General features: G+C 38.6%; 3 protein-coding genes across 7 annotated transcripts in view; all 3 read right to left on the reverse strand.

The window, feature by feature from the left end:
- Positions 1–36,499, reverse strand: part of LOC137064956 (zinc finger protein 469) — a 419,911-nt gene extending 383,412 nt beyond the window's left edge. For 2 of the 4 annotated variants that reach the window (XR_010901582.1, XM_067436516.1), the window contains exons 1-2: positions 16,579–16,671; positions 11,081–11,168 (exon numbers count right to left, since the gene is read on the reverse strand). The gene's annotated coding sequence lies outside the window, so the exon portion shown is untranslated. Of the gene's footprint in view, positions 1–11,080; positions 11,169–16,578; positions 16,672–36,267 lie in introns of those variants that run through there. The other 2 variants (XM_067436517.1, XM_067436518.1) reach the window with 2 other exon arrangements.
- Positions 36,500–51,539: 15,040 nt separating this feature from the next.
- banp (BTG3 associated nuclear protein) lies at positions 51,540–121,538 on the reverse strand. 2 transcript variants are annotated; one of them, XM_067436692.1, is made up of 13 exons: positions 121,412–121,538; positions 117,333–117,414; positions 117,158–117,240; positions 116,853–117,052; positions 113,510–113,611; positions 113,206–113,369; positions 105,911–106,150; positions 96,965–97,126; positions 93,972–94,099; positions 86,255–86,326; positions 82,793–82,837; positions 61,428–61,568; positions 51,540–51,899 (listed from the first exon to the last, which is right to left on the reverse strand). In XM_067436692.1, exons 2-13 carry the CDS (start codon positions 117,406–117,408, stop codon positions 51,789–51,791), a joined length of 1,524 nt encoding a protein of 507 aa, XP_067292793.1. In that variant the 5' UTR covers positions 117,409–117,414; positions 121,412–121,538; the 3' UTR covers positions 51,540–51,788. The 2 variants fall into 2 exon arrangements, with proteins under 2 accessions (XP_067292793.1, XP_067292792.1); XM_067436691.1 differs by having other exon boundaries at positions 82,787–82,837; positions 121,412–121,537.
- Positions 121,539–122,891: 1,353 nt separating this feature from the next.
- The window catches only part of pdcd2l (programmed cell death 2-like), a 17,037-nt gene continuing 11,213 nt past the window's right edge, over positions 122,892–128,715 (reverse strand). The window contains exons 2-6 of the mRNA XM_067436336.1: positions 127,115–127,278; positions 126,575–126,976; positions 125,918–126,031; positions 125,149–125,306; positions 122,892–123,057 (exon numbers count right to left, since the gene is read on the reverse strand). Of these exons, the coding sequence (XP_067292437.1) occupies positions 122,927–123,057; positions 125,149–125,306; positions 125,918–126,031; positions 126,575–126,976; positions 127,115–127,278 (969 nt within the window). The 3' untranslated portion in view covers positions 122,892–122,926. The remainder of the gene's footprint in view (positions 123,058–125,148; positions 125,307–125,917; positions 126,032–126,574; positions 126,977–127,114; positions 127,279–128,715) is intronic.

Raw genomic sequence — 128,715 nt, forward strand, 5'->3', positions numbered from 1 at the left:
CAATATGTCAAAGCATTGCAGAGATACAGCCTCAAGAGTAATTTTTGCATCATGGCTCAACTCTGTTGCAGTGGTATATGAAAACTGTTTTGTCTATCAATCCGAAATCCATAACTATTTGTCAGCATGGTCTGAAGACGATACGGATCAATTTTGGTGAAAATCGGACAAACGGTCTAGGATGAGTTTGAAAAAGTAGGTTTTTAACAAATAACAAGACGGAGGACAGATAGGTTTGCAAAATATGGCACAATTGGTATCCATGTTCTCGGCATGAGCCATTGACTGTATTATGACCAGTTTCATTACAATGGGTTAATTTAATCAAAAGTTATTCGCATTTCTGTACATTTTATTACAACTTTTGACCACAAGGTGGCGCTACCCCGAAACTTTTTGAGTATCTTCAGGACATGGAGCGGAAGACACATACCGAGTTTTGTAACGATACGCTAATGCATTCTTAAATTATAGCATTAGCATTTTAAACCATAATACTGCATTGAAGTCAATGGGAATTTCATGTTTTGTTTTATTATAGCGCCACCAAGAGGCACAATCCCACCAATTTTTTTATGTGTCCTCATAGTGAGCCCATACATATGTGTGTCAAGTTTGGTGAAAATATCTCATTTTGTTTTGGAGTTATAGACATTTATATGAAAAAACACGTAAAAAAGGACTGACACCTGACTTTGATTGGATTTTACTACCCCTTACTATCAATATTTTGAGATTTGGGCATTAGCGTATAGCTATCGACCTATGTTTCCGAACTTCTGAGGCTGGTTTCGTCTCGATCGGACTAGCGGTTTCGAAGATATCAGCAAATGTTTTTTAAGCACTAAATTACAACTCTGCGCAAACCATATGCCGAAACCTGGCAAGTCTGGTATCGTTGGAGTCGGCAAGGATTCAGGAGACCAAAAAACACACTCCCATCAAAATATGTCAACCACACCCAAAGTTATAAGCGTTTGAAAAAAAAAATTCTCCACTAGGTGGCGCTGTTTCGAAACTTCTCAGGCTACTTCAGGGCATCGTGGTGATGACCCATACCAAGTTTCATAACAATCTGTTCATGCGTTCATAAAATACAGCATTTTTGCACATAATTCAAAATGGCCGACATCCAAAATGGCCGACATGGTAAAATTGGATATCAGTCGACTCGGCATGACGCCCTGAATCTAATGAGACCAATTTTATGATTTTTGGATAAACGGTTCAGAAGTTATAAGCCAAAATAGGCATTTTTCGTATCTCCGGACAGGTAGGTGGCGCTGCGCCGAAACGCTGCATGTTGCTTCAAGTCATGCTTGTGATGACATGTACCAAGGTTGGTTTGAATACGATAAAGCGTTGCGGAGATATAGCCTTTAGTGTGTTTTTGCAACCTCCACGTAAAATTTGTTTGTGCGTTTATTGGAAACGATTGGACGAATCAACTTGAATTCCATAACTTTTTGTCAACATGCTCTGAAGATGATCTGTTTCAATTTTCGTGAAAATCGGAGCAACGGCCTAGGAGGAGTTCGAAAAAGTAGGTTTTTCAGAAAATTCAAAATGGCGGGAAAATTTGCATACCGGAAAATGACATCATAGGGTGAAATCGAATCGGCTTGAGCCAAGGAATCCGATGAAAAAAGAATTTTGTTTCTAGCCCTTAGGGGTCAAAAGTTATAAGCATAAATATGAGTGAAACTTTGGACAGGTGGTGGCGCTAGAGGGATTGAGTTAGAGGCACCAAATTTGCTATAGTGACAGCTCAGACTGGCCTCTATGAGTGTGCCAAATTTCACAACTTTTTACCATACGGTTCTATGGGCTGCCAGAGACTCCTATGGCGGAAGAAAAAGAAAAAGAAGAAGAAGAAGAAGAAGAAGAAGAAGAAGCAGAAATATAGCTGCAAGCAGCCATTATCGGGGCCAAGCGCAAAGAAGAAGACAAGACATGCCAGCATGGCTGGAAGTCTCAAGCCAACTGCAACAATGAGCCATTAAGGACCTATTAAGTTGATTTTAGGCAAAATAGCAGTCAAATTTTAAATACAGTCAATAATAATGGTTTAATGGTTTATCACTTTCGACCAATAGGTGTCACTGTTACGAAACTGATGTGGTTTAGTCAGATTGAGATGACAATGACACATGCAAAGTTTGGTGTCAATATGTCAAAGCATTGCAGAGATACAGCCTCAAGAGTAATTTTTGCATCATGGCTCAACTCTGTTGCAGTGGTATATGAAAACTGTTTTGTCTATCAATCCGAAATCCATAAGTATTTGTCAGCATGGTCTGAAGACGATACGGATCAATTTTGGTGAAAATCGGACAAACGGTCTAGGATGAGTTTGAAAAAGTAGATTTTTAACAAATAACAAGATGGAGCACAGATATGTTTGCAAAATATGGCAAAATTGGTATCTATCTTCTCGGCATGAGCCAATGAATGTATTATGACCAGTCTCATTACAATAGGCTAATTTAATCAAAAGTTATTCGCATTTTTGTACATTTTATTACAACTTTTGACCACAAGGTGGCGCTACCCCGAAACTTTTTGAGTATCTTCAGGACATGGAGCGGAAGACACATACCGAGTTTTGTAACGATACGCTAATGCATTCTTAAATTATAGCATTAGCATTTTAAACCGTAATACTGCATTGAAGTCAATGGGAATTTCATGTTTTGTTTTATTATAGCGCCACCAAGAGGCACAATCCCACCAATTTTTTTATGTGTCCTCGTAGTGAGCCCATACATATGTGTGTCAAGTTTGGTGAAAATATTTCATTTTGTTTTGGAGTTATAGACATTTATATGAAAAAACACGTAAAAAATGACTGACACCTGACTTTGATTGGATTTTACTACCCCTTACTATCAATATTTTGAGATTTGGGCATTAGCGTGTAGCTATCGACCTATGTTTCCGAACTTCTGAGGCTGGTTTCGTCTCGATCGGACTAGCGGTTTCGAAGATATCAGCAAATGTTTTTTAAGCACTAAATTACAACTCTGCGCAAACCATATGCCGAAACCTGGCAAGTCTGGTATCGTTGGAGTCGGCAAGGATTCAGGAGACCAAAAAACACACTCCCATCAAAATATGTCAACCACACCCAAAGTTATAAGCGTTTGAAAAAAAAAATTCTCCACTAGGTGGCGCTGTTTCGAAACTTCTCAGGCTACTTCAGGGCATCGTGGTGATGACCCATACCAAGTTTCATAACAATCTGTTCATGCGTTCATAAAATACAGCATTTTTGCACATAATTCAAAATGGCCGACATCCAAAATGGCCGACATGGTAAAATTGGATATCAGTCGACTCGGCATGACGCCCTGAATCTAATGAGACCAATTTTATGATTTTTGGATAAACGGTTCAGAAGTTATAAGCCAAAATAGGCATTTTTCGTATCTCCGGACAGGTAGGTGGCGCTGCGCCGAAACGCTGCATGTTGCTTCAAGTCATGCTTGTGATGACATGTACCAAGGTTGGTTTGAATACGATAAAGCGTTGCGGAGATATAGCCTTTAGTGTGTTTTTGCAACCTCCACGTAAAATTTGTTTGTGCGTTTATTGAAAACGATTGGACGAATCAACTTGAATTCCATAACTTTTTGTCAACATGCTCTGAAGATGATCTGTTTCAATTTTCGTGAAAATCGGAGCAACGGCCTAGGAGGAGTTCGAAAAAGTAGGTTTTTCAGAAAATTCAAAATGGCGGGAAAATTTGCATACCGGAAAATGACATCATAGGGTGAAATCGAATCGGCTTGAGCCAAGGAATCCGATGAAAAAAGAATTTTGTTTCTAGCCCTTAGGGGTCAAAAGTTATAAGCATAAATATGAGTGAAACTTTGGACAGGTGGTGGCGCTAGAGGGATTGAGTTAGAGGCACCAAATTTGCTATAGTGACAGCTCAGACTGGCCTCTATGAGTGTGCCAAATTTCACAACTTTTTACCATACGGTTCTATGGGCTGCCAGAGACTCCTATGGCGGAAGAAGAAGAAGAAGAAGAAGAAGAAGCAGAATAATAATAATAGGAACACTAACGATTTCAATAGGTGCCTCCGCACCTTCGGTGCTTGGCCCCTAATAATAATAATAGGAACACTAACAATTTCAATAGGTGCCTCCGCACCTTCGGTGCTTGGCCCCTAATTATCTCACAAATTTTTGCTATCTCAATGTATTTTTTACAATGGGGTAATTGTGTTGCAATAGCTTACACACAGCACAAGAAAGCTTGATTTCGGATGGTAAATTGAATTTAAAAAGACGAGTAAACAGTAATGAAATAAGAACAAATAAACAGATTACAAACAATAGCACAAATAAATGCAATAGAATAGAAGATACAAATTAAATAGACTGCTTTATTTTTTCAGGTAGGTCTAACATTCAGATAAGAAACTGAATAAAAAAATGCATAGTAATTACATTTAAAACAACATTGGATAATGTTCTTTATAAAAAATTCAAAAGCGTACAGATGAAACTATTAAAGTTACACAAGTTGATCAGTCAAGAGCAGTGTGATCGTTTGTCTTTTTGTAGTTTGAATAACAAATGACTGCGGTCCCTTGAAGACTAACGGACGCATGGATCCTAAACACTGTTCCTGTTACTCGTTCTTCATTTCTTCCTGAACTGTTTGCGACTGTGTTTACATTAATACTCTTCCAGATGTGCACTGATAATTCTTTAAATGTATTTGACCAATAATAAGCTGGAAAAAGAAGCAAATGTTTGCACTTGTATCATGTCAGAGGCGGCTTTATTAGGGTAGGCTATGTGTGTGTGCACTTCAGATGTGAGCACGAAATCTGCGGGGATTAGTAGAATTAATGTATGCGCAATCCCGCGCGAAATTCAGACCGATCACACACTAACACTAACACACTGTCATGAGGAAAAAGTCCAGCAGAACGCGCGTTCGCCGTGCTCAGAGGTTAACCGGGCTGAGTGAGAATATGCCGGTGTGTGTCAACTCGCTTTCGATCGGAGAGGAGAACGCAGCTGGTATCGATACTGTAAAAACTGAGAATCGTATCGTTTCAGATATTCCAGTATCGATATCGAAATATCGATATTTTTAACAACACTAGTAGGGATAGGTCATTATGGGGCATTTACAGCAGAAATTGTGAATCCTGAAATGTAATTTTTCATTCAGGGTATTTAAGTAGCTGCTTGATACGTTAAGTCAACTGTATGAATAATAATAATGATCAAAGTAAAAACAGCATTCTAATCAACCATAGCGACCGTATCAAACACTGTGTCTCCATAAAACTGTGAAGTACAATCGACATCCATTAGATATTTTAAACAGCCAACAGCAGTGTTAAATGCTTTGTAACCGGTTGCAGAGATTATGTTTGGGCCGCTGGGTGTCTCGCAGCCACCTTATTTAAAGGTCCCGTTCTTCGCGTGTTTTCGAAGCTTTGATTATGTTTACAGTGTGCAATATAACAGGAGTTCATGTTTCGTGTGTAAAAAAACACAGTATTTTTCACACAATTGACTTATCTGTACAGCGCTGTTTCCTCTGTCCTAAAAACGGCCTGATGATTTCCTTGTTCTATGAAGTCCCTCCTTCAGAAACACGTAACGAGTTCTGATTGGGCCAGCGCTTCCCGTGTTGTGATTGGACAGCAGCTTAGCGCACTTTGCCCGGAAAGGTCCCGCCTCTTACTATAACGGGGAGATGCAAGCGCTGAATGCGCGCTCTTCTCCACGTGGGAGAGCAACAAGACCACGCCCCCTATTTTGCGTGTTCTTGTGGGCGGAGGGTTAGTCAACAAACGGTTCTGGTGACGTCATTCCTGAAGGAAGTGCAGGGCTGTAGTCCAAACCGGCCTTCGCTGTAGGCTTTGAAAGGGAACTTCTGTTAAATAAAATATCTCGCTTGGCATTGAACTTTGAGCTTTATAATGTTACAGGTATTATTTATGCTCTAACAGCAACATAACACACTAACTAAAGTTTGAAAGATGGAATCGCGAAGAACCGGACCTTTAACAAGTTATCGCATTTTTCTTCAACAGGGTATCTGCAGGTTTCACCAAGTCAAATTTAAGACTTTTTAAGACCATTATGAATTCAATTTAAGACCTATATCACACAATTAAAAAAAAACATACAAAGGAATTGCAGAATCTCTAAATTACAATTATAAATACTATAATTGTTTTATTTTGTGGTGGTCACTTCCATAAATTTGTGGGGAATTTTTTTTCTTTTTTTCATAATTAGGATGCCACATTAACCATATAAGTATGATAGAAGCACAATAGTCACACATGGCAATAAAACAATAAAAATGCATGAATCTTGTTTGGTAGGCCTATTACAAAAAAGGGCTAATCCAGTACTTACTGACTTGTCCCAAACTTTTTTACACAAGTCGTAATATAGACATATCCATAATAATGTGTGTATTTGATCGTTCAAGAGTAGGCTAAATTTGAGTCTAGAAATAATACATTTTGTATACTTTCGTGAGCGCTGACAGGCAGCAAACACGCAGTCTGGCATCGGAGTTTGTGGTTTATAGCACATGTATATACTCTTTTTAGTGCTATCGGGTATATCATACTTTTATTTGGTCATTATGTAAGATGGTGAGAAAGAATCGCCTTCGCTTTCTGGAAGAACTGTCAGCTGAAGAATAAATTCTGTTTTATGCATCTGTGGGGTTCAATCAGAAAGAGGCTCGTGCCAATAACACAAAACCTGATTGCTGCAATATAAGATGCATGTTGGTCTCATTTGTAGTTGTAGCTAATACAGCGAACAATAGTTGGACTAGCAAAAGAAAGAACTACAACACTCCAGAATAAACACATAAACACACACGCGCTGCAGGAGCATTTCAATGAGCATTAAGCCCCGTTCACACCGCCAGCGACACGCAGCGACAAAGCGACATGATCCCATTCATTTCAATGGAGCGCTGGCGACTTCCGGCGACACGAGCGACAGTGACCGTTGGCGACAGAATGTGGGCGTGTCAAGCGACACGAGACACGCGACAAAAGTTCAGAAATTTCAACTTTATGCAAACGAGAAGCGATTTTTGCGAGCGACAACCAATAGGAGTGACGTCAGTGGAGTGCACGTGATCCGTCTGCTTTACTGCTGCTACTGCGGTGTCCAGAGGAGTTGTTGATATTAGCTTTTAGCAAGCCCCCTGTTCTTTATAATATGTCTCTGTGTAGCCTACATACAGAGACACATTTAAAAAAATGATGCATGGAAAAACGTGTCTGGGATTGTGGGGATATAAAGTAAGTTTTGACTAAACTGCATGCAATATGGTCTACCTATTACAGTACAGTGTGTATGTATTCTAATAACTTGCTCTGTTCTGCAAAACACTAGTAATAAAAACGGTACTATAGTACAAATATATTTAATGACGTTTATATGCAACCCGTAAGTGGGAACGCCCACTAGCGACATGAATCTCTGGCGCTGGCGACATGCAGTGACAAAATCGCTGGCGGTGTGAACGGGGCTTTAGGCCGGAGACACGCTGCAAGCGTGGCGTAGGCGTGGCGTTTCTGTTGCGAGTCCTGCCGTTTTCTCTGTCTTTGCACACCAGAAGCGTGTCTGACGCAGCACTGCTGCTATTGATGTTCAGGGAAGCCCTATACTTCATGTTAAATATAAATATATTACCTACTCATACAGCAAAGACAACGTCGGCAGTAGCCTATTGACCACATATCTATGGTATTGATGGCAAAATAGGCTACAGAATATTTCTTTCTGTATACAGGTTTAATATTTCAAAATCGTTGAAATAATAGGCTGAAATAGTATAGGAAAAGATGTTATGTCATTATATGACTATATAGTTCTAAAACTCCTTCTAAATGTACCTCCAGTCTTTGTGCTAAGCTAGGTTAGCGATCATACAGATTTATGGCACACACAGAGAATTGTAAGGACTTATCTAACTCTGAGGGATACAGTGAATAAGCTAAAGTCCCCAAAAGTCGGTGTGTTCCTTTAAAGAGCTTGTACAAAACTGCAGTGTTCACAATGAAACAAAGATAGCGATGCTAATATAGTCATCATTATAGTTATCGTTCTTGATGTGAATGGGGCATAAGAAAAACTAATGGTTTTAATCATTCTGATAAATCATTCATTAAAGATTTCACTTCTTTCAGTCAAGTTATTAGTAGTAAATATTCATGAAACTCACATTGATGCCATTTCTGGCTCTTCCAATGATAATGTGTAAAGATTTGCTTTTGCAACAAAGGTTTTGGTGACGATTTACTGCATCAATTAACTGCACTAAATTATAACGTTACATTGACAGCCCTAGTTTCACATATAGCATGTGTGTAAGCACTGCATCTGTGTATTTATCACATAATAGTCCCCTGGCTAAAAGCATCCTTTAAATGCATCTGTCTTGCATCAGCACACATTAGCGGATATGCCAAGAAGCAGGCAGAATGCTGTAGCTGCTTTCAATATTCTCTCCCTGAAGTCGAGCTGACAGCGCTTCAGTCTCACAGACTCTTTCGTCATCCCACCAAAAGAACACAACGTCCAGAGATTAACAACATAATGACATTCAACTAGGTCAAACAAGAACACTGAGCTTTTCGATTACTGATCGCCATATGTGCATTCATAGGTTGCAAGACATTAACCATGCATGAAGCATGCTCGCATATTTTGCCAATTTGTTCATGACAGAATGCAAGATGAAGACAAATTCACCTCTTATGGAGGTCCACAAACAGGTCACATACTGGAAGCCTCTTTTCCCATTTGGAAAGGAATGTGCGGGATATAAAATTGGGATTCTGCAGTTTAAATGAAAAGATAATCAGTAGTAATGGAAATCACAATGAGACCATTTTCCTTTACAAAAACAATCTGAGTGCTCGAGAAATCTTCTCTTGCAAATATTTTGGTTTACAAAAAAACATCCCTTCGAGAGAAAGAAATGCTCAATATCACTTTCCAATCCTGCAAGAAGGCCATATGCTTGTTTTGTAACATACAAATCAGGAAAAATATGGATACACTACTGTTCAAAAGTTTGAAATAAATCAGATTTTTTTGAATGTTTTGAAATAAGTTTATATCCCACTAGCAGGTGCTGTGATGAAGAGTTATATAATGTTATGCCATGCCTGATCGAGGTCAGGTGTGTGTGTGTGTGTGTGTGTGTGTGTGTGTGTGTGTGTGTGTGTGTGTGTGTGTGTGTGTGTGTGTGTGTGTGTGTGTGTGTGTGTGTATTAGGGGTGTCCCCGACTAAGGATTTACGCATTCAAATCAGAAATGTTGAATCTCTATGGTCGACTGATAGTCAAATCATCTATGTAAATGGTCTGGGAGGGGCAGGACACTAGTCAGCAGTGGCCTGTTGCACAAAGCTGGTTTCAGTTGTTACCCAGGTAAGTTCGAGATTAGTTTGAGCAAACTCTGGCTTTTCGGGCTCAAGAAGGTGGATTGGTTTTTATCAGTGTTCATCACCACACAGCTAGCCTGCTCTGGAGCAGGTTTTATTCTGGGCCAATCAGCAGCAATTGCTCAGCCTACCTAACGTTACAGCCGTCGTCTCCCTTCCTTGTACCTGATCGTGATGTATTACAATATTCCAAGCACGCTTGATTCACTCATCATTTCAGCTGTAAAAGTCCACTTTATTTCACAGTGACGGATTTATGCATCTATGCAGATTTGCATTTCAACTCGCATAATAACTTTTGACTGTTTGCCCTTTTGAACCACTTACTATTGCTTGGCCACTGACGTAAGCATTATTTATTTGCCATAATCTCCCTGAGCCGAGTCTGACAACCAGAACTTAAACAATTAAACAAGGTTCATTCAAATTATTTTTACAGTCACTGCAGATGCTCGGGTTGCCATAGAAACATGACATGTGCTTAAGACTGCACTTGCGCGTTAGCTGGAACAACCTGAAATATGAGCTTTTTTACGCAATTTGAGCATCACAGAAAACATTTATCTGACAGTTCACCTGAGGTCTTGTTGCTGATTTGAAATATATTCTTGAGCACATTTTTACCGCACGCATGCATTAAATCTGCCCGATTTCTTAGCGGCTGAGAGAACGCGAGAGAGAGAGAGAGAGAGAGAGAGAGAGAGAGAGAGAGAGAGAGAGAGAGAGAGAGAGAGAGAGAGAGAGAGAGAGAGAGAGAGAGAGAGAGAGAGAGAGAGAGAGCGAGCGAGCTTGTGTCTAAAAAAGCTTTTCTTTGAAAAAAAAAAAAAAGTTTTCAGCTCTGAAATTTACAGGATAATCTTATATTATCATGACCTTTTATATAGCAAAAGCTCAAGGTAAAGTTGATTTCTTAATTCATCACTCCTTTAAATGCAGCTGCCGCGTGTGTGTACCCTCATTGTGTTCGAATTTTAAAGGCACGGTGCTCCTTAAAGGGGTCGCACACCGGACACGATCATAACACCCACGAAAACTCGACTGTGAGACCGGTGGTCGAATCCGGCTCCACATATCGATGCATCGAATCTTCGACTATTCGGGATCACCCCTAGTGTGCATGTGTGTGTGTATATATATATATATATATTAGACATGTGCCGATATTCGATAATGCGATTTATCACGATAATGAATATGCACGATATTGTTATCGTGGGCACTTTAAAATATCGTAAATAATAATTTATTAACAATTTATATTTTTTTTATAATGCACTCAAGAATACTTTGCCCATCAACCGTATACATGATATATATATCACGATATCCACTGAAATATTAAGAAACATTAATGATATATGAGCACCAATAGTAATTTATTCTTCACCTAGAGTTTAACTGACAGGCGATCTGACCAATTGTTACACACAACTTCTCTCCATTGACGATGAGTACATCATGGGACATTTTCATCAAGACGGACTGAAAGTGGCCTTTGTGAGGTGTGGAATGACGAACGAAGAAAGCTATTAGTTTTTTGGTCCAAGTTCAAGCACCTACATAAATGCTTACAGAACTGCAGATGTTTCCCACAAACATCCCCAGGTGTTGACACTACCTCGCATTTCTCCATGTGTCCTCCAAACAGCTTAATACCCTTCCACCTTCTGTAACAGCTTTCCACAATCACGACAACAACTGCAGATCTGAAATGTGTACGACACAAATTGTTGTGTAAATCCAGTACAAGCAAAGGTATTTGCACAGCTTATTTGATTACATATTAAGTGAATCTGGCTTTGTCTGTTATGTTATTAGTATTAAAGTCCTCATGAAATCAAAATCTATCTTATTTACTTCGTTAGCACATATTACAGGTCTTAGGGTAAACAATTAATACATGCACGTTAATACACAGAAAAAAATTATTTGCGATGGTATAGGGATGAATGATATTGGATTTTTGCCGATATCCCATATGCCGATATATTTTTCATCTCATTTTGACCGATGCAAATATATGTTTATTTTTTCCCTATGTTTGGAAATAGGCGTCGCAATAGTCGATAAATCAATTAATCGCACAATTAAAAAAATGAGCTCGATAATTTTTCCGGCCGCGATAATTGCCATTTGCATGCTTTTTTGTTTTCCTCGCCTCTCTCGTTGACTGTGAGCGCCTCGTCCGTTTGGGGAGGTGTTTATACTCGACGCGCAGACCGGGTGCGGCGTGATGAGACGTCATTCTCTGCAAGCAGATTCGTCCTGAACTTGTGGCTCTTCTGTTGCGGAGCGACACGCAAAGTTACGAAATTTGACGTGCACAACGCCAAGCGAAATGGGGTCTCGCGCACTCCGCGTCGATGTCATTTTTGCCGCGCACACCCTCGCGCTCGAGCGGACGCGTCGTGTATAAAGCTACACTGAAGTTTGATAAACGCAAGTTAATTATTCAGTTTAATCTTTGTGTGCTAAAAAGGCACATAAGTTCCTGTAGAGATAGCAATACACATTCTCCTTTTTTTTGCCAAATAAATGAAAAGCATGTCATCAATGTCTTCTCTCTTGCTGTATCAAAATATCACTTTCCTCAGAGATGGTCAAGTTCAATTTGTGCATGATTAGGCTATGATATAACCATTTTTTTTAATACTGTATCTTAAATTGTGGATAATTAATATATCATATGCTGAAGTACATTTCTGAATAAAAAAAATAAAAAAAAACAAGAACCGTACAGAACGGAAAACCGTGACCCTAAAACCGTGATAGGAACTGAACCGAACGATAGTTTACCTACTATTCTAGTATTCTCTGTCCACGGCGCTTCTTCAGCACGGCGGCGGCGGTATAGTGACGAGAGCTTCGGCTTGAGTTTGTTTACCTACTCTAGTATTCTCTGTCCACGGCGCTTCTTCAGCGCGGCGGTATAGTGACGAGAGCTTCGGCTTGAGTTTGTTTACCTACTCTAGTATTCTCTGTCCACGGCGCTTCTTCAGCGCGGCGGTATAGTGACGAGAGCTTCGGCTTGAGTTTGTTTACCTACTCTAGTATTCTCTGTCCACGGCGCTTCTTCAGCGCGGCGGTATAGTGACGAGAGCTTCGGCTTGAGTTTGTTTACCTACTCTAGTATTCTCTGTCCGCGGCGCTTCTTCAGCACGGCGGCGGCGGTATAGTGACGAGAGCTTCGGCTTGAGTTTGTTTACCTACTCTTGTATTCTCTGTCCGTGGCGGTTCTGGAGTTTTCATAGCTGCCATATTTGTTGTTTTAATGTCCTTCCACCTCGCGCGCATACGTGAATTCAATGACGCGGCAAATTAAAATTCACGGGGAAAATGTAGAGCTATTATTAAATCGATCCTCTGAGTTACGGATCGATCTTTAGAAATTAATATGAAAATCGATTTAGAATTGGTGAATCGATTTTTTCAACACAGCCCTAACAAACACTTCCCAAATAGGTGAACAATTTATTAAAACTAAGGTAGATTTATTTATTATTGTGGTCAGCATTTTTGTACTCTACACTGTATATGAATAATATCATTACTTAATCGTGTTAGTAAAATACTAAAAATGCGAGCACAAACGGGAAGAAAAAAAATGATACAGGCGATGCTGAGTCATTAATACATTACCAAAGACAAACAATTATGACAGCGATCATGTACAAGTCCGATGTTTTAGTAATTATAGTTTGGTACAGTCAGCGTTAGCTTGTATTAAGTCACCCACCGCAACTAACAAGGCGATAAGCCTGTGTGTGAATGAAGTTAATGTAGATTTACCTCTGTGTTGGGCTCAATGTTATATGGAAGAACTTCGAAGAAGCAGCATAATTTAATAATTAAATTCCGTGTGGTGAGTCCTTTAGAAGAAGTAACTTCAATTTATTTGTGTATTCTACTTTTCATTGTATTACTGTAACAACAGCACTCCCACTTCATGTAGATAGCGGTCTAGCGGGCGGGCACTAGGGCCTGGAAGAGCTTCTGCTGCGGTGGAGGCTGCCGCACGCGCTAGAGAGTGGGGAGACGTGATTGGGCTTGTTTTGGGCTAGTTTTATTGTGAAAACGTGGAAAATCTGCTGCTGACAGTCATGTCCTTCTGTACGTGCATTCAAAAATGCAAGGCAGCATTTAAAAACAGTCAATATAAATCACTTTACATGCAATGTATTTGCTTGTTTTCACTTAAAGAATGACAGCAGTGCATACATGGTCTTATCAGTATAGCACTCCTTGCACACGTGAGTTATTGCAGGCGCATATTAACACGTTATCATGTCGGCAAGGCATATCGGCATAATTTTTCATATCGGTAGATGCCGATTTTTATATTTTAAGCTTTTTTCGGCCAATTCTGGTTTCGTGCCGATAATATCGTTCATCCCTACCGTGGTAATATTTAATCAAAATCTGAAAAGTAACTTCCGGTCTGGAAACGCCGTTCCTTTTCAGAAGTCAGTTTGACAGCTTAGGTTTAAAATGCATAACCTCTCCCCTCCAGCCGTTAGTCTGCTATGAGCGCGAGACGGAGAGAAGGAGCGCTGAAGTCAAACCCTGCCCTCTATTCAAATGTTTTACTTGAAAAAACGTCACAGCACTGAAGAAAACTCACTTGCTACTTCCAGTTCACTGGGACTTTGAAGGGTTAGTTCACCCAAAATTTTAAATTCTGTCATGAATTACACACCCTTATACTGTTCCAACCCCATAAGACTTTTTTTTTATCTTCTGAACACAAATGAAGATCTTTTTAATGAAATCTAAACTATTTCTGTACCTCCATTGACAGCTAAACAACAACCACTGTGACACTTTAAAGGGATACTCCACTGTTTATTTTTCATATTAAACCAAAGTTATTACCTTAACTAAGACGAGTTGATACATACCTCTCTCGTCTGAGTGCATGCACTTAATCTCTCTGACGCGCGGTGGCAATCTGATAGCATTTAGCTTAACCCACTAAGCCCAGTTCATTCACTATGGTACCAAACAGAGATCAAGTTAGAAGCGACCAAACACCTCCACGTTTTCCCTATTTAAATACAGTTACCATTTTTTCTGGACTATAAGTCGCTCCGGAGTATAGGTCGCATCAGTCAAAAAATGCGTCATGAAGAAGAAAATATATAAGTTGCACTGGAGGTGTCGCATTAGGGCAGAGCGGGAGCCGCGCGCGCATGCGAGCAGCCGCTCACTCGCTCGTGCCCGCTTCACTGCATGACCGAGCAGAAGAAAGAAAGTTTGAAGTGAGTGAGAAACTTGTAAGGGACTGGCGAAAAGCAGAGGTTACTTTAACTGTGATGAAGAAGAAAAAGAAAGCTACTTGCGGACTGTAAGCAAGATGGCCAGAGCTGAAGGAACGAGTCCAATGACGCTTGAACTCTCTGCCGGGAGGGGCTCAGCCGCGCGAGACGAACGCTGTGTGAATCGTTCTCCGCTCCATATTTTACTACATGCTGTTTGTATTTTGCAGAATAAGAATTTCTTTATGGGTGCATTTTGTTTGTGTTCAGTCTTTCTAAGTTGTTGTCTTTAAGTTAATATTAGGCTACAGGAGCAGCATAGAGCGCATTCTCGCGGCTATAGTGAGTATGAATTAAATTTGATATATTGCGACTTATACCTGACTATAAGTCACAGGACCAGCCAAACTTTGAAAAAAGTGCGACTTATAGTCCGGAAAATACGGTACATGAATAGTTGAACGACCGTGTATGGTAACACAGAATAAAACGTGGCGTTTTTTCTCTGTATGGCGGAATAGCACTTCTGAGAGTACTTCGACTCGGTGCAGTAAAAATTCACGCCTGAAAAATTCCCCCCCCCCCCCCTTTATTGACAGAAATGAGAGGGGGAGGGGGAGGGGGAGATGTGAGGGAGGATTTTTCAGGCGTGACTTTTTACTGCGCCGCTTTATATGAGAAACAGATTGAATTTAGGCTTTCATTCACATATAAACATTCATCTACTCAAGCTGAAGTATCTTCTCTTGACGTGTGAGAACCAATGAGGTTCAATCTTGTGTTGTGCAGAAGTTTGAGCTTCTACAAGAGCCAATGAGATTATTTTTGTGTTACGCAGAAGTTTGAGCTTCTACAAGAGCCAATGAGGTTCATTCTTGTGTTGTGCAGCAGTTTGAGCTTCTACAAGAGTCAATGAGGTTCATTCTTGTGTTGTGCAGCAGTTTGAGCTTCTACAAGAGCCAATGAGGTTCATTCTTGTGTTGTGCAGCAGTTTGAGCTTCTACAAGAGCCAATGAGGTTCATTCTTGTGTTACCCTGCACGTTTGAGCTTCTGCAAGAACCGGTGAAATTTGTTCTAATGCGTCAAGCAGATTTGGTTGAGCTTCTTTTTATGTATGCTAATCAATGTTTATATGTGAATAGATAAAAGACTAAATTAAATCTGTTCATATAAAGCGATTAAGTCTCTTCAGAAAATGTGGACTAAACTGCTCTATTCACAAAAAACGCTCAGATTTTATTAAAAAAGATCTTGATTTGTGTTTTGAAGATGAACTAAAGTGTATGGGTTTGAAATGACATGATGGTGAGTAATTCATGACAGAATTTCCATTTTTAGGTGAACTAACGTTAGCCCTTTAAGGTTTGTGTTTTCAACCACAATTATTCAAAACCAAAACACAAAACACAACTTTACAAACACAAAAATGATATTTCTCCTCTTAACAGTTTATCTTACGGCACCTATTACTATTTACTGTAGGTTAATGTAAAGTGAAAACGTAAATAATAAACGAGGTTTGTTGATATGTAACCTTAACGTCACACGGTTCAAACAGCTAACGTTACAAGGCCAATTTAAATAGCATTAAGTGCTAATAATGCAAGTGCAAATAAGTGATTAGAAGGAATGTTTTTAATTTGGGTTCTTTTTAAGCCAAAGCGTGGTGACCTTTTCAACAACTGACAGATAAATAGCGTTTAAGTTATTAACAAACAGTAAATAGACTTTTCATTTTTGAATGAGAACTCGTCAGCTCACACGCATGCGCTCAGCATGTATTTTATAACATCTTATATGACAGGAATATCTTATTAAACAAGAATAAGTATGAATGATGTATGTTAAATAACATTTTACCTCAGTTAAGCCTTCACACGTCCAGCGTCGGTGGAATGTAACTTTAAGCGTTGACACATCCAGCGTCGGTGACGTTGGGAGCGCGCGTTCACTTTGGCGGGTCATGTGATTCATCAATTGAATCGAATCTTCTGTCGGATCCGTTTAGTGATTCGTTCAGCGATTATTGGATTTGTTTGATTCGTTCAGCGATATTTTTTTCACAATAGCACGCGAGCAATGAATCAAACAACAATATTGACAAGAAACACAAAAAAAAACTTCATAATTTCTTTGTTTCTGACTGTTTGTTTATGTATATTGAGAAATTAGTCGAGGCTACATGACATTGTTTTAATTTGATTTGTAAATATGAGTATTTTTTTAAATAATGGAGTATGTTCAATATGCGAACATTTCTTTTCTTTCTTTTTTTCTTTTTGTTCTTTTTTTTTGCTGTGCAAGCCTAGTTGTTTTTTTTTTTTACAACCACCATCACCATTGTTACAACCACTGAGATCCTTAACTTGCAAGTTTTTATTTATATATATATATATATATATATATATATATATATATATATATATATATATATATATGCAGCTTTTCTGTATACCTTCCTGCACAATTGCCGACAGAAGAACATGGCATTGAAATAAAAGCAAATGCTCTTTGCAACAACAACAAAAAAAAAAACCAGCTATGGCAACCAATCAACGTTCTTTCTGTTGTTTATTGTATAGGGGTGAGTTTATCTAATTTACTTGCTTGCCTTAAAACAAATTAAATATCTTTTAAGATGTAATGGCAAATCCAATGATTATTTCATCCTCAAAGGCTCTTGTTGTATCAACATAAACACGACTGTTTCCAGGCAGACTGATAAAGACGGTGTGGTGTGCCTTTACTCCCAGAAGATGCGTAAAGTCAGCCAATCAGATTAGAACTTGCCAGATTGAGAAAATACTTTCCAATTTTGTGAGAAATATGCATCAGAACGTCATTGAACTGTGTGAGGTCTGTGAATGAGGCATCTGATGGTCGGTGATGGCATTTACCAGAAAGCGCAAACAAGTGTTTTCAAGCGTTTTCTGAAAAGTTTCTAATTCACACTGAAACATCTGAAAAAGCTAAAATCGTTTTAAACGTCATAAAAGATGATACCGAGGTGTGTAATAGTTTAAGTATATTTATTCTGTACAACAATAATTGAATATTTGCTGACTGAATAAGTGCAATTCACCGTTATTCCACAAGATGGCAATGTCTGATACACAATGATGAAGTGACATTTCACTCAGTTACTGCAGAGCAATAGCCTGACAAGTCTGACCCACATCAAGATGTTTGGTCTGGAAACTCACCATAGACAGGGCTCAATCCGAGGGGCGGGATAAACGGTTGTCTTTCAAACTCCCTCTGCACGCGATAGGATAGCGCTACACCAACCAGAGCAACAAAGGTGAAACAGAGCTTGTTCATAGATTCGCCGTATCCGGTCGGCAAAACTCCGAACACATCTTCCCTTTTTAAGGATGACTTCAGTGCCGTTCTTTGTTCTTTTCTCAGAGAAAAGCTTAACTCCAAGTCTTCCAGAGTCGCGGTCAAAGCTGATTCGAAAGACCGCCGTTCGCCAGTTTCTGTGTTTACTAGAAGAACGCAAACGCAACTCGGCCGACGTCATTATGGCCCCGCTCGCCGACTCTATACACGATGTGATTGGTCCGGCAAGAGTTAGGCGATTACAGCTCAGAAGGGTATTGAGATTTGCTAGACGACACTTGCGGGCAGATTATATTTGCTGCCGCTAGGGTACGTCTAGATTTCTAGGCTAGCAGAGCAACTGAACACAATCAGATATTACTGTCACTGTCACTGATGGCGGATCTGGTGAAAAAGCTGTCAGCAACCAAAATATTAACTTTAAATATGTTGAAAATGATAGTTTTGAGAATATGCGTGAGATTAGGATGAGGCAAATGATGAGGACAGTAATGACGGTATAAAACATCAGCTCAAACTGAACCCTTACAAGCTCCAAAAGGTATCAAAAGATGCTTTATTTTGTCCTTCTGTAACTACCAGTAGAGTTTTATGTATTATCATGACAGGTAGAGATCCATCTGTGTTAGATATAGATCCGGGTTGTAAAGACCCTAATATGTAATAATGATTGGTGAAACATTCATGCATTTAAGAGTTAATGCTCATATCAAGTTATGAAAATGCTATTTCTGAACGTACAAACCATCCATTTTAAAAACATTTTGTCTTGGTTATGCGAACATTAAAGAAACATTCCTTTTGTAAATGTTACAGTTGATTGTTTTGAACATTCTAAAACAAAAAATGTTAGACGAACATCCAACTAAAACATTTCAGAAAAAACCTTCCATGAAGGATGTATCAATAATATTCATGTGCTTACGTTTTAACAACAGTATTATATGCCAGTTAACTGAACAAACATTCGAATAATGTTTATAACTTTGTGAGAACCTTGGCAGAACGTTCACTCACTGCAAAAAGTGATCAGTTGACTTAACTTTTTGAAAAAGTGAGGAAAGCTATTGCCTTAAAATGATTAAGTAATAAACTTCATGTGTAATTGAAAACAAAATAAGATATGTAAACTTGACAATTCCACATAACTTTAAAAAAAAAAAAACTTTTTTTAATTGTTAACAGTGTTAGCTGAAATCATGGATCCCAATCTCCAAAAATAAAAAACATCAAAAAAGGAGTCTATACACTTCATGGTGCATCACATTTGAATATGCACATATGCAAATATCCCAAATGAGATTTGAATACAATATAAAGAAAGATTTCACTTCCATTTTTTTTTTTACTTTTGTGATTTGTACATGAAAGAAAGGGGGTTTGGAACGTCACAAGGGTTAATAGTGGGCTGCACATCAGTATAATAAAGTACAACTTATATTTTTATTAAGGCTTGATTGCTTGAGGGATTATTGATGCTTCAGGACAGACGAGCCGACTGTCTTCCCAGATTAGATTTCTGGCTCCGGTTCCGTTGCTCTCTTACATAAGCACACATACTAATTAGACCTGATTGGACTTCTAAAGGTTTGAGCCAAGAAATTGCATAATCAGTCATACATAGAGAAGAAAAATACAGTTTTTAGTCAATTGACAGTTGCATATGATTTATAACCTCGCATAAGACATAATCCTTTTCACAACATTGCTTCGAGGTGTTACGCTCAGGGTAAATGAATTGACAGGCCACGGCGGTTCCATGAAGATAGACTAGATCCCATTTCATACTTGGACTTCACCCAAGGGCACTGGAGAGTGCATTTGTGAGCTAGCAACCGGTATGGAGTTTATTAAAGACATATTAGACAGGGTTAAGCTATGTTTCCGCCTATTCCATAGAACTGGATGCAAAGACTTCCTTTAAAACTGTTACTATTTATGTCTTTTTTATGACATATTAATATACTTCCAGAACAAATAGAAGGCATAAATCAGATTTAGCATCAAAGTTATTTTAGGTCATGGGACAAAAGCTACGACTTTAACAGTAGTTTCTGGCAAAACTCTACAAAAATAAAAATGGCATAAATTTTCCCTGTTTTGGTGGAAATCTCATAAATTTTCTGTTGAAACAACAAAATGTGCAATCTCTGCTGCCAATAAAGCTGTTTGCATTAGTTTACAGGTTCGCGAGATTCTGAATTTTGTAACTAGAGATATAGTTCATTGAAAGAGGAGAAGCCCTCACACATGATGAGAAACATGAGATGGGTCTGGCAGTGGTTCATGAGCTCAATTTGACAAAATATAGTCTGACTGAGAAAAATGAGGTCAGGACTCCCAAGTGGGAACACTTTTTTTGGCTCGGCTTATGCATAAAATTCTCCCTTTTTCCTGCATTTTCTTCTTTCACCAGCCCTTATCAATACTGTCAAGCGCAGAACACACATTTCGGTTATCACCAACTTTATCATCTTGGTACGAGGAACGACTAAAACCCAAAGAGGAAGCTGCCAGTATCTGCACATCTATTGTTTTGTTAGATATTGATGGGAAATATATATATTTAATGCTTATTTATTATATTTAAGAACTCATATAACACTCAAAATTCAAAATCACTTGCTTATCCTCATATCATTCCAAAACTGTATGAATTCTCGTTCATAAACATCTCAGTTTACTGGCCATATAATGTAATATAATGTAAGGTAAAGTGATCCCATTGACTTTTATTGTATGGAATGCACTAAAAACAAAAACTTCTCTTGTAATTTCACAGAACAAAGGAAGTCATACAGGTTTTGGTTTGCCATTAGGGTATGTAAATTAAGAAATAATTTAGGGTGAGGAATTCAGAATTAAAAGCTTGGGTTGAACTATCCCTTTAAAGTATACTTAATTTAAGACACAAACTATATTCATTTATAGTCTTTTAAAATGTAATATAATCCTTGAAAAGTCTGGCATTGTTTATTTGCCCTCAAGTTGTTCCAAACCTGTACACTGTAAAAAGATTTTGTTGGTTTAACTTAAAAAAGTAAGAAACCTGGTTGCCTTAAAATTTTGAGTTTATTGAAATCAAAAATTTGAGTTGATACAATGAAGGACATTTGTTTAATAAATAGAAACTCAAAATATTATAGTATCTGAACTACATAAACAATTTGATAAATCATGAAAATAGCACTAATTGGCATGTTTCACTGCGTCATCAGAAATAAAACACACTATTACACAATATGCTTACAAAATATTTTAATATTTTAATAAAGGTTGTCGAATCTCGAACATTTTTCATTGTATTAACTCAAAATTTTAATTTCAATTAACTCTTTTTCTAAATAATTTTTTACAGTTTATGAGTTTCCTTCTTCTGTTGAATACAAAAAAATAAATATTTTGAAGAATGTTGGTTACCAAACAGGTGATGGTCCCTATATTGTTTGCCATATTTGTTTTCTCATACATTGGGACCAGCATCTGTTTGGTTAAAGACATTCTTCAAAATATCGTCTTTTGTGTTCTAAGACGGGTTTAGAACATCTTCAAGGTGTGTAAATGATGACAAAATTTTCATTTTTAGGTGAGCCATCCATTTAAAGGTGCAGTGTGTAACTTTTAGCGGCATCTAGTGGTGAGGTTGCGAATTGCAATGCTCACCGCTCCCTTTCGAAGCACATAGAGAAGCTACGGTGGCCAACACAGGAAAAAATAAATCGTCGTCTGATGGTAAATGGACTGCATTTATACAGCGCTTTCAATAGACCCTATGGCCATCCAAAGCGCTTTACATGTTGCCTCACATTCACCCATCCATACACCGAAGGCGGTGTCTGCCATGCAAGGCGCCATCCAGCTCATCGGTCGGGTGGAACCGGGGATCGAACCACCAACCTTTCGGTTTGTAGACAATCTACATGAACCACTGAGCCACTGCCGCCCCAAAGAGAGTCTGAGAGAGCAGAGAGTAGCTAGCGCTCTGTAGAGAAGTTTGTCCATTTAGGGCTACTGTAGAAACATGGCGGCGCAAAATGACGGCTTCACCGTAAGCGGACCTGCGATGTATGGAGATAGAAATGGCTAATTCTAAGGTAATATAGTACATTATGTGAGGTCTTTATAGACCCGCAGCTCTTCAGTGTCCAAATTCACTCACCCTTTTTCATTCACCCCTTCAAGTGGACTTTATTAGCGGACTAATAGGGAATAGTGAATGGGGGAGATTTCGAACATAGCCATAGTTGAATGCCCCGTTTAAAGGACAACCAGGTGCAAATGCAACCAGGAAATTGGCTCTAGAGGAAAATTTTGTTCTTGGCAGATTGCCCTGGTGCCCTAGTTCCTGTGGTGTGAAAGACTCTAAAGTTTACACTGAATGCAATGTAAGTTACTTTGAATAGAAGTGTTCAAATGCATAAATGTAACTCAAGATAATCTTCAGATGTAATGGCATTTTAAAGTGTACCAGACACAGACAAACACCTGAAGCACCGCCCCGCCCCCAGTCGCAGTCACTTACAGGCCGCAGAAGTGAAACGAGGCTGGGAAAGGCGGCGCAGAGAGATCAGCGATAAGTGATGTGACCCAGATCAACGCCCTCGGGGGACGACCATGCGTGCCGGCCTGTCTATAACAAATGAGAGCGTGTAAGAAGCGCACAAAAGCCAGTCAGAGAAATCACAAATATTTGGCCTACAAGACATTCCATTAATAATAGTTAAATCACAGCAAAATACGGCTGGCAGCGGCCACAACAAAACACACTCTCAAAGGCAACTGTTCCCCCGACGTGAACTTTTGGCAATTACAGAGAGTCAAAATTATGAAATATTTTAAGTGAAGCATGACTGCTCTGCCACATCTGGCATGATCATATTTGCAACTACAACACAGATAGGGGAAAGAAAATTAAACACAGCTTTGCCAAGCTCAGTTAAATTTTTAGTTCAAAGAAATAAGTTAAAATGAGACTTCTTCCTGCACTCGACAAACAAGAGAACTTTTCCCATGGAATAGGAACGTTATTCCAAACAGACATGATACTCCGAGACCCACTCTGACAAAAAATAAAAAGCATTTAGCAACTGATAATCAAATTTGGCATTTTAGTATTCCCAGAGGCTATAAAAGAGACCAAGGCTTTGCCTGATGCTGCAACATTACTGTTGCATAAACCCATGGCAAAATAAAAGTAGGGATGAAAGTTACAGTTACAGTTTCCAAAACATCCATTTCGCAGGTGTTTGATTAGCCGTTCTTAAGCAGATCGAAATTGACTGCATTAGTCAGAAACATAATGGAGATTGGTTGGTCTGGATCGATTAGTCTGATGAAAGATATAATAAAAAGGCAATCTATACATAATGGCTTACGAATTAATAAATAAACGTCATCGTGTTACAACAATTCTGATGTCTTAATGAAGAACAAAAAAGGCAATTTGCTGAAACTGCTGAAAAGTATGGAATTTCAAAGCAGCCAAAATTAAATAAATAAATAAATAAATAAATAAATAAATAAATAAATAAATAAATAAATAAATAAATAAATAAATAAATAAATAAATAAATAAATAGAGTATTTATACATTTATACATCCTTATTTATGTATAGTTGTATTTTTCCCACTTTTTTTCATTTATCTATTTCTACTTTTATTTATTTCCACATTTATTTTATTTATGTCTAGATTTATTCTCACATTTATTTGTAACAAGCACCCTCACAGCATACAGACAAATAAATATAAAAATAATTAAATGTGAAAATAAATAAATGTAGACATAAATAAAAGTATAAATAAATAAATGTAGCAATAAATAAATGGTGAAATAATTGAAAAAAATAAATACATGTGGAAAAAAATACAATTATACATAAAGGAAATAATAGTATAAATACATGTATTTATTACTCATTTATTTTATAATTTTATTACATTTATTAATACATATTTATTAATTATTTTGGCAGCTATGAATGTTTAAAAAAGGAAGCCTAAGTAATTAGGCATATTATGATTTTTTTTTTTTTCACTGTTATTAGAAAACTGCTTATTTACATTAGAAAAATCTGTCTGCTAATCAAAGTGGTGTAACCAACAAGCAGAAAAATACAGAAAATAAGAAACGAACAAATCAGGAAATGATTTCATAGAGTTAACCTCTGCTGACCCCCAGGACTGTGTGTCAAGGTCAATAAGTCTTGTAAAATGTACAATGTAAAAAGTATATATAGATATTTATATCCATTAACATATGGTCTAATATTTCATATTTCTTGTGCTTTTATGTTTATATAGTCAGTGTTGTTGTGGAAGCCCAGTGATTTCATGCTTTCTTTTCCATTGGTTTGGCTTCAAGTTTGTTTTTCTTTCCCAATTTCTTTTTTTATCAATATTGTCACGTCGACAATCAAAAAACAATAGAGCTATTAAGAGCACGACTGGATCTGTTCTTGAAAAAAGTCTCCCAAGACTATCAAGAATAATTCAGCAGAATTCTTCCGTAAGTAACACTGATGTCTTGTTCCATATCAATAAACCGCAGTAGGTTGGTGACTGATCTCATCCCAAATTTTCTTCTATTCCAGAAGTAGCCGAGAGCCAAATAAGCTCTTCAATGTTTTCTACAAATGAAGCATATAAGTGGTGTTTTATTAAGGGATATACTGTACTTCTACCAAACTGGGTATAGCGCACACCCCGTTCCTCATTTACGCTTAGGCATTTGGCAGACACTTTAATCTGAAGCAGTTTACATTGCATTTATATTTGCCAGTTACAAACTGAAACTCATGACATTGGTGTTTCTAGCACCAGTTCAGCTTTTTTAAATTCTTTGATTTGAACAAATTAGCTATGAACGCCTCGAAGCCTTGCTGAGACAAAACAGACACTGGTTCACGCTCACCTTGGGCGGATATGGGGATTATTTGTTTTGAAATGAATCGTATTAATGTTGGCTTGAGTTTTATCTCTTTCTGTTCTGTTGAGGAAAGGCCATTAAGTGTTCAGGGAATGAGGCTATTTTTGAAATTTGAATATTTTTGAAAGATGTGTCTGCAATATGTTATTTCATGAATTAATTCATCAAAATATTAGTGGGACAAATAAAGAGCATCTGCGATAAAGGAAAGAGAGATTGTTTTAATATTTTGTCTGCAGCACATATGCCAACTTTGCTCAAATGTGCTTTTTGTATTAATGTTGGTTTTGAAAAACTTTTACACTATCAACAATTGATTAAACCAAATACATTTTGGGGCCCTATCATTCACCTGCTGCAATGCGACGCCAGACGCGACTCTAGTTTCAACACGATGAAGTTTTCATTTTCACATCCAGCATCACGTTGTTTAAAATGCAAGCATGCTCATCTGTTCGCCCATGGGCATGCTGGTCTGAAAACGATGTGTGTTCAGGAGCATTGTTGGTACGTTACTATTTGAGTAACTGAAAACGATTCCACCATTGACCAACAAAAACCTGGTCTTAAGTCAATAATGCAGTATTTTTTGTGTTTTAAAAAAAAACGTGTATGTGTACCAATAAGTGGGTGCACATTGCCTGTACACTCTGCTTATTACAAACACAGGGATGCGCAGCAGCACACAAAGATTTGATTAAAAATAAAAGGATTCCTCTCTGGAGAAGTTTTTAACATTCATGGCGCAAGCATAACTAGCTTTTAAAGGTGCCCTAGAATGAAAAATTGAATTAACCTTGCCATAGTGAAATAATAAGAGTTCAGTACATGGACATCAAATACTGTGAGTCTCAAACACCATTGCCTCCTCCTTCTTATGTAAATCTTATGCATGAAAAACACCACGGAAAAATAAGTGATTCTCAACATAACGCCAACCGTGACGCATTCGCTGGGGATCATTTATATGTACACCCTCAACATTTGCATCTGTCCAAACATGTTCATTGTCAGGCGGAACTGACGGAGCCGAATCATCGGGACTGCAGATAAACAAGACACTTGAGGAAAGCAAAAACGGCAGCTCATGGACACACATGTCATGATCCAGGTTGTGCAGAAGACGTGAGGACTTTTTATATGTCAACATAGTTGAGGTTTATTATCGGATACCACAACAATTTAATTCAAGATCGTTCGCTTGTTCGGCCCATTTCACGCAAGCTTCGCTCAGCGTCTTAAACTAAAGAAAGTGGCAATTACAACTGTATTCCTGCAAGCAGTAAGTAATTATTTATCCACTTATTGACTGTTTAAACAATTTCTGATTAAATTGAAAATTTCTTAGAGAGACCACATTGTCTAGATAACGCAAGATGCTAGTACAGTAACAACAGGAAACACCAAGTACCATACAAAACTAAATAGTGTGTCTAATGACAAAGATTAATATTATTTTGTATTACAAGTCATTTGACAATGCTATTCATTTTGTAAAAATATACATATATATTTATATTTTTGAGAACTTAAGTATGATGTTTTTGCATGCTTGTATTTTAGAGTACATCACAGTCACTGCGTAGCCTACATTGTGACTAATATTATATAAACATGCAATTTCGTTAACAAAGAAGACGCGTTTAAAATGTAGTTTTGTCGGAGGGAAAGAAGAGCTTTCGTGTGGTTGCCAGATTTCAGTAATTTAAATCCCCCAATCAGAGCTTTTCTGTGAAAAGAACACGTATACTATCCAGTGTTTTACCTAAAGATGTACAATCTGGCAACCATATGCAGGTGAGCTCTCTCTCACGCGCGGATGATCTGGTGCGCGGATGAAACACCAATAAACAAGTAGGCTGCATTTCAGCAATCTCCATTTGAGATGTTCTGCTTAAAGTGTCATTTAGTCGGTCTGTGTTCTGTCAGGACGGTCAGGACTCACAAGCTGAACAGCTGAACTGCTGTGAGCTGCTGAAATAAGCCAATCAGAGCAGAGCGCAACATTAATATTCATGATTCTTCCAAATAAGGCAAAAACAGAGCATTACATCCTAGGGACAATTTATAGGGTTGTAAATGGACCTGTAAAACTGTACCTGGACAATTTTTGCCCTTAAATAGGCAAGGCAAGGCAAGTTTATTTATATAGCACATTTCATACACAATGGCAATTCAAAGTGCTTTACATAGAAAGGAATTAAAATAGGGCTAAAAAATGCATAAGAAAAAGAATACAATGTAAAGAGAATTAAAAGTAATAAAATGATGATAACCAAAGAAAAGAACAGGTAAACTAAAACAGTTATAAAAAATTATTTAAAAAATGATGCATAGATAAGGTGCAATCAGTCGGACGTACAGTGGCACAGTGCTCATTCAGTAAATGCACAGCTAAACAGATGTGTTTTGAGTCTGGATTTGAATGTGGCTACTGTTGGAGCACATCTGATCTGTTCAGGAAGCTGGTTCCAACTATGGCTGGCATAATAGCTAAAGGCAGACTCTCCTTACTTTGAGTGAACTCTTGGTATTTCTAACTGACTTGATCCTGCTGATCTGAGTGATCTGTTGGGTTTGTATTTAATCAGCATATCTGTGATGTATTGAGGTCCTAGGTCATTGAGAGATTTATAAACAAGTAATAGTACTTTAAAATCGATCCTAGATGTAACTGGAAGCCAGTGTAAAGACCTGAGGACTGGTGTGATATGGTCATATTTTCTGGTTCTGCTCAGAATCCTGGCAGCAGCATTCTGTATGATCTGCAGCTGTCTAATGGTCTTTTTGGGAAGGCCAGTGAGAATTCCATTACAATAGTCCACCCTACTGGTGATGAAAGCGTGAACCAGTTTCTCTAAGTCTTGCCTGGAGACAAAACATCTAATCCTTGCAATATTTTTCAGATGATAGTATGCTGATTTAGTTATTGCTTTGACATGACTACTGAAACTCAGGTCTGACTCCAAAATTACACCAAGATTCCTGACTTGATTTTTTGTTATCAGACCTTTAGCCTCAAATAAGCGTCTCAGGTTATGTATGTAACCATGTATGTATGATCTCAACCCCCCCTGGTGATTTATGTACGAGACCACCGAAGTGTTGTCTGACCGAACTAACACATGGCGGCCCCGCAGGTCTGGGAGGAAGTGCTTGAGTGATTGAAACACAGCCATCAGCTCCAACTGGTTTATGTGCCAGGAGAGCTGATGGCCCCTCCACAGACCTTGGGCCGAGCGGCCACTCATGACCGCTCCCCAGCCAGTTAGGGAGGCATCCGTCGTTAGCATTACGTGACGACAAGGAGCCCCCAGAACTGGACCTTGGGAAAGGAACCAAGGATCTTTCTACTTCACCGAGGCACGTAGGCAGCGCCGCGTGACCTTGATCAAGCGAAAAGGGTTTCCCCTCAGGGAGAACCCCTTGGTCCTGAGCCACCACTGTAGGGGTCTCATGTACAGCAGACCAAAAGGTATCACGTTGGACGCTGCTGCCATCAAACCCAACACTCTTTGAAAGTGTTTGACAGTGAGTGACTGACCTAGCTTTATCTGGTTGACGGTATTCAGGATCGTTTTTATCCTGGGCGAAGATAGCCGAGCCGACATCATTCTTGTGTCCCAAACTACCCCCAGAAAAGTAATGCTCTGCTGAGGTGCCAACACACTTTTCTTTTCGTTCAATCTTAGCCCCAACACTCTCATGTGGGCAAGAACAGCATCTCGATGCTGAACCGCCAGTTGTTTCGACTGCGCTAACACTAGCCAATCGTCGATGTAATTTAGCACGTGGATGCCCTGGAGTCGCAACGGAGCCAGAGCTAAATCCACGCACTTCGTGAAAGTGTGGGGCAATAAGGCTAGACCGAATGGCAGCACTCGATATTGGTACGCTTTTCCCCCAAAAGCGAACCTGAGAAACTGTCTGTGCTGCGGAAGGATGGAGATGTGGAAGTACGCATCTTTTAAGTCTATCGTGACGCACCAGTCCTCGGACCTGATGTGACACACAATCTGTTTTATCGTGAGCATTTTGAATTTTAATCTTTTTACTGCTCTGTTTAGATGACGCAGATCTAAGATAGGCCTTAACCCCCCATCCTTCTTTGGAACTATGAAGTACCGGCTGTAAAACCCCGACTCTCTGCAGTGGGGAGGGACCCGTTCTATAGCCTCTTTTCGCAGAAGAGTCTGTACTTCTTGTTCCATTACCAGAGCCTGCTCGGGGCTTACTACCGTGGCAGTAACCCTGTTGAACACGGGCGGGTGTAACCCGAATTTAATTCTGTACCCTTCTTCTATTGTACGCAGGACCCATTCTGAGACATTCGGCAGAAGTTTCCACGCAGCCAGAAAATCTATTAAGGGAACTGGATTTTCCTGGGTGGTCAGCCCGGTGTCCTGTAACGGATAACCGGCAGGTAGCAACCGAACTGACCGCCCAGGGGCCCTCCCGAGAGGGCGCGAACATCCCCAAGCCGCTACGTTTCCGGGCGGACATGGAGATATTCGTTCGCCGGGGACCGCCGCGCCCTGAAGCACCAATGGTGGCAGGGTTGGCAGACCGGCCCCCCGATGGCACCGGGAAAGAGTGGGCGCCTCGGCGAGCCGCACTTTCCCGGAGGGGACTGCCATCGGAAGTCCTGCGCTCTTGGTGTCAGGACTTCTTAGCCGAGGCCTTCCTAGCGATAAGGACGGTCCTCAGATCCACGGGAAGGTCCCGGCTGAGCGTGTCGCCCGGACCCCCATTCTCTCTGCAGGGGGGGCCCGAGCGGCCACGCTCTGTTTTTGCTGCGCTCAATGCGCTACGGAGGAGGACACACTCGGCTGGGGCTGCCCCCGCCCGGCAGCCCCTGGGGGATACGATTTTCGGGGGAGAAATTTTTGAAAGGCTACCGCCTGCCTTCTGGCCTCCTGGTAACGGTCGACGACCGTTGTTACAGCGTCACCAAACAGGCCAGAAGGCGAGACGGGCGCGACCATTAGGAATTTTTTATCCCTCTCCTTTATATCAGAGAGATTTAACCACAGATATCTCTCCGTGGCCACCAGGACTGCCATAGAGCGGCCGATGGATTTGGCCGTCTCCCTGGTGGCACGAAGAGACAAATCTGCCGCCCGTCTAATCTCAGCGATTGTCTCTCTCCCCACTTCTTCAGTTTCCTCATTTATATCCCCCAACAAATCAGCCTGATATGCTTGCAGGACGGCCACCGTATGTAAACAGGCGGCCGCCTGCCCTGCTGCCGAGTACGCCCTGCCCACCAGTGCTGATGTCGTTCTTACAGGCTTGGTGGGCAGCTGCGGGGCTTGCAGCGACGATGCTGACTCGGGGGAGAGATAGCTCGCGAGAGTCTCTTCCACCCGAGGCATCGCCGCATAACCATGAGCCTTCAACCCTTTTATTTGAGTATTCGGATGTCGACGGGTTGAAAACTCTGGCAGATGCTGGTCTAGCCCAGGACCTCGACACCTCGGTGTGATGGTCCGGGAAAAATGGCAAGCCCCATCTAGGAGGTTGTGTATATGAGGGCAGAAATCTCTCATCTAGCCTACTTTGTTGTTTGTGTGTTTCATACTGCTCGGCCGGCCAGTCTAAACTTAATCTGGCAACGGCACGAGTAACAACCTCCATAAGCTCCTCCTGTGCGTTTGTGTGCAGTGGTGGAAGTAAATTGTCAGTTTCTTCAACACTTCAACACTTTGTGTACACAACAAATAATAGGGCAATTAGAACGATTCAAATTGTAATCTAATTAATTACATGTTGTGCTGATTAAATAATCCAATTTGTCACAAATTAATAACACATCAAATTTGTCTGAGAAACATAATTTAAAGTCATTATTATGTTTAATGAGAAAAGTATCAAATAGATATTACAAATATTAGCTTTAAAATGAAATATTTCGACATGTAATTTATTAGACGTCAACTTTTAGGCTATGACGGCCATGATTTCGGCCGGAAAACAAGCTTTCAAATAAAAAAATAAGCCAAACTACTCAAAAAGGTTTCCTTTTCAAGAATACCATTGTTGTGTTTTTTCTTCATTATAAAATCAGAACAATTGTATCACTCTGACATTTATGAATTTATATAATTTATGTTCAGAAGTCAAAACATGACACTCCATGCGACCCAAGTTTTTGGGTCAGTAAGATTTTGAAAGAAGCCTCTTATGCTCACCAAGGGCCCTATTTTAAAAACCTTTTAACAATGAGCACATGGTCTGAAGCTCATGGTGCAGGTGCATTTAGGACGTGTCCGAATCCACTTTAGCTCGTTTAACGACGGAAAAAACTGTCTGCGCGCAAGACACATGATCCAAAAGGGTTGCCCCTAGTCTCTTAATGAGTAATGGGTGTGTTTTGGGCATAAGCAGACTCTCAGAATCTCATCTCCCATTACCTTTAAAAGCCATATTCGCTATTTACATGGCAGAATTTGCAAGTGTAAAGACTAAACACTCTTTTCCAGAAAGGAATCCTTTTATTTTTCATATTTAAAAACGTTTGTGTGCTGCTGCATGTCCCTGTGTGTTTAATAAGCAGAATGTATGCACGTTTTGGACACGCCTATGGGCGGATATTATTAATACGCCCTTTTTATAACAAAAAAAATATGCAATTTTGTTGGTTAAAGGGTTAGTTCACCCAAAAAGGAAATTGATGTCATTAATGACTCACCCTAATGTTGCTCCTCACCCGTAAGACCTCCGTTCATCATCGGAACACAGTTTAAGATATTTTATATTTTAGTCCAAGAGCATATTCAGTCTATGCTCACTTTACTGTCCATGTCCAGAAGGGAATAAAAACATCATCAAAGTAGTCCATATGTGACATCAGTTGGTTAATGAGAATCTCTTGAAGCATCGAAAATACATTTTGGTCCAAAAATATCAAAAACTACGACTTTATTCAGCATTGTCTTCTCTTCCGTGTTCCTCAAATAAAGATTCAAACGGCCATGAATCAGTGAATCGATCAATGATTCGGGTCACCAATGTCATGACGTGATCCAAACTGCTGAAATCCCATGACATTGGTGACAGGGTGAGTCATTAACGACATACATAAAAAATTTTGGTGAACTAACCCTTTAAGGGTGCAAACATTTTCATTTACCTCAAAATAGCAACATTAAACTGTCTTTACTGTCACATATGATAAATATGCATCTCTGCTGAATAAAACTATAATTTCTTGAAAAACAACCCCAAAAAAAATATTAATGACCCTAAATTTTGAACAGTAGTCAAACAATGTGCTAAAATCTGTCATGTCTTCAGGAATAAGACTTAGACTAACAGCCCATTATTGAGCTCATCTTTCATCCACCGTCTGCACGATCATTGCTCAATACACCAAACACGTTTTCAGATTGATTCAATTTTTTAAGGAAGTTAAATTAGGCTTTTCTTTTAGTTTGGTTGATGAACTGCACAATTTCTACCCAAACTATTTTGTTAATGAGTTGGGTGAGTCATAACACATTGCACATGCTTTTGGTTAGAACACAAGTGTTAACTACAGGACATGCTGAGCGCTCTGAGGTTCAGGGCAAGTCTGGGAAAATTGTGAGACCAGCTGCTTAAACCTCATTACAAAAATGCAGAGAAAAGCTCTGAGAGAAGTTGTATTATCTCTTTCTTTCAGATGCCACTTGATTTGATTTAACTAAAATATATAAATATTTATAAAGAAATATATTTAGAATCTGTGTTCAAATCATCATCTTAGAATGATTTCTGAAGGATCATGTGACTGACTGGAGTTATGCTGCTGAAAAATTAGCTTTGCATCACAGGAATAAATTACATTTAATGCAAAACAGTTATTTTACATTTCAATAATATTTTACAATATTACTGTTTTACTGTATTTTGATCAAATAAATGCAGCCGTGGTGAGCAGAAGAGATTTAATACACTGTAAAAAAATATTTCGAAAAAAAGTTACCTGGTTGCCTTAAAATTTTGAGTTCATTGAAATTTAATTTTTAAGTTAATACAATGAACATTTTTTGAGATTCGACAACCTTTATAAAAATATTATTAAAAGATTTTGTAAACATATTGGGTAATTTTGTGTGTTTTATTTCTGATGACGCATTGAAACATGCCAAATAGTGCTATTTTCATGATTTATTAAAATTTTTATGTGGTTCAGATACAATAATATTTTGAGATTAGAATGCACTATATTGCCAAAAGTTTCTTAATTCATTCTTAATCTGTAGGGTCAAATATGGCGTTGTCCCACCCTTTGTATAAATGAGAGCTTCAACTCTTCTTTAGGAGTGTGTTTATGGGAATTGTTGACCATTCTTCTAGAAGCGCATTTGTGAGGTCAGGCAGTGAACAGGAAGGGGTCATCTCCAAACTGTCCCCACAAAGTTGGGAGCATGAAATTGTCCAAAATGTCTTGATTGTTTTGATTGGTCACTCCAGAGAACACGTCTCCACTGCTCTAGAGTCCAGTGGCTGCGTGCGTTACACCACTAAACCACTACACGACTTGGACGCAGCTGCTCGGTCATGGAAATCCATTCCATGAAGCTCTCTACACACTACTCTTGAGCTAATCTTTAGGCCACACAAATGGAGATCTGTAGCTCTGTGTGCCTCAGCATGCGCTGACCCCGCTCTGTGATTTTATGTGACCTATCACTTCGTGGCTGAGTTGCTGTTGTTTCCATTCACTTCCACTTTGTTATAATACCACTAACAGTTGACTCTGGGATATTTTGTAGTGAGGACATTTCCTGAATGGACTTATTGCACAGGTGGCAGCCTATCACGGCACCACACTTGAATTCATTGAGCTCCTGGGAGCGACCCATTCTTTTACAAATGTTCGTAGAAGTGTCTGCATGCCTAGGTGCTTGATTTTAGACACCTGTGCCCATGGAAGTGATTGGAACACCTGAATTCAATGATTTGGAGGGGTGTCTAAATAGTATATATATTGTACTGACCCCAAACTATATGATAGAGCGTGCACGCCGAACTCGATTTCACATGCAACATGTTCCTGGATCAATATCTTTGTTGATCCTGAAACAACATTCCAATCAACATTTGATCAACAGTGATTCAGATTTGATGGTCAAGTACACAGTTTAATGTCAAATTTACATAATAATTTGGAAGGCGGCTTTATAGGATAAAGATCTGGTCTGGTAAAGTGGTTAACAACAGGACATTCTGTTCAGCACAGGTTTGGGAAAGTCCCAGTCACTCAGCATTTATTTAGGTCTGGTAAAGTTTCTCAGAATCCCATGGATCTCCATCACTCCCACTTTCATCAGTCCCGATGTTTTGACTGCACTTTTAAAACATTAAATGATGCTTATTAAAAGGACGCTAATTAATTGTTGATGCTGTCGGGGAACCAATTTTCCGAATGCCACATGTGCACCACACATGACAGATTGTTCCATGGACAAAAGAAATAAAACCCTTTCAGAATGAATAAATACCAGCCACTTCCCACATAAACAAAGTACTGGAGGGAGAAAAAAAAAATCCCATTCATTGGTCCATAAAAGGATTATTTACTAACAAAAATGTATAAACCTTCAAAGACAAACCTTCTGTGAGCTCAGTTTATCAATATATAATATATGCTTCTGTTGAAACCATCAGTTTAGTTTGTGTTAGGTTTTTTGTAACCAATTAATCAGATCAGTTCCTGGTACAGAACTACATTACCCATGAATCCTGAAATGAAATATCAACCAATCAAGATCTGCAAAAACCGCCCACTCCGATAAAACATAGCAAATGTATCTCAACCTCAGGATACTCTCAGTCTACTATATTCAAATTAGTGCTGGGCATTCAATTAATCACATCCAAATAAAACATTTGTGTTTACATTATATATATATATATATATATATATATATATATATATATATATATATATATATATATATATATATATATATATATATATATATATATATATATATATATATACACGCGTGTGTGTGTGTACTGTGTACACAGTCCGTATATATATATATATATATATATATATATAGCTAGTGCACGCCACTTTCACTTTTAAGAGCATGAAGACATTATTATTTATAATAATAATAATACATATTATTATTATTATTAGAATAATGACATCATATTCATTTTATTATTATGTAAATTATATGTATTAATAATTATTATTATTTTGTGTTGCAATATTATTATATTATTATTATTATTATTATTATTATTATACATACTTGTAATAATAATAAACAATACATAATTCATATTTTATTATTGTTTAATATGAGCCTGAACTACATGGATGTGCAGCATTGCGAATTACCTAATTGGATAAAAATGTAAAATATCAAACCACTGATTTAAAGTTCAATGGATAAAAACAATAATTTTGACATTTATTGCAAAATATTATTCAAATTAGTGCTGGGAATTCGATTAATCGCATCCAAATGTAACAACATTTTATACATACATACATATATATATATATATATATATATATATATATATATATATATGATGAAGAGATAATCAGTGTTATTGAGTTCATCTGATAGGTGTGTGTGTGTGTGTGTGTGTGTGTGTGTGTGTGTGTGTGTGTGTGTGTGTGTGTGTGTGTGTGTGTGTGTGTGTGTGTGTGTGTGTGTGTGAAATTATTATAAATACACACACATGCTATTTTTAAGAAAAACATGTTATATTTATATTTATTTATTTATTTATTTATAAGATATATATATAAAGTGATTTCATTGAGTCTTTCTTTAGTGTTTACTGTTTAGTGTTGAAAATATGACCAAACCCTCATATGCACATGCAAACATTTACCATTGTAACAGTTCAAAAGGTTATTAGGTTACTACCAGTTATTGAAAAGTCATAAATTAATATTAGATTACGATTTCAAAACATTTCTGCCATTTTAATTAGCTGACAACTAAGATATTAAAGTAATAACTGCAGTAAATTACGGTTATCATGTTACTTATATGCAGCAACAAATGCTGACAAAATATTCAGTCACTGAGTGTTAAAAAGAAGTTTCATAACCTCATAACACAGTTACATAACTTACATAACTCATGGAGGAGTATTAATCAAACAGTCGGAGTTATTCTCGTGCTGGATGCTGTTCAATGAACCTGTCATGTTATCATATAGACTACGCGTGACGCTCGCACGCGCTTTACGTTACTGTGACGTATCGTTGGATGCGTCATGCACTGGATATGTCGGCGGAGGGAGCGGGACTCACCCGTGACTTAAAGCCTCGGCGTAGAAGAGCGGAGAACGCCGCAGGGAAAGGTCAGTCGCGGCCGCGGGATCCTGCTGGAGCAGCAGCGCATCTCTGAGCTCTCCATCCCCGCGTCAGGGCGCAGCAGCTCCGCGCCTGCCCAACCACCACAGCGCTCGAACCAGTTAACCTCTGCCTGACCACAACTTCGCCATTCACGTCCAAATCAAGCTTCAGTCCAAATCTCCAAACGCTTAAGCATGTAGAAATAATATACTATTATGTAACAATAAAACAATAGCCTCAGAATGTACAAGTGTATACATGTCAATAAATTGTAAAAAAAAAAAAAAAAATTATATATTGTCTGAATAATTTTTTTATTCAGTTTGAGTTTTTTGAGTGTACTTTATAAACATCTAAGATACACTTAAAATATATAAATTATGCACATTTAACAGTTGTGACTTTAATTTTTTTCTGGCCAAGATTTTTTTTTTTTTTTTAAATGTTATATTGTAAAGCAGGGACAACATTTTTTAAAGTTCTGAATAATATATATATATTCAATAGTCGAGCCATGATTTATAACCTTTGCAAAAGGCACCTAGCAAACCATGACAACTCGCTTCATATAAAGTGTCATGTAAAATTGAAAATGAGTAATAAAATTAGCTATCTATAGCCTCCACAAACAGGTTACAAGAAGGAGAGAGGTTATTTGTCATAGTAGCTAAACATTTTAGATGTTGGAAAGGTTTTTCCATTATCTGTAACCAGAAGGTAACTTTGGAAATGTAATAGGTTACAGATTACTAGTTACCCTATTTAAAATGTAACAGTAATGTTACTAATTCAATTACTTTATTAAAGTAATGTAACTGATTACATTTGATTACTTTTTGGTTAATTTTCTAAATTGCCAGGACTGAAATGTATTTTAAATCACTCACCTAAAGCCAAAAGCTTGTAATTGGGATGTGGATTAATGTAATTGGCAGATGCTGTGAATTCAAATAAGAGAACCAATCAAAACCATCAGAATAGCATCGCTTTACTAAACTGCTTTTAAATGCTAGGAAGCATATTGCACATCAAAAACAGGCAAAGCAACAAAATATTCAGATGTAATCCCTTTGTAATCTTTAACATTTTCATAAGTAACTGTAATTTAATTACACCTTTTTTTCTCTGTAATGATTACAGTTACATTTATTTCGTAATTAAATTACGTAATCTAGTTACATGCAAGTTACTTTCCAACATGTACTGTATGTAACTGAGTTACACATATAATTTCAAAATAGAAATTCGTCATTTCTAAAAAATGGAAAAGCATCAGTGGCCTTTTTTTCAGGATGTTTGGGAGTGTTGCTTGTAGTCTTAAAGAAACACTCCACTTTTTTCGAAAAATAGGCTCATTTTCCAACTCCCCTAGAGTTAAACAGTTGAGTTTTACCGTTTTCTAATCCATTCAGTCGACCTCTGGGTCTGGCGGTAGCACTTTTAGCATAGCTTAGCATAAATCATTAAATCTGATTAGACCGTTAGCATCTCGCTCAAAAATTACCAAAAAGTTTTGATATTTTTCCTATTTAAAACGACTCTTCTGTAGTTACTTCGTGTACTAAGACAGATGGAAAACGAAAGGTTGTGATTTTCTAGACCCATATGGCTAGGAACTATACTCTCATTCCTGCGTAATAATTCAGGAACACCATAAAAATAGGCCTGAAAATAGGCTAACTTCAGTCAACATGACCAATGTGACAACCTGCTTGCACAGGGAACGTGCTATTTTCACCCATCGTACCGGCCGCAAAGTTCCCTGATTATTACAATGGGAGTATAGTTCCTAAAAGATATAACTACTGAAGAGTCCGTTTTAATTAGGAAAACTATCAAAACTCCTTGGTCATTTTTTGAGCTAATGGTCAGATTCAGTGATCTATGCTAAAATGTGCTACCGCCAGACCCAGAGATCTGCTGAATGGATTCGAAAACGATAAAACTCAACTGTTTAACTCTAGGGGAGTTGGAAAATGAGCCTATTTCCAAAAAAGTGGTGTTCCTTTAAATGATGTAATAGGTTTTTGGACCAGCATTATTATTTTTGACCATTAATCAGTTTTCAACACAAGGTCTAATCCTATTATAAGATAATGTAATAAATGGGTTGAGAAATCGCTCATGTAGGTCATCACCGTACCACGTAAATTTGCGTTCTGCTAAGAAGATCATGAAAATAAAAAACCCTGTAAATTCACATCAGGCATGAGTCCACGCACAAAAACATGAGCTCACTGGAATGATCATACACAGAACTTGAACCCATGGAGTCAAAAACATAAAATACGCCACTGAGGAACATTAGGGTCTTAAAAATTCTGACCTTGTCTCCTGTTTGCTGTGCTCGGGCCAGACTGCTCGGCCGTCTTGCACTTAGTTATCAGATCAACAAGTGCTGATTTATTTTCTTGGAGACTGAGCACTTTCATGTTTTGACTTGGAAAATAGTTTCTCTGCATTAGATAAAAACTATTAAAAAAAATCAGAGTGGACATAAAGGTCAGGCCAACAAAGATAACGCTCCAGTCTATTCATGGCTTAGTATGTTATACAGAACGGGCCCTCTTGAACTCTGTAACATTTTAAGAATCAATGTGTTGTAATTTAAAGAATTTTAGAAGAGTTTCAGAAATATGTTCTGGTCAAACACTTAAACATTGTTCCTTATAATTTGATCACAGAATGGAATTGTTGAAATTAACAGAATTATTGGCATGATAGAAATAATGGTGGAATGTAACTGGATGGAAATAAAGAAATAAGGGTGTTGGATTCACATGATTTAATTGTCTACATTGGTCCCATATGAATCCATTAAGTTAAACAAACATAATTTTTTCATGTAACTTCAACCTCATGAAATTAATACATTTTAAGGGACCCAATTAAGTAGTCTCTAAGTGAATTTTATATGGTTCCCTGACATGATTCAGGCATTTCATTTCATATATTCATTCATCCACTTCCAATTTCCTATATTTTAATGTTAAAAAACTAAATTATAATCCTGTACTAGCTAGTTGACAAACTTTTAGCTAGCAATAGCACACATTACCATCTTAAATGCTAAGCATTTAAAGCACTTTCAGCAAAGCCGTAATTACATTACACTCTAAAAAATGCTGGGTTGTTTTAACCTAATGTTGGGTCAAATATGGACTAACCCAGCGATTGGGTTGTTTTAATCCTGCGGTTGGGTTAAATATTTGCTTAAGACAACCCAATCGCTGGGTTAAAACAACCCAATTGCAGGGTTAGTCCATATTTGACCCAATATTGGGTTGTTTTTTACCCAGAATTTTTTAGAGTATAGTATTAGTCCACAGCCTAAGCAAATGCTCCACTCTTCTCCACGATCGTAACCTACTGTAATTTAAATTCTTCTAATAATTCCAAAATGCTATAAAACACAATCAAGTCTCTCTCTTTCCCATCTGGATAAAAATACATAAAATAATACTTTTACATATAAAATAACATTTACTCTCTGATTTAGCCATATGCATATCATGCAGGGAACTAACAAGCCCCGCCCAGTTTTAATTAATGCAAAACAAATCATTCATGTAATCTCAACACAAACTGATTAAGTAAACTTCCATTTGACTTATATTTAAGTGGATTTAACACAATCAAATTAAGTTAGGACAACATATAGAGCAATTGTGTTGCTTTAGCTAATTTTAACTAAGCAATCTGAACAGGCACCAAAAATCTTTTTTTTTTTTTTTCTTGTCACTTTCACTGTATTAGCATGATAGAACTAAATAAATGAACATGATTCTTAACAGGATGGAAATAACAAAAAATGAACATGATGGTGTCAGGATTGCACCGGTCCTCCCTCACTCACACTAAAGACTACATTTCCCAGCATCCTTTCTGGTTCTCACTTGCACCTGCTCCAATCACCAGTAATCAAGAGAATTATTAGTGCACACACTTCACATTCAAGATTTGTCTGGTCTACAAAAAGAACTACAGACCACTTCCCTGAACGCTATTCTCCAATGTTTCTCCGAAGATTCCCTACCTGTTCTTTCTGTCTCCAGTTACGCCAGCGATTCTCCTTTCGCCAGTAAGTCCCTTCCCTTTCCTTTGCCTTTCTGTTTGAACAATCCTGGAAGTGTGTGCTTCTCACCATCACCTGTCACATATTTCCGTTTTTTATTCTTATCTGACAAATCTCCTTCCTGCCACATTACAAAAATAAACCTGACAGATGGAACGGAACAAGATGAAAATAAAGAAATTAAGATTATTAGCATGACGGAAGGAAATTAACATGATTCTTAACAGAATGGGATGTAAAAGGATTAAAATCATATCATAAGCATGATAGAAACAAAGAAATAAACATAATTCCTAACATGAAACGGTCACATTTGGTTAGGGTTTTGTTTCACGTTCTTATTGTCATGTTTCCTGTTGTCATGTGATTCCATTGTGCCCTCATGATCATGTCATGTGCTCCCCTAGTCTCTTGTTGTCATTGGTTGCTTTAGTCATGTGGGTTCTCAGTTCCGTTCTGTCATTGGTTCATTGTCTTGATTGTTCTCTGGTGTGTCTTGTTCAGTCTTAAGTACTTGGCTGCTTCTCAAAAGCAAGTAAGCGAACTTAACGTCGGTTCAGACTTGACAATTCTGCAAACATAACAGAAGTGTTCTTGATAGCTTCACTCAGCTCGCTCTGGCTACTCCGGTTATCTCTGTATGTATATTTAAATCTAGCCTAGAAATCTAGACGCACCCTAGTGGCAGCAAATTTAATCTGCCCGCAAGTGTCATCTAGGACAGGGGTTTTCAAACTTTATGATGCCAAGGACCCCCAAATATGATGAACCTTTATGACGGACCCCCTTCCTAAAATCCATCTATTTTTATCTAAGAAAAAAACAGTTTAGCTGTTAGATAAATAATAAGTGTGACGTTTATAAATACAACATATTGTTTCCCAACTTAAATTGGCTATACATAATGTTGGATGTATAAACCTGAAAAACATTTTCAATAAAACATTTTTGTTTTCAACATTTCAACTTTCACAATAAATGTATGTAAGCAGTTTATGTTCTTGCAACCCCATCTTTCCCCTTTCTAAAGGGGAAAGATGCAAAGCAAACGGTTACAATTCTGGAAAGTATGTATACGACAAGAAATGAGAGAAACATTTAGAAACTAAACAGTAGAGTAGACTTTATCCATTATTGCTTTGTCTTTTTTTTCTCTGAAATTTTCTGGGGACCCCTTAGAACCTTCTGGACGACCCCTGGGGGTCCCCGGAACCCAGTTTGAAAACCCCTGGTCTAGGAACTCTCAATACCCTCCTGAGCTGTATTCCTCACAATCTGGACGGGCCAATCACGTCGTGTATAGAGTCGGCGGGCGGGGCCATAATGACGATGGCCGAGTTGCGTTTGCGTGCTTCTAGTAAACACAGAAACTGGCGAACGGCGGCGGTCCTTCGAATCAGCTTTGACCGCGACTCTGGAAGACTTGGAGTTAAGCTTTTCTCTGAGAAAAGAACAAAGAACGGCACTGAAGTCATTCTTAAAAAGGGAAGATGTGTTCGGAGTTTAGCTGACCGGATACGGTGAATGTTTAATCTATCAACAAGCTCTGTTTCACCTTCGTTGCTCTGGTTGGTGTAGCGCTATCCTATCGCGTGCAGAGGGAGTTTGAAAGACAACCGTTTATCCCGCCCCTCGGATTGAGCCCTGTCTATGGTGAGTTTCCAGACCAAACATCTTGATGTGGGTCTGGCTTGTCAGGCTAATTTAAATCTACAATAAAACAAAATATGTTATAAAACACCACTCTGTCTCTTTTCGTTTTCATTACGAAAAAATCTTAAACATATTAATAGCCACACAAGTCCAGTTCACATTTATTATCTTCACTGCATATACAGGTCCTTCTCAAAAAATTAGCATATGTGATAAAGTTCATTATTTTCCATAATGTAATGATAAAAATGTAACTTTTATATATTTTAGATTCATTGCATACCAACTCAAATATTTCAGGTCTTTTATTGTTTTAATACTGATGATTTTGGCATAAAGCTCATGAAAACCCAAAATTCCTATCTAAAACAATTAGCATATCATGAAAAGTTTCTCTAGACGAGCTATTAACCTAATCATCTGAATCAACTAATTAACTCTAAACACCTGCAAAAGATTCCTGAGGCTTTTAAAAACTCCCATCCTGGTTCATTACTCAAAACCGCAATCATAGGTAAGACTGCCGACCCGACCCTGTCCAGAAGGCCACCATTGACACCCTCAAGCGAGTGGGTAAGACACAGAAAGAAATTTCTGAACGAATAGGCTGTTCCCAGAGTGCTGTTTCAAGGCACCTCAGTGGGAAGTCTGTGGGAAGGAAAAAGTGTGGCAAAAAACGCTGCACAACGAGAACAGGTGACCGGACCCTGAGGAAGATTGTGGAGAAGGACCGATTCCAGACCTTGGGGGACCTGCGGAAGCAGTGGACTGCGTCTGGAGTAGAAACATCCAGAGCCACCGTGCACAGGCGTGTGCAGGAAATGGGCTACAGGTGCCGCATTCCCCAGGTCAAGCCACTTTTGGGCTACAGAGAAGCAGCACTGGACTGTTGCTCAGTGGTCCAAAGTACTTTTTTCGGATGAAAGCAAATTTTTTAATGTCATTGGGAAATCAAGGTGCCAGAGTCTGGAGGAAGACTGGGGAGAAGGAAATGCCAAAATGCCTGAAGTCCAGTGTCAAGTACCCACAGTCAGCGATGGTCTGGAGTGCCATGTCAGCTGCTGGTGTTGGTCCACTGTGTTTTATCAAGGGCAGGGTCAATGCAGCTAGCTATCAGGAGATTTTGGAGCACTTCATGCTTCCATCTGCTGAAAAGCTTTATGGAGATGAAGATTCAGTTTTTCAGCACGACCTGGCACCTGCTCACAGTGCCAAAACCACTGGTAAATGGTATTACTGTGCTCAATTGGCCTGCCAACTCTCCTGACCTGAACCCCATAGAGAATCTGTGGGATATTGTGAAGAGAAAGTTGAGAGACGCAAGACCCAACACTCTGGATGAGCTTAAGGCCTCTATCGAAGCATCCTGGGCCTCCATAACACCTCAGCAGTGCCACAGGCTGATCGCCTCCATGCCACGCCGCATTGAAGCAGTCATTTCTGCAAAAGGATTCCCGACCAAGTATTGAGTGCATAACTGAACATAATTATTTGAAGGTTGACTTTTGAAGGTTGAAATTATTTGAAGGTTGAAAAACACTTTTCTTTTATTGGTCGGATGAAATATGCTAATTTTTTGAGATAGGAATTTTGGGTTTTCATGAGCTGTATGCCAAAATCATCAGTATTAAAACAATAAAAGACCTGAAATATTTCAGTTGGTGTGCAATGAATCTAAAATATATGAAAGTTTCATTTTTATCATTACATTATGGAAAATAATTAACTTTTATCACAATATGCCATAAAGGACCTGTATTTATAACAAAAAATAAATAAAACACAAAAAATGCCTCTTTTCGTTTACATTTAAAAATACATTAAACATTACTTTAAGGTTCATGCAATAATTTTGCATATGTGATTATCTTCACTATAACAAAATTAAATTCACTATGACAAAACACAACCCAGTCTTTTTGTTAAATTTCAGTTTTAATAATCAGTAAAAATAAAGAAACAAATGAAACTGGGCAAATAAACAAATAGCCAGGGAACTAATTATACAAACCCAGGGTCCAAAAAAGTCGGGACACTATAAATTGTGAATAAAAACAGAATGCAATAATGTGGAAGAATTTTATTCAGAATACAACATATATGACAAATCATTTGTTTAAACTGAGAAAATTTATAATTTTAAGGGTTAAAAATAAGTTGATTCTAAATTTCATGGTATTAACACATCTCAAAGTTGGGACAAGGCCATGTTTACCACTGTGTGGCATCCCCTCTTCTTTTTATAACAGTCTGCAATTGTCTGGGGACTGAAGAGACAAGTTGCTCAAGTTTAGGTATAGGAATGTTGTCCCATTCTTGTCTAATACAGGCTTCTAGATACTCAACTGTCTTAGGTCTTCTTTGTCGTATCTTCCTCTTTATTATGCACCAAATGTTTTCTAAGGCTGAAAGATCTGGACTGCAGCCTGGCCATTTAAGTGCCAGAATCCTTCTTCTACGCAGCCATGATGTTGTAATTGATGCGGTATGTGGTCTGGCATTGTCATGTTGGAAAATGCAAGGTCTTCCCTGAAAGGGATGACATCTGGATGGGAGCAAATGCTGTTCTAGAACTTGGATATACCTTTCAGCATTGATGGTGCCTTTCCAGATGTGTAAGCTACCCATGCCACACACACTCATGTAACCCCATTAACCATGAACCATCAGAGATGCAGGCTTCTGAACAGAGCGCTGATAACAACTTGGAATGTCCTTGTCCTCTTTAGTCCGGATGACATGGCGTCCTAGTTTTCCAAAAAGAACTTCAAATTTTAAATTTGTCTGACCATAGAACACTTTACCACTTTGCCACAGTCCATTTTACATGAGCCTTGGCCCAGAAAAAAAAACTTTTAGATATTGCTTCTTTTTTGACCTATAGAGTTTTAGGTCACGGCAACGGTGAGTGGCACGGAGGATTGTGTTCACCGACAATGTTTTCTGGAAGTATTCCTGAGCCCATGTTTTGAATGCCATTACAGTTTTGAAACTTAAGTGTATGAAATTTATAAATTATTAAATGTCTTTTTTATTCACAATTTGTATGGAGTCCCAACTTTTTTTGGAATCAGGTTTGTAGATTCATGAGACCAAAGATTGCCCATTAGATATACACAAGACGAATTATATCTCATGTTTAACAACTATAGAGACATCAGAGCCAGCAGCAAACATCAGAAGGACTAGTCAAGGTAAGGCTGCTCTCACTGGGGTTAAAGAGCACCTGGTGGTCAACACAAATTTCAAATAGGTGCTCTCTTTATAAATAAACCACACCATTTGAGCCTAAAGTCTTTAAAATACATTTTGTGACACAATATGTAGTATTATTACATAGTATTACATTATTATTACATTAGTATTTGGTTTTCTTATCCACTACAGACACTTGCTGGTTGGTACGAGATGCATTCTGGGATACCTGTCTGTCTGAAGTCCGCACAAGTCACCTTTCGATGCATCCTCGATAAAAGGTGCAGATCAAGCACACATCCGGGGATTTGAACTGTACTTGGCTACATGTGAACTTTCAATTGGAACAGCATTTGGGCAGCTACTGATGACGATTAACAAGTCCATTAAACACGAGTCTAGAAAAGAACGCATATTGAGAAATGGCCTTTATGTACGGTATCTAAGCCCGTACGTTTGCCTTGTTCCTGGTCGAGTATTGTTCATGTAACCGCTATAGTGAGTGTCTGTTCAAGTCAAATCTGGGGTCGGGGAGATTTGAGCCCCTGCCCCTTTGAATGTGCCCTTCTCGATCGCACCACAGGGCCCCCGCGAACGCGATTTCTACCAAGGGGGACTCCGCCTCTAACACAATCTCTACCGAGGGGGATCGCCCAATCCCCCACCCCAGAGTGCGATTTCTACGGAGTGGTTCCTGTATTGTGATAAAAGTAAACTGATATGATTTGATCATTAAAAACTATCAGTATGATAACTTATCCAATATATAAAGACAAATATAACATGAAAACTGCCTAGTGGGTATTATCCCATGCACAAATAGGTTATCGACACCCCAGAAAGTGGCAACCGAATCTGTGTTTTCGTCGATAGTCGACAGTCCCAGGGGCCCCTGACCCTCCAAACCATTCAATTCTGGGGTATTTCATCCATCTTCTGGAATGGGGGAGAGGCCAACTAGGTCCTATTAGAGAAAAGGGAGTCAGTGTTGGATTTTAGGAGGGCTATGGAGACTTCGCAGTCCTAGTTCTGACAAGACCAATACAGAAGGGTAGTGAAGGAGGGAAGCTAAAAAAAAATCCCAGACACAACCTGAAAAAAAGAGTGGGAGGATAGGAACAATCGGAAATCGGAGGAAAAAGAAAGCAATAGATTCCTTAAGAGAGACGGATGGATGGCGTACAGAAGACGGGTAATAGGAGACTTTGAGACTAAAAGAAAACAAAAGGAAATAGAGAGATGTTTTTATCAGCGTTAATACGGGCTGCTTTCTGCACGCGATCCAAAACACACCATCGTGCGTGGGAAATCTCAACAAAAGTTTTTTATTTATTGTCCTCGCCCCTGCCCCAAAGATCTGACGAAATCCTCTCCCGCTGATGTAGGTTGAGTTAGCAACTCGCGAGTGAATCTGTACCTTCCCCAGCGGTGCCTGGCCAGAGGCCTTAAAAGTCAAGACTGCTCCAATCTGGGATATTCCATCCAGAATGGGGGAGAGGTTGTCTTGGTCCCATTAGAGACGAGGGAGTCAGTGTAGGAGTTTTGGGGGTCTCTAGAGAGAATATATGGTGAGCTAACAAACCAAAACAGATTTATTACTCTATGGTGTTCTGGTCAACTGAAGCAAATCACATAAATATTAAATCAACATAGCAACCAAGATCATCGCCGCTCACTTCTAATCACTCACAGTCATTAGTTTGCTATCATTAAACCACAATGCATGTGATGACTGTTCAGTGGCTGAGCACAAAATCAACACCGATACTTGATTTGCCATAATGTTTGCGCATAATGGCTTTGCTTGGAACAGGTTCTGTTTGAAGACTGTGCAGAATATGGGCTGTTGTCAGGAAACTTAACTTGCGTGCCAAGTGCGTCCTCATAAGTTACCAATTTTTTTTAAAAATATATATATTTGTTTAGTGCTTAATACAAAATACATTTTAATATAAAATACATTTTTAAAAATAAAACTCTTTTTCCCTCAGAATATCAGCCAATTTGCAGTCAACCTCAATTTAGCTTTCATTGAAATAATGTTTCATTATGAATTACCATTGTTATGAATATTGAGCAATTGCTTCCATTTTCATTCAACCCACTGAAAATGCTTTGGCAATTCGGCCACATTGCATTGTGGGATATAGTGTACTTGTGTGGTACTCTCGGGGCCAGTTGTTTACATTTTTTCTCTGGATAAGAATGATCTGGATTTGGAAATCCCATGTTTTGCTATCTAGGATCAGGTAATCCTCTTTTTTCTATAAGAAAACACTATGAATCAGAATTTTCACTTTCATTATCTCTTATGATTGTGCCAGCAGTGATAAAAAAACTATTAAAAAATAATTTAGCTTGATATTTACAACCAATTATTTTATGGTGGCAAAATCTTTTTTACTTTAGTATAGGCTACTGAAAGGAAACCTAATATCTACTTCTAATTTCTAATAAGGGTAATAACACACAGTTTCTGTCAGTTAAGAAACCTTACCATTGTACCCTTTGTACCCTTCCATTGTACCCTTCATATCTCTGAACAAGTCTTTAGTTTGATCCTATTTATAAAAGACAGAATCGGTACAGCGCATCTTTCCGAAAACTTCTGAGTTCGTGGAGGCGTGCAGTGGGCGGAACTAAAGAGTCACGAACACGCACAAAAAAAAAAAAACAGTACATCATAGCATTTATCCTTGGATAACTTTCAATTCACTATACGTCGTGTTGTCGACATTATATGCACTAAAGGCGGGTGTACACTCCGAATTCGGACACTCAGGAGGTTGTGAGATATTGCAGATGCTACGAGTCAGTTAATTTGATCATCATTGTGGCGAGTTGAATGAGCGAGAGACATGGGAGAAGCGTGAGACCGGGGACGTGATTGCGAAAGAGCGTCCCCTGCGAGTCACACCGGTCTCGAGTCCTCTCATGAGGGAGCTCGAAGGCATTTGAGGATGAGCAACACCAGTTAAGGACGATAGAGGACCAGGCCTGGACTTTATGTTTTGATTACATTTTGTTGTGTGTGTGTGTGTGTGTGTGTGTGTGTGCGGGCAGTTGTCCGTGAGGGGCTGCCCGCGGTTTACTTTAGTTTTGTTTAATTATTTTGAATAAAAGTTGTTGAATGTTCGCCGGTTCCCGCCTCTTTCCTTCCCATCTAAGAACGTTATTACATTGGTGCCGAAGCCCGGGAGGAAGGAGGGACAAGCTATCAAAGAGCCCTTGCTGCTGAGGGGGATCGCGGTGCTGAGGAGTTCAGGCTGCGCGGATGAGGAAGTGGCTGCCCGAGGCGGTGGTGCTGGAGCGAGTGGAGACCGGTGGGACGGAGAGCTCGCTGCCATGCCCCTGGGTCGAGGTGGGGTGGCGGCCACCCTGGAGGGAGCAGAGGAGTTGCCGGCGTTCGCCGTGGGCTGGAGCCTGCTGTCGTCCACCGTAATGGGGAGGAGCAGGGAACGTGGAGCTCGCTGCCGGCTCCCTCAGGCAGAGGAGCCACCGCTGGCCGCCAGGAGGCGAAGGAGGATCGGGCCGCCCACTGGGCGTCCAGCACCATCGCATAGCACCGCGAAGAGGCATTCGGTCTCCGTTTCCTGCTTCTCTCGTCTCGTCTGCCCACACCCCAGACGCGTGAGACGCAGAGATTGGGCCCCCTGGGGGGTGAGTAGGCGCAGTCTCGGGTGTACCCCCCAGCCTGCGAGGGGCGATGGGGGTATGTGGCGAGGTGAACGAGCGAGAGACATGGGAGGAGCGAGTGAGACCGGGGACGCGATTGCGAAAGAGTGTCACCTGATAGTCACACCGGTCTCGAATCCTCTCATGAGGGAGCTCGGAGGCATTTGAGGACGAGCGACACCAGTCAAGGATGAGAGAGGACCAGGCCTGGACTTTGTTATGTTTTGATTACGTTTTGTTGTGTGTGTGTGTGTGTGTGGGCAGTCATCCGTGAGGTCTACTTTCGTTTTGTTTATTTATTTTGAATAAAAGTTGTTGAATGTTTGCCGGTTCCCGCCTCCTTCCTTCCCATCTAAGAATATTACAATCACATCAAATCAGCTGGTACACAACAACTGTTTGCACCGCGAGCGGTGGCGATCACATGAGCTTTTGCGTTAAACACAGAGCTTTCTATGTTGCTGATAGCTGCAGATACAAAAAATAAAGAAAAAACTTGTGCAAATGAATTGTTGAAAAGCAGAGAACAGTAGCCATTCCTTTCAACAGTAACAACCAGAGGGAAAGAGAAAGAGTGTGTGTGTGCGTGTCTACACTGTATGGTTGCAGCCACTGAGCTAATAATACTCATAGAGCAAGCCTATGTGACGTGGTTGTGCATGATTTGGCAATAGGGGACAGCCATACGCTGGTGAAAATCGGGGCCGACTCCCCGAAATTTTTAAGTATGTTTAAAAAATATTGTAAGGTCTGGAGGTGCTCCTAACGTGTTCGGCTCGTTTCGTATTTCCTCTCACATGGTGCGAGCCACGACCATACGAGTATCCACGCGATTTCTCCTGAGAGAACAAAATCGTCTGCGAGTTCGTACGACAGCAAAAATTGCAGTGTGTACTGTGACATTTAATGCAATTTCACTCATGACCGGGAAAAAACACACACACACTTGCAGAACTCCATTGCTCTGGAAAAACAAACTGCATCCACTGTTCCCTTAACACTGGGTTATTTGGGAAGCTGATCAATGTTATCTCTCCCTCACAACCAGAAACACACTTCTTTAGTGACAGTTCTTTAGTGGTCTAAAAACAAAATGACAGCGGTGCCGACGGCTCCTGTAACCCGAAATAAGCTTGCTGGAGGCCGCGCTCTTGCTCTCGCTCTGGTTGATGTGCACGCGCTCATCCGGGAGAGGTGGCCATACAAGACATTCCACAAACTTTATGAGATCATACAGGGCCATACTCAGAATAAGAAACTTTCTGAAACTTCAGAAAAAAGTCAGAATGCATGAAATAGCACTAGACCCCTTTAACAGTTAAACTAAACAAGAGGAAAATAAAACAAATGTGTGTGTGACATTTACATGATACAACTGTTGTATTTTTTCACCAGTTTTAAAGTTTTCTGCTGGGATCATTATAATCCTGATATTTTTGGATCAAAGGTATCCCAATCTTACTAAAAAAGTTTTGAACAGCACAAGCTCATGATTTGATCCAGATTGGATTTTGTAATCTAATCTGATTTCAGCGTCCTTTTATTCTTTTGAACATCCCATTTTCAATGTTTGACCCAATCCGATAGCCGAAATCTGATCAGATTACTTCTGAACTATTAGGTCATTCTCGTATTTTATGGAAACTTTTGACGGTACTGGAAAATGTGCATAGCCGACTGTCCTCATCTTTCTTACTGCACTCAAAAATAATAGCAGATAATATGAAATTGCACAGGAAAAATCCAGTCATTTCAAAAGGAATCACGCGATCGGTTGTTTTACAGGGTGAAAAAGTTCCCCAAACAGATTTTGCACGTGTTCAAGTGGGTTGCATTAATTTATTACGATGAAAGCTGTTTGGTTTGAAAGTGTCGTATGTGTGAGTTGTGTTTCATTCATCGCTGATAATGGATTTATTGCAATTTCTTTTTTATTTCACTAATGAGGATAACTCCTTTTAAAGTTTGTCTGGCAGACTCGGTTAAAGCTGCTGTTACTTGCTACTCAGGACAATGTATGTGGAAACAACAGTCATTTATTCATTTTGAACAAATCCTTCACACACACACACACACACACACACACACACACACACACACACACACACACACACACACACACACACACACACATTATATATATATGGAAAAGTACATATTTCATATACTACATCAACACAGTTCACTGTCGTCATATTACTGTGTCTTAGCCCTACAAAAGCTCCACAAAACTTTCAGTAGTTTATTTTTTTATGTACAATAAAGCTATATGAAACAAAATATTTAGACTAACCATTATGAAAACAGATCGTTTTTTGATGAATGAAGACGGGGCAGACCTCAAACATACCCCGGTCTTTCACCAATTCAAACACACATACACACCAAAAAACATCACAAAAGGATAGCAAAACCTTGGATTATGAACTGAAGCATATTTTACATAGCTGCTGATTCATAATATATATGATAATGAAAGTCTACAAAGTCAAATGACACATGGGTAGGTTAAGGTGACCGCTTAAAGCCCAGTAACTCGAACTTGAATCTTTAGTTAACCATGCTTGTTCCTTGCATATGAGGTACTTCAGACAGACCGAAGAGGAAAAAGCCTTCTCTATTGTTCAGTGCCAGAGATTCGATGCTTTACTAAGCACTCTGTGACTGTTATTGGTGGGAAACAGCCAGTTGTTTCCAAATTAGCTGACATGTTACAACAAATAGCATTTGTTTTACTTGGATTTAGTCAATAGTTGTTGACTGACAGCGGAGGTTTCCGTCGAGAATTTGATTCTAAGTGGCCACGTTCCTCGGTTTCGCCCTCTCCTTGATGCTCCTAAGCCCAATATCATTGTTTATGAACACGTGAGAAGGTTTTTCAAGTGCCTGGCATCTGGATCTGAACCACCTCTCCGTTCTCGGTTTGTTGAAGCTGAATGGCCTCCTTTACGTCCATCTCCGCCTGCAGCGCTGGAGTCAGAGCTTCAGCCTAAAAACAAAAAAAGTAAATGAGTTTAAGCGTGTCATTATGTGCTGCTAGAAACACGAAACGTAACTGCAAAAGTGATCGTTTCAAACTGGTTTCCTTTTATTATTCCGTTATTTTGCATTGTAATTACATTTAAAAATTTGACTGTTTTAGACTGTAAATAACTACATTCTCGTCTTAAAACTAAATTTTGTGACACAACAACATTAGTATTTGCTGATAAAGTGATACAAACGGATACTGGGAGAATATCGCAGCCAATCAGATTTGAGAACCAGAAATAACTTTTCTTTATTGTTGTAAAGCAGTGGGCCAAAACACCCACATCAGATTTGGGAGTCACTACTAATGAGCTGATGACTTGAATCAGGTGTTTGATTGAGGAGACATGCAAAATGTGCACTGTTGGAGGGCCTCCAGGAACGTGGTTGGGAACCACTGTTGTAAAGAAAGACAACGTTATCTATCAACATCGCTCCCGTACCCACTGAGTCAATGGAATTATTTGTAAAAACCCATTGAAACATGCCAAATTGTGCAGACATAATTCATCGGAACAGTCCAGTTGGCTCTTTCGGCAGTGGGCAGGGGTCAGCGTGGGCACCCTGACTGGTCTACGGCTATGCAGCCCCATTCACAACAAACTGCGATGCACTGTGTATTCTGACACCTTTCTATCAGAACCATCATTAACTTCTTGAGCAATTTGAGCTACAGCAGCTCGTCTGTTTGATTTGACCACACGGCCCAGCCTTTGCTCCTCACGTGCATCAATGAGCCTTGGCCGCCCAAGACCCTGTCGCCGGTTCTCCACTGTTGCTTTCTTGGACCACTTCTGACAGATACTGACCACTGCAGACCGGGAACACCCCACAAGAGCTGCAGTTTTGGAGATGCGAAGGCCCAGTCGTCTAGCCATCACAATTTGGCCTTTGTCAAACTCTCTTAAATCCTTATGGATGCCCATTTTTCATGCTTCTAACACATCAACTTTTTGAAGACAAAATGTTCACTTGCAGCCTAATATATCCCACCCACTAACAGGTGATGTGATGAAGAGATAATCAGTGTTATTGACTTCATCTGATAGGTGTGTGTGTGTGTGTGTGTGTGTACATGTGTATTATACACACAAACACACACACATAGACACAGGTTTGTTTTTGTGAAATGAGGGGACATTTATAGGCATAATGGTTTTTATACTGTACAAACCGTATTTTATATTCCCCTACCCCTAAACCTACCCATCACAGGAAACATTCTGCATTTTCACTTTCTCAAAAAAACTCATCCTGTATGATTTAAAAGCATTTTGAAAAGTGGGGACATGGGTAATGCCCTCATATTTCACCCTCTCCTGTAATACCCGTGTCATACCCATGTCATTATACACAATTGTGTCCAGATATTTCACAAAAACAAGCACACACACACTATATGTGTTTGGAAAATAGCTTTTGTGTGATGGGTTGGGTTCAATATAAAATCATTGTTTATTGAATGTCCCTATGAAATATAAAAACTTGTGTTTGACGTCAATACTGCCAAAATGATTTTATTTATTTAACCTTTTTTTGGAGAATTTGATTGACTTGAGGGACTCTCAACAGTCAAACATAATTATGAAGTCAGTATAGTATTATGACATTTGTGCACAGCTGACTGCATATCAGCTGAATTCCACATTAATGCGCCATATTAATAGTGTGTCAACACTGGACTGATGCGGCCGACATGCCAAAAAGGAATCCACTGCATAAAAACACAACAACAGAAGTATCGGCCTGCAATGTGGTTTGACACATGGAGTGTCTGTTCTATAAAAAAAAAAAAAATGTATGTATACATATCTATCGCCACACTGTACATCCCGCCATTCGCCCAGGCTTAATATGTCTCTTTTTTCCCATACTGATGGAGGCAGTGAAAGCCGATGAATACAACGCTGACAGGTGTACAGATTGATACAGCGAAAACAAAGACCGGGACAACAAGAGATGGAAAAAGAGGAAAAAAATTAAAGGGTCAGATAAAGGCTACACTTTATCTCAGTCGTCGAAATAAAAACACTCCCTCGAAAAAAGAAAAAAAAAAAAGATGGAGGGAGTGATGCAGGGGGAGACGACGCAGGATGAGTCACTTCAGAGTATGTGGAGTGAGTCATTCCTTCCTCAACACACGCCAGGGGAACAGACCGCACACCTGCACGGTGCAAAGGCTCAAACTGTACTCAAGGGCATGGCCCAAAAGTGCCAAGACTCTTAAAACACAGCCCATTTGATGCGAGACACTCGCAGGCTGTGCTTTTCATCTTAGGTGTTAAGTGCAGAGTCCTCAGGGGCAGATTTCCTGCGGCTCCACAAGAGGGCACCCATTAGAGCCAACGAGGGAGCTCAGGACTGAATCATGTAACGGCATCACAACGCGAGCGAGCTGACACTTCTATCAGACTGTACAGAGAACAGACCTTCCTGGCCGGAAACATCGCTTTATTTTCATCGATTTCTATCTCTGGTGATCAAATGTGTTGATATGGAAACTATTAAATCAAGAAAAAACAAGAAAAAATGAAGGGGTGTGTACATAAAAAAATGTCTGTAAACGCTACCACATGTTTTGTGCAGCAGATGAGAGCGATTTAAATAATCCTGGAAGTCACATCGAGAGAAGTGTCGTGACCTCAGGATGGTGGTTGAGTGCCATCAGGGGGATCAGAGCATCATCTGAAGACCGCAGCCTGAAATCATTTCAGCTGGAAATTAAATGATTTAACTGACTACAAGTTGCACAATTGTTACGATTTTCTAGAGTTTAAAAATGTTTTTAAAAAAAATCAACCTCGCTTCTTGGCCCTTTGCTGTTCCATCTCAAAAAATGACTGGCCTTATTTAAAAATTGCTTGTAAAATGCTAGTTGTACTATATTATCACCAAATACTGGATTTAGTCTTTTTGTTAACGTTCAATTAGGACAAATTGAAAAAAAAGTAGTTATACCCTGGGTGGGTAAAGTCTGCACATTTTAGTCCACTGCAATAATTGGGGAGAAGAAAATCCTCTAAAGGTCAAAATGACCCGAACACAACGTGAGGGTTAGCTCATCCAGTAGATTTTAATGGGTCAAAAAATGGCAAGATTTAAGTACATTAAAATAAATAACAAAGTAAAATAATTGTATATTGTATTACATTTATATTAAAATGACACTTCAGTATTGCCCTGAGGTCCACTAGGTTATATATATATATTGTACTTTAATTTTGCCTTGATGTCCACAAAGTATTTATTTATTTAATATTTTATTTTATTTTAACTTTATTTTCCCCCCAGAGATCCACTACTGGTCCACTTGGATCTTTGTTTATTTATTTATTTGATATATTTTAATTTTACTTTATTTTTTCCCCAGAGGTCCACTAGGTTATTTATTTATTTGATGTATTTTAATTTTACCTTAATTTTCTCCACACTGTTCTGAGGTCCACTAAGTATTTTTTTTTTTTTTTTTTTTTTTATCATTATAAATGTTCGCATACAATTCACTAATACATTGCATTTAAATATACTTATTACACGGCTCTGTGAAATACTTGATTCTGATTGGTCAATCGCGCATTCCAGCGGTACGTTATTTCCAGATAACACCCGCTCATACCGGTACTACGAGTTATCTTGACCGGTACTACTTCTATGCTTAACGCTGGCGCCATCTTGTTGCTTAATTAAACAGCCGTGGGTTACAATGGAAGACTTCAAGGCAGGTTTCCTTTATAACGTTTTTAATATAGATCTTTTTCTTACACAAACGCATCGATTCGAATCAGAAGGCTCTATTAACCCATCAGAGTCGTGTGGAGCACGTTATTTGACGGACAGCTGCATTTTTTTTGGACTTCAAACACAACTACAAAAACTGCTTGGATTAACGTTAGCCTGGACTTTTTAAATATAACTCCGATTGTATTTGTCTGAAAGAAGAATGTCATATACACCTACGATAACTTGAGGGTGAGTAAATCATAGGCTTGGTTTCATTTTTGGGTGAACTAACCCTTTCGGCATTCATTTTCAACATTTAGCAAGGGCATATGGCAAATCTTCAGCAATAGATAAAGGCTTAAAGCAGGTTGGAACTGTTTTCCTTTGCGTAAGCGCTAATAAAATATTTAATCTCGAGACAATATTTTGTGTCTAATAATTATTTATTTGAGACTAGTAGCCGTGTAATAAGCGGGATAATGTACACCCAGCCGGTTGTTATCGCAGAATAAACCCCTTCAGAGTGATGCAAGACCCCGACGCGAACCTGATCACTCTGTCGGGGTTTATTCTGCGATAACAACCGGCTGGGTGTACATTATCCCTTACTTAAAATGTTCCTTGAGGTGTACTAATGTTCTTAAATTATATATTTATTTTTGTAATCACTTTTTTCACCCCTAATTTCCACCATGGACCCCCCACCCCCCGAGGTCCACCATTAATATATAATAGTCGATTTAGTCGATTTTTTTTATAAATAATTTAAACCATTAAAAACATTTTCATGACTTTTTACCCACTCTCTGGCTAAATATGAACAGTGTCCAAGTCATTTTAAATGAGAAATGCTGCACAACGCAACGGTCACAGCAAATCTATTAATATTCAACTCTATGGGGGCAGGAATTTGGACCAATTAGATTTCACTGTGGGTGTGGTTAAGATAAAAGAAATGGATGAAAAATCTAATTCACAGTTGCTACTGGTTAGGACATTTGCATTAAATGGATCCAATTGTTGCACTTTTTCCCCAACCTAAAATTAATGTAAATTTGAATACAAATTAAAAATAAATATGGTTTATATTCAGGTTGTTTTTATATTATTTTTTAATAGAGTTTAAGAGTTTTTGTGATTGAGAAAATGTGATTTTAAATATTACAATTGAACCTAGAGAGGAAGATATAAAGCATATAGAAATGGATGGTTTCACTTTATTTTGATGATCCGCTTGAGACATCCAGGTGACTAAGAAACATTGACATGTCAACTAAATCTCATTAGAGTATTAGGACTGTTAGCTTCAGGTTAGTAGAATAATTTGACATGTAGGGGACCATCAAAATAAAGTTTTAAGGAATCAGTTTACATGGGAACAAATTCCACTCCGAATCCTCTTCCCAAAAACAGCAGTTTTTTTCTGTTAGCTAACTACAGTACAGTACCACAGCTAAGCGAGCTCATGCCATAAACATTATTCATTTCCTCCAGCAGCTGTTTATTTGATTCCTGTCACAATAACAGGTGGTTCGTCACGAAACCACCTCGATCTATAATCGATTTGCAAAGATTTACTTGGTTGATCAACTGCTGCGCATGCGGCTTTCTGCTCAAGCATCAAAGTCCATTAACAACTTTCCAAACGCTTTGATGTGTACAGTATAATTGCTTAGCCAATTTGGAAGGCTTCCAGACCACCAAGGAAAGCAACAAGTGAGGCTAGAGACCCTCTGATGGGCGATCATCAAACTGTTCCCACTAACTGCTTTCCGGGGTTTGGTACAGCCTGCTTAGACGAAGATGAGGCATTACATATTTGAAGGTCAGCCAAAACGCAAGCGTGTAATATCCGTGAGACAGAGAAAGAGGAAAATAAAGATGCAGGTCACTCAGATAACAAGGCATCGAGACCGTACAACAAATTTGGCCTGGTTACCGCATATCTGATGAAAGAATATACTTCAAAGAGAGGAAGGGGAACATTTTTGTATGTTTACAGCAAAGTATAGAGAGGGAGATGGGCTGAAAACGAAGCGGTCTTGGTGATGTCACCAGTAAAGGACAGTCTTTCAGAGGCGAAGTTATTACACCTTAATGAGATATTTAAAAAAAAAAATGAGACCAGGAAAGTGTATTACCAAAGCACAGAGAAAAAAAAAGTACTGACTTATGCAGGAAATGCCCTTTAAGAATATTTAAACCATAAGCGCCCAAAGGTCTCCGTCTAAAGAGGTTTTAGTCGTACCAGCCTAACCACTTTAAAGGGCAACTGTGGTAAAGGCTTCGTCCTCGTCCCTGTTACCAAATAGCTCACATTCTCCCGCTCACAAAAGCCATACTGGGGGTGCGTGCTAGTGGCGTAAGTGTCTGTGGAGTGTTTGAGAAATGTCAGAGGGATGGTCCACAACAAAGGGCACTGAAATGTCTGTTCTCAGTGTTCATTTAGTTTTGTTTTAGTCATACATTGTCCACCAAAGCATTTTTTCCCACGGCTAGCGTATTTTTCCAATAGTTTTCAACAATGGGAGCGCCACATCTTTAAAACGGCAGCAGCGCAACGAGGTCTCGCAGGTTTTTTGTGTGTTTTTTTTACCTTTATGTTCAACTTTTAAAACTCAGTGCTCATCGGGGTTTTACCCAGCAGTCTAATCGCAGAGAAGTAGGGGCGGGACAAATACCACACCAACCATCCGTCACATTCTGCGTGTACAACGATAACAAATGACAATAACAAGTACCATCTTTTTTTTTCTTCATCCAAAACTAGTGGAAGAGAAAGTATGTTCCATTGTGTTGACACTTTTCTATTCAGAAACTATTTGCGGAATCAGATACTATTAACACCTCCGCGGGAATTCAGTATCATAGCACATATAGGGCACATTCACAGTTGTCAGTCCTGTATTTAAATCACTGTTCTCTAGCGGAGCGTCTCCAGGCAGGACACGAGACGTGAGTTCAGCGGTCAAAGGGTCCGGCTGGTCTGGATTTCGAAACACACCGAGTACCACCCCAAAGTCTCTAGTTCCTGGGCTTAAGTTGCTGTGTGAACGGGACATTTCGAGACTCACACCTGTAAGTAAATGTGGTTGTCAACCCCAAAAAGCTGCCGAAGTGTTCTTAAGCGCTACGCAAGGCATTTTAAGAAAAGTACCTTATATCTTTAATGAAGATTTGACAGATGAGCTCACCACGCAATTTGACTATTGTTATGTCAAAAGTGATAAGACTTTTCAGTTTTATGGACATCGCCTTCTTCGATATAAATTTGGTCACTGTCATTATAGTTACTTGTAAGAGAATACAGGCTTGATTCCTGTTGCAAATTTATATAGACAGCATTCTAGAAGCTACTGTAAAGCCCCGTTTCCACCGAAATTATCCAGAACAATTTGTCCCAAGAACTTTTTCACCCCCCAGTCCTGCTGCTGTCTGCGTTTCCTTAACAGTCTTAAGTACTGTGAAGATTAGTCCGGTGATACAGGACTGTGCGTGACTTTCCAGTTCTCACTGGATTTCATCCTTCACATATAAACTTAATAAACGGCTGAACCTCGCCATCGGTTGTATTTTTTTAAACTCCATTATTGATTCGAATAGCAAACAACTCATACCGTGGAGATCCACTTTTGCGACACGACTGAAGCGTTATGTTGTGATGCTTCCCCTCATTTGTGCGTTGATGGGCGTTCCTCAAGTTTACCACTTTGGACGTGCTTTTGAGCCAGGAGGGAATGAAAAACAAACAACCCGTGAGAGACTTCCCCCAGTCTCCAATGTGCTCTACTTCTATTAGATAGTCGTGACGCATTAAACGGATTCATCGGATTTTTCAAATGCAGCGCTGCCTTCTGGGAATGCTATGCGGGTGCGTTAAAGTCACTTGACGTCACCCATAGGGATAAAGTGGAGCGCGGCACGACAGAAGTGTTGCACGGACAAGTGGATCTGCACCTTTACTGTACGCGCACAGCAATATAATTTTAACAATGGTGGTTAAAATAAAATGCGTGGATTCAGCCAATCAAACTGCTTAACCAATCAGCATGTTCAGCGTCCAAGTCCCACCGAAAAAGCACTCCCTTGCGAGCAGGGATGATATGAGGTTGACAGTTTTTACCCGGAACTTAATTTAGAAGCAAGTTCTGCGGTCGAAACACCGAGTACCACCTCAAAGTCTCTAGTTCCTGGGTTGCTGTGTGAACGGGATATTTCGAGAATCATTCCTGAGCAAGGCCACTGGAGCGATTGTTACGCAACACACGCCTCGCAAGCAGTGGTTCTTTTATTATGACAGGACACAGTCGCCATTTCCGCTTTTCTGGTCGTGAGTATGAAGTAACACAGCTCTGTTTATCATATTAGATACATTTAAGTGTGCTGAAAATGATGTTATGACGTTAGTCTGTGTATTCACTCAGCGGCTGCTGTGACACTTGTTCACACTGCTAAGAGTAAAGCATTTCTGCAGAATAAAACCGGAAACCGAAAGTAACGGAAATATGACGCAATTGACAGGCGACGCCCTCACAAGTCCTGGGTCCTTGGTTAAAATAGCAATTTTCTCACAATTTACAAATAGTTGGAAACATTTTGGGATATTGTAAGAACTCAACTTAAAAAAAAAATATAACACTGGCCTGGTGGTTTTTGGATATTTTTTACTGCAAAAATACTTTGTTTGTATTTTTTGACATAGTGTCCCTTTAAATATTTTAGAGTAATAAAATCTTTTTTTTTTAATGATTATTTTAATAATTTTATAATTGTTATTTACTTCAGGCCTAGAAATCACACTATTTCATACCATGACCACTGGAAATAGCAATGCTTACAAATGAAAAAAAAAATCTGCACTTGTGTCTTCTTAATAAATTATTAATTTTATTTTTATTTTATATGCAACAATGCACATATGGGTCTTTCAAACAATTATTTTTGAATCTATGACCTCTGGAACCTTGTTTCCAGCAATATTAAAGCATTTATAAAATGTATGACTCAATATATTTAAATCAATTCTTTTCTACATGGTTATTTTTCCAAAAAATATATGTATTTTAGTATATTTTAATATTTATATGTTTTTTTTTTTTTTTTACATCTTTGATATTTACTTATTTTTCCGGCAACTGTATACATTAATCTAAATCCTTTTATTGTCATAGTTGTTGGTCTTACCAAGAAAAAAATCTTGGCAAACCAAAATTTGTGCCACATATTTCGCTCATAAGATTACCACCAATTGTTCTTTGTTTCAGATTTAAAACAGTGTTTGCTTTTCTAAAAACGAGAACATAAAAGCAGATGTGCAAGTATGCAAGTCAAATTGTGCCTGTTGTGCCGAATTGTGCTCCTCAACCCTAGCTTGAAGCCTCACATGAATCAAACACGTGAGAGCAGCTGGGGACATGTGGCGACCTGTAATGACTGTCAAACCTCTAAATGTGTTTGAGTATGTGTGCACGCAATATAGCGGCTCTGAAGCGCGGCTAAGGCATCACGGGGAAGTGATTAGAGTAAAAACACACATTAAGCAGGACTTGAGCAGGACTACGCCACCCTGCGGTGTTGGTACAGATTTGCCGCCCCCCACAGATGGAGGTGGAGATGACATCCTTGTAACACCTGTGCAACATTGGTGGTCGTTTTGTGACAGAAAACATTCCTCCCTCAAATAAAATGGTTGTACGCCAGAGATAGCGTAGTTGATGAAAACGTTAATATGTTAAGTTGTGTTTGTGTGTGTTTTGGCTTATCTCACTTGTACTGCGCCAGTGTGGTCGGTCACAGTTCCCAGCTGGACGTATTGCACCTGAATATCGTTACCCTGGAGAGGGGATGCGTCAACCCCGCCGGACCCATCGGTCGACGCCACGGCGATGAGCTGCGGTCCTCTTAGCACCTGGAGAAAGAAATAGACGGGGATAAAAGAGAAACATTAGCACTATGCTGGGCACCACTAGGTAGAAGTATGTTAAATGCTTGTTAGCAGTTGGAAAGCAGTCACCGTTATTTGTTTAAGTGTGTTGTTGCATCTGACCCACAGTGCTCTAGACACAACAACACACTGCTACGGCCTAATAGTTGTAAGAATCATTCTTAAGTGACGATGTGACTAATTTCAGTGACTAATGTTGTCTAACATGTGAATGGTGTGGCTGTTAAATTGGAATCAGACAGCAAATCAAAATGTACTGCAGGCTGTACTCTAAATTGCCAACACAAACATTCTTCAAGTGAAGAATAGAAAACGACCAGCTGAGTTATATAGCCAGTAGAATAGCAATTACATTTCATGAACCATTCTGGGTTTGCAGTTTCTTTTGAAACTTTCTTGAAAGATGCATCAGTGTTGATAGCCAAAACTATGACCCAAAAACATTTTTGGTAATTTAAATAAAGCTGAAATAAAAAATATTAGACAAGAAACAAACCTTTTCTTCTTATTTAAATTATAAATGTTGCCTTGGCAACTAATATAAATAAATATACAGAAATACTAAAATAAAAAAAATATTTAAAAAAATGTATGTGTTGTTGCGTCTGACCCACAGTGTTAAAACCATTGCGCATGCAACATTTTTGATTGTAAAATACTGTATGCGTATATACACCCACAGTACAGACACACACACGCACACACACACACACACACACACATATATATATACACACACACACACACAAAAACTACTTTGTCATAACTTATTTACTCGTTATTCTAAAAAAGGTAGTTAGTTAATGGCCTCAAACTGGAACACATAACATTACAATCAAAAAAATAAAAATAAAAAACAAACAAAAAAACTTTATTATAAAAACCTATAACAAAAAAAGTACAACAATTAACTTGTAGAGTGCTACAGGTGGACTTCCATTATTTTGTTTTTTTGTGAACCATCTAATCCATTATAGAAATTCCCACGACTTTTCCTAATTACATTGACATAAGCATATATTAAATAAAACATGTATCAAGCATTTATAACATGTCTGGATTATTATGCTTTGTGGAATATCATTGTCAAGAGCTGGTCTTTTTCATATCTGGTTACAGGAATATCTACACAATAGTTTTTTGATGGAAAAATCCAAAAATGTTGTGTTCTCTACTGAATAAAGTCATATGAGCTTGTGAGTGAGTGAAAGTGAATTATGATTTGTATCATAATTTTTAGGTAAACTATCCATTTAACTAAGTAGCACTTCTAGTTAGTTGTTCTCCAACACTGCTGCTAGGATAAAACTAATTTGGAAGTGGAAAGTGAGATTCAAATTATATACTGGTTTTATATGGTAATGATTCTCTAAGTATGCTGCAATCCCTTATGTAAATGAATCATTGTGCTTTCCTTTCTAAAACTATTACCAATTTGTTCCTTTCAGTCATTGCTGATTGTTCTTTTCCAACTCAATTTAGCATATCAATCACCTCATTGTTTAAACAAAATTAAAATCCTCACAGTTTACATTTTAATCTGCTAATGACTCCACTTATTCTATAGTTTAAGCAACTGCCTGCCATAAACCACAATAATGTGCACCTGTTTTCACGCTTTTCTTTTCACATCGTCAGGAAGTTCAAAAGTCCAAGCATGCAAACAGCATGTCAAATGAGTAGGAAGTCCAGTACTAAGTATTTACAATACAGTAGGCGAACAACATCTGGGTGGCACACTATATCTGCTGAGATTCTGAAGTGTGCAACTTCAGGACACTTCGCTATTTTAAAAAGTTTGAAAGGTAAGGAACCCTATTATGCTATTTTGAAGGTTCCTAATTTTTATTTTGAGGTCTCCTATAACAGGTTTACATGCTTCTAAGGTCAAAAAAACACCTTTCCACATATTACACATTGCAGCATCATAGCACCTTACAGTGTCTGAAACAGCTCAAGAAAGGATTTAGTGATTGGTCAGATGGTCCAGTGTGTTGTGATTGGTCTACCGCTTACAGCACATTTCCGAAATGAAACCTCAATTACCATATCTGAATTTGCATTTTACCGTATAAATTTCAGTGCGAGTCCTCATTCTTAGGTCCTCGGTTTAACTGTATCGATTCCAGTGCAAGTCCTCATTAATTAGCATCAGTTTAACCATATTAATCCAAGTGCGAGTCTTCATTCTTTAGCGTCAGTTTTACCGTTTTAATTCCAGCGCAAGTCCTCATTCTTTAGCGTCAGTTTTACCGTTTTAATTCCAGCGCAAGTCCTCATTCTTTAGCATCAGTTTAACCATATTAATCCAAGTGCGAGTCCTCATTCTTTAGCGTCAGTTTTACCGTTTTAATTCCAGCGCAAATCCTCATTCTTTAGCGTCAGTTTTACCGTTTTAATTCCAGCGCAAGTCCTCATTCTTTAGCGTCAGTTTTACCGTTTTAATCCAAGTGCGAGTCCTCATTCTTTAGCGTCAGTTTTACCGTTTTAATTCCAGTGCGAGTCCTCATTCTTTAGCATCAGTTTTACAGTTTTAATTCCAGCGTGAATCCTCATTCTTTAGCGTCAGTTTTACCGTTTTAATTCCAGTGCGAGTCCTCATTCTTTAGCGTCAGTTTACCGTTTTAATTCCAGTGCGAGTCCTCATTCTTTAGCGTCAGTTTTGCCGTTTTAATTCCAGTGCGAGTCCTCATTCTTTAGTGTCAGTTTTACCGTTTTAATCCCAGTGCGAGTCCTCATTCTTTAGCGTCAGTTTTACCGTTTTAATCCCAGTGCGAGTCCTCATTCTTTAGCGTCAGTTTTACCGTTTTAATTCCAGCGCAAGTCCTCATTCTTTAGCGTCAGTTTTACCGTTTTAATCCAAGTGCGAGTCCTCATTCTTTAGCGTCAGTTTTACCGTTTTAATTCCAGTGCGAGTCCTCATTCTTTAGCATCAGTTTTACAGTTTTAATTCCAGCGCGAGTCCTCATTCTTTAGCGTCAGTTTTACCGTTTTAATTCCAGCGCAAGTCCTCATTCTTTAGCGTCAGTTTTACTGTTTTAATTCCACCGCAAGTCCTCATTCTTTAGCATCAGTTTAACCATATTAATCCAAGTGCGAGTCCTCATTCTTTAGCGTCAGTTTTACCGTTTTAATTCCAGCGCAAGTCCTCATTCTTTAGCGTCAGTTTTACCGTTTTAATTCCAGCGCAAGTCCTCATTCTTTAGCGTCAGTTTTACCGTTTTAATCCAAGTGCGAGTCCTCATTCTTTAGCGTCAGTTTTACCGTTTTAATTCCAGTGCGAGTCCTCATTCTTTAGCATCAGTTTTACAGTTTTAATTCCAGCGTGAATCCTCATTCTTTAGCGTCAGTTTTACCGTTTTAATTCCAGTGCGAGTCCTCATTCTTTAGCGTCAGTTTTACCGTTTTAATTCCAGTGCGAGTCCTCATTCTTTAGCGTCAGTTTTGCCGTTTTAATTCCAGTGCGAGTCCTCATTCTTTAGCGTCAGTTTTACCGTTTTAATCCCAGTGCGAGTCCTCATTCTTTAGCGTCAGTTTTACCGTTTTAATCCCAGTGCGAGTCCTCATTCTTTAGCGTCAGTTTTACCGTTTTAATTCCAGCGCGAGTCCTCATTCTTTAGCGTCAGTTTTACCGTTTTAATTCCAGTGCGAGTCCTCATTCTTTAGCGTCAGTTTTACCGTTTTAATTCCAGCGCGAGTCCTCATTATTAAGCACCAGTTTTACCGTTTTAATTCCAGCGCGAGTCCTCATTATTAAGCACCAGTTTTACCGTTCTAATTCCAGTGCGAGTCCTCATTCTTTAGCGTCAGTTTTACAGTTTTAATTCCAGTGCGAGTCCTCATTCTTTAGCGTCAGTTTTACAGTTTTAATTCCAGTGCGAGTCCTCATTCTATAGCGTCAGTTTTACAGTTTTAATTCCAGCATGAGTCCTCATTATTTAGTACCAGTTTTACCGTTTTAATTCCAGCATGAGTCCTCATTATTTAGTACCAGTTTTACTGTTTTAATTCCAGCATGAGTCCTCATTATTTAGCACCAGTTTTACCATTTTAATTCCAGCGCAAGTCCTCATTATTTAGCACCAGTTTTACCGTTTTAATTCCAGTGTGAGTCCTCATTATTTAGCACCAGTTTTACCATTTTAATTCCAGCATGAGTCCCCATTATTTAGCACCAGTTTTACCATTTTAATTCCAGCGCGAGTCCTCATTATTTAGCACCAGTTTTACCGTTTTAATTCCAGTGTGAGTCCTCATTATTTAGCACCAGTTTTACCGTTTTAATTCCAGCATGAGTCCCCATTATTTAGCACCAGTTTTACCATTTTAATTCCAGTGTGAGTCCTCATTATTTAGCACCAGTTTTACCGTTTTAATTCCAGCATGAGTCCCCATTATTTAGCACCAGTTTTACCATATTAATTCCAGCACAAGTCCTCATTATTTAACATTGGTTTCACTGTATCAATTCTAGCACAAGTCCTCATCCTGTCATCAGTTTTACCGAAAACATTTCAGCATGAGTCCTCAGTATTTGCATGGGTTTTACTGAATCAATTGCATCATGAGTACTCACTAATAGAATCAGTTTTATCGTATCAATTGCAGCGCGAGTCCTCAATATTAGAATCAGTTTTACCGTATCAATTCCAGCACGACAACTCATTCTTTAGCAGCGGTTTTACTGAATATATTGCAGCATGAGTCCTCATCCTTTGTCATCCGTTTTACCGTATCAATTCGAGCATGAATCCTCATTCTTCATCGTAAGTTTTATTGTATCAATTCCTCATCATTTGGAAGTGCATGCAAAGTGGATTTGCTTTCACAGTGCATAAAACAGCGCCTTCTCAACCTGTCGACAACATTAACCGAACTCTTCAAGCCTCAGCTTTAATGCTTATGCGTGATTGCCAAGTCTGAAGTTTCAAGATTTTTAGAATCTAGCATTTAAGTAAGTGGCAGTGCAAACACAATTCAAATCAGGCCAGGGATTAACCAATAATAATAATAATAATAAACTGTATTTCCTTATGCATGTGAAACTTCTGACATGTGTGACACATCCAAGCGCTCATCATAACAGCCCGGTGAAAGGCCCAGTCTCCAGCTGAGCTCTCACAAACACATTTCCATCCTGTGCCAAGGTCTTTCTCATCAGCACATGCAAGCAAAAACACATGTATGATCGCACATCGTGTTTGATTGCCACAAAGCAAGCTCGAACACATCATTGATTACACACCATCTGACCACTAAAGACACTCTGATGTGGTCACCATGGTTTTGGATCCTCTGACTTCTCTTCAATTACTGGCACTAGTCTTCAACCTGAAATGTGAGTCAGTAATTTCTCCAATGCAGCAGTTGACCATTTCCACATGCACAACTTGCATTCAAAAACAGCCATTTGGGATAGAATTTAAATAAAAAGTGAACTTCAGACTAAACACTAATCGTTAAACATTACAGCTCTTCTGCGACTCCATACATGACACCTCTACAGTTCATCTTGTCGACATCAGCGCCTTGGAGCATCAGTGTGGGCACAAACAATCAAATCTGCATCTCCCCAAGTGGGAACAGAACTGCCATGCACTCCCAATTAGCGGAAAGAAAATCTGCTGCACTGCACAAAAAACCCACAATAACCCCAATTTCAGATCCAGTTCGTCTCTGCCCCCACCCCAGTTTCAAGCGCAGACGTTGACTTTAAAGTCATGAGTCAGAGACATGCTTAGAGTTCATAGAAAACCCATGCGGTGCCCACCATGTCTCCAACGACATGGAGGAAAGATACCAATTATGCCACAAAGATTTCTTTTTTGATGCTGCCAGTCAAACCATGGGGAAATAATTAAGAGCATAGGATGTCGGGTTGGTTCAAACAGGATAAAATATAATTCAAAAATACATAAAAAATGCAATTCATACATAAATTGATTTGAACTCTTGTATGAGCATGTTTTTAATTTCGTAATTAAAATTAGATAAACTTTGATATTTTTGGGAACACAGGCAAACATTTCACGGTGATACAGCTATCTTATAATTAAGAAAAATCCTCTTTTAAAAAATTACATTATTGAGAAGAATATTATATAAAGTAGTAGCTTGATATAATTTTTCTTTTCTTTGGGAGGGGAAAATACAAAACTGCTTCACTGCTTATCACCATTCGAAAAAAAAAAAACATTGTCTGCAAAATCACAGTCAAATGGTGAGACCAAAATAAAGCAAAAAATTATTTAATGTCAAGACCAGGTTAGTTCAGTTTGTAAATGTGGTACAGCTCCCAAAATTCATAATGTTATTTGTGAATTAATAATGTATGCTGTTGAAAAATACATTTTATCTTAAAAAATATCTTTTAAAATATTCTGATAAATAATTATGTGTACACAAATATGTCATTACTTTTTTACTTAATTGCTACACCACAAGACATTTTTAGAGTCATTAAATCTGTAGGGTTTTTTTTAACCTATTTTTTGGTTGAAAATGGTATGAAAGTTTTTTCAAAACCATATCACACCAACATGAAAACAAAAAGTTGATTTCTAAGAATTTCGACCATTTTTTTCTTTCCTTTTTGCATGTTTTTTAAAGATTTTTCTCATTAAAGATTCGTGTACATTCTTGTATGTCATTGACCCATATACTCTGGTAAACAAAGAATAGCATTAGAACAACTAAAGGATGGCCCAGCAGGTCTTAAACACAAACACATGTACAAGTACAGAAATATGCACACAAAAGTTATTGGGAACAAGAGTAATTCACAGCTGAGCGACGTCTTTTTACATTTCCCATTTCTCATTCCATCATTTATCTGAACCAGAAAACTGCAAAGACACAGGAGGCAACAACTTGGATACTTTCTCATGGAGACAATCATAAAACAATCAAAATAAAGAGCACCGCTCACTGAGCATTCATATGCCATTTTGAAACCATCCGTCAGGCCTCATAAAAGAAGGAAATGCACTTTTTCCACATTAAAAAGTGCGTTTTGGGGATTTATCCATTGAATAATACTTGTCAAAGCAAACACGACTACAACAGCAGGAATCTTAAAACTGCAAGTGAGGATTGTTTGTATGCTCAGCTGTGCGACTTAACACAATGAGAGTTTTATGATGCTATGTGAACGTCTGCGATCGCGTAGCTATGAAAGCTCGTTCTCATCGCTTGATTTCCGGCCTCACAACTGTTCTCAAGATGACTCCCCACTCCACCACGGATCGGGAGAGCATGAGAACCTGGTTCCAACACAATCAAATAAAATAAAGCTAATTCAAAACACGCATCACATTGGAGACACACACTTTGGCTCTTGAAGTCGTCCAACAGTTACTACAGGTCCTGCGGAATTGTTTATTAGGCTTATGTGTCACTAATCTTGGCCAGAAAAAGGTAAAATCCAGAGGAAAGAGCAGCCATGATGTCACAATATGTATTCGGATTTGAACCGGTATGTTCACATGAGGTCTGCTGACTTTGACAGAAATGAAAGGGCTCGTTTGAGACATTAGTTATCTGAGTTCTGTTTGTCATTAGCGGGTAAATCAAACTCTCAGAGGAAATAACCAAGCTGGTTCAGGGCTCAGCATTAAGCCTCGTTATGTGCTTGTAAATCGGTCATTCACTTGTCCAAGTAAAATGTCCTGAAAGAAATGGTTACTTTTATGTGTGTAAATGTCATTTATTCTAAAGCAATATTCCCATCAGCATATCTGTGATATTTACCACCCTTTGGAATTTCTTTCAAATAAGACACTATGACCCATTTTCATAAAGACAGTGTTGCTTTCAGGTAAAACAGTAAAAAAATGCATTTTAGTCTGGGAATAGTTTAAGTCTTCATACCTTAACTTTTAAATATGAAACTAAACCTCTAGTAGGTTTAGTCAATGAGCATGTCTACATGCACACCAGTAAGCTGATTACTCACAAATATCAGCTTATTGAAATAACCAGTTTTCCCCGTTTACATGCAAACCGGTAAACTGACAACGCAAGTAATGGGTTATTTCCTTGTAGTGACGTCACAAATAATAATGTCTGTATCTGACTCTAAGTTTTCCAAATATTACGTCAGTTGTGATGTTCAATAAAGCGTGCACCGTGTCAGCAGGAGATTTGTGGCTGAAATTATCCCTCATGCAGTTACAGATGCAGCGTTTTGACTGAACCTCTTCTACTTCTGCTGCATGAGATGAGAACACATCTTTACAATTTTCTGGGTCTTAAAAGAGTGCGTTTGTGATATATGTCCTTATTTTATGTGAAACACTAGCTTGCTCTGTCTGGATGTGTTTAAATCTGCTCGAAGTTTGCGTTTTTGTCACCTATCACACATGCGCACTTCAATAAGCCGACAGAAAGCAGGTTAATGTGTTTACATGCAGCGCGAAATCGGGGTAAGAGGCAAAAAACGACCTGTTCCGACCGGTTCATGCTTATGCCGTTTATGACCTTACTCCGATAAAAGAAAACGGGTTACCGCATTGACATGGCCATGTTCATACTTTAAAAATGTTTTTATTACCTTTTTGGACTTGGACAGTATAGTGTGCATACACTTTAATACGCTCTCAGACTAAATATAAAACATCTTAAACTGTGTTCCATCAGATGAACGGAGGTCTTACGGGTGTGGAACGACATTAGGGTGAGTCATTAATGACATCAATTGCATTTTGGGGTGAACTAACCCTTTAAGAACGTGTTAACGCGCCCATTGAGTAATTCACTCATCTGATTCATTCAAGAATAAAGTGACTTACTGTATAAATGAGTCATTGAATCATTGACTCACCCGAATTATTCAAAAACAATTGCGTTGCTGTGGCTTTGTTTAGAATTATTTTTGTTGGCTAAATAGAGCAAAATAGTCAGTTATGTTAGGGTGTACTCACACTAGGCGCTCTGAACCTTGCCCGAGCGTGGTTGACCCACAAAGCCAGGTTTGTTTGACAAGTGTGAGTGATCCGTTCCGTGCCCTGGCACGTTTCATTTGGCGTGGCGCTAACCATGCTGGAGAATGAAACAGCTGTGTGCTACTGTCATCATTATAACGGCAAACACCAAACTATCATTACTTGGATATTACTTGGATACACTTTTCGATTAAATTAAGTATATTTAGGTTTATAAAGGTCCTGGTTCTCACTGTACTGATGAACATGAATTGTAATTTGTGAGTAAAGCTGCTCCGTAATAATCTTCTGATGCATGCAGTGCGTCAAGTGAAAGTCGCTAAATTTACTTTGAAAGGTATTTGTAACTGTAATAGGTCGTGCCCTTTTCTCAAGGGTCTTCATGAGCTAAACCATGCTTGTGCCCAGCCTTGGTTCTTTCGAAAACAGCCAAACTTAAATCTGTTATCTCTATACAGGCGAGCAGCCAAACAAAGGGTTTAAAAATTGGCAGAGCAAGTCAGGATCCGCTGTCAGCTTGGGTTGATGGGACTAAAAGCAAACAGGAAAAAAAAGGACCCAGAATAAATCTTTCTCTTATGTAGTAATGCTTTCAGCAGCAGAGTAGGACAGCAAACACATTGAGGAACTGGAGCAAAGACAACGAGGAACAAAACAACAGCAGCTTAATGCAAAAAACATTTAGTTTGGGACCTCTTTGATACATAACAACCAACTGTGCAAACACGATGTTCCTCCCAAGCTCCATTTTTCTTTATTGGCTTTCCATTGTCGTCTTCAATGCATACGAATCTCAACTAGCTACAAACGATAAAGACATTCAAAACCATGAATTCCCCTGAAAAAAGTGGGAAAGCTTGATGTAAACTGGATGCTTCTTTATGACTGGATATGCAGGTTGCAAACAATTTTGGAAAAAGAAATAGATTTTTTTTTTTTTCTCTCTGTTGTGAAAGTACAAGCTTCTTAGCAACATGCACAGTTCCCTCATACCCTCAAGAGTTGTCAGTATTATGAGAAAAAAAAGTCTCTCTGGAAAGGTAAACACTTCCGCCCAATTTCTACATGATTCCAACAACTTGTGCATCTGGAGCGGGGCAGCCCTAAGCCAGGACAGATGTGACGGCCTAACTGTTCTGAGAGAGAGAGAGAGAGAGAGAGAGAGAGAGAGAGAGAGAGAGAGAGAGAGAGAGAGAGAGAGAGAGAGAGAGAGAGAGAGAGAGAGAGAGAGAGAGAGAGAGAGAGAGAGACGGAGAGAGAGAGAGACACAGACAGACAGACAGACAGACGGGACAGACAGAAAGAAAGAAAGAAAGAAAGAAAGAGGCCAACAGGACGTTGGACAAACTGAGTGAACTCCTAAAACCATCTGAGAGTCCTACATCACTTCTGCTGCAAAACCTTCCACAAACACAGATGAACTTTAGAAAAAAAACAAAAACTGGTTGTACAGTAAAGATTGGGTCTAAATTTGTGTCACCCCAATAATGAACACTATCTAATAAGGGCATCTGCAGACATCTGAGCTCGATGACTAATTCCTGTTTCATGAGTACATATTTGCTACATTATGAAAAAGTCTTCAGACAAAAAACAGTCTTATAAGATACAGCATTAGGCTTGTATGGGTGGTGCCACCACTAAAGTCTTAAATCCCAAATCGTCTTTTTATTTCACTCTTTAAAACTTTAAAAGTCAAATTTGAAGGGCTGCCATCAACTGTACTGTATCCACACAAATTGAACATAGCCTTGAGCCTGGGAGCAGATATAATTTCTTATGGATATGCAGTTCCAAATAATTAAACATTGCATTACATCACTAATGCTGAAGCAGTGCAGGGTTTAGCTCAAGTCATCATCAAATGTTCATAATGTCCTCCTATTCCATCTGTTTCATTAAAAAAATCACATGGCATTGGTTGAGGCAATTCTAGACCTCCACACGTGTTATGATCTTAGCAACGTTGAAGCAATGTAGGGTTTAGCTTAGTCATGACCAAATTTGTTTGGCAGAAAAGAAAAATGAAAGATGCTCAGAAGGTGGAATAACAGAAGGTCAGAAGGAAAGGAAAGAAGCTTGGGACAGGAAGAAGATTCAAGGGCAGGAACAAAGTTCAGAAGGAAGATTAGGACGGTTGGAAGGAAAGTAAGAATGTTTAGAAGCAAGCTCAAAAAGAAGGATGCTTGGAAGGAAATAAGGAGGCAAAAAAGAAGCTCAGAGAGGAGGAAGCTTCATGGGATAGAAGAGAGATCCACAGGAAGGTGTAAAGGCTTAGAAGGTAGGAAGGAAGGAAGTTTGGGCGGGAATGAAGCTTGGAAGGCAAGAATAAGGTTCAGAATAAAGATTACGGATTTTGGGAACGTAAGAATATTTGGGATATAGCTAAAAAGGAAAAATGCTCTGAAGGAAACTCAAGAGGCAGAAAGAAGCTTGGAGGGAACGAAAGTCAGTAGGAAGGTAAGGAAATTTGAAAGAAAACTTAAAGGAAGGATGCTCGGAAGAAATGTCAGGCAGCAGAAAAGAAACTTGGAGAGAAGAAAGCTTGGAGCGCAGAAAGGAAAATCAGTAGAAAGGTAGGGAAGCTTGGAATGAATGAAGAAAGGTAAAAAGGAAAGAAAGCTTAAAATTGAGGTAATTTGTAAGGAAGAAGTGAATCTCGGAAGAAACAATGGAGACAGGAAACAAGTTCAGGAAAAATGATGCTCAAACAGCCATGGAGGAAAGCTAGGAAAAAAAATATTGTTTTAGAGTTTCTCTACTGTTACTAATATATCAAATTAACGGTTGAAAATGAGCCTCACCTTAACACACTGTACAAGTATGATTTCCATGGCAGGATTGGTTGACAACCAACTTAAACGGCAATTTTAGTTAGCTTAAAATCCTAATACTCACTAAATCACTAACATCAACCTTAAATATGACCCCTGTGGCAGATTGAGATACTACTCCTGCTGCCAAAGCAATCTTTTACAGCGGTTCCAAAGAAAGAGATTAAACAGACCCTGTACAATTCATACAACAGACACACATCTATACTGATTCAAAGGGCAGACAGAATGCCATAAATAACTATTTTACAACAAATTTAACAACACGTATAAGCCAAGCTGTGATGCTTGTTCTTAGGGAACAAAGAAATAAAGCTTGCTTTAATGTCAGTGTCAAAGTGGCAAGTCTCTTTTTGTGTCATCTTCATTATGTTTCTAATTATTCTGCTGTATTGACAGGCTACGGCGAATCACTCCATGTGTTGTAAACTTGTAAAATATCTGCATGACCTTGGAACAACCTCTGCGAGGAGACACGCAGTCCAGTCCCGCCTCCAAACCTTGTGTTTTTCCTCAACGTATTCAATGTTTCCAATGGAAAGCATCTCAGAACATAAATTATGAAGACTTGATGATTTTATTCCCTTGTTCATCAGACATTTTCTTTGCATCCAACTGGCGGTAAGACAGAAGGTGAGACGCTCACGAAGACGATTCCTTGTGTCGCAACTGTGAGGACAGTCAAGCAATGTGACCGGTGTACTTGCAGTTTCCACCAACAACAAATCTTGCAGCAGTTCCACGAGAACTTCTCTCCATTAGGGATTTTCTTGCGAATATTTGCAATCCCTACCATGACAACATTAGCTTCCAGAACTCCACTATCACGACCCAAGACAAGCACATCAACAATGCTTTGAAATTCAATCCCCTCCATTAGGACTCAACGATCACTGGGATCGCAAAAAGCCTTGGACCATTTTATTTAACATATTTCGTTTTATATCTTGTGGGAAATCATTGTTCCAATGGAGGTAAAAAGGGTAAATTCATTTAGGAGTTTGAAAAGGTTGTGACAACAACTGGACTGCGAGTTAAATCCTGGAGAATTTTGATTCTACAGCAGGTACTTAATGGACGCGGGCTCTGCTCACATCTGGTTTCAATACTGAGATAGAGGAAACTTGAAGTTCTGGATTGCAAATGGGCATAATTGCATACATACCAATATAAATATACACACATTTACAGAGGGAAAAAGTTACATCAATTGAACACACAGATGCAGCTTGCGAATGATATTTAAACTCCTGAGCTCATTTTTGTCTTTCAAATCCAAATTCAATAAAACAACAAATCCAAAAAAGCAGATTAGAAACAGATCACAGTAGTCTTTTCTTACTCTTTTTATATTTGTTTGAATTTGCAGACATAAGCCCTATTTGGACGGTAATTGTTTCTCATGTGGACGTCCGCAAAAATAAATGTGCATGCCACCTCAGTGCTAAAACTCGTGCATTAGGATGGTGATTTATTCACGGTGGAGGAGCGAGTTTTGTGATCGGCTGCTCACGTGGCCATTCGAATGATGGTCTGTTGTAAAAATGTAATATGCTTGGAATAATAAGAATACAATATTTTATTTAATACTAAGAAATTATTAACTATTTAAATCTGTTTAAAAATAGGAAGATGTAAATTGAAAAATGTGGAAATGAGCGGAAATAAGTTAATATAATGCTGCAAATTGAATCTATATAATGTTAATTACTGCCATAATAATGGCTCATTTCAGATATTAACGTGTTTTTCTTCTCTTTCTCTTTTGAGCTGTGATGAAAGATTATTCTTGTAATTACATTTAAGCAATAAAAGTGTAGGCTAGAGATCTTTAAAATGCATCCAAATTACAGCGAAACGCAAGGATACGGTGCTCCGCAGTGGTCAAAAAGTATATAAACAGTTCATTTGAAGCAATCTTTTCTTGATAACTCAGAGATGTGGATTTCAAATGCAATTCAATTACCACACGACCTTGGTGTTTGTCAAAAAACAGTAGCGGACGGCAATAAAATCACAGACTAGCCCCTGTAAATGTTGAAAATACCTTACAACGCCACGAGAAACAATTACAGTCCAAATAGAGCTTTTGAATAAGTCTTTATTGAGTCTTTTTCTGGAGTGGTCTGAATTCACAGTGCACACTTTTAGATGTTCAAATAGTGCTATAAGGGTTAATGAAACAGGTTTCTTTCAAAGTGTTGCTGTATTTGCTTAAAGGACAACTCCGGTGAGAAATGACCCTAGGGGTAATTAACAGATGGTTACCGAGTAGACCGTTCTCTGGGATGCGTTTTCATGAAAATCGAATGTAAAGAGTTTACTCTAAAAACAGATTCGCTTATAATGCTTGTCTATGGGGCAAAGAGTAAGTGAAATTAAATCGCTAGTTAATACCACTAACAAGGCTTAAAATAGCCTCACACTAACACGGTAGCATAATTAGAGTCCCTACGTGCAAACCGAAGCATTGAGAACTTTGTAAGTGTACAAACAGTTTAATAAGAAGACAGTTTATAAAGACCGTACATTACGCATTTACACTCAGGCGCCATCTTGGAAAACAGTCTCGACGAGTCGAGTCACGAGCGCTCTGCTAAGTGATAAACTGTGACTTGGAATCTCATATGGTCCGTTGTTTCCGGAAGAAAGCACTGAACGCGTCAGAGAGAAAAAAAAAAAAAAAAAAAAAAATGTCCATGTAATTAGATTGATGACGTGCATGATTACGTTACTGTTGATCATCTGTCCGTCATCATCTAAAGCCCACCCTGATGATTTCATTGGTCCTAACAGTTTCTGTTCAGGCATAATTACTCCTCTATGGATCAAGTCCAGACCAAACTGCCCGAGCTCAAATGTTGTAGGCGGGGCTGAGTTCGGCTGGCATCCAGGTTACTTATTTGGGCTATTACTATGATTTCACCTGCCCCTATGTGTCAAATAAATTTTTTTGGGGTTGCTCACTTTGCATGTCAGTTCCTCTCCAAATAAAAGGTTACCGGTTGCAAATAGCCTCTGAGACTATAGACTTGCAAGCTACTGAGATACAACCACACTGCTACAGTCAGTGCAGTGCATATGTCTAATGTGCTTCCAGAAAGCGCCTAAATTATTCAGCACCGAAGGGGCTTCGCAATCTGAACACCAAGTAATGCGCCAACGGGAGCTAAATCTCTCCCTTCCTATTTCTAAACTGATCAGGATAGTGTTTTGCAGCACCCTACAGGACCCCAAATGTGTGCACATCTGTGCACCATCCCCTAAATAGTGAACTGTTGTTCATAGAAAACACAAGGATTGAGGAGTTTCAGTAATGAACATCTGCAACGTCTGGTCTGAAGAATTTGCGAGTACAATGTGGAACTAACCAATTGTACCAACTGAAAACAAAATCTCTCCAGACTTCAGTCTTCTCACCCTCTTTTCGCTCTCTTCCCTTATCTTTCGGCCTGTATCTCTATTAGTTGTGGGGGTCAGATCAAAGGGCAGGAGAGAGGGCATCAGATAAGAGCAGCCCAAGAGGTCGCTGACTGATTTAACCCAGTGTTAACACTCCTTCACTTTCTCTCATGAAAGACTTTCATGTGCCCGACTGTGTGTGTATGTTTTAGATGGTGGAAGGGGGCTAAATGATAAGGCAAGCCATTATAAGCCGACAGCCTGTAAATCATGGGCTCTTCCCTTTTACGGCAAAGAGAACATGGCGGGCAGATGGGGATATAAAAACTTGAATACAATTCAGATACCCTTCTTAACCAGGCGGATTGCTTAGTAAGGAACTTTTTAAGTGAAGGTCTGTTTTACAAGCTCAGAATAGAAAGAAAAACACCATCAAAGCACCTTAAAAAGAGTCTAAATGACATGTTGGACTGTTACAAGTTTCTGGTGTGACAAACAGCTAAAGCTCTCTGAAGCTCTAAAATCAAATATAGAGCCATTAGAAGTGTTGCATCAGGTTTGATGTCAATGATATCCAAACTTCAACAATTCTCCTTTTGTTTTCTACAGAAGAAAGGATTTGGAAAGACATCAGGCTGAATACAAAAATAAAAAAAGACAGAATTTTCCTTTTGGGGTGAACAATTCCAAGACATTCTGATAAATAATGCCAAAAAACAAAAAATATTAATTACCTTGCCAAAAAGTGATCCATATGCACAGCAGACACTGTCCTGTGTGCTTAACTGTACTCTTTTTGTCCTGATTTAAATCCTTCCCCTGAACTGTGCCCCGAATCCAGATTAGAGTCAGGGTACACCATGATGATTACTGTATGCTAACCCTAGTCCATGAAACCATCTCAATTATATTCTAACTGTACAAGTCACAATTTAAATAAAATAAAAATAAACTTTTTTACTTCAAAATTTACTGCGCCATTTGACCAATCAGAGCAGAGTAGACCAAACACAACAGACTGGGTCATCTGACCAATCAGAGCAGAGTAGACAAATCACAACAGACTGGGTCATCTGACCAATCAGAGCAGAGTAGAGCAATCACAACAGACTGCTCAATCTGACCAATCAGAGCAGAGTATGCAAATGAATCACAACAGACTGCTCCATCTGACCAATCAGAGCAGAGTAGACCAATCACAACAGACTGCTCCATCTGACCAATCAGAGCAGAGTATGCAAATGAATCACAACAGACTACTCCATCTGACCATAGACAGTAAAAGAAATGGACCGAGCGATCCCATTGCCTTCTACGGCGTTAAGTGATGTCAGTATAGGAGCACTCACTTCCTGATGGCTGAGCAAACTGCGCCGGCTCAGACTGAGCTTGACGATGTAGATGTGACGTGAGCCTCCTGTCTGACAGCTGTAGGTCTTCTAGTAGTTGTGGAAAGTGAAAGCTGAATCACGTTGTTTAAATATTTTCTCCCGTTGCTTTTGGCTCACTATGGGCTTCTCCCTATTCTTCCCCCTTGACTTTATCAGACTTTATGTCTCCACGTCCCCCGACTGTCTCATAGACAATAAAAGATCGCCTGCGAGCGTCTTCTCAGGTCTATACGGAAATTTCTCAACTGTGCGACAAAGTCGCGTTGGTTATGACGCAATCGTTAGCCTATTTTTACAAAAACAGCTTCTGCGGGGTGATAGTGTAAGATACAAGGTAACGGAGCCTTTTATACATTGTCGTGTTTCTTTATAAATAAACAATGGACAAATGGAGTCTTTAAACGCCTCAGATGTAAAGTTATTCACTGTCAAAGTGACTCAAAAATGAATGGGAGTCAATGGGATGCTAACAGCAGGTGATGGTTTGGTTAGCAATGGCAGCCCCTATGGGTGGAACGATTTCCGAGCGCTAGATTACCCCCTTGCATCTGACCAATCAGAGCAGAGTAGACCAATCACAACAGACTGCTCCATCTGACCAATCAGAGCAGAGTATGCAAATTATCACAACAGACTGCTCCATCTGACCAATCAGAGCAGAGTAGACCAATCACAACAGACTGGGCCATTTGACCAATCAGAGCAGAGTAGGCTCTCAGAAAGGAGGGGTTTAGAGAGTCTTTATCGTTTAGCTAACTCTTTCTGAATAATTAAGTGTTTTTTTGACCTTGGATGTAGGTAAACCTATTGTAGGAGACATCCAAAACAAAATAAGGAACCTTTAAAATAGCACATTAAGTTGCTATTTACACTAAGAAAAAATGTTTTATCTTTTAAGAATTGTGCACAAGAACTAAAAATGGTTCTTCAATGGCATCTCTGTGAAAACCTCCTTTGGAACGCTTTATTTCATTTTCACGAGTGATTTCACGAGTGTATCATAAGGCTTGAGAAGACTTGGAATAATTGTATGGTGCTCACATGGAAAAGAGCGAATACGACGTTCTTCACATTTTCTCCATTTGTGGTTTATGAAAAAGTCAGGTTTGACTTTGGAATAATGAAAAAGTCAGGTTTTGAATAAGGGTAAATGAAAGAATTTCTGCTATTCTTTGAACACTTATACAAAGTGTCAGTGAAGCTTTTATATCCGCGCTGAAAGCTTTGAGGTAACTGCAGTACTGAAGATCTGCTGACCTCAGGCTGAGTGCAGGACCGGCCTCCAGCTGTTTACAGGATGCAGATGAGTCAAGGACAGATGAACTAGAGCATGTGAAGATGAAAAGAGAGGAGATGGAGAAAGAGGAGGAAGGACCAGAGTGAAGAAATCCTTGGAAAGGACAAAAAGACCCGATGCAGAGGGAGATGTGGAAGAGGTCCAGGGATATCATCTGAACGCTGCCTCAGGGTTAATGACATTTTCTTTCACTCTCTTTTCACTTCCTATTATAATTTCATGTGAAATCACAGATAGACATTGTCAATATTAGCCAGTTGGAGTTTTCAGGACACATATTTTTGTCTGCGTGCAAACTTGGCACTGTGGACTAAACACCAAAATATATCTACGATCATCTGGGGTCTTTTAACACCATGGGCGACATGCCAGGAATATTTTGAAGAAAAAAAACAAAACAACAATGTAAACATTTTCTCATTGCTACTGTACAGATGAAAACTATCATCGTAATGGAGTATGTTATGGGTGCATGAGCGTGTGAAAAAAGCTGGAACTGGGAAACAGGCTAGAAAAATAGTGATAAAACAGCAACTATAGAACTGATATGTTCCACCACAAAGCTAAATGTTGTTATGGTTGCTAAGATCAGGGCTATTAAAGTCAACTATAACTAAAACCATAAAAACATGTTTGTTACTTGAAATAAATGTTCACTGACATTTTTCTCAGCAAATACTTCAGCTAATTTTACTACTTTTACTAAAATAACTAAATAAAAATAAATAAAACATTTTTCAAACAATGATAAAAACACAAGAGAATTATTAAAACAAACAGGGCTGGACCAAGCCTGCAGTCTCCGTCTCATTTACTGAAGCTTTCGCGCCTCGATCGCCCCCCGGTGACCGGTCCCAGTATAGCCGCCCCTCTGTGTTTTCTAATGGACGCGAGGCAAACTAAATAATAAAATTACACTTCAAAAATTCTTCCCCAAAGTTAGTGTATGTCACTGAAGGCAGTTATCATCACGATGATTTCATTTCAGGTGTTCATTTTAAAAATAAGTTTAGTTTGAGTTAGTTATTTGATGCTATAAAAACGGGGGGTGTGACGTCATGATTGACAGCTGAGACTGACGGCTTCTCTGAGTGAAGTTGTCACTGAGGCACTAACTGACTTTTTTCAAAATTTTTGGGAGCAGATTGGTGCTTTAGCTTTAATTTCTACATTTTCATAACTGTTTATTTCACACCAACATAATTAATTGTTCTGCATCTGCGAGAGTGTGGGCGGGCTTTTGATATCGCGGCTGTACTTCCTGCTCTACTTCCTGCGCTCTACTGCGCAACTCCGGTCCCGAAATCGCTACTGCGCAGACTCGGCCCCAAGATGTCCGCGCCGTGCAAGGCCGCCTAAAAGCTTCAAATCTGCCAGGCGGAAACGGATGATGTCGAGTCGTCCATATTTTTTTACGGTCTATGGGCTGGACGATATGACCTAAAAGCTAAATCTCGATTAATTGAACATTTAACCTTGATTAATAAATAAGCTTTCCATCGATGTATGGTTTGTTAAAGGTCCCGTTCTTCGTGTGTTTTCGAAGCTTTAAATTATGTTTACAGTGTGCAATATAACATGAGTTCATGTTTCGCGTGTAAAAAACACAGTATTTTTCACACAATTGACTTATCTGTACAGCGCTGTTTCCTCTGTCCTAAAAACGGCCTGATGATTTCCTTGTTCTATGAAGTCCCTCCTTCAGAAACATGTAACGAGTTCTGATTGGGCCAGCGCTTCCCGTGCTGTGATTGGACAGCAGCTTAGCGCACTTTGCCCGGAAAGGTCCCGCCTCTTACCGTAACGGGGAGATGCAAGCGCTGAATGCGCGCTCTTCTCCACGTGGGAGAGCAACAAGACCACGCCCCTATTTTGCGTGTTCTTGTGGGCAGAGGGTTAGTCAACAAACGGTTCTGGGGTGTAGTCCAAACCGGCCGTTCGCTGTAGACTTTGAAAGGGAACTTCTGTTAAATAAAATATCTCGCTTGGCATTGAACTTTGAGCTTTATAATTTTACAGGTATTATTTATGCTCTAACAGCAACATTACACACTAACTAAAGTTTGAAAAATGGAATCGCGAAGAACGGGACCTTTAAGATAAGACGCTATTTGGCCGAGATACAACTATTTGAAAATCTGGAATCTGAGGGTGCAAGAAAATCTAAATATTGAGAAAATCGCCTTTAAAGTTGTCCAAATTATGTCATTAGCTATGCATATTACTACTAATAATAAATTGTGGTAGGAAATTTACTAAATATCTTCATGGAACATGATCTTTACTTAATATCCTAATGATTTTTGGCATAAAAGAAAAATGGACCATTTTGACCCATACAATGTATTGTTGGCTATTGCCACAAATGTGTGACTTACGACTGGTTTTGTGGACCAGGGTCACAAATATACTCAACTATTAAAGGTGGGATTTGTTTTTCTAATTAAATTGTTAATCAAATCTCTCTATTGTTAATAAAATTGCTAATCAAATCTCATTGGTTGAAGGACTATCCAATTGCTAGAGTCATTTGAACTATTCCCGTTGATCGCACCTCTTGTGCAGCAGAAAATGCAGAGGTGTCTTGTTCATGGACACCATGACACTTGGTCAGGTGGAACCGGGGATTGAACCACCAACCTTCCGGTTTGTAGCCAACCTACTGTACATTAACCACTGAGCCACTGCCGCCCCATACTTGAATCTTTCCGTGTGCCAGAAAACTGCATTTGATGTGACTGGACGGGGTGAAGTCACGTAACTACGCACGGGGAAAGTATTAAAAAAGCCTGTAATAAACAACATGAGAAAATTACGTCGGTAAGAGGTTCTGAATCTCAGTTTTGATTACTTTTCGAATAAATCGTCCAGCCCTAAAAACAAACAAAACGAAAACAAAATGTTAATATTAAAATTGTAATCGTTTCTCAATGATACCTGAAATTAAACTGGCTAAGGTATTCGGAGTGGTTGCTAACGTGTATTGGACCTTTGTGCACGCCGCAGACTAGTGGACGCACCTGTTTCTCAATACAAGGTGGTGTCGCATGTTAGATAAACATGGACCCAAAATTTTGACAGTGAGTTTGTTTGTGTGTGTGTGTGTGAAATGATCTGACTTGAATGATCCAAGTCTCTGTTGCTTTTTAGTCCTGTTTGATCTAGAGTCCCTCTTTGATGTGATGGAACAGAGCTGAGAAACAGGAAGTGCATACTGTCCCAAACATCATATTCTCAGAACAAACCAAAGAACGAGAGGACACAAAAAGACAGTGTTCACATGGACACGGACCATTAAATGTAAAAGGGTACCTACATTTACCTGGCCATCTTGCCCAACATGCACTTGGTGAATCTGTAGGTTGCCCTGCAAGAGAGGAAAAACACACATATTCAAGCTTTAGCAGTTGAATGAGGTAATTGAAAATAGTGTCCCATGTTTTTTTTTTTTTTATACTGACGTTTTGCTGTGACAATTATGAAATACAGCTTATCTAACATAAAATTAACTAGCATTAAAGGGATAGTTCACCCAAAAATGAAAAATACCCCATAATTTACTCACTCTCAAGCCATCCTAGGTGTATATGACATCCTTCTTTCAGACGAATACATTTTGAGTTATATTAAAAATGTCCTGGCTCTTCCTAGCTTTATAATGGCAGTGAATGGCAGCCGAAAATTTAAAGCCCCCCAAAAAACATCCATCCTTTTTAAAAGTAATCCAAACGGCTCCAGGGGTTAAATATAACTCTGATTGTATTAATCCGAAATAAGAATGTAATATACACCTAGAATGGCTTGAGGGTGAGTAAATCATGGGATAAATTAATTGTTTTTGGGTGAACTATCCCTTTAAAGAAGCATCAAATGTTTGTATCATCATCCTTAAAATGGCTATTTTGGCCTATCCTTCTTAACTGTACCAAACAACTCAATAGGCAATGTCATATTTTTGACCAAATCAGTAACATTAATTAATTTATAATTAAACAATTCTTTAATTATAAACTAATTTTAAGTGACGAAATTGTAGTATTTAGTTGTGTTCAGCAACCCTGTTACCACATGATTTTCAATCATTACACAAATGAAATAGCCTGGATGCCAGCCGAACTTAGCCCCGCCCAAAAAATGTTAAGGGCAGGCAGTTCGGTCTGGCCTCGCTCCATAGAGGAGTAATTATCTCTGAACTGAAACTGTTCGGACCAATGAAATCATCAGGGCGGGCTTTAGACGATGACGGACAGATGATAAACAGAAACGTAATCATGCACGTCATCAAAGGGGCTTGGATTATATTTACTCGAATCCTAAACCTTAATTTTTTTACAACACCGGCTAAGATCGTGTATTGCAGCCTGATACCAGCGCACGTGCAGAGAGGGTTGCCAAGTTTTTACAACAAAACCCGCCAACTACTATCCCAAAACAATAGCTTCTTGGGGGGTTCTCAGGGGAAAAAATAGCTTTTGGGGAGTAAAATGTGTTATTTTGGCATGGTTGCCTGCTAAAATTCGCACTCATGGGTCTATATATCACATAATAGTAGCTTCAACCCGCGGACATAGAAAAAAACCCACGGAAGGAACGCGGACTTGGCAACACAGTGCAGTTGAGCTCTGTTGACATTTGACAATGCGTCCCTTCGTTGCTCTGATTGGTTGTTGGTCTATCCAATTGAGGTCTTTCCTGGTTCGTTTGAAACACACCTCATAATCACAGCCCAATGGAGCAGTTTCAGACTCATATTCTGACTAGAATTGAGTAAAACTATTATTGAGTAAAACTATTAATCCCAAATAAAACTATTATTCGAAACCCTAGTCACCCCCTCAATTCATGTTTCATCCTTCTTCCCTCAGGCAGGAGATACAGACAGCTACCCCATAAAAAATCACGCCTAGGGAAAAGTGTTGTACCTTTAATAATAAGAGCACTGAATCTACATAGTGATTAAGTCTCATATCTTATAGGTTTGCTGCTGATACCGTCTGTGTATGCTTATATTTACGTGACCAATAATTTGTGTATTATGGGAAGTATGTGTATGTTATGTGTGCTGAATGTTGCACTGGTACAGTCTGTGGAAGCATATTTCCTCTCCTGAGGACAATAAAGTATAAATCTGAATCTGAAATCTGAGTATGGCCACGTCAGGCTATAAATTAAACATTTAAAAAAAAAAATTGACACAAAAAGTAACAGCATTAGAACCCTTTCCCAGTCATTGCGGTTCAGGTCGTCAAGCTCAGCCATTCAACCCTGTTACCCTAGATATTGCAAGAAAAAAAACTAACAAATGAAATGAAAAATGAAAATGAACATTTTATCCAGTTTATCAATAACAACAAACTAACATTTGGCTCAAGTTTAGCTAGCCCCGACTGTGAGCGAAATGTTACTTCACCTTTATTTTCATATAATTTTTTCATGTTAATTTAGTTATATCTGTTTATATTTAATAATTATTATTATTTTTATTAAATCTAGAAAATAAGGAACCAAAGTTTAGTAACGGGGTTGAAAATACTGCAAAGTGAATATTTAGCTTCACCACCTGAGGCCAGAGGTGGAATATAGTAGAGTATTTTTACTTTCTACTCAAATAAATTTTTAAGTATATACTTTATCAGTGTTTTTCTTTGGAAAACTTTTACTTCACTACATTCTAAAGCATAATATATAATTTCATACCTTTTACTGCACTACATTTCATAAATAAAAGTTGTTGTTTTCTTACCTTCAATACTTATTTACATTACAAATGTAGTACTTTTTATCCTGTAAAACTTTTAATTACTTTTACTTGAGTAAAAGTATAAACTACTAAAGTTTAAATTTAATTAAGTATTAAATGATGTTCAATATGAAATGTATTGCAGTATAAAGTACAATATTATGTTTTTGAATGTTGTGAAGTTTTCCAAAGATGAACACTTGGAAAAAACTTGGAAAGTAAAAGTACTTCATTACTGTCCGCCTCTGCCTGAGGCTAATGATGAACATTTCTGGAGTTTTTTACTGGCCGTTTGTTAAAAAAAGAAAAATTAGCAAAAAATAAAGATAATTTTAGACCTTGTTTCATATCTTATACATGAAAAGTAGCATCAACACAACACTTTTGTTTAATCAGTGATTTATCAGTGAAGTTTCAATCATGTTCCCCATCTGACTCTAAAACACACACCCACACACCTGACAAATATCTGGATAAAAGGAAATGGTCTTACCATAGCTCATTTCCTTTACAAACTTTCTCAGATAAATGGGTTTGATGAGGTGGGCCAAATATATTACAAAGACAGTCTTTGTGAGTGGAGGTTGGATGAAGTGGCACGCTGTTGCTAAGCTCTGGACTTAAAAACAAACAATATCACTGGGAATTTACCAAAAACATGAGCACTGAAAGTCTATGGTCATCATCAATTATTTGTACGAGAGCAGGAAGCGCTTTAAAAAGTTTTATTCTCTTCTCCACCCTTGTCTCTTTTCCTCTCATGATGATGGATGGATTTGATCAAAATAATGTTTACATATTTGCGGATACCTTTACACAATCCTGTTCAATCTAGGACACCGAGCACTCAAGAGTCTTAGAAATCGGGGCTTATGGAAATATCTCTGCCAAAGATCATACTAAAACTGGTAGGTCAGGAATAATTATGGAGGTTTGATGGTCCGACCCCTGAGACCTTCATATAATAAGCACAAATGAAGGATGGAGTGATTTAAATGAAAAGTGTGAAGGAAAAACAAGAAACCTAATGGAAATGATGCGTACCTCGCTGTCCTGTGTGATCTGCACCTGTTCGCCCTGTGGCACCTGAGCGATGTGAAGGTGTCCCTGCGGTATCTATGAACAAAAAACACATATTGAAACAAACGTCATTCCCAATCAAGCTGTTTATTCGTTTCAATTAAAAGTGTGAATATTATTCAACGGTGTGTATTTGTGTGTGTACATACACACTACATGGACAAAAGTATTGGGACACCTTACCATTACACATTAACAGGGATTTTAATGGCATCACATTTTAAATACATAGACATTAATATGGAGTTGGTCTCTCTACTTTCCAGCTATAACAGCTTCCACTCTTCTGGCAGGCTTTCCACAAGACTTTGGAGTGATTCTGCTGGAATCCTTTCATTTGTAATGTCTTGTTGGACAAGAAGGCCTGGCTTGCAATCTCTTTTCCAGTGCATCCCAAATAGGGCTGGGTATTGATACCGATTCAATTTCAATTCATAAGATCTCAATTCAATTTAATTCAGTTAATCATTTTTACTGGCCCAAATCAAGGCGTCATCAAACTTTGCCTTTGGTTTGTATAAGCGACCTCTAGTGGTGATTATTAAGATCCTGTGATTACTTATGCTCTGCAAGATGGGCATTTTGAGATAAACTTGTGTAAATTTGTCCATTCAAGTGCAAGGAGAAGTGAAAGAGAAAGTGTGTGCATACACAAAACTTCTCTCAAAGCATGCGTCAGCTCTCTTTCACATCTTATTGCTCTTGAAATAAATACTTTTTACGAAACGGGCCAGTGACAAAATCGTTCATCTGTACGGAACGTGTTTCAAAGGCGCACCTGCATCCGCCATGTTAAAGGTTTAGTTCACCCAAAAATGAAAAATCTGTCATTAATTACTTACCGTCATGTCGTTCAACACCTGTAAGACCTCCGTTCATCTTCGGATCTCATGTTGAGATCTGATGGCTCAGAAAGGCCTTCATTGGCAACAATGACATTTCCTCTCTTTTAAGACCCATAAAAGGCACTAAAGACGTCGTTACAAAGCCCATCTCACTGTGGTGGCTCTACAATCCTTTAATGAAGCGACGAGGATAATTTTTGTGCGGCAAAAATAAATAAATAACTTATAGTGATGGGCAGATTTCAAAACAAAGCTTCGAACCGTTATGAATCAGTGTATCGAATCAGCGGTTTGGATCACGTGCAAAGTCACGTGATTCTAGCAGTTTGCCGATTTCACACGCAATCCGAATCATGACTCAATACACTGATTCATTAAGCTCTGAGGCTTCAGGAAGACGTGTTTTGAAATCGGCCATCACTAAATAAGTTACTTTGTTTTGTTTTTTTGCGCACAAAAACTATTACCGTCGCTTCATAAAATGAAATTGTAGAGCCACTGTAGTGAGCTGGACTTTGTAACGACGTCTTTAGTGCCTTTTATGGGTCTTGAAAAAGGAAATTACATTGTTGCCAACGGAGATCTTATGGGTGTCGAACGACATGAGGGTAAGTAATTAATGACAGATTTTTTCCTTTTTGGGTGAACTAACCCTTTAAAAGCACTGAATGAAAGACCATAGTCCCTGTGTAACATTGTACAAGGTAAATAAGAAGATGACATCTAGAGAAGATTAGAAATAAGATTAACATCAATGTTTGAGGAAAAAAGTATGAAAAAACATCAATTCATAGCTTTTGAGAATCAAAATGAAATCTACCACATTTAAAAAACAAAAACAAACGATTAATAATAAAATCGATTGTGTTGCACAGCCCTAATCCCAAAAGTGTTTGATGGGTTTAAAGTCAGGGCTCTGTGCAGGCCAGTCAAGTTCACCAAACTCATCCAAACCTGTTTTTATAGACCTTGCTTTGTGCACTGGGGCACAGTCATTGTGGAATAAAAAAGGGCTTTAACCAAACTGTTCTCACAATGTTGGAAGCATAGCATCATCCAAAATGTATAGTTATGATGAAGCATTCACTGAAAGTAAGGGGCCAAGTTCAACTCCTGAAATATACCTCCACCAACATTACCATTGCCACAATTCAATCAGGCACATAATGATCTCCTGGCATACCCAGGCTTGTCCATCAAACTGTTAAACAGAGAGAACTGTGATTCTTCCACTGCTCTAGAGTCCAGTGGCGGTGTGCTTTACACCACTCCATGGGACGCTTGGCATTGTACATGGTGATGTGAGGCTTGCATGCAGCTGCTCGGCCATGGAAACCCATTCCGTGACGCTCCCGCCGCACAGTTTCTGTGCTGATATTAATGCCAGTGGACGTTGGGAAATGTTCAGCTATGGGATCAGCAGAGTGTTGATGATTTTTATTCACCTTGAGCCTCAGCACGCGGTGACCCTGCTCTATGACCTTCCTCTCTGCTTGCTGCTGTTCCTAAACGCTTCCACTTTCACATAATACCACTTGCAGTTGACCATCAAATATCTAGTAGGGATGAAATACCACAAACCGACTGACTGCAAAGGTGCCCTCCTCTCACAGTACCACATGAATTCAATGAGATCTTCAGAACAACCCATTTCTTTTCACATTTGTGCAATGCAGACTGCATGGCTAAGGTGCTGGCTTTTATAGAGCTGCGGAAAACACCACATTTCCCGACAATCACGTTGTACTTACGTTTTCTAATAATCATGACAAAAGGACTGCCGTCTTTCAGTTAAGTATTTACTGAAGTTATTATAACACACCAAATGTATCATGGGTAAGCCTAAGTACGTTTGTCTCTTGTTGCTTGGAAGTTAGGCATTGCGGTATGGAAAGGATGCATTTTTCCACAATTAACGTGACATGTTCCCAAACATTTGATATTACTGGGTTTGTTAATCAGTTTTTTTCCGCCACTGCTTTCCCAAAATTTGCAATAAAAAGTCTAATTTAGGAAAGTTTATAACAAAAATTACGCAAGCGATCGCTCAAAACCTAAAAAGAGCGTGTCATTGTTTGCCGTATACGACAGGCTAAAATTATCGATTATGTGTGAGTGACAAAAACTTAACATTCGAGGAGCCAAAGGGCTTGACAAAAGCTGACCATTGGGCTGTTGCCTCTGAGTACAACCATTATGGTTCGGTTCAGGGAGATGTTACACAAACAACAGATGACAGATCCGTTTCTGAGTCCGCAGATGCCAAGAACTCCTCCGCAGATTTAACTCTCTTGATTGTACATTGTGTATTCAGAGTTTTGATTGTGCTGTCACAATGCATGCAGATTATATTTCAGATGGTGTGTAGGGGTGGAGAGGACCTCATGCAGCTGTGAAAGTCAGAGATCATGTTTAGGTTCTCAAAAGCGGACACATGATCGGGCACAGCGGAAATTCTGCTGTTAAAGCTCCAATAAATGCTTGCAGGGGATTGGCTTTTCCACAGAGTACTTGCATTCAAGCACACAGAGAGTTCAGGGATACCCAAAACTTCTTTCAAAGAGATTAGGACATGTTTGAGTGTGTTTATATATTTGTCTGCACAGCTGACACAGGTCCAAAATGAACGGGTATAAATAGTATTTATAAATAGTAAATGTATTATGTTACAAGATGTGTGGTCTTGCAAATATGTGAATTAAGTCAGGTACAGTGGGTACGGAAAGTATTCAGACACACTTACATTTTTCACTCTTTGTTATATTGTATATTGCATTTGCTAAAATCATTTAAGTTCATTTAATCATTAATGTACACACATCACCCCATATTGACAGAAAAACAAAGATTTTTTTTTTTTGCAGATTTATGAAAAAAGAAAAAGAAAAACTGAAATAGCACATGGTCCTAAGTATTCAGACCCTTTGCTGTGACACTCATATATTTAACTCAGGTGCTGTCCATTTCTTCTGATCATCCTTGAGATGGTTCTACACGTTTATTTGAGTCCAGCTGTGTTTGATTATACTGATTGGACTTGATTAGGAAAGCCACACACCTGTCTATATAAGACCTTACAGCTCACAGTGCATGTCAGATCAAATGAGAATCATGAGGTCAAATGAACTGCCTGAAGAGCTCAGAGACAGAATTTTGGCAAGGCACAGATCTGGCCATGGTTAGAAAAAAAATCTGCTGCACTTAAGATTCCTAAGAGCACAGTGGCCTCTGTAATCCTTAAATGTAAGACAATTGGGATTACCAGAACCCTTCCTAGAGTTGAAGGGAAGAACCCAAAGATCACTGTGGCTGAGCTCCACAGATGCCGTTGGGAGATGGGAGAAACCAGCCTTATGGCACAGTGGCCAGACGGAAGCCTCTCCTCAGTGCAAGACGCATGAAAGTCCACATGGAGTTTGCTAAAAAAAAACACCTGAAGGACTCCAAGATGGTGAGAAATAAGATTATCTGGTCTGATGACCTGAGATCAAGATATAACTTTTTGGCGGTATGTGTGGAGAAAAAAATCACCTGTACAAAAAAGTCCCAAAAGTGAAGCATGGTGGTGGCAGCATCATGCTGTGGGGGTATTTTTCAGCTGCAGGGACAGTACGAATAGTTGCAATTGAGGGAAAGATGAATGTGGCCAAGTACAGGGATATCCTGGACGAAAACCTTTTCCAGAGTGCTCAAGACCTCAGACTGGGCCGAAGGTTCACCTTCCAACAAGACAATGACCCTAAGCACAAAGCTAAAATAATGAAGGAGTGGCTTCATGACAACTCTCTATGGCGTTATTTCCCTGTCAAATGTCGAGAGCGCATTATTGTAGCGCGAAAGTACATTAATATAGTGCGCGAGCGCGAATCTCTTTGCTCGCGAGCGGAATACAATGTGCGAGCGCGAATCTCCCTGCTCGCGCGCGGAATATAATGCGCGAGCGCAAATCTCTCTCTGCTCGCACGCGGAATGTAATGTGCGAGCGCGAATCTCCCTGCTCGTGCGCGAGAACTCTGCGTGCGCTCTCAGATACGCTGCTCTTGTTAGAATTTTTTGTCTGGGCTCACTCAGAGAATATGCCTGCACTTAAAACGATTATGCAATGTTATTATGTTTGATTATTTAATTTCTGTACCTGAATCACTGTGTCCTGCAACTTCAACTGTTCACTTGTATTCAATAATGTTTTACATTTATATTATTACGCTGAGAATTGTGAAATTTCACTGATATCTACAGTTGTGGGTGCTTATTTATTGTTACATATTTAAGGTTACATTGGTCAAAACAATGAAAACAAATAAGTATAACACATGATATTCACGGTCTCTGGACCCCCTAAATCAGCCTTGACCACCCCATGTATAAAAGTCTAGTTCTGCCACTGCCAGTGGATTATTTAGAAATGTATGCCAACTTTTGAGGTGAAAGGTAACTTAACTCACAAATTGCAGTAACATTTTCCCAACAAAATGGATTTCATTAATTTAGTAGTCAGTATTTTTAATTAGTTTTATTCTGTTGCATTTGTGTTTGATGCAGTTAGATATAGCATAATTTTACTGGGGCATTTTGCCCCCTTATCTATTATTACATTATAATTCTTATATTATATCTATTAGGGGGCATTTTGTTCAGATTTTAATTATTTTTGCCTTTTGGAATCTGCATTTAAATCTATTTGGCTCAAAAATCTCACTTTCAAATGGGCATGGCACCTGTAGTGTGAACAAAGTGGCTGTGCATATAGGCTAGAGTAGACAGTCTAGGTTAATACATGTAAAATAATCCAATCGCCCTCTTCCCAGACATTTCTAAGATATATTTGACCTAGGCCTATTTTACATAAAAAACAAAAATATCGTCGATTCTGCGGATCCATCTCACTCATCTTTATTGAAGTCACTGAACTCAAGTGATTCTGATTTCCATGTGGGGTTCAATATAAGATTTAATGTACGATGTCGCGTTTTCATTGGTCAGTCGTTGAAGCCTATTTCTGATTGGTTGTTGCCGTTTATGCCAAGAGCAAAGAGAACGAAACCGTAAAGAAGAGTATTTCTCTTCTTGCGAGCGCACGGAACACAGTCAGTGCACATACAGGCTTAGTTTAAGCGAAGAGGAGAGATTCGCGATTGCACTGGACACGTTTTAAGTGCAGGCATATTCTCTGAGTGAGCCCAGACAAAAAATTCTAACAAGAGCAGCGTATCTGAGAGCGCACGCAGAGTTCTCGTGCGGGAGCAGAGAGAGATTTGCGCTCGCGCATTATATTCCGCGCGCGAGCAGAGAGAGATTCGCGCTCGCGCACTATATTAATGTACTTTCGCGCTACAATAATGCGCTCTCGACATTTGACAGGGAAATAACGCCATACCTCTCTGACTGTTCGTGAATGGCCCAGCCAGAGCCCTGTCTTAAACCCAATTGAGCATATCTGGAGATACCTGAAAATGGCTGTCCATTATGGGTGTGCCATATCAAATCATACCATCAGATAATACCGGTATAAATTTTAACATGATATCAATAGCCCCGTTTCCACTGAAATTACCTGGAACAATCTGTACCAGGAACCAGGAATGAGATTCAAGCTGTGCTGCTTTTGCTGGTTATGTATTGGTTTATTAAAGAGGTAATTAACAACGGCAAAAAAAAAACTGATACTAAAGCGTATTCTGAAAGCTTGTAAAGCTAGATTTGTTATTATCAGCTATTACGGACATTGACCGTGAGATGGCAGAGACGAAAGCGTGCCATCAGACAGAAAGAGCAAGATATTTACTGAAAGCAGAACGAACCTCCCAAAAATGCCAATTGAAATAATATGCGGCGTGAGCTAAACCAATGAGCATGTTTAGCGCCCAAGTCCCACCCTCGTAAGTTCCTGAACTTTGAAAAAGTACTACCTCGCTAGCAGGGCCGTCTGGAGGGGGAAATATTTACCCGGAACTTCATTTCGACCCTAGTTCCTGCGGTTGAAACACACCGAGTACCACCCCAAAGTTCCTAGTTCCTGGGGAAAGTTCCTGCGGTAGAAACGCGGCTAATGATATAGCAAAGCGATGACGTATGGCACATTTACTTTCCCTAGCGCGTACAACAACAACACCTGTCTTAGAGTTTACACGAAGCGTAGCATGTCAGCCTCCGATGACGATTTAGTACCTAAAAAGCAGCTACTTGGTTATAAGAGGTCAACACTCTTGACAACTGACAAAACATTGACAACTTAAAGCAGTTAATGATGCTTCATAATGAAAACAGTGTATTAAAGGTGTCATGTATCCTCAAATAAAGGTTCAAAAGGTTGTGAATCAGCGTACTGATTCATGATTAGGATCGCGTGTCAAACTGCCAAACTGCTGAAATCGTATGATGAAATCACGTGACATTGGTGATCGAATCATGAATCAATGCTGATTCATAACCGTTTGAATCTTAATTTGAGGTTTGAAAACAAACAAGGAAGAAAAGACAATGCTGAATAAAGTCGTAGTTTTTGTTAAATTTGGACTAAAATGTATTTTCGATGCTTCAAGAGATTCTAATTAACCAACTGATGTCACATATGGACTACTTTCATGATGTTTTTATTCCCTTTCTGGACATGGACAGTATAGTGTGCATACACTTCAATACGCTCTCGGACTAAATATAAAATATCTTAAAACTGTGTTCCGAAGATGAATGGAGGTCTTACGTCATAATAAGTCATAAATGACATCAATTAAATTTTTTGGGTGAACTAACCCTTTAATCAGACAGACAGACAGACAGACAGACAGACAGACAGATAGATAAGGCCTTTTGGATTAGGAGATAACTATACTCACAACTTGCACTTGTCCGTCTTCTCCAATACGGTGGATCTGGACTTGTTGTGTGGCTCCAGCCAGAGCATAGTGCAAGGCCTGCTGGGTAGAGGTCTCGATAGCCGACGTCTCTGTGGCCGAGACTCCATCTGTTCAAGGACAAACATAAACAAGTTTATAACACAGTCCAACTATGTGGGTCAAACCAGAAACTAGAGAGACTGGGTCAAATCGTGTCAAACAACTGGTTTCAATAACAGAAGATGCTCAACTGTAACTGCCAAACACACACAAACACACACTTAAGTGAGAGGAAGATAAAGAGAGACCACAGTCTGTTCCCCATCATGACGAATCTTAGATTTCGGTGTTATCAGACAAACGCCCTTTCGCATTCACAGTCGTAGGTCACGTACTCTGCAAAATTTGTACGAATGTGAACATGATCAAACCCAAACAAATGTAGAAGAGAAAACACGATAAACAAGGTTCTCACAGACAGAGAGAAGCGAAAGAGTTCACATACACACACCCTGAACTTGAGGAAAATCCCTTCCGACTGCTCTTGGACGTGATCCAGTGCATCTGCCAGATTAGAGTGTGTTTATACAGTGTAAATGATCTCAAAATACACAACAAGGGCTCTCGACCTAGCAGCCCAAACACACTTGTGCCCTAAAACTGTACGTAAACCCAACCCCTTAGTCTAAACAACAAGTATTGCTGACATGCTAAAACAGCCTAGATGGTTGAAACACTCGCTCGCCGCATTTCTGATTAAAGGTCGTCAGGTTGTCTGTGGAAAAATGGTGCGGGTTTTACTCATTTACAAAGTTTATGTGATTTTAAATCATATCGAAGGACATATTAGCAGGCTAACGTTTCTTAGAGGAAAAAGCACAAAATGTGACACTGCTGTTCTGTTAGTTTCCCCAGACAAAATGCGATCTGAGACTACGTTGGGTCTTTCCTAGGTCGCGGCTGAAAAGTAAACCGGATTCAATTTTATGCATCTGAAAGATTTCCAGACCAATTTGTCCTTTAGCTTGCCAGTTTTTACTTCTTGGCTGCTATTGGCTTAGCAATGCCTTTAATAAAATAAAAACAACTGTGTTTGATGATTCTACATGCACTGACATGTCTGGAGCGGTTGAATGTGGTATATATATATAAATAATTCTACAACAATCATCAGACAGTGTGGGGATCGCTTACATGGTCACAGGTGTCTAAAATCAAGCAGCTAGGCATGCAGGCAATTCTACAAGCATTTGTGAAAGAATGGGTCGCTCTCAGGAGCTCAGTGGATTCAAGGGTGGTGCCATGATAGGTTGCCACCTGTGCAATAAGTCCACTCTAAATATTCCATCCACAGTCAACTCTTAGTGGTATTATAACAAAGTGGAAGTAATTGGGAACAACAGCAACTCGGCCATGAAATGTTAGGTCACACAAAATCACAGTGAGCAGTGAGAAGAAGTGGCCAACTTTCTGCAGAGTCAATAGCTACAGAACTCCAAACTTCGTGTGGCCTTCAGATTAGCTCAAGAGCAGTGCGTAGAGAGCTTCATGGAATGGGTTTCCATGAACGAGCAGCTGCGTCCAAGCCTTACATTACCAAGTGCAATGCAAAGCGTTGGATGCAGTGGTGTAAAGCAGCCGACACTGGACTCTAGAGCAGTGGAAACGTGTTCTCTGGAGCGACCAATCACACGTAGCCTCTCTGGCATTCCAATAGATGAGTCTGGGTTTGGCGGTTGCCAGGAGAACGGTAATGTGCAACATGTAAAGTTTGGTGGAGGGAGGATTATGGTGTGGGGTTGTTTTTAAGGGGTTAGGCATGGCCTCTTAGTTCCAGTAAAAGGAACATACCAAGACATTTTGGACAATTCCATGCTCCCAACTTAGTGGGGACAGTTTGGGGATGGCCCCTTCCTGTTCCAACATGGCTGCACACCAGTGCAAAAAGCAAGGTCCACAAAGACATGGATGAGCGAGTTTTGTGTGGAGGAACTTGACTGGCCTGTAACCCGATTCCTGAACTAAACCCGATAGAACACCTTTGGGATGGATTATAGCGGAGACTGCGAGCCAGGCCTTCTCGTCCAATATTAGTGCCTGACCTCACAATCGCGCTTCTAGAAGAATGGTCAAAAATTCCCATAAACACACTCCTAAACCTTGTGGAAGAGTTGAAGCTGTTATAGCTCTAAAGGGTGGGCCAACCCTACGGATTAAAAATGGGATATCATTGAAGTTCATGTGCATGTAAAGGCAGGTGTCCCAAAACATGTCCCACAGCAATATAGCATTTATCAATATAGCAAAAAGCCATTTTCAGAATATATTCAGAAGAATTTTGCAAGCTTTGGCAGGGTGTGCCTTTTTTTCTCCATGTCTGCACATCGACGGAAACACTTTGTTCCTTTCACAGTCCACATGGTCCTCGTGCTCTGATTTTGGTTTAGGCTGAGCCCCAGTTGGCTTATTCAAAAGCTAATAGTTTAATCTACAATGCAAAGGAGGCCAGTTCCAGCTGGACATAGACAACAGAAGGAGGTGAAGCAATCGTAACTGTATGGACCATTGTGGAGAACCAATACAGGATATTTGTGTTAGTCCGAAATCGGTCAAAGGTGAAGGCCTGTTAATCTCTGAGAGGAAGGGACAGGACGTGAGGCGTTGTCCTGAGATCAGAACCATCTGTCAGTCCCTCGCACACAAACATGAGCGTGCAAATAAACACACGGGGTGCATGTGCGCGCAATGTACACGACTTTTGCGCAAATGGACACAAGGTTATATACATAGCTAATTCAATGCCGAACTAGCATATGGTACGACAACTGGGTATTCTCTCTTGCACACACACTCGCTCACTCTCAGCATATGTTTATGTTCAATTAAACACAAACCAGCTGGGCCTAGACACTTAGCATCAAAATCAAAGAGAAACAGGGCTCGTAAGTTTCACAAGAGACAAAATCAATGGGAAAGGGTGCGGGGGTCCATACCTGAGCTGTTCTGCGATGCGGGGGTCCGCCGTGAGAAACTCTTAACGGCCAAACTCTGTCCGCGCTGCTTCCGACGCCAAGCAGTTCGACACTTGGAATCAATGCTCTGCTTGATACGGTACCAGTCGGACTCGGTAATGGTGAATTTGTGGAACAGGTGACCTGGTAGCAGATAGACAGAGACATTCACAACATGGATACAATAACCAAAATTAGTCAGGAAATAAGGGACAAAGCAATAGCTATGTTTCCATTCAAAGATGCAAATTTAGCTTGTGTGCAAAAATAGAATATCGTATAAAACATTTGTGAATAAGGCACATTTTCCATCCCATGTGTTCATGTGTAGGTGTAAAATCCCTGGAAATTGGTGCAAAATATCTAATATAAATCAAAGTTGCTGCAATTGAGATTTTTTTGGCATATTATAAGTATCTTGCATATGTAAACAAATACGATAATTTGACTAAGATGTTGTTGCTTATTAAATATAGTAAAGTTTTTACGATAAAGTGTGCAAAAAAAGATAAGTATAGATGTTTAACAAAAATGTCACATTCCTATTCTATTCAACCAAATAATAATAATAAAAAATAGCAATTTTCAAAATTATTAAAGGTGTCATGAGCTGGCTTTAAAAAAAAATTATACTGTTGTCTGAGGTAAATTTATGACATTTGCATAATTTTTACATTAAAAAAACATTTACATGAAACATTACCCTGGCTATGAGCCTCTTTGATGGAATGCTAGGTTTTTATGGCCGTCCCACACTGAAGACTTGAAAGTAAACGCACACGGCTAGGATTGGAAAAGATTTGCATATTTAATGAGCTTCAGCTCCCTCGTCAGTACATGTGGCAATTGTTTTGATAGCGTCACCCACAGGGCTCTCAAAATGTCTTTATCAAACAAACACAATGATCGATCTTTCATCCACCCGTGATTTGGTATCTTATTTTTTTTATTACTTGACCCGCCTGATCGGTGGATATAATTGCAAACCGTGCATTACTCTCTCTCAGACCAGGCAGGGCGTTGGGGAAACTTCTCCAGTCCAGCAGTATCCACCGGCACTGGGACCACCGGAATACGATCTGCTGGCATTGGGACCACCGGAACATGATCTGCCGGAACTGGGACCACCGGAACACGATCCACCGGCACAGGGACCACCGGAACACGATCCACCGGCACAGGGACCACCGGAACACGATCCGCCGGAACTGAGACCACCGGCACACGATCCACCGGAACTGGGACCACCGGAACTGCCTCCGGGGCTTCGGATAAAGCCCTGTGCTCCTTCCACGCATGCAGGACTGCCACCACAAAGCATCCCATCACAGCCCTCCAGGCCGTTTCCGGACTCGGGACCACCGGAACGGAGTCCACCGGCACAGGGACCACCGGAACATGATCCACCGGAACACGATCCACCGGCACAGGGACCACCGGAACACGATCCGCCGGCACAGGGACCACCGGAACACGATCCGCCGGCACTGGGACCACCGGAAGACGATCCGCCGGCACAGGGACCACCGGAACACGATCCACCGGCACAGGGACCACCGGAACACGATCCACCGGCACAGGGACCACCGGAACACGATCCACCGGCACAGGGACCACCGGAACACGATCCACCGGCACTGGGACCACCGGAACACGATCCACCGGCACTGGGACCACCGGAACACGATCCACCGGCACTGGGACCACCGGAACACGATCCACCGGCACTGGGACCACCGGAACACGATCCACCGGCACTGGGACCACCGGAACACGATCCACCGGCACTGGGACCACCGGAACACGATCCACCGGCACAGGGACCACCGGAACTGGGACCACCGGAGTTGTGGATGACACCCTGTGCTTCTCCCAAGCATGCAGGACTGCCACCACAAAGCCTCCCATAACAGCCCTCCAGGCCATGTCTGGACTCGGGATTCCCGGACTCGGGACCCCCGGAACTGGCACCGAGGGAGAACTTCTCTGCTGAGTCCTCATTGTATGGTTGGATCCTTCTGTCACGTCACAAACAAGGGAAAATGGTGCGAGGACTCATGTGCAGGAGAAAGATGATTTATTTACAAAAACAAAACATAAAACTCAAATCAACAACCCACGAGGGGGAAAAACACATAATAGACTAATAAAATATAAACTTAAACAAACCAACAGAATCACGGGGAGGACGGAAGACGCAGACATTACACAAGGATCCAACCCAGACTGACAAACACAAGGAGCTTATAAAGGGAACAAACAAGGCAGATAATGAGGGAGAACAGGTGGGGCAAATAAACCAATAATCAGATGACAAGGGGGAGGGATCTGACAATGACAGGAGCACATGCAAGACATGACAAAACCCACATGTGCGCACAAGACAGGACAGGCATGTGACAGGAAGTAACTTAAATTGCAATTCATGGACTGTCCACTAGGGAGCTGAATCTCATTGAGCCCCATGTTAAAATGCCCAACTTTACAGAAGAAAAAAACATGTTTACAGCCTGGTATAAATTGTGGTTTTGGTCTATATATCAAAATTTTGCTCTTTGTGACAACTGTGAGGGGGTTATCTTTTTATATCTCGTTCATTTACATTATATAAAACCTTAAAGTTAAGCATAATAAAGGGTCTGGTCACTTTGAGTGACAGGTGGATAGCCGTTTGTCTGCTGTCTCTTGGTCATCACGTCACGTCAGCTCCAGGCATGTCGTGCCTCTTTGCCCATTTTCAGTTATCCGGGAGTGATGCACAATGACACGCTACCAAGATGGCAATGGCCAAGTCGACCCTACTTTACGCTTCAAAATTGCTCTTCAGAATCCTATGGGTGATATCACAGATACTAAGTCCTTTTTATTTATTTTTTACAGTCTATGGGTAAAAAAAGAGACAGATAGAGAAGGATAGATCAATGCCTGTTGATCACACCTCTTGTGGTCTGATTGGTTGAAGGACTATCCAATTGCGTACAAAGTCATTTGAACTATGCCTGTTGATCACACCTCTTGTGGTCTGATTGGTTGAATGACTATCCAATTACATACAGAGTCATTTGAATTATGGCAGTTGATCATGGCTCTTGTGGTCTGATAGGTTGAAGGACTATCAAATTGCATACAAAGTCATTTGAATTATGCTCGTTAATCACGTCTCTTGTGGTCTGATTGGTTGAAGGACTATCTAATTGCGTACAGAGTTATTTGAACTATGCCCGTTGATCATGCCTCTTGTGCAGTAGAAAATACATAGCAGACTCCCCAGACCAATGGTCATTCTTAGATTGAGCTTGGTCTGGTGATAGCCAGAGAAATGGTATTGTAAACAGTGCAAACAAAGAAAAAACACTGCTGCTTAGGTGCACTATGCAACTTTTCGTCCACTGGAGGGCGCCTATTCTAAACGGCTCGCGAGCACCGGGACTTTTATTATGACGGGACGGGCCACAGTCGCCGGGCGCCCGCACTTCTGCTTTTTCCGGTCAGGTAAAAAAAGCTATTTTTATCATATCAGATACATTTAAGGGGCCAAGGACTTCGGCCATCCGTCCACTCTCTTCCCTGAACTGAAATGAAGTAGTGGGCTGTACTTTCCACACGATTGACATCAGGTTCAAGTACGCCCACAAGCCATGTGAGTTATTTGTGTATTGCAGGTTGGCTGGTGGTTATGTTGCCCGCATACCGCCTCCCATGGCCGAGACTGGTATAACGACACCTGACGGGCCGGGGCTAGTAATGCTACTGCTAATTAAGGTTGATATCTCTGCAGCACTATAACTTGACATTTTTTAATGACATCATCGCCCTTATTTCTTCTCATTCTTTTGATGCGTGTAGGTCCTTTTTTTTGGATATTTTTACCTCAATTTTTACACATGGCACCTTTAACAAATATATTAAAACATTTAGATTCTTACTCTAGCAGTTAGCAACCATGTTTGAAAACGTTGTAATGTATTACAAACAAAGCTGCTTATTAAATACGTGTTTTTAGCAATTAGCGCTCATGCTCAAAAATAAGGCAAAGTAATGTTTGCAAAAGAAATTGGCCAATTGACCAATGACATTCAGAACATTGTAGCCATGATATAATCTTTCAGGAAATGAGGGAGGGAACACTGACGTAATATTTAATCATGCGATTACGCTGCAAACAAATAAACTCTATGCACTTTGCAGCAGAAATAAGCATGCAAACAAACAGCTCTAAGCAGCTCTAGGACAGCGCATCGCCCATTTCGGGAGAGTCCGTACACATTAGCCAATGGCATGTAGGGTTTGTTCTTGCAAAACTGCACGTAACATTCCTCATATACATAATTCGCCTATACCAGAATGTTCCATTCCTGAATGTTACTTATGGCTTGTTGCAGGAATTGACCTACATATTAACGGGACCGAAGATTTGTTATGAATGAGGAGCGGTTAGAAACACTATTAATTAGCTCATGTGGGGAAAATAAGTCTGGTGCAGAGGATGAGGCAGAACCGCAGATGAGATACTTGAAAACTGAAATTATTTGACTTAGACATGCTCACATAAACTGAACTGAATATGATCAAAGACCTGATATGTCACAGACAGGGTTTGGTATAGACAGACTTCAAAAGTGGTTAATTACAATGTTACGCCCCGTGGCTCATAGGGACGCAACAAAGATTGGGACACACACGAAAGCCGAAATAAAATACGAAATTTATTAACAAAATAGAACTATACAGAAAAGAAACAGTATTAAGTGTAACAGTCAGGAATCAGTGTGTTGTGTAAGGAATGCATGAAAGGGTAATGTGCTGTTGTAGTGTTGGATGTACCAAAGAAACAAAGTCAACAAAAGATTAAAATAATTTCAAATATTTTCATTGAATTTATTTGAACTTTAAACAAATGAATCTTATTAGCAAGTTCCTTTACTGAATCAAACCCCTACAGTGCTATCGGTGTATTCAGATTCCCAAAAATGACTCTTATGAACTGTCTCTTTTTACTGAATCAAAAACATACAGCACAACCAGTGTAGTCTGATTCCTAAACAAATGAATCTTATTAGCCAAGAATCAAAAACCTTCCAGCATTGACATGTTTGGTCCGATACCCACACTAATGACTCTTATGAAGTAGTTCCTGTAAGTGAATCAAAACTATGCAGTGTATATTCAGATTCCCAAATAAATTACTTATAAACTGATTCTTTTTAGTCAATCAAAAGCATACACTTCAATGGCTGTGTCCGAAATTGCATACGCCCCTACTATATAGCAGGTGAAAAACAGTATGTGACAAAAGAACTGTCTAAATTCACAGTACTTATAAAAGAGTAGGCAAAGAGTCGGCGGTTGACCTACTATATCCAACGAGATATTGAAGTGTGCATACGCTGGCACACTTTACTATCCCATGTACTATCCCACGGGAGATGATTTCTGAATGGCAGTGAATCGACACAACTGATGCATGATAATTACAACATGGCGAATGTAGTACATCCAGATTACATTCATACAAAGGCTTGACATTAACTTTTTTGCTCCGCAAAAAACACTGTGGCTAGTGTTTTTCCAAAGTGACAAGCCACTCAGCATTTTCACTGACCACAATTTTGACATTGATACCATAGGCAAAAACTGCCATATAGATATTTTTAATATAATCTCATAATTTGGCAGCAGGTATTTTAGGCTGCTGTCACTTTAAGACCTGATGCACAGATCCACTATACTGTTACAAGTGTATTGTTTCTCAACTGATAATGATCACTTAAAACATAACTGACTGTTTATGTGAATACTTACCAAGACATTATTTTTTATGTATTTGACTGGTAAAGTGTAAAAAGTAGTGAAAAATAATTTAATTTAGTGCTGAGAGGCAGCTTTATGTGCACGCACTTTGGATGTGAGATCAAAATCTACAGGTATGAGTAAAATTATGATATATACGCACAATCCCACGGCAAAATTCAATCCCTGTAACACCAACAATATTCATCTGGAGCAAATGAAACGAGTGAGTGAGGGGAGGCGGGATTGTGTGTCAACTTGCTGTCAGAGAGATGAGAGAGAGAAAGAAAGAGCAGCTGGGATTGTGTATCTATTCTGTGGAAAATGTGTATTGGAAGCGTTTCAGATATTTCAGTATTGAAATGTATTGAAAAATACTATATTTTTATTGTATATTTAATACTATAGTTTATTGATACCTTTTTAAAAGACTACAATTGAAAAATGTGTATATTATATATCAAATTTGTATATGATACAGTATATATAATATATACACTAAAGGATTATTAGGAACACCATACTAATACTGTGTTTGACATTTTCGCCTTCAGAACTGCCTTAATTCTACGTCGCATTGATTCAACAAGGTGCTGAAAGCATTCTTTAGAAATGTTGGCCCATATTGATAGGATAGCATCTTGCAGTTGATGGAGATTTGTGGGATGCACATCCAGGGCACGAAGCTCCCGTTCCACCACATCCCAAAGATGCTCTATTGGGTTGAGATCTGGTGACTGTGGGGGCCATTTTCGTACAGTGAACTCATTGTCATGTTCAAGAAACCAAATTGAAATTATTTGAGCTTTGTGACATGGTGCATTATCCTGCTGGAAGTAGCCATCAGAGGATGGGTACATGGTGGTCATAAAGGGATGGACATGGTTAGGCCGTGGCATTTAAACGATGCCCAATTGGCACTAAGGGGCCTAAAGTGTGCCAACTTTACCATCTGAATGTCGAAAGAAATCGAGATTCATCAGACCAGGCAACATTTTTCCTCATTTGTCTTCAACTGTCATATTTTGGTGAGCTTGTGCATATTGTAGCCTCTTTTTCCCATTTTTAGTGGAGATGAGTGGTGCCCAGTGGGGTCTTCTGCTGTTGTAGCCCATCAGCCTCAAGTTTGCGTGTTGTGGCTTCACAAATGCTTTGTGCCTAGCATCGGTAGTAGGTGCCGATTTTTGGAAATTCGATATATCACGATAATGAATATGCACAATATTGTTATCGTGGGCACTTCAAAATATCGTAAATAATAATTTATTAACAATTATAATTTTTTTTATAATGCACTCAAGGATACTATGCCCATAAATTCTCAACACCGCTGTATTCTGCATCAAAGGGACACGCGCTCAGGTGTAAATGAGAAGCACATGAACGAGTGAAGGCGATGCGCTGCTGAAGTGCCGCTCAGTGACAGCAGAGGGCACTGATGAACTGCAGAATGCAGCGTTTACCCCGGAAACCCACAAACAAAAGAAACCGCTAGTGAAGTTTTTAAAACAGCCATTTGTTTTTGTAATCTCATTGTTGTTCATCACAGCACCAAATACTTAATACTTAAAGACTTAATAGGCTATTTATTTTCAAACTTAAACATTGTTTTAAACTGGACTACAATATGCCCTAATGATTAGAATTTTTTGGATTATTTGTCCAAAAGACATACGACTTCATTAGTTAACATGTTAATTCATTATTACCAAACTGACAATGAAAAATACTTATAAAGAATTAATTATTCTAAGTAATGTTAATTTCTTAGTTACTGTTTAATAACACAATAACTTTTTTAATGAACCTAAGATAAAACTAACAATGATCAGTATTTCTTAACTAACATTACCAAAAACATTGTACTTTCTGTACCAAATGTAGCTATTGCTCAATCTTAGTGAATTCATTAAATAATGACACCTTATTGTAATTTGTTACCTGTTGTTCTTTATAGCCTAATTCTTTTGCACTTTAATCTGTTTGATAATTGTACTTTTACAGCTCTGGAAAAAATTAAGAGACCACTTAACATTGATTTCTCTTAATTTTTTTCCAGAGCTGTATATATTTTTGGTGCATTATTGTATTTAAACATTCAGTTATTTTTGTTATTACAAAAATAGTTCTTAAAGCTGTTATGCTATGGCAACACTTTTTTTTGCAATTTATTTCAATATCGTGATAATATCGTACACCGTGATAAAAGCTTCAGCAATTAATCGCAACATGAAAAATTGATATCGGCACATGCCTACTCGGTAGTAATAAGTGGTTATTTCAGTCAAAGTTGCTCTTCTATCAGCTTGAATCAGTCGGTCCATTCTCCTCTGACCTCTAGCATCAACAAGGCATTTTTGCCCACAGCACTGCCGCATACTGGATGTTTTTCCCTTTTCACACCATTCTTTGTACACTCTTGAAATGGTTGTGTGTGAAAATCCCAGTAACTGAGCAGATTGTGAAATACTCAGACCAGCCCGTCTGGAACCAACAACCATGCTACGCTCAGAATTGCTTAAATCACCTTTCTTTCCCATTCTGACATTCAGTTTGGAGTTCAGGAGATTGTCTTGACCAGGACCACACCCCTAAACGCATTGAAGCAACTGCCATGTGATTGGTTGATTAGATAATTGCATTAATGAGAAACTGAACAGGTGTTCCTAATAATTCTTCAGGTGTGTGTGTGTATATATATATATATATAATATGTTAATGTAAAGCCCTGATTCATACTATATAGAACATTCTTTTTAGCGTAAAGTAATTACATATTTTTAAAAAAGTACCTCCTCAAGAGAGTATGCGATTTCAGGCACAGCCTGTCAGTGTACTCTGATTCCCAAAAGACCAATCCGAACGACAATTATGAACTGGTTCTTTTTAGTGAATCAAAAAAATACAGAGCAGTCAGTTTAATATGATTCTCAAGTTAATAAGTCAATGACTCTTACACGCCAGTTCTTTTTACTGAATCAAGCACATTTAGCTTAAAATTACACATAGGAAGTTTTAAGGCACTAAATCAGTGTAATTACTGATAGGCTGCTCATACGACAGAGTTGTTAATTAGTTGATCAACAGACCGTAAATCTTTCTTATTTTGTTGTCATGGGGGTCTTTTATTGGACTTACATCGAATGCCGTAGATCATGAGAGGGTCCAGCTGTTTCTTGCCGTGTTTGCCCTGGCCGGAGAGGTTGGAGACGGCCTGCACCTCGCGGTGGAACAGGTAGTCCAGCAGCGTCAGGGCCATTTTCTCCGCCGTGCGACAGTTGGTGCTGATGTGCAACATGTCTGCTGGAGAGACCGGGCAGCGCACGCGCATCTCAGGGTTGTTCTCGTCACCAAGCCACGTTCCTGTTGGATAGTCCTCTATGGAAGAAAGAGATACAAAATACAAAAATTTTTTCACAGTATTAAACTTGTTAACTGGCCACTGTACATTATAAAAGTTATGTAACTATGAAAATGGGAGGATGCGGAATATGAATAACTCTATCTAAACTATTTTTTCTATGTGGACAAACAGCTCACTTGGACCTTAAATCAGTGTTCATTTTGTTGATGAATAATATGCGTCATAATTTTTCGTCAACAACCTTTTTTTACTGACGAAAATGGATGACAAAAACTATGATGAAAATCTACCATCGTTTTCGTCAACGAATAAAAAAAGAGACAAAATGTTAGGGAGGGACGATTAGGAAAGAATGCTAAAGCTAACTAATGCTGACTTTACAGTGTTTATATAGTAATATGTAATATGATCTCCCTCATCTGAACTTGAATGAGCAGACATTTCACAATAAGAGTCAATGTGTATTTCAAACTTGTCAAACACACATTATATGTTTTTGGTTACACAATAAACTGTATTTCATCTCATTTCCATTTAATTCATAGTCAGGAGGAAAGACTAAGAACAGTATTTGACACATATTATTCAATAAAATATCAGGATTGTAATAATTAACTAAAACCATTCAAAAATATGAATTACTTGAAATTAAATATATTTTAACTGAAATAAAATAAAATTGTTTAACTCATTTGAAGCTTAACCTGATAAATTAACTAAAACAGAAATACAAAACTTTTTTAAACCAAAATAGTAAATTGAGCTCTCTTCGTGTATTTTTGCACTTGAACGGTGTCAAAAACACAATTATGTCAAACTATCTGTTGACATGTAATCAGGTAACAGTCGCTTATGTAATGCTTAAATGCTAAATGAATGCATTAGCCTTCAACTGAACTAAGCTCATACAATTTTAGTTGTCTAAATCTTCAGTAGACTATGACTTAAACTAAATCAAAATTTGCTGTCAAAATTAAAACTGCCTTAAATGGGATAAAACATGTTTTAAAAAACAAATATGTATCTGGGCAAGAAGCTTCTGAAGGAATCTAGACCAGGGGTTTTGAAACCGGGGGCTGGGGAACAAAAAGGGCCACAAGGGGGTGCTAGAAGGCCCATGCAGTATTTGAGAATTTATTTTATTCAGGAATATTATTAATTTTTAGTTTTAGGATAATAATTGTTAATATCAATTAAATATATTTCAAGCAACAACAAATTGACAAATATTAAGTTAATTTTAATATTGTTTCATTTTGCTTTCTAAAAGCTGGTTGGAAATTGTGAAATTAAATACTTATTTTCAAATGTATTTTTAAGTGTTTTTGTGCCTTTCTGAGAAATGTTACCTTACCTTCAGCTCACTGACTGAGGGTTTTATGGCATTATGGTCTGTAAATCAGCTCTGGAAGAATATTAGTGTTTATTATTTAAGCATTTTAACTGAAAATGTTGTTTATAATCATCTAATTGGGCTCTAATAATCAGTGTTGTTACCGTTAACTAAAACTAAAATAATTAAAAATCATTTTTAGTAATTGATTTTTAATACACACACACACACACACACAAACACACACGCGCGCGCACACACACACACACACACACACACACACACACACACACACACACACACACACACACACACACACACACACACACACACACACACACACACACACACACACACAAACACACACAAACACACGCGCACACACACACACACACACACACACACACACATATATACTTGGCAATTTACTGAAAAGTGTTGAAGTACTACATTTAATAAAATTAAAATAAATTTTAAAAAATAATAAAAAAAATAGACAAAAAAAATATGGACAAAACATTTACATTAAAAAAACTGAAAACATGAAAAAGCAAAATTTTTCAATAAGATTCTATTAATAATAATATTAAAAAACAGAAAAAAACAGGATCAACACAAAATCATTTAATAATTTATTTAATTTTATATTTTTATTAAACTTTTTTATTAAATATTTTAATATTTTTCATTAACATCAGTGCGGTTAGAATATAAATGCCAGTTATTTAACTTTGGAAAAATGTTGTCCTCATAATAATCACAAATATTTCCTTTATATTTTAGTAAGGTGGACCCTTGCAAATGGGTCAGTATATCATATTAAAATATTTGATATTGTAAAAAAAGGTAGATATTTTGGTAGATATAATGACACATTTATGTCAAAACACACAACTCTCACAAGGTCACAGCAACATATTCTAGACTGGGGTGGGAAAAAATGTTACATCAGCCATTGTTTTCAAAATTAGTCGACCACTAATCCCAAATATTTGTGGAGTGTGTGAGAACATGCCCCTCAACGCCTTTGGAGGTTGTAGACCTGGATTCTCAGCACAATGCAAACACTCAGAGCAAATACAAGAGTGTCCCCTGCTGGCCATTCCTGCTCCGAGTTACTGGTTTACACCATTGTCTTTATATGGACAAAAAATTTGTCATGGTTAAAAATGTTGATTGAACTTTCTTCTTCACACCAAGAAGATTTATATTATATATCGAAATATTACATATCCAGGAATGCGTTCTCATCGTGAGTGCTTCAAGAAAAAAAATATTGTGGCATATTTTGTCTCAGAAATTATTTTAATTGGCATTTCTGTTAAATATTTGTATGAAGTACATGTCAAACACTGCTTTGGCTATAGCCAGCAGGATTTAATGCGGGTCGGTTAAGGTTTATCATGGACGTCGGTTTCTGCGTCTCGTCAAAGTGTGAGTATAAAAATGATGTTTGGGAGTAAATTGTGTCCGGTCAAGAGGTAAGATCAGGAATGCACGGGCCATGAATTTACATTTAAAAATATGTAGATTATACATTTACATTATAATGTAGATAATATATTTACATTTTCATAAACCCAAGATGGGTGTAGTGAAACAATAATCAACATTTGGTCATTTTAATATTAAAATGTAATTTTAGGCACCTGTATAATCTATTTATTTATTATATTATATTAATTATATTGCATCTAACGTAAATGTATCTGTTTACATTAATATATACACACACACACGGATATATATATATATCTCCGCTATGTAAACAAATATATGTGTGTATGCCTCTTACACACACACACACACACACACACACACACACACACACACACACACACACACACACGTTTTAAGTCTCTTCTGCTCACCAAGGCTGCATTTATGTTATAAAAAAAGCTGTAATATTGTGAAATATTATTAAAATATAAAACACCTGTTTTCTACTTGAATATATTTTAAAATGTCATTTATTCCTGTGATCAAAGCTGTATTTTATTTTTATTTTTAAATAACTTGAAATGAATACATTTCTTCAGCAAGGATGCATTACATTGATCAAGTGACAGTATAGACATTTATAATGTTTTAGATAAATGCAGTTCTTGAAAAAGATCCTGAAAAAAAATGTACACAACTGTTTTCAACATTGATAATAATAAATGATTCTTGAGCAGAAAATCCTCATTAGAATGATTTCTAAAGGATCATGTGACACTGAAGACTGGAGTAATGATGCTGAAAATTCAGCTTTGAATCACAGAAATAAATTGCATTTTAAAATATATTAAAATATTTCACTATATTACAGTTTTTTCTGTACTTTTGATCAAATAAATGCAGTACTGACTTCTTTCAAAACATTGAAAATAGTAATGTTTCCAAACTTTTGACCGGTATAGTTTGTCTACACACACATTTATTATGTAAACAGAAACTGTTATGACAGAACTAATTATATTATATTATGTTTTAGCAGAAAATATACATTTGTACCGTAATAAAAAACACAATTTCCCAATATGAATTTTCAATTACAGGCACCTTTATAAGATGGCCACTTATATTTGTATATTATATTTATCGATTTGACAGCACTAATTATATTATAATACATTATATTTTAATTTAATATAAGTAGCAAATACACGTTTTAACCATAACAAAATAATTTTTCCGCATGTGAATCCTTCTATCACAGCCAGCTATATAAGAGGGACACTTATATTATTATATTATAAATAATGATCTAGCAAATACACATTTCTAGCAATATAAAATCTTCCCCCCATGTGAATCACAGACAGCTGTATGAGATGGGGAAGAAAATATGAATATCAATTGAAAAAACTAAAATCTTTGGCAGACAAAACTTCAGAATACTGTAGAGAAACAATATTTACATAATTCATTTTACCCCAAGCAAAAAAACAACAAATTTCCCCCCAGATGATCACACAACAAAAATTATGCAGTTTGCTAGATTAAAGGGATGGCACATTTTACCCCACTCCCCGACATCAAAACCATGCGCGAGGTTAAGGCAAAGGAAAAACAACACAAACAAACAAAAGCAAAGCCTTTTAAGAACCAAATGTCCTATTCGTTGACTAAATATCATCACAACCAGCTGAGAACGAGTGAATATTTGCAGAGGAACGTCTTTGAACTAACCAAGCTAACCCAGACGCCACTCCAGAACAACCCAGTCAAATAATAAGAAAAGCAAAAGCAGAAGTTAAGCAATCAAAACAACCCTTTAATCCCAGGCCTCCTCCAGACCAAAGATACATCCCTGAATCACGGACGGCCAGACGGCTTACACAAAACACAAGAGCTGTTGAGGAAACGCTTTTTTAATGTGTCATGGGAGCACTAGTGGATAGTCAAAGCACGTTTATATTATTAATCATCAAATGTTGCTTTAGTGGAGTACACTTTGATATATCACTAACCGAAGCCTGTTGTTCTAATATTTCAAGCGTTTTCCGCTACATTTCTATGCTTTAATGCCGTGTCGCCCCACCACACGCAGACAAAACACTTGAAAACACATGCGAACTAGAACTATAAACATGTTATTATCTTATTTGTGCAGATGCATTTCAAAGAAGTCTTCAAACCTTTTCAATAATTGCTCAAATTTTACTTCTTGTGAGGCCATGTTTGCGCCGAAATCAAAACAAATGGTTCCCATTGGCTTATAAAAATTATATCCTTTAAAGTCGCCATAAAATCAAAATTGGAATTTTTGGTGGCTTTTAGTTGATGTGTGTTAGCTTTGAGGAAGTTTATATGACAGTGCACTTCTTAACGTTGACAAAATTAGCTTTTAGTAGATTTATAAATTACAGTCTTTCTCTTCTGGAAAACCAAATAATAAGGACGATGACTTATCCTGCACTACACTGTCCAATCAAAAGCTGCGTTTCCACAGCAGGAACTTTCCCCAGGAACTAGGGACTTTGGGAAGGTACTCTGTGTGTTTCGACCACAGGATCCGGGGTCTAAGTAAAGTTCTGGGTAAAGATTTCCCCCTCAAAACGGCCCTGCTTGCGAGGTAGTATTTTTCAAAGTTCAGGAACTTTCAGGGGTGGGATTTCAGCACTGAACATGATGATTGGTTGTTCTTTTTTTTTGTAATAAGTCAGAAATGACAAGGAGGCCGCTTCACGCACTAGAAACTCAATGGAAACGGATTGGTTTTGTCTGTTTGGTGGGCTTGGCTTTCAGATTATGACAGGTGTCTCTATGACATCCCTTTAGCCCCGTTTTCACCACAGGAACTTTACCCAGGAACCAGGAACTTTGGGTGGTACTCGGTGTGTTTAGACCGCAGGAACCAGGGTCTAAATGAAGTTCCAGGTAAATATTTCCCCCTCCAAACGGTCCTGCTCGCGGGGTAGTACTTTTTCAAAGTTCAGGAACTTTCGAGGGCGGGACTTGGGCGCTAAACATGCTGACTGGTTGAGCTCACGCAGCATTTTATTTCAACCGGCATTTTTAAAAGTCTTTTGCGAGGTTCGGTCTACGTTCAGTAAATATCAGTCTTGCTCTCTGTCTGATGGCGCGCGTTTGTCTAAGCCATCTCACGTTCAATGTCCGTAATAGCTGATAATAATATACATTGTCATTTTAAATCTAGCTTTACAAGCTTTCTGAATATGCTGCATGCTGCTGAATCTGCATATTAGTGCTGTTTTCTGTCGTTGTTAATTACCTCTTTAGTAAATCTATACATAACCAGCAAAAGCAGCACAGCTTGAATCTCTTCCATACTCGTCTATTTTTCACCATGTAAACGACCTGACCGATTACTTTTAAGTGTGCGTCCTTACATGACGAGACAGCACGCGCCGCGCTCATGTTGACAAGAGAGGAAAGCTCATTTTTTCTGAGGGGAAAACTTTTTATTTCGTAAGTTATGAAGATAATGTTGGAGTAATGACACAGCGTATATTGCCCCAGGCAGTTTTTACTTTAACTGCGCCTGACAGAAGATTTTTTTTTTTCTGAGATGATTATTACACTTTACAAACAAATAAATAGCTTATATAATGCCAGTAAGAGTTGCTATGGCCTCAGTTAACACATTCCAGCTGCTGGAGAAAACAGCGTTGACATTTTTGATGCGGCAGACAAACTGCATGTGACAAAATGATTGTGATTGAAAGTCATCACATGTAAACACCAGAACGGTTTAGATAACGTCTCAGTCGCGCGCAGTCCTACATCACCGGACTAATTTGCCTAATCTTCTCGGAACTTTAGATCGCGGTCGAAACGCAGACAGCTGCAGGTCTGGGGGGGGAGAAAAGTTCCTGTAAAAATTTCCTGGTACAAATTGTTCCGGGTAATTTTGGTGGAAACGGGGCCTATGTAGGCCAAAATGAGGAAGTGAGTTAGCATTTTATCAATTCAGGTTCCCTCGTCCCAAAGTCAATGGCTTTTTTGAATGGGGTTTTGGTTAAATTACATTGTTCATTCACATAGAGTACCAACATTGTAACAATACAATACACTTTCTTTCTAAGTTCAATACGGAGGGTGTATTATAAAGCTGCCATTATAAAGATCGGATTAGCCAGGACACTTTTATATAAGTTCGATTGTATTCGTCTGAAAAAAGAATGTCATATACACCTAGGATGACTTGAGGGTGAGGAAATCATGGGCTTTCATTTTTGGGTGAACTATCCCTTTAAGGACACAACACAACCCATTTGTGAATCTTACCCTCTGAGTTGAGAGTGATGAGCGTTACGTTGTTGGTATTCTGAGCCTGGCCGCTGTTGGAGACAGAATCGCTCGTTTCAGAACCGCTTTCCTGATCGTCCTGAATCTCTTCCTGTACTGGAACCTTCAGCACTATGGTTTTCTGTCTTCCTCGCCCAACGGTACTGTAACAAAAACAAAGCGCCATTACACAGAGAGCTGTGCGACAGAGTCACAAACGGTCTTCTCTGTATATCTGCATAGATTTGCATACACAGGAGACATCTCTAGTTCATTTATCCATTAAAACACAATCTGTTCTCACTTGCTGAGAAGATTCTCTAAAGAGTCCGATGCACGTGGTGAAGTTTCCTCCCGCGTCTTCGGCCTGTCTCCACTCACTATGACGTTTGTCTGGGGAACAACACTGAGAGGAAAGACGCACTGTTAAGATCTCCATATAGCCTGAAATCTGAAGTCTGTTCCAATAATAATAAATAGTATAATATATGCTTAAATGATTGATATCCTAATGCTTTTAGGCCAATATTAGAGTTGTTTAATGTAATTACTGTATATTTAATTGTGCAGCTCATATTCTCTATTTTTACATTAAGATTACCTTTACCATCATCTAAAACCCATTTAAAATGCATCTTTAAAGGATACATTCACTCTATTCACTTAAATTTACTGATATTTTACTCACCATGTCTTTATTTCTTCTGTCGAAAAGAACATTTTTTGAGGAAAACTTTCCAGGATTTTTCTCCACCTAATGGACTTCAATGGCAACCAAAATGCTGAAGGTCTAAATCAATGCAATCAATGCATCAACTGCATTGATTTGGACCTTCAACATTTTGGTTGCATTGAAGTCCATTAGGTGGAGAAAAATCCTGGAATGTTTTCTTTAAAAAGCATAATTTAATTTCGACTGAATAAAGAAAGATTTGAAACCCTTGGATGAGATGGGGGTGAGTAAAATATCCAGACATTTTCATTTTGAAGTGAACTAATCCTTGAAAAACCTGAATCATTTAATAAAGCTGCTATTAAATTATTTCATACTATATTGTAATGTTATAATTCATTTGCAGCATTCCAAAAAACTGAGTTTTTTATTTTTTTATTTATACAAAATAGTACAGAATTTTTATATTTAATCAACTATAAAAAAGATTACAACATTTACAAAAAATCTGTGAATTTTAAAAGGAAAATGTGTTTAATTTTAAGCAATTACAAGATAAAATGCATGACTAAAAATATATATTAATTATACTTTAATAATAAATATTATAATGGTCAAATAAAATAGTACAGTCAATCAATTAAAAATCACTCACACATTTTCTATAATTAATCACACCTAACATTAAAGTTTTTAGTGTATGTATATATATATATAGTAATAATTTAATCTCCAAATAAATGTAGAAACTACATAAAAGTAGTAGGCTATATTTTATGAAAGTGAGCAGCACTGATGTTTCTACAATATTTTTACCCCCTCAATTTTAGCTATTAATTATCGGCATTCGGCCTTACAGTCTAATTGAAAGCTCTCATTTTTTTAACATTTATTAGTCTTTAAAAAACAAAAACTTTTAATTTAAGTTAACTTAAAAAATCTTCACATAAACCCATTGTAATAAATGTCATATTATGTACCCTTCAATATATCAGGGCTCAATTGTTTCTATTTCTAATACATATTTTTAACATATGGAGTTAATATTAATAAATATTTTTATACATTTATATTTTTTGTCGTTTACTTCTACAACAACATTTTTTCAAAGTACAGTCGAGGTCGTGAAAAATAATACATAAATTGTGCTCTTGATTTAAATGGTGTTGGTGACTGATGGGAAAGTGAATTTTAGTTAACAAGTGTATTGGAGGTTTTCAGACAAGCAGATCATCATTTAATCCCAAATAAATAGCAACTGCACTTGATTTTCCACTTTTTCTAAGCCATTTCACCACTGAATGTTTTCATCAGTTTGTTAAATCAGTCTGCACGATGTTGCTCTGTGCGAACAGCTTTAACTGAAAGCTGCAGTCCATAAGTTTTCCCTTTTTGTTGCCATCTCTGTTTGAAACCTGCAATTGCAGTTATTTGCAGAATTATCATCTTTAGGTGAGTTGTGCATTCGGCGCGGCTCCTCAGCGAGGATGAATCTAACGTTTTGAGGAGTAAATGCCTGTGTCATTCATTCAGAATCACAGATTCTGCGTCTTGGAAGTACGACCAAAATAAAAAACTTCACCGGAAAATGTAATCTGAACAAGTAAGTAACATGTCTGGCACTGACTACGTTTACATGGACAGCAGTAATCTAATTATTGACCTTATTCTAAATAAGACAATATTCTGATTAAGGTGTTTACATGAGTTGCTTTTAGAGTACTCCGTTCATGTTCCCGTTTTACATGTGATAGAACATAGATCGATTATGGCACGTTATTACGTCCCCATGCCACACTATGTTCTCCAACATCCAATCATAGCGTGACTTTGGCAGGTCCGTTGATTTTATGGGCTCAGGAAACCCCGCTGTAACTTCACCTGCGGGTGTCGCTGTTGGACAGTGTTACTTTAAATTAAGAAGTATAAAAAACATGCGTTTTTATAATGTTTTATATATATTTACGTTGATTTATTTTGTAATATTATGTATTGTCTCTTTCTGTTTTTTTGAAGAGACACTGCCCCTCTTTCCTCCTAATTGACAGCCTACATTTAGAATAATAGCTTTGATTAATGATGAAAAAGGTTTAGAAATCGTGACTGTTTGGATTGTTTTTCCTGCCGTCGAGCCACAGGCGTTCACTGAATGGCCCATCTGGTTCGCGATTACAGATACAAACTTATTGTATTTTACTTTTACAATGAGCATAATAATTAAAACAAAAATAAATAAAAAACTATAGAGAGAGGACGCAGTATTCAGAATGAACAGTCAAGTAAAACACACACCGCCCATAGCAACACGTTATGGCAACGACATTTCAGACTGACAGATACGTAAAAGATATACGGGACTTTTCCGCCATTTGTTACTGTTTTGTAGACGTTGTTATATTAATTATAATTCCAATTCTGTTTTATTATATTGATGATTGTTGAGAGGGGCACTTTTGATCTCATTTTCAAAAAGGGCAGAGGCTCGAACCCACAAAGCCTCCCCTCTGCACTTCCCTGGTGTGAGTAACGTTATGTGTCCTGTCACAAAATAAGGCGAAATCTCCGACACGACATTAATAGTTAGATTAATGTGTGTACATGTTTGTAATGCTCTCCGATAATGCGACTAAAATAGGCATACTCCACATGTCTTAATCCGATTTATGTTTCTTTTTGTATACAGATGTGACGTAATGACACAAAGGCATGATTTGAATTTCCCACGGAAATCCACCAGTACCACTCAAATTATAATAAGTTATTACATGCTTACCATTGTGAAATGGGCTAAGGTAAGGAGAAGAAGACTGGCTAGTTATGTACTTGCTAAAAAGTTGATTTTGGATTATTTTTAACCAAAAACAGTTATGGACTGCAGCTTTAAACCTAATGAAAAGCGAAACATCTTCAATAAATGGAAAAAGTCCAGGTGCTGTTGTATAAAACATCCGTGCATCATCTACGGTCCACTTACCAGCGCACTTTGTCGCAGGTCTGAGTGGCTCCATAAGGGGACCCTGACACCATGGGTACCTGGATCGTCGACTGGTTTTTCCCCATCACTATGTCCAGCTTTTCCACTAAACCTCGACAGGTGGCCTCAAGCACCTGCAGCTTCGCCTCCATACTGTCCAGCCGCTGGCAGATCGCCTGACTGATGGATATCAGCATCGACTGCGAGCGGACGGTTAGAGAAACAGAGAAAAAATGCTAATATAAGCTGTTTATATTCTGTACCAGTTGATTTGATCATCTCTATTGACAATGTTAAGATGCTACCTTAATAGTTGTTTCTTGACTGATGTCAATCCTTGCTCGTTTCCTCCCTGGTTGATCAACGTCTTCATTATTCTCCAAGACATCTAGTTAAATCAAAAAAGCACAGTGGAAAACCACAAACACTACCAGTATGACCCATCATGCACATGTTTCTTTGATTTCGAGGAGGACTCACCTGTATGGTGTCCTTCGTGATTCAAATCCGCCACTGCGATCTGGACTATCTCCACCAAATCCTGCTCGGACATCATTCAAACCTACATCAGAAAAATGGCATGGATGAACTGAGGGCGGCTTGTGTTAAATCACTAAGTGTTATAAAAAAATATAAAAAGTTGCCTGAAATAAAAACAAACATTGATTTTACTCAATGTACTAAAATAACCTAAATTAAAAAATGAAATAAACATGGATAAAAACTACCGCATAGAGACATATTTAAACCAATATTTTTTTTTTTTTAAAACACAACAAAATTACTAAAACTTTAAAGGTGCACTATGTAAATTGTCCGGACGCTAGAGGTCGTCTCTTCAAAACAAAGGCATAGTTTGATGATGCCAAGTATGAACGCAGAATCTTGGGACATGTGGTCTTCACCTCACAGCCGGTAGAAAAGATTCGGGATAGGACTCGGGTAGAAATCATGTTGATGAATGTGATTATTAACGTTACTGTAGTATGAAGCAGAGCAGCAAGGTTATTGTCGTAAACGAAAACTGAAACTAAGACTAAAACTATTGGTCAAAAAACTTTTTCGTAAACTGAAATAAAATTAAAAAATCTGAATAAATAAAAAACTAAAACTAAACGAAACTAACTACTCTTACTAAAAAACTAACTGAAATAAAATAATAATTAGCAAAAATAAATATTCGTTTTCGTTATTAATAAGCCCTATTTAATGTGGTGGAAAATCTGACATCTGACTGTGGCGGTTGAGCGAGTGTCTGTATATTGCGCTAGTGTGCGTGAAGTGATCTGAGGAGGAGATTAACTGCTGTCCTGTGACGGACGCGTGTAGACAGGCAACACATCGCCAGTCCTAAACGGCAGTTCACAAAGAATCAATGCGTCCGTGGCAGTGAAATGGGAAATAACACAAGGTAATGAGATGCACGTTGAACTTCTTTTAACTTAAGCTCACTGTTTTAGAATGCCGTTTCTTACGCGACGAGAGACGCAGGCACAAAAGTCAGATTTATAAGCCTTTTTAACTAGTGAGTTAAATGTCCTTACTAGTCAGTTATCATAATATTTTACTAGATAAGTGAGGACATTGGTCCCCTTTACAATTATAGCACAACACGCACGCACGCACGCACGCACGCACGCACGCACACACACACACACTCACACACACACACACACACACAGCACAACAGTGTGTGTTGGCTGTATTCAGATGACTTTAGCTGTGGTCTTACACTGCTAGCCTACATTGTACTACTGAAGAAATTAAAATAAGCTTTTAATTATTTAACAATATTTCATCTTTGTTATGAATGAGTTTGTCTGGAATTTAAAATTTTTACTTTTATATTTTACGTTGCATTTATTTTGTTCTTTAAGGTAGGCTAATACTCAGAGGATCTATGTCAAAAATATAAAATATAATTTTTTACTATCAAAATATAATTTATTTCATTTTTAATCTCCTGATCGTTGTTTGTATAGGTCATAGTTTGACTCAAGCTTTTTTGCTCAAAGGTGAAGACCCAACTTTATGCATGTTTTGTAAGACCGTCCTGGGTTTAAACAATAATGCTCGTTTATCAAGTTATTTCACTTAAGGATGTTTAGTAAGATTAAACTCTAATCTGTGCAAACATTAAACTTTGCTGAAATTAAAAACCTTGATTTGGTCTCTACACTTCATTATGGCAACTCTGCTAAACTATAATTACTAAAACTAAAACTAAATAAATAAAAACTAAATAGAAATGTATTTGCAAAATAAAAACTAAACTAAAACTAGCAAAACCATTTGTAAAACTAACTAAAACTAAACTGAAATGTGTAGCAAAATTGAAAACGATACTAAAATAAAAACTAATTTCAAAAAGCAAAACTATAATAACCTTGCAGAGCAGGACCGAGTGTTGTGGAGCTTAACAAGGCCACTGGAGCGATTGTTGCGCAACACACGGCTCACAAGAGGCGAGACTTTTATTATGACAGTGCAGGCGCCATTTCCGGTTTTCTGGTCATGAGTATGAGGTAACACAGCTCTGTTTGTCATATTAGATACATCTGAGTGTGTTTAAAATGATGTTATGATGTTACTGTGCGTTTACTTGTGCGGACACTTGTTCACACTGCTGTAAAGCGTTTCTGCAGATTAAAACCAGAAACCGAAAGTAACGCAGATATGACGCAATTGACAAGCGACGCCCTCAGACATCCCAGTTCATTAGTTAAAATAGCTATTTTCTCAGTTCAGTTGGAAACATTTGGGATATTGTAAGAACTCAACTGCACAAAATATGTAACACTGGCCTAGTTGTTTTTAGACCACTATAGTATGTGTATATATATATATATATATATATATATATATATATATATATATATATATATATATATATATATATATATATATATATATATATATATATATATATATATATAGCTGTGGAATTTTTTTTAAACCAATGTTAAGTGGTTTCTTAATTTTCTTCCAGAGCTGTATATATTTATTTCTTTATTTATACGTTCATTTTAAAATGTATTTATTTATTTGTTATATATATATATATATATATATATATATATATATATATATATATATATATATATATATATATATATATATATATATATATATATATACTGAAATAACACTAATATCAATTATTTGCTCATTTGTTATTTTTTAGGGAGGAAATTTTCAAAGAAACCCTGAATTTCCAAAAAGTGTTTTTAATATGATTTTATATTTAAGTAACAAGATAAAATAAATGATTTGTTACATGCAGTTGTGTCCTTGCAGAAAACACACACACAAAAAAACAGCCAAAATGACAGCTGAGCACCACCCCTTCACCCCCAAGGGGGATGTGGTACTGAAGGTGACCTCACTTTTTTTTTTTACCCCATTTTATTTTGTTACATATATCCTTTTACTAAATAAATGGATTGAAATGTTGTTGAAGAGACTCTAAAAATAATATTGTTTTAATAATAATTTAATTTATATATTTAACTAAAATATAAAAAAATAAAATTAAACACATTTTAATAATGCTCATTGTACATTAATTATATATATATATATATATATATATATGGTCTGTTTTTCATGTAGTTTATTTAACCTGGAAAATTAAGTTTAACGGACACGAATTTACAATTTATATAGAGTATTAAAAATATATACTAATTTCAAAACACCACCACACACAGATATAAACATGTGTATGTTAAGTATATGTACTACATATTAATATTGTAGTAAATAAAAACAGTGTGTGTGTCTGTGTACTGATATGAATTTAACAGCTATTCTGAAGTCATTGCAGTAGTAAAAAAGCACTGTGGTACCATGGTACAGTTGTGTATATAAAATAGTAATAACATGGTACTTTAACTGCAATTCATGCACCAGGGTATATTTACATGATATGCATATATCCATGTAGTGGTAGTGCCATGGTACTTTTCTCTAAGCATGGATTACCAGTAATTTACCACATTTATATAATAATATTTACACAGTACACCAAGACATGAAGGAATTACTATCCATGGCACATATAAAAAAAAACCCCGTTAACGTGTCCTAATATATGTCCGTTTCATGGTACTTTTAAAAATGTACACGCATGACTATCAGTTAATATGAAACTGCTGCTGAGATTATAACTAGGTTACAAGCCCTTAACTCTAATTAAAAACTCATTGTTTGCTTGGACAAACAAAAAATAAGGACGCTCCTGGATTTTCACCCTCCCACATAACACTGTTTAGAAGACGGAACTCTTTGAACAGTTTAATAACAGGCCCAGTGCTATAATCCAGTTAGCACACTGCAGCTAACCTGCTCGCGTTAGCCGCTAGCTCGCGCCTGCTAACGAACAGCTCAAAACAACAGCCGTGAAACGCATCTAGGCCTCATTTGTGCCCTTCATAGCACGCAAGACACAGTTGACACAAAAACAGCAGGATTATATGTATTTTTTTGAATGCACAGCGCCATATTTTGGACGCGCGCGGAGAGCTGGAGGTGTCGCGTGTCAGAATGGTTTATATTACCGTGTGAATGATGAATTCTCGTGTTGTTTGTGAGGATTCCGATAATGGCGTCCTTCCTCGCGAGAGAAAAACCTGAGCATTGAACGCCGCTCGCCGTTCTCAGTGCGCATGCACGAAGAAGGTGGCAGTGCTCAGTACTGCAGCCTGCAGTTGTAGGACGAACCAACAACACAGGGCGAAACTTGAGATACGTGATTTCGTTTTTTGAGAGCACATCTAAAGGGTTTCTGCCTCTTTAAAAGTATTTGTGCCCAAATTATGTAAATCTTTGGGAGAAATCGGCAAAACGATTTCATTTTATATTATCATACGTGCTATGATTTTGCACATGCACAGAAAAAGCAAACATCGACATAATCAGTTATTAATATTTCTTTGGTTTTCTGTTTTTTGTTTGAAATTTCTTTGTATGGCAGCCCGGCCAAAAATTATGTCCAAACAATTTGGCATGTTTCATTGCGTTATTATTACCAATAAAACAATGGACTCCAAGCACAACTACGGAAAATGCGTACAAAATCGTAGACATTTAAAAATCATATTAATAATTATATATATATATATATATATTCACCTAAAGGATTATAAGGAACACCTGTTCAATTTCCCATTAATGCAATTATCTAATCCACCAATCGCATGGCAGTTGCTTCAATGCAATTAGGGGTGTGGTCCTGGTCAAGACAATCTCCTGAACTCCAAACTGAATGTCAGAATGGGAAAGAAAGGTGATTTAAGCAATTTTGAGTGTGGCATGGTTGTTGGTGCCAGAGGGGCCAGTCTGAGTATTTCACAATCTGCTCAGTTACTGGGATTTGCACACACAATCATTTCTAGGGTTTACAAAGAATGGTGTGAAAAGGGAAAAACCTCAAGTATGCGGCAGTCCTGTGGGCGAAAACGCCTTGTTGATGCTAGAGGTCAGAGGAGAATGGACCGACTGATTCAAGCTGATAGAAGAGCAACTTTGACTGAAATAACCACTCGTTACAACCGAGGTATGCAGCAAAGCATTTGTAAAGCCACAACACGCACAATCTTGTGGCGGATGGGCTACAATAGCAGAAGACTCCACCGGGTACCACTCATCTCCACTACAAATAGAAAAAAGAGGCTACGATTTGCACAAGCTCACCAAAATTGGACAGTTGAAGACTGAAAAATGTTGCCTGGTCTGATGAGTCTCAATTTCTTTTGAGACATTCAGAAGGTAGAGTCAGAATTTGCCATAAACAGAATGAGAACATGGATGCATCATGCCTTGTTACCACTGTGCAGGCTAGTGGTGGTGGTGGTGTAATGGTGTGGGGGATGTTGTCTTGGCACACATTAGGCCCCTTATTGCCAATTGTATGGTGTTCCTAATAATCCTTTAGGTGAGTGTAAATATTTGAATAAAGGGTGGAGATGTCGATTTTCTTAGGCCAGACATTACTTTTGGCCACTACTGTATATTTAATAATAGAGCACAGTGAAGATATATTAATAAATGATCTTTATTGGTGATGAATGATATCATTTAAAGAGCTTTTGGTCTGGATCGGGCTGGACAAAAATAAATTCTTCCACTGGAACCGTTGATCCTGATTTCCAACAACTGTTTCTGCAAGTGTACACCAGAACTGTTCCGAACTCCAGTGAAATGTCTGAGAAGAAAAAAACAAATCATATCTTAATTACTACAAACACTATCAAGTCATTGATAATACACCCTAAAAGGATGATTAGTCTTGTTAGCCTAGAAATCTAAACGCACACTAGCGGCAGCAAATCTAATCTGCCGCGAGTATCGTCTATCAACTCTCAATACACTACTGAGCTGTAAAAACCAAACTCTGGTCAGGCCAATCACATCGTGTATAGAGTCGGTGGGCGGGGCTTAACATAATGACAGCAAAGTTGCGCTTGCATGCTACTAGTAAACACAGAAGCTGGAGAACGGCGGTCTTTCGCATCGGCTTTGACCGTGACTCTGGAAGACTTGGAGTTAAAGGGGGGGTGAAATGCTGTTTCATGCATACTGATCTTTTTACACTGTTAAAGACTTGGAATCCCATACTAAACATAGACAAAGTTTCAAAAGTTAAGGTGGACGTTTGATGGGAGTATTTCTTTGTCAAAAATACTACTTCCGGTTAGTCATAAGTTTCGGCAAGTTTTTTGAGATCATGCGTCCCCTTTGACGTTAGTGGGGGCGGAATTTCCTTGTATGGGCCTTACGGACAATTCTACCGGAAGCGCGTGAGAGAGAGAGAGGGAGAGAGCGAAAGTAACAGGCTACGCCCATCAAAGCGCTGGCTTGTAGGATGCTGGACAGGCGATGTGCACATAACAATGTCACCAAAAAAGTGCGTTTTTGGTTGCCAGACCAAGACAGTCCTGCACAGATTCGCCAAAACCCCGCGTTAAGGCAACAGTGGATGGAATTTGCTTTTCCGGATCAGCAACTGAGTTGCGCGAATGTTTATATCTGTTCGCTGCATTTCGGTGCCGACTGTTTCATAAACAAGGCCCAGCTTGACGCCGGATTTTCCCAATCGCCTAATGCTGAATGATGGAGCAGTCCCAACGTTAGAAGGGTGAGTGAGACTGCTTCAAATGTTTTTTTTTTAGTCCGCTTACTGTCTACACAAACCACGCGTAAACACACAAACACACGTGCACAACTGCACTTCCCACATGTACACCTTCAAAGACAAAAATACGACGATATAATTCAAGTATAAATATGTAAATAACACAAGTCGCTAAGCATATTATATAGTTAGTGTATAACTTGTACCACATAGAGACGTCCTGCTCTAGTCGTTTTTGCTGCTGCTCCTGTTCAACTGCAGCCTCTGGGTCTGATTCCGGATCATAGATGTATGGCTGTATCTGATTAAAAGCCATATTTTTATTTTGAATAAAGTTTTTTTCCCGCTGTTAGGGATGACACAGCTTTACGACGCACTCGACTCAACATAGCAGCAGCGAGCACACGTCATTATTTAGCTCCGCTCACACGACACGCCCCCACCCGCTCGGCTTTTTTCGGAAAGACTCGGAACAGCGCATCTTTCTTATATAATTATAAAAAAATAAAGACTTTTCGGAGATATGCAGGATGCAATGCTACTCTATAGGTACTCAAGATTGACATGACACTGACTGAAACTGAGTGTTTCACCCCCCCTTTAAGCTTTTCTCTGAGAAAAGAACAAAGAACGGCACTGAAGTCATTCTTAAAAAGGGAGGATGTGTTCGTTGTTTTGCAGACTGGATACAGTAAGAGTTTAATCATTAACTAGCTCTGCTTTACCTTCGTTGCTCTGGTTGGTTGTAGCTCTATCCAATTACATGCAGAGGGAGTTTGAAAGACAACCGTTTATCCCGCCCCTCGGATTGAGCCCTGTCTATGGTGAATTTCCAGACCAAACATCTTGATGTGGGTCTGACTTGTCAGCCTACAGTCTTGTACCAGAGGTTTAGTTTGGGATTACTATACATGGCACAATATTTCACCACTGATAACGAAAGTAAATCAATAAACTGATATGAAATATTGATTTGAGTTCCAAGGGGTAGGGTTTCCACTCCCACTTCCACTCGTATAAAACTGCGCTTTCACGCTAACTTGCCCTATTTAGCAAATCTGGCCCTCACATTTTTATGTAAATAAATTTGTAATAAATGTAATGTCAATAAGCAATTAAAACATTTGGCTTTGAATATAATTTGAAAAAATCTTTACTTACCTGAATTTGTGACTGCACTACCAAGCAAACTGACCAATGCAGGCATTAGCTGAAATTCGAAAACCCTCGGGCTGCCACAGTGACCACAGAAAGGCACCATCTCAATCACATTTGAAGGCGGCTTTATTATGAACAGAGGTGATCCGGCCCAACTGTATCTATAAGGTCAGATGTATCACATTGGTTTAAAACATTAATAAATAATTATGGATGATGTAATTTGACAAAAACACTTGGATGATGTAATTTGATGAAAACACTTTTGGACACTTAAAACACGTATGGATGATTTGACAATGTAATTTGACTAAAACTTATGGACAATGTAATTTTTTGACAATATAATTTGACAAAAACTCTTATGGACGATGTAATTTTTTGACAATTTAATTTGAAGAAATCTTATGGACGATGTAATTTGACAAAAACTCTTATGGACGATGTAATTTTTCGACAATGTAATTTGACAAAAACTCTTATGGACGATGTAATTTTTTGACAATGTAATGTGAAGAAATCTTATGGACGATGTAATTTGACAAAAACATGTATGAACATGTATGAAACCCCTTTTGGACTATGTTTGGACTTTGGACTTTCCGAAGTAATTTGACGAAAACACGTATAGACACACAAAGCTGTCCTAACTGGAAATTTAACATTATTGTAGTACATTTGTCATTTTTTTGCCCTATTTTTACTAATTTTACTCAAAGTCTGGGGCTTGTTTTTTTTTTTTACTGAACATCAATATAAAAATATTCATCACCGTAACACTTGTTCAGGACAAAGAGATATTTTCTTCATGAAACCGGTGAACACTTCATCTCCATGCTTGACTGTGGCCTTCTCATATTCCTCCTTAGCTTTCCCACTTTCACAACTAAAAAAAAAAAGATTAGAAAATGAGTTGTTACATGACTAATAGAAATGTAATGTTCATATACATTTAGCCATGTGCTGGTAACATTCATCACACTTTTGTAGAGATTTTACGTCAGAGATTCACTGAAAAGACATTACAAGTAACATGCAGTATGTAATTTTAGATTACTGCAAAGCAACACATTAGTTTATAAATGTACACATTAACATTTGAATTACTTTTTTAAGTAATGTCCATTACATTAAGCTTTTATTATATATTTTTTATAATACTGAAATTTAAAAAATAAAATACTGAATTAAAATTCTCGGTTACACTTTATTTTTAAGTGTCTTTGTTACAGTGTAGTTATATATCTAAGTACTGAGTAATAGTATTTAAATACATGTATTTACTTGAGGGTTGGGGTAGGATAAAAAGTAACAACATTACTTTCCATAAAAAGTAACTAAGTAACGTAATTAGTTACTTTTTAGGGAGTAATGCAATATTGTAATGCATTTTTTTTAATAACTTTCCCCAACATCAATCAATCCTCACCTTTGAATGTCTTCGACAATCACTCCTTCCCTTTCCTCATACTCTCTAAGCAGTTCATTTTCATGATCCGTATCATGAAATCCATCCAAGTCCGTTTCCTCCATTACGCTTATGTAGAACGACTGAAAAATGGGCACATCAGTGGGTTGGAGGGCACTTTGTTGATCCTCAACACAATCAATGCTCAGGCCCTGAAGTTTGCTGCTGACATCAGTTCCTTCATGAACACTGTCATTTGGCACTTGTATGCCACTCTCAGCCACATTCACTTGCTCTTCATCGGCCATCCCCCAATCATCAGCTTCATCACACCAGTCTGTTCTGGACATTGCAGGTTCTGACGTTGATTCATTTCTTCCTTTGATGTCTTCATCCAAGCACTGAGAGCGCAGGACAATCCAACTAGGTATATATATGGAGAGAGGGGGTCAGAATGTCAAAAAATATGTTTCAAGGAACATTTAAATAAACAGAACACACCTGAAAATATATATGAAATATATGAAAATGATGGCCTCATCTAAATTGACAAGATGTTACCTTTCTGGTTTGCCAAAGCACTGTGGATTGGTGCAGGCAAATACATTGATGGTTCTGTGGTACGGAGACGCCGCAAGAGGGCAGTAGACTTGCACAATATGAGACAGGCCTCTCTGACACAGACTGCATATGGGATGCTGGAGACAGATTATTGGAAGCAGGTCCTGTTAAAATGAAAATTCAGTGAATATATATATATATATATATATATATATATATATATATATATATATATATATATATATATATATATATATATATATATTCTTATATAGTTGTATATATACATAAACTATATTGCCAAAAGTATTGGGACATCCCTCCAAATCACTAATTTCTGGTGTTCCAATCACTTCTATGGCCACAGGTGTATAATATCAAGCACCTAGGCATGCAGATGCTTCTACAAACATTTGATAAAGAATGGGTCGCTCTCAGGAGCTCAGTTCATTCAAGCGTAGTACCGTGATAGGTTGCCACCTGTGTAGAGCTTAGATCGGGCTCAATAAATCAAGCCCGACCCTACCCGAGCCTGTGTACGTTGTGCCCGGCCCGGGACACATTAACTGTAATTATGAGCTCGAGCCCAATTCAAACCCAATCCTTTTATTACGTGGGCATTCTGATGAAAACAAGCCTGTAAGGAGCCGAGCGCAGCGAAGCGGACCGGTGTGACTCATGTTAAAACTAACACTGATAAACTAAATAAGCTGTTAACATCACTGTTTTCTCCAGAGCAACTGTACAGCCGAATCAAATTTTGTTGCAATATTTTCCTGTTTAACACTGTGAAGCTGCTTTGAAACAATCGTCATTGTAAAAGCGCTATATAAATAAAGTTGACTTGACTTGAATCAGCTCAATTATCCGCATGCGTGTGCATATGAACCGCTAACCGGTAAAATAATGTTCACTCAAATTCAGCTCAGACATTTATCTGTAGCTTACTTGTTGTAGCCATTAAACATTTTTTGTTTTTGTTTTTGTTTCATTTTTATGTTTAAATATTATAATATTCTTTTGGTGGTTATATTTAGCCTAATATTAAGGGTGCGTTCTGAAGGGGGGAGTGGGCCGACACCCTTGCCTCTTCATCATATGCATCTTCATCATATGCATCTTATCCTTTTGAATGATTTTTAATAACCTCATGAATTAAATAATCAGTTATTATCCTTTCAAAATAATGAATTTTTGACAATAAATGTTATGTGATCATTAATACATTTAACTATTATTTAATATGATTTTGACTCTATGTCTGCTGTATGGTGTCTAATTTGCTTTCCAGAGACGGTCTGACAAAGACAGTCTGACCCCTATCTATGTGCCCTGACATAGATAGCCTGACCTCTATCTCTGGGTCCTGACCAACAGGGCCTTGGAGAGAAAGTTAGAACTTCCAAGAGGTGAATCCTGCCTGTTGTTAATAACCCCAGGACAGGATGGGGTGGGAGGATTTGAGTCTCCCAATTGTGATTTCTTCCCATTTATATAGTGTGATTTTTCCCATTGATAGAAGTACATTTTTTGTCTTTATATTTCTTCATATTTCTTTATAGAATGAGGTAGATGACATTAGTCATACTTTTCTTTCTGGA

Source organism: Pseudorasbora parva, chromosome 25, assembly GCF_024679245.1.
Source record: "Pseudorasbora parva isolate DD20220531a chromosome 25, ASM2467924v1, whole genome shotgun sequence".
Taxonomy (NCBI): domain Eukaryota; kingdom Metazoa; phylum Chordata; class Actinopteri; order Cypriniformes; family Gobionidae; genus Pseudorasbora; species Pseudorasbora parva.

Coding starts and splice junctions, on each gene's coding strand:
- banp (XM_067436691.1), bottom strand. CDS start 117,408: ATGATGTCCGAGCAGGATTTGGTGGAGATAGTCCAGATCGCAGTGGCG. Junction 113,612..116,852: donor ACCTGCGACAAAGTGCGCTG/GTAAGTGGACCG, acceptor CTTTCCTCTCAG/TGTTGTTCCCCAGACAAACG. Junction 51,900..61,427: donor ACCACACTGGCGCAGTACAA/GTGAGATAAGCC, acceptor TTTTGTTTTTAG/GCTGAAGCTCTGACTCCAGC.